At 41.3% G+C, this 106378-nt stretch overlaps 2 protein-coding genes and 1 non-coding gene across 4 annotated transcripts; 1 reads left to right on the top strand and 2 right to left on the bottom strand.

The window, feature by feature from the left end:
- Positions 1–25692: 25692 nt before the first annotated feature.
- On the top strand, positions 25693–39631 carry MARVELD3 (MARVEL domain containing 3). 2 transcript variants are annotated; one of them, XM_069548950.1, is made up of 3 exons: positions 25693–26363; positions 29099–29226; positions 38852–39631. In XM_069548950.1, exons 1-3 carry the CDS (start codon positions 25978–25980, stop codon positions 39487–39489), a joined length of 1152 nt encoding a protein of 383 aa, XP_069405051.1. In that variant the 5' UTR covers positions 25693–25977; the 3' UTR covers positions 39490–39631. The 2 variants fall into 2 exon arrangements, with proteins under 2 accessions (XP_069405051.1, XP_069405052.1); XM_069548951.1 differs by lacking the exon at positions 38852–39631 and adding an exon at positions 34319–35836 and having other exon boundaries at positions 25743–26363.
- A 2885-nt stretch (positions 39632–42516) lies between these two features.
- PHLPP2 (PH domain and leucine rich repeat protein phosphatase 2) lies at positions 42517–105915 on the bottom strand. The gene is made up of 19 exons (XM_069548949.1): positions 105712–105915; positions 98284–98561; positions 88337–88470; positions 80428–80618; positions 74564–74689; positions 73106–73260; positions 71209–71355; positions 70596–70826; positions 68844–69046; positions 66981–67041; positions 62419–62514; positions 60969–61124; positions 58773–58973; positions 55358–55520; positions 55045–55175; positions 53850–53960; positions 51100–51294; positions 49530–49761; positions 42517–47206 (listed from the first exon to the last, which is right to left on the bottom strand). The coding sequence occupies exons 1-19, from the start codon at positions 105808–105810 to the stop codon at positions 46052–46054; spliced, it is 4065 nt and encodes a 1354-aa protein (XP_069405050.1). The 5' UTR covers positions 105811–105915; the 3' UTR covers positions 42517–46051.
- On the bottom strand, positions 74102–74208 carry LOC138419872 (U6 spliceosomal RNA). Its single transcript, XR_011249123.1, has one exon. It is a non-coding gene; the product is annotated as a U6 spliceosomal RNA (small nuclear RNA).
- Positions 105916–106378: the final 463 nt, after the last annotated feature.

Below are 106378 nucleotides of genomic sequence, written 5' to 3'. Positions count from 1 at the left end.
TTGTACAGTATCAGCCCTTTTGCCAGGCAATCCACTCCAGTATTCTCACCTGGAGTATCCCCATGGTCAGAGGAACCTGGAAGTCTACAGTCCATAGGGTCGAAAAGAGTTGGACATGACTGAGCAACTAAGCACACACACACAAGTGGTAGTTAGTTCAGTTCAGTTCAGTTCAGTCATGTCTGACTCTTTGTGACCCCATGGACTTCAGCACGCCAGGCTTCCCTGTCCACCACCAGTGAAGTTGCTCAGTCGTGTCTGACACTTTGCGATCCCATGGACTAGCCTACCAGGCTCCTCCATCCATGGGATTTGCCAGTAAAATAATAAAAATCATGAACTTCTGTGACCAAAGTGACCCCCTTACTCTCTGGTTAATTAGGCCATTGCCTTTTCTGGCCAATGATTATCAAGTGAAAAAACCTACTTTGGTTGACTTTTGTCCTACTGACATTTGTTGAATGCCCTTGATGTGACTAGTACTGTGGTATGTAATGGGGATAGACAGGTAAGACACAGGCTGGGAAACCAATGATTGTCACCATGGAGGTCTGTAAGGAGCTTCAGGATGAGCCCAGTGGAAAGGAGAGGATTTTATGAAACCTTGAGTCGAAGCTTGAGGGAGGGGTCAGTTTGCCAAGTGAGAGCAAAGGAAGGCTAGACCCACTGCCAGGCAAACCTCCTAGCCTCCAGACCTGAGGCTGGATGGACTCCCCCTCTCTTTACAAAACGGTTTTCGCTGCCTTGGAACAAGAGATCAGCTCTGGCTGCCTGTCTCTGACACAGAGCAAATATTGAGAAACATCAGACTCAGTGACTCCAGTGTTGCACCTTATTGCATGTGCCGCGGAAGACATCTCTTCTCCTGCCCTTGACCCCTCAAATGTGCATCAGGTAGTCGAGGCAGAACTAGTAAATAAGATGGGATAATTAGAGGCTGCCGAGGGACACAGGGAGTGAGGAAAGAACTAAAAAAGAGTGACTGAAGACTGATCCTGCAAAGTTTCCCATCCACAGGGACCCTGGGCTTGTGGAGTTAGTGATGAATATTGCCTGACATCAAAGGAATAATCCATAACTACAAAGCATGTGAATGTTAGCTGTTCTGGGGTCTCCCAGGAACCACTGTCTCCTTTCTTTAAAATAAATTAAAAAAAATAAAGTTACAGTTTTAGGTACACATACATATATACAGTAGTGTTTTCTCAAATTTTATATATGATCAATCTATCAAAGTAACCAATAAAATTGCTTATAGAAGTTTCTGATTTTTACTGTTCTATTGATTTTTAACTGCCACTAAGTTCTCACTTAGATGTCAGTGTGCCCTAACATGAAAATTATTAACTGTAATGGTTATGTGTGTCTTGTAAATATTTGATCAACGTGTTCCTAGCCTGTGCTTTTGCTAAAGTGTGGACTCTAGGAAAGGGTATATATCCCTGTTTCTTTTCATGTTTGTGCATTTCTGAAGGCAGGGGCCATATTTGTTTAACTTTTTAAAAATACAGTTCTAGATAGTTCCATGAGCAAGGGAGTGCTTAAACAACCCAGTTTAATCAAGAGGTGAATGTTCATTTCCAAGAGGAAGTAAGGTATGAACACATTCAAACATTTTGATGTTTTAAAACTCATAAAAAATGCGGTTTACAAGCACCAAATAAATCGGACCAAATATACATACTCATTAATAAAAATGACAATTTGGACAAGTTTGTATATTTTGGTTTTTCATCATGGAGTGACAGTCTGAAACTGGCAGCCACAATTTGTATCTGATGTAGGCAGAACTGGAAGAACATTCCAGCACAATGGTAATATTCCAACTCCAACTGTCCTTTTCCATGCATCTTCAAGTCATGTCTACCATGATTTTTCCCTCTTTTTTTAAAAAAATTACTTGCTTATTTGTTTTTAGCTGCTGGGTCTTCATTGCTGCACGGGCTTTCTCTACTTGGGGAGAAGTGGAGGCTACTCTCTAGTTGTGGTGTGCAGGCGTCTCATTGCAGTGGCTTCTTTAGGGCCCAAGGGCTTCAGTAGCAGGCTCAGTAGTTGCAGGTCCTGGGCTCTAGAGCACAGGCTCAATAGTTGTAGGCCACAGGCTTAGTGGCTTCACAGCATGTGGGATCTTCCAGATCAGGGATTGAACTCACATTTCCTGTGTTGGCAGGTGGATTCTTTACTACCGAGCCACCAGGGAAGCCCTTCCCTTCTTTAAAAAAAAATTCAAACTTGTCCTTTCCCTTCTATACAAACTATGGGAAGGTTCCGGTGTGAAGCGACATAAAGAAAATAAATACAACAGCTAATACTTATACAGAACTTCTTATATGTAATACCAATTCTAGGTGTTTTGCATATTAATCTGTATACTTCTTACAACAATCCCATGAGGTCACTTTTAATATTATGCTCATTTTCATGAAGGAAAGTTTTTCATTTCTTTGAAGGAAACAGGTCCAGAAAGATTAAATTTCTTGCTCAAGTTCCCAAATTTATCAGGTAGTGGATCTGGGATTCAAACTTAGGTAGTCTGACTCACAGATTTATATTTTTTTTAATTTTTAAAAATATGTATTTGACTGTACTGGATCTTAGTTGTGGCACACAAGATCCTTTAGTTGAAGTACGCATGATCTAGTTCCAAGACCAGGGATCAAACCCGGATCCCTTGCATTGGCAGTGCAGAATCGTAGCCACTGGACCACCAGGAAGTCCCTCACAGATCTATCTTAACCACTAATATATGACCAGAAAAAAGCCCTTCAAGAATTCGCCAGTCACCTTTATCTTTACCATGAGTGGATCTGATCTGCATGCTAAGTAAGTGGCACAATAACTCTCAAACTTCTTAAAAGTCATGGCTAAACCACACGTGGAAAAATGAAACAGCAATGAAAATTTCAAAGTATATAAAACTTACTTTAAGTTATTTGATATGTTGACATATATGTCATGTGAATTTTGGAAACATGATACCCTAGAATGGAAGCTCCCAAAAGCTTAGGGACCTGTGATGATGCTCAAGCTATTTCTCCAGCTTCTTCCAATCATCTGGCATTTACATCTGCATCCTCTATGTCCTCTCAGACATAACAGAGTTCACACGTCCCTAGCAGTCAGGCCAGATGGCAGCAGCTGCTGGACACTTCATATGATATGTTGTAGCAACTCTAAACTCTGATTTTTCCCCTCACGGGTTGTTGCTATTGCTGTTCTTTTGGTTGTTTATAGTGACTTGACTGGACTAATTCTGTAGAGTCTGTTTACCCTACAAAATGCAGCCCCAGATATCTATGGATGGTTTGTTCTTTTTTTCCATTACTTTAAAAGTCTGGCTTCCTAGGAGTTGTCCCTTGATCAGGATAACTTAACACTCAGTACTAATCCAGAAACAACTGGATAGCTGTTCCCGTACATGGCCTCCTGGATCACAAGAGGTCTGTGGGAGCTCATCAAGACCTACTATGTCTGTCTCAGTTCTTAATTTCACTATCAACTTTCTGGCCAATCTACTGCCCTGTTGCTTGCCCAGACCCTCAGGGTAGCTATGGCATTTGCCTTCCTTATCTGTTTGCCACTAAGATCTTTCCCTGGTGGCTCAGAGAGTAAAGAATCTACTTGCAATTCAGGAGACCCAGTTTTGATCCCTGGTTTGGGAAGATCCCCTGGAAGAGGGCATGGCAACCCACTCCAATATTCTTGCCTGGCATATCCTATGAGGAGCCTGAAGGGCTATAGAGTCACAAAGGGTCAGACATAACCGAGGGACTAACAGAGAAAGAGAAGATGGTTGCCGTTTTTTTAACAAACCCTTGGGCATTGGGTTCCTTTTCTGTCCTGCTCCAAATCCAATTGGTCCCCTCTGGCAATGAGGGTGCTATTTTATAGCTTAGCCCAGCTGTAGTCCATGGGGTCTTGAAGAGTCAGACATGGCTGGGTTACTGAACAACAGCAACTCTGGTGGAATTACCAGCCAGAAGAACTGGGTCCCAGGGTGGGAGCTGTCCAAGACAAGAAGTTATAAACGCTCACTGCTCATAACCTGATGCTGAGTAGTGTTTCCTGAATAAACACTTCTCAATTTGTTGTACACCTCTGCTCAACTTCCAGAATCCCTAAGTGGTTGTTTTTGATCATTTTATTCAGTTTTGTTATTGCTTTGAGGGGAGAGGATTTGTCATGTTCCTTGCTCTGCCATTCCAAAGTCCCACACCCCTCACTCTCAAATACAATCAACCACTCAGTTCTAGCAAATTTATTTGTCATAGATCTCTGGAATCCATTTCCTTCTCTTTATCTCCACTACCTCCTCCTAGTCCCAGCTACCATCACCTCTTAAGTGAACTATTTGTAATCATCTCTTTGGAAATCTCTCATTCTAACTGTTCTCCATGTTGTAACCACTCATATTGTCCAAAGGTATTTTCTGATCACGTCACACTTATCTCCTTTACCCTAGCTTAAAATCTTTGACTGGCTTCCCACTGCTCTCAAGATAAAAAGTCCCTAGCACTCTCTCAGAAGTCCTGAGTTCTCTAACTGCCCATGGTATGGCTTCTTTTTCCTAGACCCACGGATTGTCCCATCATTCTGGGATTATCCCCATCTTATTTCTATCTTAGGGCTTTTGCACATGCATTTTCATCCACCTTGAACTCCCCAGTCCTTCTTAATCTAGCTAAGGCTCACTCTTACCCCAGAGACCATACTGCAAATATCACTTCCTTGGGGAAATCTTTCCTAACATGCCCTATGTCTGCTCCCACCAGAGTTTACTTCTTGGCACTAACTGCAAGTGTGATATTATATTTATGGTGTGATTGTTTCTTTGTTTTCCATTGCCTCCTTCACTGAATTGTAAACTCATGAAAGTAGGAACCATATTTACCTCTACATCTCTAACACTGAGCTCATAGGATGTGCTCAATCAGAATGAATGCATGTATCTCCCAAAATACATCAGTTCAGTTCAGTCGCTCAGTCGTGTCCGACTGTTTGCGACCCCATGAATCACAGCATGCCAGGCCTCCCTGTCCATCACCACCTCCCAGAGTTCACCCAAACTCGTGTCCATCGAGTCGGTGATGCCATCCAGCCATCTCATCCTCTGCTGACCCCTTCTCCTCCTGCCCCTAGTCCCTCCCAGCATCAGGGTCTCTTCCAATGAGTTAACTCTTCGCTTGAGGTGGCCAAAGTATTGGAGTTTCAGCTTTAGCATCAGTCCCTCCAATGAACACCCAGGACTGATCTCCTTTAGAATGGACTGGTTGGATCTCCTTGCAGTCCAAGGGACTCTCAAGAGTCTTCTCCAACACCACAATTCAAAAGCATCAATTCTTTGGCACTAAGCTTTCTTCACAGTCCAACTCTCACATCCATACATAACCACTGGAAAAACCATAGCCTTGACTAGATGGACCTTTGTTGGCAAAGTAATGTCTCTGCTTTTGAATATGCTGTCTAGGTTGGTCATAACTTTTCTTCCAAGGAGTAAGCGTCTTTTAATTTCATGGCTGCAATCACCATCTGCAGTCATTTTGGAGCCCCCAAAAATAAAGCCTGACACTGTTTCCCCATCTATTTCCCATAAGTGATGGGATCAGATGCCATGATCTTACATTTCTGAATGTTGAGCTTCAAGCCAACTTTTTCACTCTCCTCTTTCACTTTCATCAAGAGGCTTTTGAGTTCCTCTTCACTTTCTGCCATAAGGGTGGTGTCATCTGCATATCTGAGGTTATTGATATTTCTCCCGGCAATCTTGATTCCAGCTTGTGCTTCTTCCAGCCCAGAAATACATCACTTCATGGCAATTCAATCTAAATATCAAAGGAGATATAAAAGCAAAGTTCTAAACTTGATGTTGAGAAAAAAGATGTAATATATACATTATACAGGAAACTTGTAGAGAAAAAGGACCTGATGAACAAGAAACCCAACTATTTTTATCACACAAAAATCACTCCTCATATTTTAATATAACTTTTTAAAACTTTTGGCCACACTGCATACCATGAGGGATCTTAGTTCCTTGACCAGGTATCAAACCCCTGCCCCTGGCAATGGAAGCACAAAGTCTTAACCACTGGACTGCCAGGGAAGTGCCCTGGTATATTTTTAATAGACTATGTTTTTTTAGAGATGTTCTAGATTCACAGCAAAATAGACCATAAGGTATGGAGATTTTTCATATATCCTCTGCCCCTACATATGCATAGCTTCCTTCATTATCAACATCACTCACCAGAGTGACATAGTTTTTTCTTTTACCAAGAATAAACCTACATGGACACATCATCATCATCCAAAGTCCTTAGTTTACACTGTGGTTCACTTTTGTTGTTGTACATGCTATGGGTTTGGACAAACGTATAATGACATGTATCCACCATTATAGTATTATAAAAAGAAGTTCCACTGACCAGAAAATTGTGCTCCACCTATTCATCCCTCTCCACCTAACCCCTGGCAACCACTGATCTTTTGACTGCCTCCATAGGTTTGCCTTTTCCAGAATGCCATATAGTTTGAATCATACAGAAAGCAGCCTTTTCAGGTTAGCTTCTTTCACTTAAAAATAGGCATTTATGTTTCCTGTCTGTCTTTTCATGGCTTGATGGCTCATTTCTTTTTAGTGCTGACTACAGTGCCATTGTCTGGATATATTCCCCAATTTATTTATCCATTCACCTAGTGAAGAACATCTTGGTTGCTTCCAGGTTTCAGAATTACTAATAAAATTGCTATGTGAAAGTGAAAGTCACTCAGTCACATCCAACTCTTGAGGACCCCATGGATTATACAGTCCATGAAATTCTCCAGGCCAGAATACTGGAGTGGGTAGTCGTTCTCTTCTCCAGGGAATCTTCCCAACCCAGGGACCGAACCCAGGTCTCCTGCATTGCAGGCGAATTCTTTACCAGCTGAGCCACCAGGGAAGCCCCAAAATTGCTATAAACAACTGTAATTAACATCTCTGTGCAGGTTTTGCTTTGTTGTTGTTGTTTGGACACTAAGTCACGTCTGACTCTTTACAACCCCATGGACTGTAGCCCGCCAGGCTCCTCTGTCCATGGGATTCTTGTCCTAGGCAAGAATACTGGAGTAGGTTGCCGTTTTCTTCTCCAGGGGATCTTTCCAAGCCGAGGTCGAACCCATCTCTTATGGCTCCTGTATTGGGAGGCAGATTCTTCACCACCGAGTTACCAGGGATGCCCTCAGACTTTGGTGGGACCTAAGTTTTCAGCCCCTTTGAGCAAATACTGAAGAAGATGAGTGATGATGAGTGATCATATGAAAAAGTAAGTTTAGTTTTGTAAGAAACTGCCAAGAAGATCTTTCTAATGGCTTACCATTTGCATTCTCTCCAGCAATGTATGAGGTTTCTGTTAGTCCTCATCCTCATCAGTAGTTGGTGTTCAGTGTTCTGGATTTTGGTCATTATAGTAGGGATGGCTTGAGTCTACTTCACTTTGAATTTCCATTTTCCTGATGACATATGATATGGGTATCTTTTCTTGTGTTTATTTGCCATCTGTATATCTTCTTTCATGAGATAACCTGTTAAGGTCTTTGGCCCATTTTTTAATCTGGTTGTTCATTTCCTTATTGTTGAGTTTTAAGAATTCTTCATATGTTTTGGATAACAATACTTTATCATATGCATTTTTTGCAAATACTTTATCTCAGCCTATGGTTTGTCTTCTCACTCTCTTCATATTTCGCAGAGCAATGATTTTTAATTCTAACGAAGTCCAACTATCAATTATTTCCTTCATGGATCATGTCTCTGATGATAAAAAGTTATCACTACACCCAAAGATATCTAGGTTTTCTCCTGGTATCTACTAGGAGTATAAAACTATAAAGTTTTGAATTTTGCATTTAGGTCTGTGACCTGTTTTGAGTTAATTTTTGTTAAGAGTGTAAGTTCATTTTTGTCTCTGTGTGTAGGTCTAGTTGTTTCAGCACCATTTGCTGAAAAGACGATCTTTGTCCCATGGTATTGCCTTTGCTTCTTTGTCAAAGATCGGTTGCCTATATTTACGTGGGTTATTTTTGAGCTCTCTATTCTGTCCCATTGATCTATTTGTCTATTCTGTCACCAGTGTCACACTGTCTGACTGCTGTTGATTTATACTAAGTCATGAAGTCAGGCAGTGTCATTCCTTAAGTTTGTTCTCTTTCAATATTGCACTGGCTATTCTTGGTCTTTCCCCTCCAGGTAAATTTCAGGTTGTCAATATCTACAAAATGACTTACTGGGATTGCACTGAATCTACTAGATCAATTTGGGGAGGAAGTGACAATTTGACAGTAATGACTCTTCCTTCCCATGAATATGGAATATCCCTCCATTTATTTAGTTCTCCTTTGATATTTTTCATCAGAATTTTATATTTTCTTCATATAAATCTTGTACATACTTTGTTAGATTTGTGTCTTTTCATTTTTTTTTGCAGTACTAATATAAATTGTATTATGCTTAAATTTCCAATTCCATTTATTCACTACTTGCATATAGGAAACAGTTGATTTTTATAAATTAAACTTGTATCCTGTAAACTTTACCATAACTACTGCCTTGATTAATTCCAGGAGTTCTTTTGTTTCATATTTTCTACATAAATAATCATGTCACCTGTGAACAAAGGTAGTTTAATTTCTTCCTTCCCAATATGTATACCCTTTCTTTCTTTTCTTTGTCTTACTGCATTAGCTAGAATTTTCAGTATGATATTAAAAAGCAGTAGTGAGGGGGGAAATACTCACCTTGGTTCTAACCTATAGGATTACAGAAATGTAGTGGTGAGAGGGGACTTCGGAGTGGGAATGCTTCTAGTATCTCACCATAAGTATGATGTGAGCTATAATTTTCTTATAGATATGCTCTAAATTCAGGAAATTCTCCTCTATTCCTAGTTTACTGAGAGTTTTTATCATAAATGGGTGTTTGAGTTTCTCAAATGCTTTTTCTGCATCTAAGATATGATCATGCGGTTTTTCTTCTTTAGCTTACTGATGTGAGGAAGTGAAACTGTTAGTCGCTCAGTCATGTCTGACTCTTTGCAATCCCATGGACTGTAACCCACCAAGCTCCTCTGTCCATGGAATTCTCCAGGCATGAATACTGGAGTGGACTGCCATTCCCTTCTCCAGTAGACCTTCCTGACCCAGGGAACAAACCTGTGTCTCCTACATTACAGGCAGATTCTTTAACATCTGAGCCACCAGGGACTTGTCTGATAAATTACACTGATGTGATGGATTATATTATTTGATTTTCCAAGTGTTGAACCAGCCTTGCATACCTGAGAAAATTCCCTCTTGGTCATGGCACATAATTCTTTTGATTTGCTAATATTTTGTTGAGGATTCTTACATGTGTGCCCATGCAAGAGATTTGTCTGTAGTTTTCCTGTAATCTTTTTATCAGAGTTTGGTATTAGAGTAATGTTGGCCTCATAGAATGTGTGAGGAAGCACTCCCTCTGCTTCCATCCTCTGAAAACTAGAGAGACTTAATACAATTTTCTTCAATAAATGTTTGGTAGAATTCACCATTGAATCCATCTGGGCCTGGTACTTCTGTTATATCAATTTATCTTTTCAAAGAACCAGGTTTAACAATACTAATAATTTAATAATAATCCACTAATATCTAAAATAATAATGATATTATTAATGAACAATGATAATGATATCAATAATAATGATTGATTTTAAAGATGAAGATGTTTCTTTGTCTATTCAACAAATGTTTGTTGAGCACTTAACTCCATGCCAGGCACCGTTATAACGTAAAAACAACAACTTCTATGAAGATTCCATGCGGAAGTGAAGTGAGTGAAAGTAGCTCAGTTGTGTCCAACTCTTTGCAACTGTATAGTCCATGGAATTCTCCAGCCTAGGATACTGGAGTGGGTAGCCTTTCCCTTCTCCATAGGATCTTCCCATCTTCCCAACCCAGGGATCAAACCCAGGTCTCCTGCATTGTGGGTGAATTCTTTACCAGCTGAGCCACAAGGGAAGCCCAAGAACACTGGAGTGGGTAGCCTATTCCTTCTCCAAGGGATCTTCCCAACACAGGACTTGAACCGGGGTCTCCTGCATTGCAGGCGGATTCTTTACCAACTGAGCTATGAGGGAAGCCCTTTCCATGCAGAGGAGAGGTGATATTATCAGGCAGAGGTCATTCACCCTCTGTGCAAAAGCTTACTTTGGGAAGATTCTGGCGGGGGAAGTGATGTGGCAGAAGAGACTGCCACCTGCTGGAGGGAACATGTGCCCCAAAGAAGGAAAGGATGCTGTGTGCAGAGGTCTGAAGGTAGTAATCAGTGTGCTTCCTCTGTGTATACATTTCACCTGAAGCTGGCTCTTGGAGTCAAGTCGGAGTTCCAGCCTCCCTGGCCCAAGGCTGCCCTTTGCACTCAGCCACCATCCCTGGGACATTCTGAATCACGTGCTCCCGATACTACTGGCCAAGATGGAGCTGATGACAGGACGTCAGCGCACAGAGAGCCTCAAACACAGGCCAGCTGATGCAGGTGCCATTTCCTGGCAAGGAAGTGGTTTCTTTCTGAGTCACTTTTGGAGGCAACATACTGAATGTTTAATGAGATGAAAAGGTTGGAAGAACCTGTTTTTGATTAGTGTACACATTACTGACATCCTACGGTTTAGTGAATGGCTAGGTTTTGCTAGTGCCTGGTGGACTTCCTCACTGAATGCTAAAAAGGAAACCATGTCCAGTGATGCTCAGAGGGCATGACAAAGAGCATGAAGGGAGAAGCCTGCAATAGAGAAAAACAATTACACGGGACTTTGGCCTGCCACGGCCACGTTACAAGAATGTCTCTTTGAGAAAAGAAAATGGCAAGACACAACTGGACACAAAAGATCCATATTCTTGAACCCCAGGAATTCCTCTTCAGAGAATTTATCCCAAAGAAGTAATTTATTTCTGCCTCAGCTCTAATACTAAAGCACTGAAAACATCCTAAATACCGACAATTGGAGGACAACTAAGTGAACTGTGATGATACAAACTGAAAGTACAGTTGTCCCTCAGTACCCAAGGGGTACCAGGACCCCCACGGACACCAAAATCCAAAGATGCTCAAGTCTCTTACATAAAATGGTATAGTATTTGCATATAACCTAGATGCATCCTCCTGTAAACTGTAAATCATCTCTAATTACTGATAATACCTAACACAATGTAAATGCTATGTAAATAGCTGTAAATACCATGCAAATGCAGGGTAAATAGTGTCAGCATGTGGCAAATTCAGGTTTTGTGTTTTGGAACTTCCAGGAATTTTTTTCCCAATATTTTTGATTTGTGGTTGGTTAAATCTGAGGATGCAGAACCCTGCTGATACCAAGGGCCAACTGTACCATAGATTGAGTGGATTCAACAACCAAAATACATAGAAGGGTCTGTTCTGGGCCTCTCTCACTGGTCATCTTCTCCCTGTCTCTTCACATTGTTGTCCCTCTATACACATCTATCTCTGTGTCCAAATTTCCCCTTTTTAAATAAGGACAACAGTCATCTTAGATCAGGTCACACCCTAATGATCACATTTTAAATTGATTATTTTTGTAAAGTCCCTATCTCCAAATAAGGTCACAGTCTGAGGTACTAGGGGTTAAGACATATAGGCCGTACTGCGCATAGCTTACAGGACATTAGCTCCCAACCAGGAATTGAACTCATGCCCTTGGCAGTGAAAGTACGAAGTGTCAACCACTGGACCACCAGAGAATTCCCCTTTTTTTCTTTTTGAGGGGAGATACAACTTAACTCATAATAGCGTTTCATGGTACAATGCTAAGGGAAATAATAACAATAGCAAACTCTCATTCAGTTCTTTCCCTATATCAGTGTTATAAATGCTTTAGATATGCTAATTCATTCAGTCCTCAAGACATCTCTATGAGATATCATTATCCTCATTTTGTGCATAAGAAAATTGAGGTATAAAAATGTTAAGTTATTTTCTCAAGGTCACATGAGTAATAAATGCTGGAATCAGGATTTGAACCCAGGCCATCCAGGTCCAAAGATCATATACTTGTCACCATACTGCAAAATCTCATGTATGTTAGGATGCCAACAATACTTAAACATGTAAAAAATATTTTTGCAGGCAAAGCCTTAATAAAATACACAAAAAGTAAAAGCAATTTATAGTCAAGAGCCAGGTTATTTTTATGTAACATTACTTTTACAATTAACAAAGGCACATGCCTCTCTGATTTCCTAAAATCAGAGACTGCTGTGAAAAAAGTCTTCACAATCTGGGAAAATTATTACATATACTCCAAAAGATAAGTGATGAAAACCATTAGGATAGCCAGTCTCCAAGATGGCCCCAGTGATGCTTGCCTGCTGGTAGCCAAGCTTTGGTGTGGTCCTTCTACATTCAATAAGCGCTGACTTGTGTGACCAACAGAATACTGTATGACTTCCAAGGGAAAGGTCAAAAAAGGCACTGCAGCTTCCACCTTTGTCTCTTGGATCTCTAGCTCTGGGAAAAGTCAGCTGCCATGTCATGGTGACACCCAAGCAGTCTGGTGGACAGCCTCACTTAGGGATGAATTGATGCCTCCTGGCCACAGCAGCATCAACTTGCCACCCTGTGAGTAATCAACCTTTGGAACAGAAGGATTAAAACCTGGCTAACTATAGACTCAGCTACAACCTCATGGGGGACCCATGAGCCATCCAGCCCAGTCATTACTGAATTTCTGACCCATAGTGTGGTAAACAGAATAATGTCCCTCCCCAAAAATGTCTACATCCTACTCCCTGGATCCTGTGAATATGTCAGCAATACATGGCAAAAGTGACTTTGCAGATTCAATTAAGGATCTTAAAATAAGGAAACTAGTCTCAATTATCTGGGTGGGCCCACATTTGGGGCTCAAACTCTAACCTGCCTGGAATTACAGCCTTTGCAACCTTAGGAAATGGTGGATAGTATGGGAGAGATAAATCTTAATTATGCAAGTGGACAGCTTACATCAAGAGGAGTTCCCCCATTTCAAAAGGACCAGGCTTGCCCTTGACAACTCTTCTTTCCTCTAGAGACATGGGTATTTGTGGATGAGGTATAGAAAAATGATTTAACACTTGGAAGTAAAGAAAAAATAATTGTATGTCTTCAACATCACATGGAACATTGTTTAACAGGCCTGCCCAAAGCTATTGATTCTCAGGACTTCCCTGATGGTCCAAGTGCACTGATAACTTTTATTCTGTGTCACTGAAAACAAACAAAAACCAAAAGAACACACTTAAGGGACTGCCTTGGTGGCCCACTGGCTAAGACTCCATGCTCCCAATGTAGGAGCCCCAGGTTCAATCCCTGGTCAGGCAACTAGATCCTACGTGTTGCAATTAAAGATCCTGCAAGCCAATGAAGACTGAAGATTGCATGTGCTGCAGCTAAGACCCAGCACCAACAAATAAATGCATACTTTTAAAACTAAAAAAAAAAAAATTTTTTTTTTAAGATGAGTATTTTTGACAAGGAATTTCTCTGGTGAGGGGGGGAAGTGGAGAGGTGCTTCTAGAACAGGCCCTGAAGTTCTATACAAGAGACATCGTTTCTGTTTCTCATGCCTTTATTGATCCCCTTTCTCTCAGTCCATAGGTATGATTAAGTCTCTCCTTTCTAGAAGATAGCTTCCCTTCCTTCTGGCTGTGGTGCTGTCTCCTACTCTTCTCACCTGAGAATGCAATCTGGTTCCTCCTTAGCAACCCTCTCATGATCTAGCCAAACTCATGGTCGTTGTTTAGTCACTAAGTCATGTACGATTCGTTGTGACCCCATGGACTGCAGCCTGCAAGGCTCCTCTGTCCAAGTGATTCTCCAGGCAAGAATACTAGAGTGGGTTACCATTTTCTTCCTCATAGGTTCTTCCTGACCCAGGAATCAAACTTGCGTCTCCTGCATAGACATACTCTTTACCACTGAGCCACCAGGGAAGCCCAGCCAAACTCACTAACACTGTCCAAATACAACGGCCACTTTCCAATCTTGAATTCACTTAGCTTTTTGTAATAAAAAAATATTTATAGCTACCAATATCTGACATTCATTGAGCACCTGACACTCTTTTGGGTATTCATCTTTCATTGAGTGACCATGCTCTTGGTCACTTGGCACTTACTGATTGGTTGCTCTTTCTCATTTATTATATACTTTATTCCAACACTGTTAGTTGCTCAGTCATGTCCCACTCTTTGTGACCCCATAGACTGCAGCCCACCAGTCTCCTCTGTCCATGGAATTCTCCAGGCAAGAATACTGGAGGGGTTAGTCGTTCCCTTCTCCAGGGGATCTTCCTGACCCAGGGATCAAACCCAGGTCTCCCACATTGCAGACAGATTCTTTACCATCTGAGCCACCAGGGAAGCCCAAGAAAACTGGAGTGGGTAGCCTATCCCTTCTCCAGGGGATCTTCCTGACCCAGGAATCGAACTGGGTTCTCCTGCACTGCAGGCAATTCTTTACCAGCTGAGCTACCAGGGAATCCCCTTATTGCCTAAATCAACTTCCTTTCCATCCACAATGCCCTGGCTTGAACCAGCTCTCCTTCCCAAACTTCCTAAAAGGTTATTTCTATAGCAAATTTAACTAGATACTTCCTCATAAAAAGCCATCTGTGGGTTCTGCACAACTTGTGGTCACAAACCTAGCGTGAATGCCAATACACAAATATTTATTTATAAATTATATCCACGTACCACTGTAAATTATATCCATGTAGCCTACCCTGGTGTTTCAGTAGTAGAAAACCTGCCTGCCAATGCAGGAGACACAGGTTCAATACCTGGGTCAGGAAGATCCCCTGGTGAAGGAAGTGGCAACCCACTCCAGTATTATCGCCTGGACAGAGGAGCCTGGCAGGCTATAGTCCACAGGGTCACAAAAGAGTTGGACATGACTTAGCAACTAAAACAACAACCACCACTGTAAAAATATATTGCTTATATTTATATATAATGAATTAAGTATAGAAGAAAAATTCCCAAAGAAATAGCATTTACAAATTAAGTAGAAGTTCTAATTTCTTTCCCTTCAGTGCAGGAGGGGTTTTGTGCACTTGCTTAGTAACCACAGACCCATAGCGGTTAAATTCAAGAACTTATGGCTGACTTTCAAGGCTTCTCTCAGTCTGGCTCCTGCCTGTCTCTTCTGTCTCTTTATCCTTTGCTTCCTCTCTCACTCCTAATGGTTTGTTCCAAATGGAAGGATTTAAAATTCAAGCTCCCCAGATCTGCCTGCTTTCCATTTCGTGCCCTCTTTGGAAGGCTGTCCCCTGCCTTGGCTCCCTCAAGCCCCTCGATCTTATTTATTCTTCAGGCACTCCTTCTGGAAAGCTGTTTTTGTGTTATTTCTGCCTCATACTCCCTCAACACACCTCATACACATCTCTTCTTTCGTAGTCAAACACAATGTGGAGGCTTCCCTAATAGTCCAGTGGTTAGGATTCCGTGCTCCCAGGGCATGGATTCCATCTCTGGTCAGTGAACAAGGATCCTGCATGCGGACTGGCACAGTCCAAAATAAACAAATAAATAAATCCACAATGTTTACCTCGCTTCCTCTCTCATTAAGCTGTGAGCTCTGTAACTGTCTTGCTCACTTAGGAGTCCACAGTGACTTATAAATAATAACAATGACAGTAATAACAGCCAATATTTTTATAGTGTTAATATATGCCAGCTACTGGAGTCAAGTTGCTGTACACATATTTGCTTTATTTAATCCTATGAAACGGTATCATTATCCCTGTTGCACATATGAGGACACTCAGACAGACTAAGACACTCAGAGAGACTAAGTAACCTCCAGAGGTCACTTATATAATAGACAAAGTTCAGGAAGTACAGGACTAAACTGAACTGCATCCTTTCCATCCACCTGTGATGAGAGTACAGTCATCCAGGCCCAGGAGAGAAAGAAGGAAAAGTGAAGTTGCTCAGCTGTGTCTGACTCTTTGTGACCCCATGGACAGAGTAGCCTGCACCAGGCTCCTCTGTCCATGGGATTTTCTAGGCAAGAGTACTGGAGTGGGTTGCCATTTCTTCCCGATCCAGGAATCGAACCCAGGTCTCCCACATTATAGATAGACGCTTTACCGTCTTAGCCACCAGGGCCCAGGAGAGGGTGTATAGTAAATGTGGGCAGCCCTAGCCTGGGCCTCTGCTGCCCCCTGCTGGCCAGATCTGCCCTCACTGCAGGCTTAACCAGTTCCGAAGTCCCCTCTGTCACCTGAGCTTGAGCCTGGGTTCTAACAAGTGCAGGATCTTTTCCAAGAGGGAGAGGGAGCCATAAGATCACGCCGAGAACATACACAGATGTCTCCTGATCCACACACATAAAGGCCATCTCCCTGATGAGGAGCCGAATGAAACCTCTCTGAGTTAGAACTGAGCAAGCAAACTCTCTGCCACCAAACACCACAGAATTTACCGAAAACCAACACAAATGTTTATTTTTTAAGAAAAAAATTAAGTAACTATTTGGATTATTCTTATGCTAAACTTTTTTAGGATGGAGAATTGAATGCTAATTTGTATTAACAGATTGGTTTGCCAGTAGGTTGCCCCGTGGAACAACTGAAAATTACTGACACCCAGACTCCATCTCAAGCCTTAGAACCACTGATGTTTTACTATTTCTCCATATTCTACATTTTCCCAAACCCCCAGATCTCTAAGACCCCTCAGCATTCCACTTTTCCAGTTCAAGCAAAGGCAATGCCTTTCCATTTGTGCTTCACTAGAAAACTAAGCTATTTTTTAGAACTCTGTGTATTGCAGGTAACTGATAGTGATGAAAAGAAAACTCTTGTCTGTAGACGAACAAATTCTATCCTGTCTGGTGGAGGTTCAATTGATTTTCCTCTCCCTCTCTGTAAGAAATCAGTTTTTTCCTCCTTTGTACATTGATTTCCTTCTTCCTGATCTATAATGAATCTGTTCTTCAGATTTTCTCCTGAAACTGCTGTAACATTGGCTGATCCCCTCAGTGATTATTGAGTTAAATAAAATCTTTAGCATGTGGTCATTTTAATAAGACTTGTGATTTTACCTCTTTTGGAATATCATCTCTAATACCCCCAATGGCAAGTATTTTCCTTCTCCCTACACTTCAGCCATCTGCTACTGTGGTCTTTGCTTTAGGTGAAAACTCAGAGGGTTTCCTCAGAAAAGGGCCCCTGCCTTTAAACCTTCTACCATATGCATAATGTCTAATCAAGCATTCCTGAAATAATAATGGAGTGAGCAAAGTATGTTACATTTTTAAGGCAAAAGTGAGGTCAGGGCATTGGTTCCAAGTCTTCTACAAAAACTAAAATAAAAGGACATAAATTTTAAATTCAATAATGAGCATCATATTTTTAACTCTCAAATACCTTACTTATTTACTTATTGCTTCCTTACCTGTGTTGTTGATGGATTTAAGAAAAATTATATACATTAGGATCGTTCTACTTTTAATGCACTTTATGCCACCTTACACCTTATTCAAGATGCCATGGAAAATATAAGGTCCCTGTCATCTTCCTGAGTAGACAAATTCATCTAAAAACTAATATTATTTACTCAACAATTTCTGGGATTTCCCTTGTGGTCCAGTGGCTAAAGCTCTGAGTTCCCAATGCAGGAGGCCCAGGTTTGATCCTTGGTCAGGAAATTAGATCCCACATGCCGAAACTAAAGATTTCGTGTGCCACCCGGTGCAGCCAAATAAATAAGTAAATAAATATTTAACAGTTACTTATTGAGCACCAACTGTGTGCCATGCATAATGGCAAAGGCATTGTTCCAGGCAGCTGACAGACTAGAGAGAGGAATAGACAGCATAAACAAATGTATAATTTCAAATTTTGAGACCAACCAATGAAATTCCTGTTTTCCATTCTTCCCTCACTCTCATGGTCTTATGCCCCAATCTTCAGGTGGGTACATAGCTACACTTCCCAGCTTCCTTTGCAGTTACCTACAGTCATGTGATTATCTTTTGGCCAACAAGATGTGAACAGAAAGTGATGTCTCCAACTTCTGGGTCTCACTCTTAAAGAAATGAGAAGAGCCCTTACTAATCCCTAATTTTCTTTCCTTCCTGTGGGCTGAAATGTCTCTGGTTGACATTTTGGAGCTTTAGAAGAGGGCAGCATCTGGAAGGGTGACAGAACAACATAGAAGGAGCCTAGACTTGCAAGAACTTCACAGAGCAGAGCCACCAAATAGGCTCAGAGTTTTCCAAGAGAAAAATAACTTTCTATCATGTTTAAGATACTGTTACATTGGGTCACTGGCCCATCCAGCCCATCTTATGATCTAACTCTGACAAGCCTCGAAGGAACAGAGGATATTCTGTGGACCTTAACAGAACATTCCTTTGGGGATGTGGGGCTCAGGAGTGAGCATTCTCCAAATGAGGGAACATCAAGAGAAGTGAGCTCAAAAAAAAAAAAAAAAAGAGAGAGAGAGAAAGAGAAGTGAAAAAAAAAAGAGAGAAAGAGAAGTGAGTGCTTCAGGAAAAAGGCAAATCAGTCAAAGAGGCACAAGATGAAACCACAAAGACTGATGAGCACATCAGCACATTTCTCCTGATGTCAAAAGCACACTGGAAATAGTGTGAAAGGATTCCCACTAGCCAAATTTGGGCAATGTTAAGTTTCAAAAAATTAATACATTATGACACATTGTCAAGGAAAAAATAACAATAGTCTGACACCATTTTGACTCTGACTACTGACATTTTTCAAGTCCCACCAGTTCCCTGCCCCTTCTGCCCCACATCTGAGAAAGCTGATAAGAAAGCTTAGGTAAGTCCTTGACCCTGGCAGAAGTTCACATCAGGCAGGTTCTTGATGTGAACACAGAAGAATCTTCACCCCAGATCTATTCCCTAATCACAATAAAACCCCAAGGCCAGTCACCCCTTCCTGCTTTCTCAAGTCATTCTCAAATCTACTTAGGAATCTGTTCTGCTCTCAACAGAAAGCCTCATTATGTAAGCAACAAATATAACCAGCTGGTGCATTTTTGGCATCATAAGTCTTGACATGAGAACTAAATTTGGGGTGGGGTATAGAAACTACTTCTGCAGGTTGATCACAGTAGGTGGAAGGGAAAGTTCTGCATTACTGGAAAATGCCAATAAATTAATAAATATAGAAGGATTGATAGAATTAAAAAACAAAAGTTTGCAACCACCATTGTAATAATTCATTCAGGCAAGAAAGGTTAAGAAGGAACATAAAGCCTTAAAGCTATTAAATACAAATGGAAGGGTGCTTCCTTTAAAATGAAGAATCTGATGGATACTACCTTATCTGAGTGATCAAATTTAACATCACCAATCGTGGGACAAACCGACATCTTGTGTCTCCTGATAGAACATAGCAAGAACAATATAGCATCACTTATTTTAATATTCCTGCCAAAATGTTAAACTAGAAGTTAATCATAAGGAAATGACCAATAAACTCAAGTTGAGTATAAGCAAGTATTTAGTGGGGACACTCATGTGTCTGCAACTTATATGTTTCATAAAAAAGAGTTTATAGCTATATATAAAATTGTAGAACAAATGTGGCAAAATAGCTTATTAAGGTAAAGATATGAAATAAAACAAAAACAAATGAAACAAAGGATAAGCTGGTATGGGGGTCTGTTTATTCCAAAAGAAGCTTCCAGAGGGAAGGTTTGAAAGAGAAAGGACCATGACATTTCACAAACCATCCTGTGTCTGCTTGTTCACAAAACTCTTCTATAGCCATAGCAGTCCCAGGCTCAGAACAGAGTTTGTTCACATAAATATTTGTAGACGGTCCTAGGATTTGGCCCATCTTCTCCACTCTGGGAAGCAAGGCTGGTGGAGTTCATAGGAGCCCATCTGTGGGATGGGGGATGATGTCTATGCAGATAGGCCTGGTGGCCCCACCCTCCTGGATTTTCTACCTCACTCCTCACTTCTTAATCTTCCTGCTTTTTAAGTCTAAATGTTAGTTTTCCTGCAGCTCTGCCCAAGCCCTTCTCTATTCTAATTCCCTCTCTCCTTAGAGGAGTCCTTTTATTCCCCCGCACCACCCAACTCCAGACTCTTTCATTTATTCCATTGCACCTGGGCACGTGGATGAAGCATACTATCTCAAATTTAACACTAAGACAGAAGGAAAAGAGTCAAGGCACAATCTTTAAAAGAATGAATGCCATAGCTGTTGAGAATATGACAAAAACTAGTTAGAACCTACCAGGCCCAAGAAGGCAGAAGATTCTCTTTCCTATAGACCTTGAATCTCTTTATATGCTTACTGTACTACATTCAGTTCAGTTCAGTTCAGTCGCTCAGTCGTGTCCGACTCTTTGCGACCCCATGAATCGCAGCACGCCAGACCTCCCTGTCCATCACCAACACCCGGAGTTCACTCAGACTCATGTCCATCGAGTCCGTGATGCCATCCAGCCATCTCATCCTCGGTCGTCCTGTTCTCCTCCTGCCCCCAAACCCTCCCAGCATCAGAGTCTTTTCCAATGAGTCAACTCTTCGCATGAGGTGGCCAAAGTACTGGAGTTTCAGCTTTAGCATCATTCCTTCCAAAGAAATCCCAGGGCTGATCTCCTTCACAATGGACTGGCTGGATCTCCTTGCAGTCCAAGGGACTCTCAAGAGTCTTCTCCAACACCACAGTTCAAAAGCATCAATTCTTCGGCACTCAGCCTTCTTCACAGTCCAACTCTCACATCCATACATGACTACTGGAAAAACCATAGCCTTGACTAGACAGACCTTAGTCGGCAAAGTAATGTCTCTGCTTTTGAATATGCTATCTAGGTTGATCATAGCTTTCCTTCCAAGGAGTAAGTGTCTTTTAATTTCATGGCTGCAGTCATCATCTGCAGTGATTTTGGAGTCCCAAAAAATAAAATCTGACACTGTCTCCACTGTTTCCCCATCTATTTCCCATGAAGTGATGGAACCAGATGCCATGATTTTTGTTTTCTGAATGTTGAGCTTTAAGCCAACTTTTTCACTCTCCTCTTTCACTTTCATCAAGGGGCTTTTGAGTTCCTCTTCACTTTCTGCCATAAGGGTGGTGTCATCTGCATATCTGAGGTTATTGATATTTCTCCCAGCAATCTTGATTCCAGCTTGTGTTTCTTCCAGCCCAGCGTTTCTCATGATGTACTCTGCATAGAAGTTAAATAAGCAGGGTGACAATATACAGCCTTGACGGACTCCTTTTCCTATTTGGAACCAGTCTGTTGTTCCATGTCCAGTTCTAAATGTTGCTTACCCTAAATGACACACACACATGCACCACGACAGTTCATAAAAGGCAAAAAAGTGGGCAGTGGCCCAATTCCTGTAAATCCCCACCTCTTCCCCCCAAATAGTTTGAACAATCCTCCTGCTCCTAAGCCTATGAAATTACCCTATTAGCCTATGAATTGCCCATAAAAACTAACCACCCCATATTTGGGGGCTGTTCTCTCCTTCTCAGTTAAAGGGCATTCTGCCTATGGCATGTGTATTTCTCTCAATTACCTGCTTTCATTTTACTATGGCTTGCTCTTGAATTGAGTTCTTTCCTGTGCGAAGCCAAGGACCACTATTTGGTGGCCCATCCCAGGAACTCACCTGGGACCTGATCATCCTCTCAGTTCAGTTCAGTTCAGTCGCGTCCAACTCTTTGCGACCCCATGAATCACAGCACACCAGGCCTCCCTGTCCATCACCAACTCCTGGAGTTCACTCAGACTCATGTCCATCGAGTCCGTGATGCCATCCAGCCATCTCATCCTCGGTCGTCCCGTTCTCCTCCTGCCCCCAAGCCCTCCCAGCATCAGAGTCTTTTCCAATGAGTCAACTCTTTGCATGAGGTGGCCAAAGTACTGGAGCTTCAGCTTTAGCATCATTCCTTCCAAAGAAATCCCAGGGTTGATCTCCTTCAGAATGGACTGGTTGGATCTCCTTGCAGTCCAAGGGACTCTCAAGAGTCTTCTCCAACACCACAGTTCAAAAGCATCAATTCTTCGGCACTCAGCCTTCTTCACAGTCCAACTCTCACATCCATACATGACTACTGGAAAAACCATAGCCTTGACTAGATGGACCTTAGTTGGCAAAGTAATGTCTCTGCTTTTGAATATACTATCTATGTTGGTCATAACTTTTCTTCCAAGGAGCAAGCATCTTTTAATTTCGTGGCTACAGTCACCATCTGCAGTGATTTTGGAGCCCCCCAAAATAAAGTCTGCCACTGTTTCTACTGATTCCCCATCTATTTCCCATGAAGTGATGGGACCAGATGCCATGATTTTTGTTTTCTGAATGTTGAGCTTTAAGCCAACTTTTTCACTCTCCTCTTTCACTTTCAAGAGGCTTTTTAGCTCCTCTTCACTTTCTGCCATAAGGGTGGTGTCATCTGCATATCTGAGGTGATTGATATTTCTCCCAGCAATCTTGATTCCAGCTTGTGTTTCTTCCAGTCCACTGTTTCTCATGATGTACTCTGCATAGAAGGGTGACAATATGCAGCCTTGACATACTCCTTTTCCTATTTGGAACCAGTCTGTTGTTCCATGTCCAGTTCTAACTGTTGTTTCCTGACCTGCATACAGATTTCTTAAGAGGCAGGTTAGGTGGTCTGGTATTCCCATCTCTTTCAGAATTTTCCACAGTTTATTGTGATCCACACAGTCAAAGGCTTTGGCATAGTCAATAAAGCAGAAAGAGATGTTTTTCTGGAATTCTCTTGTTTTTTCGATGATCCAGAGGATGTTGGCAATTTGATCTCTGGTTCCTCTGCCTTTTCTAAAACCAGCTTGAACATCAGGGAGTTCACGGTTCACGTATTGCTGAAGTCTGGCTTGGAGAATTTTGAGCATTACTTTACTAGCATGTGAGATGAGTGCAATTGTGCAGTAGTTTGAGCATTCTTTGGCATTGCCTTTCTTTGGAATTGGAGTGAAAACTGACCTTTTCCAGTCCTGTAGCCACTGCTGAGTTTTCCAAACTTGCTGGCATACTGAGTGCAGCACTTTCACAGCATCATCTTTCAGGATTTGAAACAGCTCAACTGGAATTCCATAACCTCCACTAGCTTTGTTCGTAGTGATGCTTTCTAAGGCCCACTTGACTTCACATTCCAAGATGTCTGGCTCTAGATGAGTGATCACATCATCATGATTATCTGGGTCGTGAAGATCTTTTTTGTACAGTTCTTCTGTGTATTCTTGCCACCTCTTCTTAATATCTTCTGCTTCTGTTAGGTCCAGACCATTTCTGTCCTTTATCAAGCCCATCTTTGCATGAAATGTTCCCTTGGTATCTCTAATTTTCTTGAAGAGATCTCTAGTCTTTCCCATTCTGTTCTTTTCCTCTATTGATCGCTGAAGAAGGCTTTCTTATCTCTTCTTGCTATTCTTTGGAACTCTGCATTCAGATGCTTATATCTTTCCTTTTCTCCTTTGCTTTTTGCCTCTCTTCTTTTCACAGCTATTTGTAAGGCCTCCCCAGACAGCCATTTTGCTTTTTTGCATTTCTTTTCCATGGGGATGGTCTTGATCCCTGTCTCCTATACAATGTCACGAACCTCATTCCATAGTTCATCGGGCATTCTTTCTATCAGATGTAGGCCCTTAAATCTATTTCTCACTTCCACTGTATAATCATAAGGGATTTGATTTAGGTCATACCTGAATAGTCTAGTGGTTTTCCCTACTTTCTTCAATTTAAGTCTGAATTTGGCAATAAGGAGTTAATGATCTGAGCCACAGTCAGCTCCTGGTCTTGTTTTTATTGACTGTATAGAGCTTCTCCATCTTTGGCTGCAAAGAATATAATCAATCTGATTTTGGTGTTGACCATCTGGTGATGTCCATGTGTAGAGTCTTCTCTGGTGTCGTATTTTCCTGCAACATCTTTACAAAGGAAGAGGAAGAAGGTAGTCTTCTCTTCTTCCCTACTTTTCCTTTGATTATAAAAATGTAGCCCACTTATTTCCTGAAGCAGCACCCTCTTGCCTGCTCACCTGTATCCTTCATAAGCATTCTATATTAATAAATCTACTTCTTACCTATCACTTTGCCTCTCGCTCGCTGAATTCCCTCTGACTTGAGACATAAAGAATCTGAGCTTCATTAAGTCCTGAGTGGAGTCCTGTGGTTTCAACATGTCTAAAATAGAACCCTCCAATTTTCTTCAAACCTGTTTCTCTCCAGTCTTCCCATCTCAGTAAATGATTCCTCCATCCACTCATCTTTTTAATTTCTTCCTCCAAACTGCAACCTACATCTGTCTACTTGTCACCACCAACTCAGCCACCATTACTCCTTACCTGGAATGCTTCCGTAGCTTCCTAACTTATCTCTTGACACTGTTCTTGGGCCCACGGAGTCCATCTTCCTCACAGAAGCCCAAGCGATCTATTTTTTTTTTTAAACAGGTGAAGTGAAAGTGAAGTCGCTCAGTCATGTCCGACTCTTTGCAACCCCGTGGACTGTAGCCCGCTAGGCTCCTCTGTCCATGGGATTCTCCAGGCAAGAATCCTGGAGTGGGTTGCCATTTCCTTCTCCAGGGGATCTTCCTAACCCAGGGATTGAACCCAGCTCTCCTACATTGCAGGCAGACGCTTTATCCTCTGAGCCACCAGAGAACAGGTAAGTCAGAGCAAATCAGAAGTCACTCTCCCGGCTCAAAACATGTCAAAGTTTCCCGGCTGCTCTTTGAAAATGACTCTTCATGAAGTCCTATACCAGCTCCTGCTCCATTTCTCAGCCTCATCTCATCCCCACCTCACTAGGCTCACAGTGACCTTCTTTTCCAGCCCTCTGCATAACGCAGGTTCTTTCTCTTTCTGGAACGTTCTCTCAGCTGTTCCCAAGGCTGCCTCCTTCTCTTCCAGAACTCAAGTGTCCCCTTCCCAGATCTATATAAACAAACCTGCTCCGTCAAAGTTTGTCTTGTCTTTTGATTGCCTGTTCTCCTCCTTACACAGTAGAGTGGAAGTGCGGTAGGAGGATAGATCACCGCTGGATCTCTCAAGCCCACTAAGCTAGATGCTCACACATGTTTGTTGAAATAATTCATTAACAGACAGCAATTTATGTTTCAAAGTATCCTGATTTGACAAAAAAAGCTGTCAATTCTGTGTGGGTCATCATTTAAAAAAAAAAAAAAAGCTTTGTAGTTCTGCTGCTGCTGCTGCTAAGTCATTTCAGTCGTGGCCGACTCTGCGACCCCGTAGACAGCAGCCCACCAGGCTCCGCCGTCCCTGGGATTCTCCAGGCAAGAATATTGAAGTGGGTTGCCATTTCCTTCTCCAATGCGTGAAAGTGAAAAGTGAAAGTGAAGTCGCTCAGCAGTGTCCGACTCTTCGTGACCCCATGGACTGCAGCCTACCAGGCTCCTCTGTCCATGGGATTTTCCAGGCAAGAGTACTAGACTCTTATAAATGCATGAATTGGCCTCAAGTCCCCTAAAATACAGTTGTAAGGACAGCAGGAGAGGGAGGAAGAGAACAACCGCTTGCTGGCTGGCTGAGTGGCTGAGGGAGAAAGCAGATGGGAACACTCTGGAAAAGCAAACCCAAGGTGCTAAGTTGAGGGCACAGTCCCCCGGCCGCCATCTTGAGGGGTCACGGTCCAGATACCTCAGGGCTGACGAGGCACGGCGGGCGGGGAGTAGTCGCGTCCTCAGTGTGTGAAGCTGCACAACGCTCTAGGCTCGCACCCAATCCGGGCTCAAGCGCCCAGAGCCCTGGCCGCGCTCACCTGCTCCCCCTGCCGGCGCGGGTCCTCAGGTGAATGCTCTCCCGGGGGATTAGTGCGCGTGCGCGCAGGTGAGCGTCCCGCCCCCAAGCTTGGCCACCTGCCGTCGAAACTTGTGGATTGTGGCCCTCGGGTCGCTCCGGGGCGGGGACGCGCAACCGGGCCATGGAACAGACGTCGGGGACTCGCGAGTCCCGGGCCCGGCCGAGAGAGCGGGACCCAGACCGGCATCCCCGCCCGGAACGAGACCGCCACCCCGAGAGACAGCGGGACAGAGCCGGGGACCGGCACAGGGAAAGAAACGGAGGCGGGCGGAGGGACGGGGACCGGGACAGGGAGAGGAACCGGGAACCTCGCCAGGACAGGCCCAGGGCCGGGGACCATCGCGGCGGCGAACAAAGAGTTTGGGAAAACTCCCGCCAGAGTCGGACGCGGGACGGACCCCGACGGCCGACCTGGGACGCGGCCCCGCCCCCCTGGCCCGCGACGTGGGAAACCCCGGAGCCGCCGCCCCTGCGGAAGGAGGGCCTCGGACGCCGAGGACCAGAAAGGTGAGGTGGGGCGGCGGGGCCCTGGATCTCCGCCCTGAGGAAGCCTGGGTCTGAGGCCCGCCTGCCGTCCCAACTACTTGTCCTAGGAAGCGGGTTTAGAGAAAGTGCCATTCTTCCCTTTTGAGCTTTTAGAGGTGACCTAAGGAGGGAAGGAAGACGAGGCCCACCACCACACCCTCTTCCCTCCCCCGCACACACACTGCTTGACCCGAACCCGGTTAACAACAGAGACCCACTACCCCTCTCCACTACCCCCGCCCCACTCCCCGTGGAAAGTGGAAGGGCCGGGGTTCAAGAAAGGACTGCAGGACCAGAAGGGTAAGGAGTAGGAAGGAGATTGTGTCAGGCTCCTCCCTGACACCACCCCATCCCCCACCAGACACACCTATGTGGTCACAGGACTGCCCCCTTGAGGCTTCAGACCCTTGTCCTGTTTTCCAAAACCAGCCCTCCCCGTTCCCTGGAGGTCCAGGCCTAATAAAGTCAGCCCAGTGAAAAGTTAATACCTTAATGTGTAACCCTTTCCAGGGCTATATGCATTTCAAAACCAGACAGCTGGGAGAAGCTAGACTTTTAGCCAAAGAACTGTATGAACCTAAAGCTGCATGAAAGGGCAGAGATCTCCCCCATCTTTGTCAATGAGGTCCTTCTGGGCAGCTTCATTCAAATCCCATGATTGTCTCAGACCTCACCCCCCTGAATGAACAAATTTTGCCATCCCTATCTTTAGAACAGAGTTCCCACAAGGCCTGTGGAGTGACAGCATCATGATGTTTTAGAAGACTTGGTGAGCTGGGAGAGAGGGTTAGGATGGAAGGAAGGAAGGAGAGGCAGTATTCCCAGGCCCCACTCTTTCTCTAGGGAAGTGGTCCTTTTCCCATTGCACGTTCTGTCTAGCTCCACAAATATTACTGAATGCCCAGATTAGATGCCAGGAGACAGGCAGGTACTAGAGTGATGATGACCTGCTGGTTTTTGCCCTCATCCCTGTGAGGACTCCAGGCTCCTGTCTGCTATGGGACTTGGAGGCTTTACCCAGTCTCTCTCCCAGTTGTGTCCACAAAGCGGGAAAGCTACTATCCTGAGTTTATGTTAAATTATCTAGAACTAACTAGCCAAGGTGTAACAAAGGATGTGCCCAGTTACAGTCACAGGCACTGGTCGTTGTTTCCCTACCTAAAGCCAAACTGCGCTGCAACTACCTGACCTAGGAGACGGAGAAGGCAATGGCAGCCCACTCCAGTACTCTTGCCTGGAAAATCCCATGGACAGAGGAGCCTGGTGGGCTGCAGTCCATGGGGTCACGAAGAGTCAGACATGACTGAGCGACTTCACTTTCATTTTTCACTTTCATGCATTGGAGAAGGAAATGGCAACCCACTCCAGTGTTCTTGCCTGAAGAATCCCAGGGACAGGGGAGCCTGGTGGGCTGCCGTCTATGGGGTCGCACAGAATCGGACACGACTGAAGTGACTTAGCAGCAGCAGACCTAGGAGAAGCCACAACTTCTTTTTTAAATTTCCTTTTAAAATGGTGTCCTGGGCTCCCTGACCACCACAATTACCACTACCCCTGCTAGCCTCAAAGCTAGTGAAGGGAATACTTTAGCTTCTTTTGTTCACAGTTAGTTGGTGGTTTAAAATCAAAAGCCATTTATATGACTCTCCTCCACATAACAAGCATGTATTTAATGGATGGGAGGCAGGGCCAGGGACTACAGAGGTCCATTCAGGATGTCCATAGGACACTGACAAGTAAACAGGCCAATTTGCTGCTCCAGGGGAAACCGATTCAGAGAGAACTGAGCTGGGGCCCTGACTGGGCTCTGGAATGTTTGCCGGAGGAGACAGACTCAAAGCTGAGTTCTGGAGAAGGAGCTCCAGGCTGTTTCTCACGGTGACATGATGACCTAAAAGCATGGGAATGCAGATCATCTTTTGGGGCAGGGAGAGGGGCAGTTCACTATGGCTGGGTCTGTAAAAGTGAGATTGTGAGTGGAGAGTGATGAACAAGGGCCCTCCTGCACTGTGCTTAAAGTTTGGACTTTATGGATTTCGAACCCAAAAGTTACATGATGAGATCTGTGTTCTGTAAGAATCCCTGGAGCCCAGGTAGTAGAATGCAGCCCCTACCATTCACCACAGAATCTTGGACAAAAGCCCAGGATGTGCTGGATAAAGTGATGGGGAAGGTTGGGAGTAGGGGATGAGGAGAAGGAGCAGAATAGAATATGCCAGGGCTGTCAGAAGAAGAGGGAGAGCTATGATGTCCAAAGTTTTCTGTACCACCAGAGCCTAGAGAATTATTGCTGATTCACCTCTTTCCAAAGTAACAAGGGAAGGAAGAGAATGCCAGCCTGGACATCAGTCTTGTGAATGCAAACTAGTTTTGAAGAGAGCCCGTCCTCAATGAACTGAAAAGCTCCCCCAAGTGGTTCCCAGCTACCTGTTCAATAGCCACCCTCCCCGCTTCCCCAGCAGGCCAACAAGCCAGCATGAGAGGTAGGGCTCAGAATTACTGGGATAAGTGATGTACTTAGCAGAATTGGGCCAAGTGTTTGAACACCCTTTGGAGCCACTAAGCCAGAAAATTCTCTGGAGTATGAAAACTGTGGCAGATTTTCTGTGCTGTGCATTCTTTAACCTCTGGGCCCAGCATGAGGTGTCCAGAGTTCTAATACTGAACAGCTATTGAATTTGAAGCCTGCTAATGGCCATGTATGTGTTTGGTTATAGTGAACCCACTTCAGGGAGATACCCACTCTCGAACCCCCAGCCTGGACTACAGGAAGTGGTATATTACCAGTCAGAGGCTGAAGGGCTCCTGGAATGCCACAAGTGCAGATACCTGTGCACCGGGAGAGGTGAGCCATTTTGAAGGCAGACCATTTACTTACCTTTGGTGGTGGTCCAAGGTGGTGGGGCAAAATTTCAAGCAGACCTCCCTTTTGGTTTCCTAGCATTTTTGTTTTCATACCCGCATGAGGATCACATTTTCTAAAAAAACAAAAAACAGGTGACCGGGTTTCCCATGTTTCTTCTCGGACATGCCTAGGGGTGATGAGACAGTCATGCCTGCAATGTTCACGCTGCAGATGGACCTCCAGGCAGAGCCAGCTCTGAGCTGCCAACTGTCAGAGTGGGGCTCATCAGGCAAGGTGGTCAGAACTAGAGAGGGAAGATGACCTGGAGATGGCAGACAGGTTGAGCTCATGCCACAGGACAGGAGATCTGATGCCCAAACATGCCATCATGGCTTTTAAATGTTGTTGACTGAAACCCACAGTAAGAAATACACACATCATGAACCAACTTCTATCCTGTTTTGTGTTATTAATAAACAAAAAACCACACTTAAGGGACTTCCCTGGTGGTCCACTGGCTAAGACTTCCACTCCCAGTACAAGGGACCTGGGTTTGAACCCTGGTCAGGGAACTAGATCTCATATGCTGCAACTAAGGGTTTGCATGCTGCAACAAAGAGTGAAGATCCTGCGTGCCTCAACTAAGACCTGACACAGCCAAATAAATAAAGGTAAAATAAAATTAAATATTAAAAAAAAAAAACTTCTTAGAATCCACAGTTTGAAGAACTATGATTTTAAATAATATCATGTGTCAGCTCCAAATGTAGTTTTCCAGAGTTCCCATCATAGCACCAGGTTTGGCCTTGCCAACAATGAAGAAAATCAGGTTTGTCAGGGTGAGTCCTTATGGCTCACATGATTTGGTGAGAAATTTACCTCAGCTGCCTATGACTAAGAGGGGAAAACTTCTCAGCCTAAGGGGGAGAAATCATGAAACTTACACGTGAAAGTGACCCTTAGAATGATTACAGTGAGATACGTTGTTATAGGATTACGTAGAACTCTTATTGAAGAGTTCTGGGTAATCCAGGTACAAGAATCCTCATTCTAGTTTACATATGTTGGCACACCCCATTGCTTTTAATTCTCTCAACAACTCCTGAGGCTCAGAGAAGTACAGTAAGTTATACAAAGTCACACAGCTGTGAAGTGGAAGAGCTGGAATTGAAACTTAGAGCCTAACGTTAAGGCCTGATATGGTTTATGTGATTGACCTTCTTTTCATGATGATATAAATAGTAGGAACAAGCCAGAGGCTGTTTAACAGGTTTCTCTCTAGAGGTATTCTTCTTTGGTGATTGATTTACCAAGAGAGAGGAGAGGGCCGAGCTTGAGGACCCTGATTTAACTTTGATTGCTTCTGGTTATTTGGCTTTGGGCCTAGAGGTTGGGTTTCTGAGTCAAGATAGTGAAAGGATGGCTCAGCAGTCAGAAGCTAACAAATGAAAGCTTATAAAGATCTCTGGACACACAGAGACCCGTATGTATACACAACGTTGTATTGTTTTGAGAGCAGCAGTCATTGAACACCAGGAACTTGTCTCAGCAGGAAAGGCACACCTGGATAAAGGTCACCTGAAGAATTTCAGCCTTGTCTTAGATCTTCTGTGACTTCTTTTCCTTATCGGTGAAATCACATCCTCCTCCAGCAAACGGGCAAAGAGGGGAGGCAGCTGTGGCTCTGACTTCTTAGGGAGACCCTGCAGTTTGGGTTGAGTCACTCTTAGGAAGTTCAGTGGAACACTGACAAAAATAGATAAGCCCTGAATTCACGGTTTGGGGCAAGACTCCTCAGCTACCAAAATCTTTAAAGGCTGAGGATAAAGATCAGATAATAAGCAAGTACAAATATTACATGTGCATATCAGATCACTAGGATCCTGTGTGTGTATAGGTTTATTATTTGGAGGGATGGTGAGGAGTTACAGGTTCCCTGGGAAGGAGATACATTGCCTGCTCTCCTCCTGGCTCCCTCCAATTTGCATTTGGGGCAGCTTCTCCTTTCCCTTTTTGTCCTTTTCCTCTTCCTTTAGACCTCTGTTGCTCAAATCATAATGGAAAATATCGTAAGAGGAAAATTAGGCCAGTATAACAAGGAAATTGTGTGTGGTTTTTTTTAAAGGTAATGTTTGCATTCAGCTTGCAGCCTTACTTGCAAACCATCCTTTAAAATTTAATTTCTGTCTCCAAATGTTATAATCTCTATAGTCAGTGGTGGTGTCTGTCATTCAGAGCCTAGAGGTTTAGTTCTGAGATGGCTTCTTACTGCCCATGGAATTGACTTGTGACCATGCTGAAAAGGTTCAGGGGGACAATTGTGGAGATTTTGCTCCTCAACTTGCATTCTCAGTACCCCAGTACCCTTACATTCTCAAAATCCTTACCCAGTGCTTATGGGACTGAGCCTATGTCAATATTTCAAACCAGGGCTGACTCTAAGAGTGTTAACTCATTAACAGATCTGAAATATTCAGCCAGAATCAGAGGAATGAATGACCTGAATGCATAACTGCTTCTTAAGAGAGAAGTGCTGACTCAGTGAGCTAGATCCTTTAAGGGGCAAGTAAGGCCTAGAGAGGCTCTGGGCTTTTATTTTTAAAAGCGTATTACCAGACATCTCCCCCATCCCTGGTGATTGTTTTCTGGTTCTATTTAAAACTACAACAGGAATAAGGAGTTTGTGGAGGCTCTGTCCTCTCCAAACTCTATTAGGAAATACATAGCATATATCTGCTCCCATATAGCAAAACACTGCGAAAAGCCTAAATATCCTTTTCATTGAAATTATTTAAATTCATCGTGGCATCCTATAATCCTTTAATGATATAAGTATATTTATATTTGCTATGGCAAAAAAACTGTTCATACTATATTAAGTGAAAAAATGGGTTATATAATAGTAGAGAGAAGAGAACCCTATTCTTACTTAAAAACAAATAAACAGCAAAAATTATGCACATGTGGCAGAAAAGTCCAAAAGAAAAAAAAATGGTAACAGTGGCTTCTCCAGTTTTATTGATTGGACTTTAGATCATTTTTATATGTTTGTTTCATCTAGATATTCTTCTTTCTTTTTTTTTTTACCATCCTTGTGTGTTACTTTTATAATTAAAACAGTAATGCTGTTTGCATTTTGGAAGGGGGATAGCAGAGTGTAAACATAATACTTGAGAGTGCTTGGTTTCAATTAGCAAATGTGCAAATGTAACACACCTTCATGCTTAGACTACCTGGTGTTTGCTGTTTAGCTGACTCTTAGGGACCCCATGGACTATAGACCAGCAGGCTCCTCTGTCCATGGGATTTTCCAGGCAAGAATATTGGAGTGCGTTGCCACATCCTTCTCCAGGAGATCTTCCCAACTTCCAGGGATTGAACTCATGTCTCCTGCATTGGCAGGCAGATTCTTTACCACTGAGCCACCAGGGGAACCCTAGACCAACTGGACCCAGGCCCAAAATCTGGTTCTGTAAAAGCCAGGGAGATGCAACAGCCTGATCCTTCTGTCAACTGACCCATAGAACCATGCCAGCACATACAATTCCCAGCTTTGTATTATGAAGAGAAAAAGAAGCCATACACAAAAGAGCACATAACTGTATGATTCTATTTGCATGAAATTCGAGAAAGACAAACCTAGTTTCGAATAGCAGAGAGCAGATCAGTGGTGGCCTGAGGAGGAGGGCAAGGGGTTGACCCCAAAGGGTTTTAGGGAACTTTCTGGGAGGATGAAAACAGTCTATATCTTGATCATGATTACATGGCATACACATTTGTGAGACTCTATCAAGCTGTGTGCTTAATGTGGGTCATTTTGTTGTGTATAAGGTATATCACAATAAACTGACTTTAAGGAAAGCACTCAGCTTTGGTAGAAAAGCTGGAGCTCTTTGATTGTCCAGCCAAGGATCCTGAAAAAATCCAGCTCTGGGAAAGTATCACAGATTTGCTCTTGAAAGTGAAAGTGCTAGTGGCTCAGTCATGCCCGACTCTTTGCAATGCCATGGACTGTAGCCTGCCAGGCTTCTCTGTCCATGGGATTCTCCAGGCAAGAATACTGGAGTGGGTTGCCATGCCCTCCTCCAGGGGATCTTCCCAACTCAGGGATCAAACCCAGGTCTCCTGAATTGCAGGCAGATTCTTTACCATCTGAGCCACTACTTCTTGAGTTAAAGTCTAAGAACAGTAAGTTATGTTTTACTGTTTAATTTTATTTAATTCAGTAATTAACAATCTTTCCTATCTCTGGTACTTGTGAACCACGATTAATATTTTGATGGATAACCTCCATGCTTTTTTCTGACTTTATTGTAATTTTTAAGCACTATGTTATAATCTTTTTCAAACTTGGAGAAGTTTCCTCTTCCAAACTGAAAGAAAGTCGCTCAGTTGTGTCTGACTCTTTGCAACCGCATGGACTATACAGTCCATGGAATTCTCCAGGCCAGAATCCTGGAGTGGGTAGCCTTTGCCTTCTTCAGGGGATCTTCCCAACCTAGGGATCAAACCCAGGTCTCCTGCATTGCAGGTGGATTCTTTACGAGCTGAGCCATAAGGGAAGCCCAAGAATACTGGAATGGGTAGCCTATCCCTTCTCCAGCAGATCTTCCTGACCCAGGAATCAAACTGGGGTCTCCTGCATTGCAGGTGGATTCTTCACCAGCTGAGCCACAAGGGAAGCAAATTGAAGATGGCCACAAAACATCTAAAGAGGACGTAACTATTTTTTCAGCCTTTGTTGCAGGGCAGGGCTATGGCAGAGAATCTTCTTGCCTTCCATAAACAACACCTTTCTTCCTGCTCCCTGGCCTGACTTCTCCCCTCATTGTCCTGCAGCCACCTGGACCAGCTGCTTTGCTGTTTTTAGAGTTACCCTTTTCAGTCCTAAGTATCTCTGACATAATTTCTGGATTCCACGGTTCCCTGCTACCATCTAGTGCTAATCCTGCAGCTTTGGCTGCCCAGGCTTTCCAAGGGGCAGAAGAGCTGGCTGTGGCATGAGCTGTCACTGGGAAGATAAGCCTTGAGGTAGAAGTCTTCAAGTGTAAAACAGCATCTCTCAAAATGGTAACACGCCCTTCTTTTGCAGCCTGCTGCCAAATGCTGGAAGTTCTCCTGAACTTGCTGATCCTGGCCTGCAGCTCTGTGTCTTACAATTCCACGGGGGGCTACACAGGCATCACCAGCCTGGGGGGAGTTTACTACTACCAGTATGGAGGGGCTTACAGTGGTTTCAGTGGTGCTGATGGGGAGAAAGCACAGCAGTTGGACATTCAGTTCTACCAGCTAAAGCTGCCCACGGTCACTGTGGCGATGGCCTGCAGCGGAGCCTTCATGGCCTTCTGCTGCCTCCTCCTCACCCTGGGCGTTCTGCGGGTGCCGTGGCACTGCCCCCCGTTGCTGGTGATTGAAGGTGTGCTGCACATGCTTATTGCCGGGGCATACATCCCGGCCTTGTACTTCTATTTCCACAACCTCTCGGCTGCCTACGCCTCTCCCTTGTGCAAAGAGAGGGAGGCACTGTACCAGAGCAAAGGATACAGTGGCTTCAGCTGCAGTTTCCATGGGGGAGACATTGGTGCTGGAATCTTTGCTGCCCTGGGCATTGGGGTCTTTGCAGTGGGAGCCGTGCTGGCCATCAGGGGTTACCAAAAGGTCAGGAAGCTGAAGAAGCCTGCAGAAATGTTGGAGTTTTAGGCTTTTTAAAACATTCCGTCAGACTTGAGTGATGGAAGTTACTCTGAACTACCATCTTTCATGGAATGCTTTGTTGTAGAACTTGCCAGCCCTCAGGAGGTAAACAGTCCAGCTTTGGTTTGCTGGGCCAAATTCCAGGGTACTTGGAACAGCACCGCCTGATGTAATAAACCCTGGTTCTGGAGCTCTCTGTTGGTGAGGGACTGACCAAAATGACTTTTAAAAACAAAGATGAAAATAAAACAATAAGAACACACCAAAACCAGAGCCCAGGAGCCACAAGGAAAAGGCATGTACTGTGGCAAAATGCACTCTTGATTGAATAAAGGGAGATAACCAAGGGTACTTGAAGAACCTTATCCTCAGTGAGCATGAAAAGCCACATAAACATGAAAAAACATTTCAGCCTTAAGTCATCTAAACACAGCTGTCTCAAGCAGATTAGCCTCAAATTTTTTCCTTACTGAATTCTAGGTTCTTCACTTCCTTAATGCTCTGGGTGAGGGCAAGTGGGGATGCTGGGGAGACCACTTCTGTGAGATTTAAGTTGGAGGAGACGTGGGCTACGGAAAGAGGAATCAGATTATTTCACAGGGTTGCAAAAGAGGTTTTCTAACAAACCCTCTTACAATGGCCTTGAAAGCTCAATACGTTTTTTGTACCTCTTGTAAATGTACCATTGTACAACAGATTCAACTTGACAACCAGAATTCAGGATCCATCCAGAATCAAAGAATGTAAAATCTTTCCCAGCAGAAGAATGCTACTTTTGGCCAGACAACCTCATGAGTTCTTACTGCATGTTAAATTAGGACTTATGGCCCATTATAATATATTCTTGGTACAAGTGAATATGTTCTTTGCTTTATGTGACACCAATAAAAATCCAAAGAAAAAATTTTGATTTGGAGGTGATGGTTCTCTTTACATTTATAATATTATTTCCTTACGTGGCACATATAAAAGGTGAGTTCCATTTGGGTTTACAAAAGGAAATACGTAAATTTGCTTGTATATGATCAGAAAGCTTCTTGAAGAATATATAAGAAAGTATTAACAGTATTTGCTTTTGGAGAAGAGTTTTAATTCGATTAGCCACAGAAGCAGCCTCACCCAAAAAAGATGCTATTTTACAACAAAAATCTATTTGTTTCAGTTTTTATTTCCCTCTACAGCTTATTCCTAACTGCTAGCTCTAGTGGTGGTTGTGGTTTAATTACTAAATCCTGTCCAATTCATGGCTACTCCATGGACTGTAGCCCACCAGGCTCCTAGTAGGCCACTCTTTTCTTTTCTCCTGATGTCTGTGAATCTTTCTGCACTAACTGCATGCTTGGAAATACTTGAACCTGTTCATTGTTTTCAGCAAAGCCAGGTAGGCCAGTGCTCTGAGTAATACCCAGTGGCCATATTTCTTCATCATTGGACCTGGCAACAGACCGCTATTCCTCTTGCTTGTTGTAGTCAATGGAGTGGCTGACAAGATCTAGATATATTCCATGCCAGGCTGGCAGATATGTGCTCTGTGTATTTGACTCTGCTGTTTTGGCAGAATCTGTCCTAGAAGGAGAGGTTCAGGCTGCGCACGTCTTGTATTAGCACAGAATTCCTGCTTCCCTTCAGAGGGTGAGAGATTAATTGCATGCAGAAGGAAAACCAAGGCAGAGAAAGGTATGGTTAGGGGAGATAGCTACTCCCCATGAATTAGAATGATCTCTGGGTCAATTCGCTGTAGGGAGAGAGTAGCCAGTAGTTTATGGTGCCTGGGGTAGGAGTATGCAGTTCTGGTCTGATGTTATTTTCAAATTTAAATTAGAGGAATGTAGCTTCTCAACTCTCAGAGTCCTTAATTATTGCTACTTCTGTCCTGTGGGCCTCCTTGGAATTTGTGTGGGCCCAGCAGGAGATGGAATCAGCAAGCCCAGTAGCTGTTGCCTAAGTACTTTAGACACACTGGTCTTTAGCTGCTCAGTTTATAAACACTGTGGTACCCCTTTGTGTATTAGAGGGTTTTTCTGATTTCTGGAATTCATGCTTTTCATAAACTTGTCCCATTTCCTAAAATCTCTTACTAATCCTCTTTCATTTTATAAATGTTACTAGGTAGCATCACCATCCACTTGCATAACATTTTATGATTTTCCAGATATTTTCACATACTTGCTTTCATCTGGGCTTCACCCCAGCCCTGTGGGTAAGACAAACGAAAGAAGGCATTACCTTCATTTATTTGTCAGATGAAGTATCTGAGGCTTAGAGCCAATGACTTGGGCATAGTCACAAGGCAGCAAAGAGCGGGGAAGTGAGCCTGCACTCCCACTCTAAGTTCTTATGCTTTCCTCTTTGTTTTCATCCCTGACACCTGAGGGAACCACAGGAGACCTTCTCCCAGGAATATGCCTCACAAGAGGCTGAGGTCCCCTTCAGGGAGAAATGAAGGGTGAAGGGTGACTCTGGACAAGATGACGTTTATCTCCATTCACCTGCTGGTGTCTCCTGCCTCGTGGCATTTGTGGGTTCCTTAAACTTGTAAGAACCCCCCAGGTGAACAGGCTAGGTATCCAGCAATAGGATCCTGGTTGAGTAGACTGGTCCACCCACAGGTGGGGTTGGAGGGCACGTCACAGGGCACGGGGACCCTTTTGGCTGATCTGAAAACATCTGTAGGAATGAGTCAATGAAAAAAGCACGATGCAGAGCAGTGTGTGTGGTGTGCTCCCAATGACACTAGCAGGGGAAGGGAGGGGTGAAATTCAGACTCAAATATTTTTATTTGCATAAAGGAACACTGGAAAGTTGTATTAGAAAACACTGAAAGTGGTTGCTGGTAGAGAACAGGGTGGACAGTGACATGGGTGAATTTTTTTCAGTTTACAACCTTTTATGTAACTTCTATTATTTTAAAACCTTACAATTTGAAATAATTATACATTCATGGAACACCGCTAATACAGCACAGTACTGCACTGTGTGGCATGAACTCAGTTTACCCCAGTGGTGACTATAATACAGTATCACAACCAGGACACTGCCAATCTTCAGAGCTTTTGTTTGTTTGGGATTGACCAGTTTTATATGCACTCAAATCTGTGTGAATGTAGGTCTCTGAGGTTTCATCACACGTGCACATTCGTGTGAGCACCACAGTCAGTTGCAGAACTACCCCATCATCAGGCATCTCTCTGGCTCCCCCACTCACAGTCCCACCCCTCCTCCCCTTCCCCACCGCCACTCATCCCCATCCTCCGACAACCATCAATCTGTTCTCATTTTGAGACTGTTATGTAAATGGAATCATACAGTATGTAACCTTTGGAGTCTGGCTTTTTCTTTTTTCCACTCATTATGAATCCCTTGAGATCCATCCGAGCTGTTCCAAGTATCAACTGCTCATTCCTTTTCACCGCTGAGTAGAGTTTCCCCTTGGGAGGGCTGTACCAGCTTGTGTAACCATTCACCCATTGGAGGGCATTTGGGTTTGCTCTGACATCCATGTACGTTTTTTTGTAGACCTAGGTTTTCATTTCTTTAGGATGAATGCTCAGGGGTACAGGTTGCAAAGTCACGTGGTTAAGTGTATGTAGTTTGCCAAAACTTTTTCCACAATGGCATTTTGATTTTTCAAACACTAGTGCTAAAACAAAATAAAAAACAGGGACTTCCCTGGAGGTCCAGTGGTTAAGATTCTGTGCTTCCATTGTAGGAGGCATGGATTTGATCTCTAGTTAGGAAAGTTCCACATGCCACATGGTGTAGCCAAAAAGAAAGCCCCCCAAGATGAACCAAAAAAAAACCCAAAACCAAGGATGTTAATGTTGAATCTGTGTCCTCACAATCAGCTCACCGATGTTATTTCTCTTGTCTGACCTAGGGAGCTTTCCTGGGTGAGTGATCAGTGTTAAATCCCCCATCTTTCTCCTCCTAGGTGTGATACAGATAGTGGAGGTGATACTGAATGGGATGGTTCTCATGTGTATCGTGGCCTCCTACTTTGTCCTGGCCGGATTCAGTGCCAGCTTTGCCAGCGGCGGCGGCTTTGGGAACAACTATTACTCACCATTTGAGGGCACCGAGCTGGAGCAGGTTCGGCAGCTGGACCAGCAGTACACAATCCTCCGGGCACCCCTGATATATGGCGGCGTGGCTGTTTCTCTGGGGCTCGGTGTCCTCACCTTGGGTGTTTTACTCCAAGGAGCCAAAAGTCTACATAAACTGCCAGGGAAGTGGCTCCTCCTGGAGGCCATCTTCAGCCTCCTGGCGGCAGTGGGCTACTGCGTGGGCATCGGCATTTACCTCCACACAGCCTTGCAGATCAATGCCACAGACACTTGCAGAACAAGAGAGAGGGTCTATGCCCGCAAGGGTCTCACCTGGATGAACTGCCAGCTGGCAGGCACCGATGGAGCAGCTGCCACCTTTGCTTGTCTTCTGGTGGTGATGTATGGTGCCAGCGTGGTGCTGGCCCTGCGGAGCTACCGAGAACAGAAGCAGTACAAGGACAGCCAGGAACAGCAGAGAAATCACAATGATGCACCAGAATACGTGTGGTCTGGAGTACTCTGAGATCCACTGGAACCTAAAGTCAACCCACCTTGTTTCTCTCAAAAAGATGGGTCCATTAAAATTGCACTTTACATGTATGTGGTTTTCACATACTTGATTTCATAAATGCTCCCTCTGGAACCAATACAAAGGTAGATGATCATCCCATTTTTCTATCTGTGTCTTTATTGGCTGAGAGTGTGCAAAAAATACCTCCACCTTTACTACAAAGAGCAACATTAGGAAGTCTGCATATATGCTTATGGTTTGGCTCTCTTGCCAAATGGTAAGGTAATAATAATAGCTTAAATATTAGCCAGAGGAATTCTGAAAGATGAAAATAACACGTCAGGCAGTAGCAGGCAGTAGAAATATCTTGCCTGTCTGAACTAAAGTCATTAAGAAAAACATGCCATTTTCCCCTATATATGATCCCAGGGGAGTGATTTTAAAGCCTTTGTGTGGTTAGATTTCAAACAAGTAATTCCATTCTCTCTCCCTAGAAGAAAACTCTCCTGCCCACTAGATAAGATAGTGTGCCATGACCCCAAGAAGCCTTCCTCTATTAGAGATGGGGGGCTGGATCCCTGATACCTGAAGGCAAGTGCTTTTAGCATGCATGGTCCTCCTCAGGATTCCTGTGCTAGGACTCAGAGAAGATGGTTTTTGCCACCCTTGCAGGTTAGTTTCTTTCTAAAGTTATTTGATTGGAATTTACTTTCCTGGAAGATTTTATCATTTCCTGAAATATGAGGCCTCCAAACAATGAGAAATAACTCATAAACTTCTTATAACATGTTATTCAGCTGAATGCAAAGATAAAGCAGATGATTTTCCTGGAATATACAGGAATATTGGAGGCATCTTTATTTCTGCATCCCTTCCAGTGCCCTACAGATTAGGCTTTCAAAGGTTAATTATAAATTCTTCATGATCCTGAATTGTTTCTGTAATACAACAGTTCATTAACATAGAATCTCAAAAATAAAGTTCTTTTGATAATTTTAATCTAAAGTTTTATATCTCTTCTTATACTTTACAACTAGTCTCGGATATTCAGTTCATGTGGGATGCAACTAAACATGTTCTTATTAGTTTTTTTTCTAGTTGCCATATTTTTTCATAACTTATTGTCATGAGATTAAATAAACTCAAAATGAATTTTAAGTACATTTCTAAAAACAGAAGATTTGACAAATCTCAGACTGTCTATACAGTTAGTAAGAAATCAGCCAACATAAGCCTGTTTCAACATATGCCAAAATAACTATGAAAACAACTGTCAACATCATCTCCTCCGACACGGGCTGGACATTTTTACTCCTGCATGTTTGCTTGCTCTTCTCCCTGGAATATACCGTCTTTTCTCTCACCTGTTAAATCCGTCCTACTCTTAATTCTTATAAAACCTACCCCAGGCAAAGGATCAAAACTAAACCTTGTACAGAAATGGGGAAAAAAAAAATCTAGATTATACTTTTACAAAAAGTAAAGCTTGGAGGAAAACAATCAACTAGAAGTCCACATTGTGACCTTAAAATACAAACACCTATGCCACAGAACGAAGCTTCGGCTCCACCACCTTAGCCCAAGGCAGTGGCTGGAGTCCTGGCAGTTTTGACTGAGTGGTAAGACAGGTTTAACAGCAGCAAAAATCAAACAACCCATTGCCTACCCCAAGCACCCCCCAACCCCACCAAAACTTCCGAACACACACTATTCTCACGTAGGATTTATTCCCTGAAGTATGTCCTGAGATGTTTGCCACGTCTGGGTCAGGGGCTCGGGAAAATGAGGATTTCCGCCTCTGTGACCCCCATATGGTGCCCAGGCCCAGCTATACAGCACTGTTCCAACTCAGTTCCTCTCATCATTACACTACAGTAACACTCCCATCACATTCAAAACGCCTTAGCCAAACTTGCCTTACTACCACTTATCAGGTCAGTCGGTCAAGGTTTCTTACATTTCACAGATGAAATGAAGGCTCAGGAAGGCTTAAGTGGCTCACCCAATGGTTGACATTTCATTGTCACGACTGCTCAGTGCCAGGTCCAGTGCTGAGCTAAGGAAGTATTTGTTGGCATCATCTCATTTTAACTCAGCTGATGACTCTTATTTCCATTCAACATCAAGAAAAAAACTGTGCCTGGGGAGATGAACTTGCCTAAAGTTAAATCTTTTATAAGTAGCAGAGGCAAAACTCAGACCCCGTGGATCACACACTGAAACATGTTCCAGTGTTCTTGTGATGTACCAGGTAAACTGTCACATGAAGTACTTAGGCCACCCTGGAATAGGTGGGTTTGTGTGTCATGGAACTGAGGTATGAAAGCAGGTGGCGGCATTGGGCCCAGCACATTAGAAGTGTCATAAATTCTGCTAAATGAGGAGGAAACCTGCAAAATTATTTCAACTGGGCCTTTATTTGGAGTGAGAGGTAGCTAATCTTGCTTGGACATCCAGAAATTATGGGAGACAACCAATAGGGAGAGGGAAGGGGAACAATTTAGAGGCTTACCTAGATCAGAGGTATTGTGAGCCAAAACTCACTGCCTTAAAGTCTAACACCAAAGCCATAAGGACAGACATGATGGCCAGATTATCTACTTAGTTCCACTGTATCGTCGGTAGCTCTGTGGTTTAAGAGGAGCTGTAGATTATTCACAAGTTGAGTTCCCTTTCATCAGCTAATAACCTGCATGGAAATAAGGACCATGCTTCTTGTCTTTGGGATTTCTTTAAACATATAAACCAAGTCAGAATATAATATTTCTTAATGTAAAAAACTTTATTGCTATTTCAGCTTAAAAGGTGATCAAAAATACTTATTCTTGCCTTAACTCATAGCTTCATATTTGTCATGGAATGTGATTTCACTTATCTTCCCCTAAAGCAAGAAAAAGCAGAAAAATCCTAAAGGTGCTTTTGGTTAAGAAACTAATTCTACATACAAGTTAGAGAAAATTACAGTTTCATGCTAAAATAAAGTACTTATAAAATAACAGGTATTCCATTTTAAAACAAAGCCATGAAAAAGATATTCCATTTTATTTTATTTATTATTATTGTTATTGTTATTTTTATTTTTTTACAAACAATAGATTTGCTGCAACATGCTCTGGCTCATATTATTGAATTAAAAAATTTAACACATTTCAAAAATATCAAAAATACACTATAATGAGTCTTAGGACTACAATACGACAATGATTGCACAAAACCATAAGATATGAACTCACTGTCTGGATGACCTCCACTGGCAACAGTGAGAGAAAACTCTATAGCGTCTGGGAGAAGTGCATGAAATTTAGAATACAAGGAGCTTATGTGTGAATGATCACCAAATGAGGGAAACAGAGCAGGATTTACTGTAGCTGCTTTTCTCAGTCTAGAAAGTGCTTACCCAACTATGGGGCAAAAGTCACTAACTGGAGAGAAAGATTAACTTGCCTCCATGAACCGGGGAGTCTGAGAGGCCCCGCCCAGAGGGAAGTAAAAAAGTGACACAAGACAGTTCTAGAGTGATGCTGCAGACATCACTGAATGGCTTGGAGACTATTTAATAATTGGTATGTTTATCGACAACAGCCAAGTGCTCCCTGTGGAGGTCTCTTCATTAGTGATTATTGAGTAGACAGAGGAGGGGAGCCTGTGGCTTCCAAGTACCTGCTTTTGCTGAGAGCTGACATGGAAAGAAGGGCATCATCTGATATTCAGCAGATCAGCCAAACCTAACTGGCTCCATCTCCTAGAAAATAGCACTCGCTACAAACAATTAAAATAGCACCCAATGATTACCAAGCTGCTCGTGTTGGTTCTTCTATACATCAGGAAAATGAATTCATCAACTTATTGCACATACACTCTACAGTAGTATAAGAAAGCCCTCACTTGAATGAGGAGTAATAATTCAATGACTCTATGGTATCACGGTAGCTTTATGACATACTAGCATTCAGATTTTCAAATACATTTCCAATCCATCTGGATAAGAATAAAAATACCATGGCTGCCAAGACATGTATAGTTTCCTTTCTTCCATGGGACTCCTGGACTGCTCCCATAAGCAGGAGTGATGTTCTTTCAGAAACTCTCTTTAAACAGCTCCATTAAATGGGAGGTATACACAGGGACCTGAGAATCGTGCAGAGGCCGGGACCTCTGGGCTAGAGATCAACAGGCCTCTGCCCACCTGGGGAACGCGTCCTCTGGGTAAAGTCCTGGGAAGCAGATTACATTCACCTGGAGACAGATTACTGGCTTTCACCACCTGACAACCTAATCAGCTCACACAGTAAGTGTAAATGACTTCATAGGTCAAGAGGGTTCTGTGTATTTTTGGTGATGGGCTATGGCCTTTTCATCCTCTGTTTTAACAAATAGCAATTATAGAGGGAAGTGAATCAAAGGAACTTACAAAAAAAGCAATCAGTTTTGGTACAGCCTATATTAAAAGATTTTCATACAACCTAATGTTTCCTGAACATAAACCTGGGACATAAACATAAAAGAACACTGGGAATTTGAAGGTTCTTCTGATTACCAAATAAATACATTTACTTTCAGTTAAGTAGTTGCATAACTGGGCTTTGTAGTGGTTCCAATTAGCATAGGGTGGGAAACAAAGAGACAAGAAACAGTTCACAGACAAAGGACAATTTTAAAAAGCCTATACTATTAAAGTGGTATCGTCCCAAAATAATTTTCATCACTATCATCTTGGGTTTTCCCTTCATTTTTCCTTCATTTCTCCCCATTTTCCCATAAAAAAATAAGGCGGCAACACACTATTGTTCCCATCTTTCTTACAGCACCTGAACTTTGTATGAACCATATTATGTTCCCCACTTCAAATCAAGACCTGAGTTCTACAATTTTTCAGTAGCTAACAAGTAATTTGACACAGAAAAAAGTGTTCCTGACAATCTGGGGACTCAAATTCATATCTTAGAGAGGCTGAACACCAGACACTCATTGGTATGGAATCTTCCAAGAGTGTGTACCCCACTGACACATACACATGGGTACAGGCCTCTGAGAAGATGAGGATACCTATCTGTGGAGAGGTCATCTGGTTTTCTACTACTGCTTCAGCAAAACTTAAAACCCCCAACATATGTATGTATAGAGCAACCCTATCTTTAACATTTCATTTGTCATGAAACAGATTTAAAATGATTCTACTCTATTTTCTTTTTAATTGTCAAAGTATTCTAAAAATTCAAAGCACATTCCCCACTGGGTAAAATTAAGCATGTCAAAACTTGTAGGAACAGAAATATGGAAGGAACTGCATTTTGCTAGGCTTACATGGAATGTGCAAAAAAAAAAAAAAAATCAGTAAACCAGGTTTTCTGTAAGCTTAGGATTTTCTCAATCAAGTTTTTCAGAAATTGAGCCCAGTACTGTCAAGCCATGTGAGGTGGATAAGCATTTTCAGAAGACTCTGTTAACCATTAAAAGTTGAAACTTAACTCACTCCTAATGTTTTAGAAAACCATCTCTAGGCTCGAGCATGAGAGAAGGAACTTGTCTAACTGGAAGCTCCATCCATCCATCTGTTCTCATTCAGCCTCAGTCTATTCAGAGTCATCTGCTGTAACTCAAGGTTACTTGGATGTGAGAAGCAGCATCAGCCTTGGGCCCTGCGTACTAGAAGGCTGACTGCCAGCTCCACCTCATGTTATGCAAAGAAGCCAATCTCCAAATGCCTCTCTTGTGATCTTCTGGGAGATTCCTAGCAGGTGTCGCATTTGTCAGTTATTCTCTTTTTGTGATTTGGGGGAAGTAGTCTTGTTCTTCACCCCTTCCCCATCTTCATCCCCCAAAGAAGATCCTACTCCCCTGTTTCTCAGGAACTTTCACAGTCTGACATCCAACAGTCCATTTCCCAGGGCCCTTTCTCGTACCCTCACAGCTGGCCCCAACTCCCGATGATCATCCTGCCTACGGACAAAGGATCCAGGCTGCCTCTAAGAAGATTGGCTCGAGTGCAGATTTGAAAATAAAAAGTTCACAGTCAGTGGAAAGTGCTCTCATTACATCACAAACATAAATTATCTGTTTGATTGGTTCTACATTTCCAATAAACATCATTTCAATAGGCTGTATTCTCGTAGAGAAGAAGGAAAAGCCATGTGACTAGTCACATCACATCCCATCAGGTTGAGATAGAAGGTGATTTCTCTGTCACAGAGATCCATCAGCAGCAATCAGTAAAAGGAACCAATCTTCAGTTATTCCTCCACAGAAATAGTCCCTTTCCTGCCCAGGCAGGCAAATTCTCAAAATTATCCTAGGAGAGAAAGGGTTAATGGCAGGTGGTAGGACTGATACAGAGTGATGCCTGCCTGCTCCCCAGGAACCCTGGGGATCCCTATGCAGGTTAAATGTGAAACTTAACACTGATGGTGTTGACTAGCTTATCCAGAGCAAGACCCTGACAGCTCTCACCATTTCCACCTCTGAGATCCAGCCCCCTCTCATCTGTGGTTTAGAGATACAGAGGCAGAACGCCCCGGCAGGGTCCCCTACCCTACACCACGCAGCCTCGCGCGATGCCATGGCCTCTGGGGGAGGACTACAGAGCCGTGTCAAACTCCTCCGGGAGCTCGGTCCGATCCTCTTCACTGGGCTCAGGCTCGTGCCTGCTTTCCTGGTGGTGTTTCATTTGTTCCTTCACTTCTTCTTCTAGGTCATGAGGTATGACAAACTGGTCCTCTGGCTCCAGCTGAGTGGGGGCAGCAAAATAGCCGGTTTTCTTCTTGGGTGCTTCAGTGGCCACCTCAATGAGGTTCAGGCTGTCTTCCAGGGGTACGATAGAGCCATTGGAGAGCTTCTTTCCATAGAGACAGGAAGTGGAGGGAGACTTCTGTAACTCCGTCCGGTCTTTGCTCACTGGCAGGAGGATGCCACTGTTCACACTGTTCTGTCTTCGGATCCCAAATAACGATCCTCTAGCACGGTCCTCGGGGCACGGGGCAGGAGAATTCTCTGGAAGGGTAGGCGAGTTCTCAAGATCCCTCCCCCGACAGCAGTGGATATCTACTTCTACTTCCACCTTGCTGCCGTTTGTCATGACCCCTTCTACCGGCTGATCATCATCACTGTCCAGGCCATTGTCAGACTGGTTACTCGAGAAAGTCGCACAAGAGGGCTGGCGTTGGAACACCCCCGAAGTAGGTGCTGGGTGGAGGCTGCATCGCCTCTCTGGCCTCGGAAGCAAGCCAGCATCCAGGCCAACAGTGTTATGTTCATCAGAAGCAGTAGACCCCACCTCGCTGCTCACCTCTGAAGTGGACATCTCGCTACTGAACTCAGAGGCAATACCACTACTGGAGGAAGGAGTGGTCGGCTTGGGTGGGTCCTTGATGATGGCAGTTGAAGCAAAACCCATAGGACCTGGGAGCGTGAGCCCATTCATTTCACAAGTACAGCCTTCCTCACCAATGTTCAAATAAACCACCATCGCCCCCACATTGTCCTGACAACCATAGCTCTGGGCTAATGTGCACAGCTTCTTGGCAGCTGCTAATGGGTCTTGCACATGGCGTACTGCGTTGACTGCTTCTGTATATGACAAGTGTTCCCACAATGCTTTGTTTCCCAGAATTAGCAGCTCATCCTGAATGGTGAGTGGAGTGGAAGATATGTGGGGCTTGGGAAGGATCCAAGGGTAGAGGTATGTACAGCCCAGAAGCCGGGTACAGCAGGTCACCCCATTCACTTTGTTGTCCTAGAGATAAGCAGAATGCAAACTTTGAGAAACAAGCAACAGTGACACACAATTTTATATCTTTCCAGATCACAACACTTAGGGCTCTACAATAGAATAGAGTTAACATGTTATATGGTTTTCTCCTAGAGTCTGTGTAATTTTAAGTGGATTTACAAAAAATAAATGTATAGAATTCCAAAAGGACAGAATATCAAATGGGTATTATACCACTAATAGTTGAGAGGACTGAGTTAAAACCAATAAAAACTAAGTGGTTAAAAGGCACCTCCATCTCAAAAGATATTCGCTCTAACATTAAGTATAGGCCTCAGCATGTTCTTAAATAGAGACACACATCTGTTAGGAAAATAATAAGCAAAACTATCATTAATTCTCCATCACTCGTATTCTGGCAGGGGCCAAAACTCAGATAGGTCACTAAAAATGACTTCTCATTTAAAAGCAGAGTTGGGGGATTTTTCTGGTGGTTCAGTGGTTAAGACTCCACACTACCAGTCCAGGGGACCCAGATTCGATCCCTGGTCAGGTAACTGGATCCCATATGCTGCAACTAAGACCCAGCACAGCCAAATAAATAACAAAGGCAGAGTTGGGACTGAAGATATTAACTGGGTAAGAGAATCTTTATAGCTAAAGCACTGAATAATCCCTGAAGTCATTTGGCCTAGAAAAGGAAAGTTTGAATCCATGGTATAATTTACCTACTCTCTAAGGGTCATATTAAGAATGATATAATTATAGACTCAGAGGAAAAGGAATAACGCTGGTTGCAAGCTGGGCATGTTCATCTGCCAGATACTTCATACTGATTTCTTAATAGAAAACCAAACAAAACCACCTAAGCCCTCAATATATTAATTTCATAGCTGCAGTCATTCTTTGGGTGAAAATCCTGGCACTCTTATTTATCAGAACTTGTCACAAACTCAAAATTTATCATTTTATTTTCCTCATCTGTGAAATAAAAATAAAAGCACTTCTTTCATGGGGGTTATTGTGAAGGTTAAACAAAACAATGAAAGTACAATGCTTAAGCAGGTAACAAACAGTACATGTCTATAATTATAAAAATGTTTCCTACTTGTCTAGGATTCCCTAAGAAAAATCTTAACAGCATTAATTAAATTATGTAATAGACTAATCAAATAAAAAGTTATCTTTTATCTTTCATTTGTTCTGACTAAAAGACCCTCCTAAGATCATAGTTCCAGAATCTTCACAGATAGCATGAACCACATTAGAAGGATAATTTTTTGGTTTTGTGCTTCCTTAGATGGAATCTTTTAGACAGTCTTTATTGTAAAATTCTGACAGGACAGCCCAGAAGTGGACCCACACAAATAAGAGTCCACTGATCTTTGACAAGGAGCTAAGGCAATTTGCTGCTGGGACAACTGGACATTTACATGTCCAAAAAAAAAAAAAATCTGGACATGGAGCAAGCTACACTTACTAAAAAAAAATTAATTCAAAATAAATTACAGATCTAAATGTAAAAGACAAAACTTCTAGAAGACAACACAGAAGAAAATCTAGGTGTCTTTGGGTTGGGCAATGAGTTTTTAAATACAACACCAAAAGCATGACCCATGAGGAAGAAAACTGGTAAGTGGGACTTCATTAAACTAAAAACTTCTGCTCTGCAAAAGATACTACTAAAAGAATGAAAGACATGCCACAGACTGAGAAAATATTTGCAAAACATTTCTGATAAGGACTTGTATCCAAAATACACAAAGAACTCAACAGTCAAGAAATAAACAATTAAATACGGGCACAAGATCTGAACAAAATTCTGCTTTGCTTTGCAGTAAACAATGTTCACATGTAATTGCTAAAGTCTCTTTGAAAGCAAAAGTCCTATGCTAACTTCTGAAAAAGGAGAAGAGTTATGAAATACTAGAAATATTGATGCTTCTTTATTAAAAAAAAAAAAACAACAGAATATATTCAGCCATAAACAGGAAAACTACTGTGAAACTTTGCACTTCAGAACAGGGATCACCCAAACTATAAAACTTTTTCTTCTTGTTTTGGAATAAGAAATCAGATGAAAATTAACTAAGGAGGACATTTACATTTATTTTACATGTTAGGTATAAGTCTAAAGACCACAATTTAGGATTTTTCATTTTTAATTACTTTGCTCTTTCTTTCTGCTAGTCATTAGCTGCTCATTAGATTTTCTTCTGTTACTATTATCTGGATTGAGTACAATTTACAAGGCTTGATAGGAAGAAAATGGACTTTCTTTGTTCTATGTAGAATAGCATTCATTGGATTCGAGGAGCAGAAGTGAGTGGTGGCGAGTAAGATTCACCTCTGTTATGATGGCTTTTTGGTCCTTCACCCTCTGAGCCTCCTCTGGATCCTGTTCCAGGCTGAAGACTTTAGAGAGTGGCACTGGCCTCCCACCTCGACACAGGACTGCTTGGCATGTGCCAACATTAGCCACAGTCAAGCTAAAGCTATTCATTGGATCGGCAGTGTCAGGACGGATGTAACAAAGGAGAGCCGAAGAGCCTAGTTTCTGGCCAGCCATTCCTAATTTCCTGTTTAGAAAGAAAAGAAAATGATAACACAGCTAGTTTTACAAGAAAGCAGCAGTCCTTCATATCCAAGACTTCCTCGTTTTTCTGTTGACCATGAACCCACCTCACCCTCATCCATCTTGATATAAGTGATGATGGTGAAGAGAGCTTTGCCTTCTACTCTTAGCTAAAAAATTTTACCAAAAGGGTGGGGGCAAAGACGACAATAAAGAGGTAACTTTCTCTGCTGCTTCTGATTGATCATAATCAGCAATAACCTAACTCAGTGGCTTCCAACTGAAGCAAATCAGAATTACCTGAAGTGCTTGTTAAGTTTCTGATTCAGTGGGGAAAGGGCTGGCCCAGTAATCTACCTTCCAGCAAGTTTCTGGTGATGCTGAGGCTTCTGGTCCTAGAACAACACTCTGAACCACTTACTTGGGTTGTAAGTTCCCCAAAAGAAGGCCCATAGTTTTCCTTCTATTTCTCCCATGCACATGGTGTCTATCCCCAACCCCCAGCACTTGGTACACAATGCTAAGCACAGAACAGATGCTATCAGAAAGATCTGGTTTCAGATTCCAGCTCTCCCATTTATGGGCTATAGATCTTCAGCAAGTTAATGCTCCAAGAAATTTTTCCGATTAAAATACTCACCTCCTCGGCTTATTTAGAAAATTAAAGATACAGTATGAAAAATGCTTGGAACTGTGCCCAGCTCTTGGGAAGTGCCTCATAAATTGAGTTTCCTTTCCCAAATGCTTTATTTTGCCAAGTCCCTAGGCTCAATTCTATTACTGAAAAATAGACTTCTTTCCCAACATCTTTGTGTTATAATGACAGGTGAAACCAGCTTGGGCTCCAGGCTGTCGCATCTGAACAATGAGTATGCAAAGGGTCACTCTCTCAGTTGCACGTATGCTTTAAGCAGCCCACCTGCTGGGCAAGATGCTCTATTAGCCGCAAAGAGTTTTCAACAGTTTGGTTTATAGGGTGTTTGCCTTTAAGGGGCTTAAGCATCAGCGAGGAGATTAGTTGGTAAATCCTCAATAATAAGTATTTTAAAAACAAGAATCTGATGAGTGCTTAACCTCTGTAGGTCACTGACCCTTAGGAGAATCTTCTAGAGGCTTAACCACCTTCCTTCCCTCAAATGCACATAACACATACATAACACATGCTGTCTGGGCTTTCCAGATTCTCAGCAGCCTTGAGAAAACAAACTGCTCCCACAGGCTCTTTAAAGAGCCACAGTCCCCATGTTCCATGCTGATGGACAGAACGGTCATGAGACAAAAATCAAGATCTCACCTTGCTCCTGTACTTATAATTGAGACCCAGACCAACCCACCTGCTTACCTGTGAGATACCAAGAAGGTATTAGCCATGAAAACTGTGTCATTTGTTGACTGCTGCACCTCTTCCAGAAGCACATCAGCCATGGTGCACTGGAGAAGGCGAGGGAGCTCCTCGTTCCGGTCACCGTCAAACATGCCATACACAGCTCCCACCCCCTCTGCAAAGTTATCCACAGCTAGAGCAGACACACATAACCTATCACAGAAACAGAAGAAAGACAGAGAAAGTCAGTGGCAAAGCATTCTTCTCCAGGGAGCTTCTTTAAAAAAGGAAGGGAATTCCCTAGCAGTCCTGTGGTTAGGACTCACTTCTAACACAAGGAACACAGGTTTAATCCCTGATCAGAAAACTAAGATCTTGTACGCCATGTGGTGCAGCCCTGATTGAGTGGAGAAGAATAGTGGTAAATCTCCATCTATACATGAAAAAAGGGTTACACAGAAGATAAGTAGGCAACATCTTAAAGAGTTGATGTCATAAGAAATGGAGGAATTCAGCCACATTCAGGAGCAGTACATATTACCTTTGCAATGTTACAGAAGGCTAGAAAGATGTTTTTTCTCAGTAGTATTAAAGGCCTATTATCGACACCCTTCAAAGACTTCCCCAAAGTGTACAACACACCTGTAGCTCAACAAGTTGGGTTTATCATATAACAATGAGAGAAAGTACACCATGGGACTCAAGAGTATATTAGTGGGTATTGGAAAAAACCTAGTACAGGATTTGGAAAAAAACCTAGTATAGTATTTGGGTTTGGCTGGATCACTTTGGGGAAACTCTAACAAAGTGGGGGGTGATACTAGATTGGGTGCTGTCAGAAAGCAGGGCTATTCTGGGACTTCCCTGTTGGTCCAGTGGTTAAGAATCTGCCTTCTAAGGCAGGGAGTACAGGTTTGATCCTCAGTCGGGGACCTGCTTCACGGTGCAGCCAAAAATTTTAAAATATACATATTAATAAGAGAAATTTCAAATCCTGAAAGATGATGCTGTGAAAGTGCTGCACTCAATATGCCAGCAAGTTTGGAAAACTCAGCAGTGGCCACAGGACTGGAAAAGGTCAGTTTTCATTCCAATCCCAAAGAAAGCCAATGCCAAAGAATGCTCAAACTACCACACAATTGCACTCATCTCACACGCCAGTAAAGTAATGCACAAAATTCTCCAAGCCAGGCTTCAGCAATACGTGAACCGTGAACTTCCAGATGTTCAAGCTGGTTTTAGAAAAGGCAGAGGAACCAGAGATCAAATTGCCAACATTTGCTGGATCATCGAAAAAGCAAGAGAGTTCCAGAAAAACATCTATCTCTGCTGTATTGACTATGCCAAAGCCTTTGACTGTGTGGATCACAATAAACTGTGGAAAATTCTTGAAGAGATGGGAATAACAGAGCACCTGACCTGCCTCTTGAGAAACCTATATGCAGGTCAGGAAGCAACAGTTAGAACTGCACATGGAACAACAGACTGGTTCCAAATAGGAAAAGGAGTACGTCAAGGCTGTATATTGTTACCCTGCTTATTTAACTTCTATGCAGAGTACATCATGAGAAACACTGGGTTGGAAGAAGCACAAGCTGGAATCAAGATTGCCAGGAGAGATATCAATCACCTCAGATATGCAGATGACACCACCCTTATGGCAGAAAGTGAAGAGGAACTCAAAAGCCTCTTGATGAAAGTGAAAGAGGAGTGAAAAAGTTGGCTTAAAGCTAACATTCAGAAAACAAAGATCATGGCATCTGGTACCATCACTTCATGGGAAATAGATGGGGAAATAGTGGAAACAGTGTCAGACTTTATTTTTGGGGGCTCCCAAATCACTGCAGATGGTGACTGCAGCCATGAAATTAAAAGACGCTTACTCCTTGGAAGAAAAGTTATGACCAACCTAGACAGTATATTCAAAAGCAGAGACATTTCTTTGCCAACAAAGGTTCATATAGTCAAGGCTATCGTTTCTCCAGTAGTCATGTATGGATGTGACAGTCGGACTGTGAGGAAAGCTGAGTGCCAAAGAATTGATGCTTTTGAACTGTAGTGTTGGAGAAGACTCTTGAGAGCCCCTTAGAATGCAAGGAGATCCAACCAGTCCATTCTAAAGGAGATCAGTCTTGGGTGTTCTTTGGAAGGACTGATGCTAAAGCTGAAACTCCAGTACTTTGGCCACCTCATGCGAAGAGCTGACTCACTGGAAAAGACTCTGATGCTGGGAGGGATTGGGGGCAGGAGGAGAAGGGGATGACAGAGGATGAGATGGCTGGATAGTATCACTGACTCGAGGGACGTGAGTTTGAGTGAACTCCGGGAGTTGGTGATGGACAGCGAGGTCTGGCGTGCTGCAATTTATGGGGTCACAAAGAGTCAGACACAACTGAGCAACTGAACTGAACTGAATAAGAGAAAAAAATGTTTAATAAAGTTAAAAAAAAAAAGAAAGCAGGGCTATTCTATGGTTGATAATCTCAACAAACCTTAACTACAGGGAAAGAAGGTTAGCATGGGAACAAAGCTGTGATTGATAAAGAAAGGAGCAGTCACCCATCTTAGTTACGAGGTGGGATGTGAGTGTTCTGTGCACATCTTGTTGTGTCTTACCGGATCACAGTCTCAGAGGAATCTTATCTGATGTTGACATTCTGTGATTTGTTTATGTCAAACCAGGAGAACAACATGGCCTAGCTTTCAGCATTATATCTGTTCCCAGATGTCAGGAGAATTTTCTCAGACTTCATGGCCATGATACTCACTTATTTCTCTGCCCTGCCATCTCAGCCAGTCCGTGGCTCCAAAAGGTTGATGTAACTGTAGAATCAGTAGTTGGCAAAGGTTTCTGATCAATTTTCAGGGTGGTGATATGGCTGTGGGAAGTAGAGGAAAGGAGGTTTAAACCTTACATGCATCTCTACTTTACAAAAGCTATCCCAACAATAATTTGTTTTTACAAAATAATCTGTTGACATACCAAGACTCATTTCCAGAGAGACCCACAGACCAAGAAGGAAGAGAAAGAAAGAAAAGGGGTAGGAGGAAGACATACGGGCCAATTTTGTAATAACTGATGCCATTCATTTCACTGAAAAACTAAGCACAACAAAGATTTCTAGTTTCAACCAACTGTCTACTTAGTTGAAGTATTTTGATACAGTGAAGTCTTGGTACAGTGATTCTGCACTGTCTTAGATGTAACACAATATAATCTGTGCCACCTAAATTACCTATGCCTGCTATACAATCAGACCACTCAAGATAGCTGTTCTCTTGCTCTCTGTACCTCCCCTGCTTGACCAATTCCTGTCTCACTCACAGCCTACTCACCTGACTGACCTTCCCTCTTAATCAGAGAGCCTAATCATAAACTCATATATAACGCCCCACCCCACATCTGACCTCCCACCACTTTACCTAGCCCTAGCTAGTGACTGTTCTGATCTTTAGATGTGAACTATCTATCTCTACTATGACAGTTTATCAAAGGCAGGGGTGAGGGGGCGTGCTCCTCTGCTATTTCCCAGGTAACCGTGACTTCCCCCTCTGCAGTAGATACTACCATGTCCTGCACACCATCTGCTGCACATGGTGGAGTGTTGCTCTAGTACCTTGGTTCAAACAAGTAAGAACCCCCTACCCTTTAAACCATGATGTCTCTGTTGCCTCCTCTGGGCTCTTTCTTTGGTCGTGGGCAAGCATAGGGTTTGCAAGCCTGTGGGATGCAGCCCCCTGTAAAGGTACCGGGGTACGGCTGAGCAGCAACCATGATGCTGAGCTTGACTGCTGGACAGAACACCCAACACAAACTGGATCAAAGAAGAGAACCGAGGGGCTTTATGACCTAAGTCATCCTACAGCTTTAATAAACTGAGGTCTACACAGTCATTATGAAGAACCACACAAGGTTGGTGGGAGTAAGAGCACACGTGGATTCAACATCAGAAGTCTTCCTACCTAAATGTGTCCAGTGTCTTGTGTTCCAGAACCAGATTTGTATTTCCAGTCAGGTCCAGGTCTTGTAAAGTAGCAGGCAGAGCCTCTGGAATCAGGATTTCGGTCAAGTCATTGCAACTTAGGTCTACAAACTGAAAGGAAAAGGGAGAGATTAAGTTAATTCTTAACTCCCTAACGTTCAAACTCCTACTATATCCTCAAAGGGAATTTCATTTCTTTCCAAGAGTCAATTAAATATACTGTGATCCCAAACTGCCGCTTTCTTAGGAGTCACACTTCAGCCATCACCCCAGGATACAGCACCCAGAAGTACCTGGATCTGAGGCAACTGCAGTATTTCCGGAAAAATACTAATGTGGTTGGAGTGGGCCACCAGAGTGTGCAGCCTTTTGCAGTTCGCAATGGTCGTGGGGATGGTTTTAAGCTTGTTACCACTTAGGTTGAGTTCTTCCAACTGCTCCAATTTATTTAGTTTGCTGAAAAAGAAACACCAAAATACCATACTGCACCTAAACAAGCAGCTGCCAAGCAAGTTCTACGGCAGCCAGAGTACAGAGGGGACCAGCCTGTGGCCTGGTAACTGGCCATAATGAACAGCCACCACGGTGAACGAATGTTCCCGCCGAGCCTCAGCCTCAAATGCAGCCTCATCTGCCTCCCTCTCAGTGCACCTTGAGAGCTGGAGTGTCCCATGGTTCTACTGCAGCTGCTGGATCTTCGGGGCAGGAACGTCTTCCTAGGGTTAACTAGACTAATTACGGTACTGCTTTGCCACTAACTAGTAGCAAAATACTGGGTAAGTTAGTCACTGGACATCAATATCCTCAGCTATAAAATAAAAAGTTGTACTAAATTATCACTAACATTCCTTTCAGTTTTAATTTCCAGTTATTCATAACATAATCCAGCTTCCATAAACTTTACCAAGTGCCGAGCATAAATACAACCCTGTGCCATGGGCTGTGATGCAGGCCATTCACACTGTCCCACTGGAGTAAGCCAAGCTTTCTATGCAGTAAGCAGAATCGCTTCAGAGGGCCTAACATCTTTATCTAGATTTTTTAAAACTGTAAAGATAATAAACTGCTCTAACAGAAAGTTTGTTATTGCTGTTTACTTGCTAAGTCGTGTCTGACTCTTTGTGACCGCATGGACTGCAGTCTCCCAGGTTCCTCTGTCCATGGGATTTCAGAGGCAAGATTCACTAGAGTGGGTATTCCTTCTCCAGGGGATCTTCCTGATCCAGGGATCGAACTCACGTCTCCTGCATTGCAGATGGATTCTTTACCACTGGTCTACTAGGGAAGCCCACAACAGAAAGTTCAGAAAATAAAAAAAATATACCCAGAGTACCACCACCAATCTGAAAAAGTTATTTTCATTTTGCTGAATTTCCTGTCAAATTTTTCATATGTAGATTTTGCATTAACTCTGCCCTTTTCATATATCACAGATAATTTCCATTGCTAGAATACTAAAAAATTTGTAATAATTGAGTTTCGTGAATTAAAATTGCTTTCTTATTACAATAGTAATACTCACTGGAAAATATTGAAAAATAAAGCTGAACGTAAAAAAAAACTTTTAACCCCATGACCAGATGTAATCTCCGATGACAATTTGGTGGTGAGTATTCTTGTCCTTTGTAATGCATGAAACCCTATTTTTTTTAAAATTAAAACATGATGCTTATTACATGTACTGTTTTATAACTTTTTAAAAAACTTAATCATATATATTTAAGGTGTTCCCATGTCCAAACCTCATGCTTTTCTCTTACACAGAGGCACAGCATCTATATCTCAATCAGTCTTACTGAGCACCCAGAACTGTGCTGGATTCTGAACACAATCCAAAGGAAACAGAAGCCTTGGACTGTGCCCATGCAATTATAACGTTGTTCAGGAGATGACAGCAGACTTACGATTGAGGTTAGAACACATATTTTCCTTAAAATCTGCTCCTGAATTCCATTTAGTTTTATTATCTGTATTCAGATTACTCTAGTCCAACATTCAGAAAACTAAGATCATGATGGCATCTGGTCCCATCACCTCATGGGACATAGATGGGGAAACAGTGGAAACAGTGTCAGACTTTATTTTTGGGGGCTCCAAAATCACTGCAGATGGTGACTGCAGCCATGAAATTAAAAGACGCTTACTCCTTGGAAGGAAAGTTATGATCCACCTAGATAGCATATTCAAAAGCAGAGACATTTCTTTGCCAACAAAGGTCCATCTAGTCAAGGCTATGGTTTTTCTAGTAGTCATGTATGGATGTGACAGTTGGACTGTGAGGAAAGTTGATGCTTTTGAACTGTGGTGTTGGAGAAGACTCTTGAGAGTCCCTTGGACTACAAGGAAATCCAACCAGTCCATTCTAAAGGAGATCAGTCCCGGGTGTTCTTTGGAAGGAATGATGCTAACGCTGAAACTCCAGTACTTTGGCCACCTCATGTGAAGAGCTGACTCATTGGAAAAGACTCTGATCCTGGGAGGGATTGGGGGCAGGAGGAGAAGGGGACGACAGAGGATGAGATGGCTGGATGGCATCATGGACTCGATGGACGTGAGTTTGAGCGAATTCCGGGAGTTGGTGATGGACAGGGAGGCCTGGCGTGCTGCAATTCATGGGGTCGCAAAGAGTCGGACACGACTGAGTGACTGAACTGAACTGAACTAGTCCAACAATGTCATCAAATTAGGAGGACTTCATAAGTTTCAAGAGTATTACATCTGGTATTTCCCAAGAGCTTCATAAACTCATATAACTTACCAGTGGTGTGTCATTTTCACTTTATCTGAACATATTTGAGGCCAAATGAACTAATCTGCTAGGATTTCAAGAGATCTATCACATCTTGAAATTGAGATTCTGCATTCACTTTAAAAGCTATTGCTCAAGTTCTTTCAAGGAAGCAATCAACTTTATTGCACTTATCTTCTATAAGCGCCAAATATTTTATAAACAATCACAAAAATTACAATCTCTGTTTTCCGTGTTTAACACATTTCTAAGAAAATTTGTAAAACAAAACTAGAAAAGAAAATTTTCATTCAAATGGTATCAAATATAATTTTATGATATATATATAATTTCACTCAAATTATATCAAATGTCATTTTCCTATGTGTGTAGGTTTTGAAAATATGATTTTTAATAACTACCTTCATGGATTTTTCTGGTGTCAAATTTTCTAAAAAATTTTTTAATCAAAGGTATTTTGGAAGATACTTATTTCTCCACTAATGCTGTTTAAAACTTTGACAACACCAAATGTCTCTCTTATGTCTTATAAATACAGCCTGGCTAAATACTATTCATCTCTGCAATGCAGCTACCTACACATATCTTTAACATCCTGCATTTATTACACTGCACTGCAACTGCCAATATTATAATACTTTTCTATTTCCCTAATTTAAATTCAAGTTCCTTAAGGACAGAGACTGCAACTTAATTATCACTGTCTCCCTAGTATGTACACAGGTCTTGACATACAGCAGACATTCAACCTATATACTAAGAATTAAACACATTTTAACCACAACCTCTGTGGTTAACGATACTTACAAAAGGGTACAAACAGACTTTCTCATTCAAGTAAGGGATCGGTAAGTTGGTCAACATAAAGCAAGAGCACCCAGTAAAACAGCTGTGACATAGTCTGACAAATGTGGAACCACGTTACATGTCTGAAACGATCAGAGTATGGATCTGTTTACCTTGCAGGAAATGTCTGTAGCTGGTTGTTTGCAAGATGCAGGATGCGCAGGTGCGGATGCCCCACCAGGACGGGCACACACTGATCTGTCAGGAGGTTGTTGGTCAGGTAGAGCAGCTGTAGCGCACTCAGACTCTCCTCCCCAGCACAGGCAGATGGCAGAGACTCCAGACTATTTGCGGATGCATTCAAGTATCTGAGACTGACAGACACATGCAAACCATCATTTCCTTTATGGCTATTTGCTGCCTTCTGATGTGGAAACCATCATGCCATCTTAGTATGCAACAATGCCTTTCCATGGTCCCAAACTGATGACAAAATAATTTCCTCCAGGGTGTTTTCTCTGCTTCACTTTATCCAATGAAAGTTTCTTTTACTCAACTCATGCCAGTTAAGTTCCTGGGCTTCTGCACTGGCTTGATTCTAACCCAGCTTCATATTTTTCTGTCTGTATGTCTGCTGAAAGGATGCTGCTGAGTATCACATTCACAAGTATGTGAACTGTGAAGTCACCCTTTGGAAAAATTTTTGTCTGATTTTAATAGAATCATTTACTTAGCCACTCCTTCTATAATCCCCTAATTATGGGCATATCGGCTATTTCCAATTGTTTGTTATTATAAACATTGTAATGAATATCTTTGAGCCCATACCCAATTATTTCTTTAGGCTACATTCCCAGGAGCAGAAGCTGTGGGGTCAAAGGCTACACATATCTTTAAGATTTTTATACATATATTGCCAAAATCAGCTCCAGAAAGGCTATAACAAACTATACTCCCACAAGAAGGATACAAAGAATGCGTTGGCTCATACTTTTGTCAACACTGAATATCATAATTCACTTTAACCTTCACCTATCTAATAAGTAAAACATGGTATGATTTTAAAAATCTGCCTAGCACAGAGTTTGGTACATATAGAACACGTTCAATAAAAGGCAGTTAATATATTATTAAACTCGGTTCTTAAGTCATCCTCAAACTGTGTGATCTGTATCTCCAGTTAGCTTTTAAGTTATTGAGGGTACTGTGTGTCTGTATCTTTGTATGTCCCAAATTCTCTGTGCAGATACTAGTAACTATTATTGACAGTTTGCTACAACCTCTAGGTAACTTCCTTACTGCAGATTCTAAGCCTGTAAACTAATTTTATTCAGACTTCATCAGAATGAAAGGCACTGTAATGCAGTACTAACAAATACTTGCTAATTAACAAATATTACTGCACTAAGACTCCACATAAATTTTTCAAAGAGAAAATTTCCTTCATGCATTTTTTAGAATTTCCAAAGATCTTTAGGAAAATCCAACCAAATATATCATACATTAAGAGATGTATAAGCTGCCAAAAGCCTGGCATGCTGCAGTCCACGGGGTCACAAAGAGTTGGACACAACTGAGCGACTTAACAACAACAAACTGCCAAACAAAGAATAAGCCAGACGCTTGTGGGCTAAATGCTTTTTGTATGCATCCTGCAGCCTTATGTTAATTACTGCTGCTTCTCTCTGCTTTCTCCATGTCTAAATTGAAGACAATATTGCTTTCTCCATATTGCAGAAGACTATAATTAAAAACCAGTTTTCATTGAATGGTGACATACGTGTTAAATAAACCTGATTATGGGTATTAAAATAGGAAGATTTACTATCTATTTGTTAATTAAGAATGAGAAAGCAAGTAATACTTTTGGAACAATGTTGCATTTAAATTCACAGTTTTCAAAGCAGGGAGTAAAAAAGGCCTGCAGATAAAGAGTGTAACTTAATGATAGCTTGGCAAGCTAGAAGCAAAAACTAAATTAACTTCAGTGGTATGTCCTTTTCTCCTAAGGCAAAAGCTGAAAAGTGCCCAAAGAAGCTGTATCAGAACACTGCAGCCTCTCTTTGAAGATCATAAATGTATTCCTTTTCTGAGATGAAAGCCTGAACCTTCCCAAGCTCTTGAAACCTGTTTACAACATAATAACTTCCCAAGTATTTGATGGTTATTTCACCTTTTGAGTTGAAGCTTCCTGCCTCCTAAGACAGTGTCATATTTTATTCCATACAAACTGGAAATAAGTCCACCCGTAGCCAGACTATAAAGTAAACACTCTGTAAAGATAGTTTCAAAGGTCACTCCGATGATAAGTCCAGGTAGTTTGCTTATCCCATTGTCCTGCTCTTCTCAATAAAATCTACAGCACTTACTTTAAGGCCTTAGAGAAGAGAGTATCTGGCAGCCTGGTGAGCAGATTATGCTGGACATCCAACACCTCCAGAGGGATGTGCTCCACCAGCGTGGGAAGGCTCTGCACATGATTGTGTCCCAGCATTAGTTTCCTAAGACTCAAGCTACTAAGGATTCTAAGGAAACAGAGCACAAAGAAACACCAACACCAACAAAAAAAAAACAGGCTTAAATCTCTCTTCCTGAGTCTGCCCTTGGCTATTTAACTACAATCAGTAAATGTACAGAAACGTGTTCTTCTAGACAGTATCATCACCAACAGGTGCCTGAGCAGAAAGCAGCCATGACCATATGTTTACCCACCACCCACCAGGAAGTCACTCAGGTCATTCTGGGGAAAGATGAACTAATGAAAGCACACAGCCCCAAACATAAAAAGCCCCAAACAAAAAAAGCAATTTGTGCCATAAATCAATTTAGATTTCAAGTCTAGACGGGACCAAAAATTCAGTGAATTTATTAACATGAATATAATCAATGATAATAATTAAAAAATTTATTATAACAAAAACTACGACTTATTCAGTTCTTAAAATGTGCCAGACCATTTAACAATTAGGTTAGAAGGGTTAAGTGACTTTGGTTTGCCAAAGATCTCACATCACACATAGTAAATGGTACAGTCAGGATTAAAGGCTGACTCTAATGCCATGTTCATATCTACTATGTACAAAGCCTCCTGTATACTTTTAAAGATTCTTCTAGGTAGTGACCTCACATTACACATCTTGGTACCACCCCTCATCCCCCAATGTTTGTATTTTTCCCCTCCACAGATAGAAACCCCACCATCTTATAAAGGTCAATTCAAACAGGTATTCTCCACACAGCATCCCCTAATTATTCAAAGTTCTGAATTTCTAAGGCATGTTATTTATACAGCACAGTGGCCAAAAGTGAGGCTTTAGAGTAAGAATGATTACATTTATATGCCAGCTCTTATCACTTCCTAGTTAAGTGTAACATTGAACAAACTATCTAACCACTCTAAGCTTTAGTTTCCCTATTTGTAAGATGAAGTAACAGCACCTATAAAATAAGGTTAACACAGGATTAAATAAGATAATGAAAGTAAAGCTCTTAGAACATTGACCAGCTCATACCAAATCACTCAGTACAGATGTTCTATTATCACTAACAAGTCACTGACCTCTGCCAGCAACTCTTGTACATTGTATCCCAGTCATCTCTGCACAGGTCACCCTTACTGTCTGCTTACTAAGTTCCTTGCTGGCCAAGACTAGGCCTGATGTGTTACTGTACTCCTTACAGCACTCATGCCGCCCTGCACTCAACAGATACTCAATGTTTACCGAAGAGATGAATCAAAGCATCCTTGACAGGCAACCCAAATATAAGAAAATTATTTAATTAAATGCATACATAATATATATATTAACACATGAATACCTCATGGGAACCTCTGTCAGGAGATTATAGCTCACATCTAATATTTCTATCTTCTTTGCTTCACAGGCCCAGTCAGGGACACACTCTAGCAGGTTTCTGCAGAAAATAAACAATTAAAGTGTATCATTTTGAATGAGGAGGAACTCACACCGTTGTAACACATCCACCCCTGTGCTCTCAGAGGGCAGAAGCACAGTGCCCAGGGCACCCCTGGTGTGCTGCCTGGAATACAGTAGATGCTCCATGAATGTTGCTGACAGAAAGGTGGAGAGAGAGAAAGAAGCACACACATGTGTGATACTGGATCAACTGTGTTGGGGCTCATGAAAATATGAAGACCTTTAGCACTAAAAGCACACACGTGGCAGGATGGGACAGGAGAGAGAGGGGAGGAAGTCTTAAAGGAAGATGAGGCACCATACACGTATCTTCAAAGCTGAGGAGGCTATCCCCAGGTGATAATGACTGGGGGAGAAGAGAAGTGAATTCTGGGGGAAAAGAACCAAAGGAATAAAAGTGAAGAAGCAAGAACAAAAGGTAACACGTCAGGGGAAAGTGCCAGATCATTCAGAATGTGAATTCAAATCTTCAGTAGAGCATTGGGCAGATCCTCAGTCACAGGAATTTTATTTTCAGATGTTACTTAGTTTCCCTAAGACTAAAAGTCTCTACTGATGGATGGATCAGTATGATGAGGCAGAGTGAAGTAAATGCTGCAAGAGAAATGCAGAACACCAATACAGTATACTAACACATATATATGGAATTTAGGAAGATGGCAATGACGACCCTGTATGCAAGACAGGGAAAGAGACACAGATGTGTATAACAGACCTTTGGACTCAGAGGGAGAGGGAGAGGGTGGGATGATTTGGGAGAATGACATTCTAACATGTATACTATCATGTAAGAATTGAATCGCCAGTCTATGTCTGACGCAGGATGCAGCATGCTTGGGGCTGGTGCATGGGGAGGACCCAGAGAGATGTTTTGGGGAGGGAGGTGGGAGGGGGGTTCATGTTTGGGAACGCATGTAAGAATTAAAGATATTAAAATTAAAAAAAAATAAAAATAAAAAAAAGAACTTGGAACAGGGTCACAAAATACAACTTTATTACATTTCTGTTGTGCAAAAAAAAAAAAGGTTAGCAATACTAGACTTTTTGAGTTAATGAATTTTCTCTTTTGTAATAGATCACTGTACTTTGTTATAAATCACTGTGTCCTTGCTATGTAAAAATGTAACTTTATCACTATCTTAAGGCTAAATAGATCTTAAGGGGAACATTGGTGAAAGGATTTTCATTTGTTGGGCTGATGTTTGCAGCTAATTCTCCATATTCCCTGCCCTTATAATGAATGTGACTAACGTATAGGAGAAATAAGTATTAACGTTTAAGATTAATCATGTTAACCCTGGGTTAAATAAATTCCTTTCTTCATTGTAACTCACTACACCCTCACCCTATAGGAATGTAACTTTATTTGGAGGGTGGTGCCTGGTTTAAGAAAAAACACCCTTGGAAAAAATAAGTTTTTTGGTTATCAGAAAGAAAGGATCATAAAGTGTCAGCAGGTCTCAAGGCCAGAAGATGATGTAATATCCCTAAGACCTTTTTTTTATATATTTATGTGAAGCACCTGATTTTGATGAAGGTCAGGACTGCTGACCCCAGCGTGACTCTGTATTCATCCCTATGTGTAACAAAAGGTATATAAGCAAACCCCAAAATAAAGAAATTGTATCAGTTTCCAGAAAAAAAAAAAAAAGAGAAATGCAGAAGCTGCTCTGACTACTCAGTGAAGGAAGCCCTTCAAGGCAAGCCCCCTAAGAAATATGACATCTGCGGTAGAATGTTGCACAATGCCCTGAGGTGTGGCAGGCATGTCAAGCAAGAGGCTGACAACACGCACTAAAGCAGAGGCAAGAAAAGAATAAGAAGTAGTGTGGTGATGCTGGAGTGGCAAATATGGAGCAGAGTGAGGAGAAACAAGGCTGGAAAGACCTAACCATGTCTCGGAGGCTGCGACCTTATCCTGCAGGTGCAGGGGGGACCACTGAAGCGTTTGTGAGCTTCGAGGAGACAATGTCAGTTCTGCACTTTAAAGAGCTCACTCTGAATAGAAGAGAGGTCTGGCTAAGGTGGTTGTATTATTAAAAGGAAGCGTAATCAGGAAACTGTGAGACAATTTTATCCTGAAAGGAGATGATAAGGGAAGGGAAGAGAAAGGAGCTAGAAACACTTAGGAGGCAAAAATTAAAATGGCTTAGAAATGGAGTAAACATGTGAGTAGAGCAGGGAGAAGACTCAAAAGTGACATCAGAGAGGAGATCCTATCCAGAGGAAGGACTGAGAAGCTCCAAATGAGGTTGAGAATCATGAATTTCAGCGGTGTCCATCTTGAGCTGATCGTCTCATGGTAACACCAAAAGCTGAAACAGAAAACTAGACAAACCAGTTAAACTGCTGGTGGAGGGGTGGATAATAAATCTCATTTTGCACATATCTGAGGTATTTGGAGACATGCAGGAGGAAACATCTATTATGAAATTGGACACACAGGTCTGAGGCTAAAAGAAGAGAGTATGGACTGGTACTCTGGGTGATGCGGACACTGAAGGGTAGTGAGATCCTGGGGGTAAATGAGATTGTGTCAAATGAGAAGTGCAGTAGCCAAGGACAGACCCTGATACAAGTTACCTTTAAAGGGCTGGCTAAGAAGAGACAGGAGAAATGGTCAGAGGGGCATAGAAAAAATCAGACTGTATCAGCCAGCCAAGGAAACAGCATGTCTGAATAAAAGATAGCAAGGTGAACAATGTCAATATAGAAAAGTTCCACAAGAGGAGGTCTAAGACCAGCTGTCGTGGGGTGAACAACTGGGAACAGGAAAATGTGCCAAAAAATAGATAATTCTTGAGAAATGTGGACAAAAAAGGGATGAGCAAGATGAAGGAACAGAATAGTAGCTAGAAGGGGTGCAAGATAATGGGAATGTCTATTTGTTAAGACAGGAGATATAAATGTGCATAGAGACCAAGAAAGACACTGAACACATGTGAAAGGAGAGAAGGAGGGGTGACTAACAGAGCAAGGTTCAGGGCAGTGGGAGTGGATGCGGTCATAGGCACAGATGGCTGGGCTGGCTTGGAATAAAGGAAAGCTGAGAATGCATATGGATCTATGTGAATTTTAGCAAGGGGGTAGGAAGCTAAGGGAGATCACCCATGATGACCTCTATTTTCTCAGTCAAGTGGGAAGCTGAGCTCCAGAGCAGAGGACATAAGAAGGGGAGGGGTCGAAAGAAGCCAAGCAATTTGGAACAGATCCAGGACCCTGGAAAGAACTGACAAGAGAAGAAACTCCAGATGAGGCTGGCTGGAAACCGAATTTAGGGTGGGTCCACATGATTTTCTTCAGTAATGATCAAATTCAGTGCGGAAGGTAAATCTTCATCTTGAACCATGCAGAGGTTTTGCTGACAGGAAGACGACAGAATGAAATGGATGGAAGGGAATCTAGAACAACAGCTTAATAATAATGATGATAAAGTCACAACAACAAAAGGAATCCTGGCTATCATGGCTAATATTTCTTGAGAGACTATTTTATGCAAGGTACTAGGCTACATAGGTTGCATTTATTGTCTCATTTAAACTCTGTGGCAACTCTGACCATATAGGACTCCATCCACTGGCCATTCCACATGCTGCTACCACTCTATACCCACAGCACTTATGATGCTGCCCTCTCATTGCTTGTCCAATTGTCAAGACAAGCTAGACTGTAAAACTAGACTGTAAAACTCAGCCACTGACTCCTGAATGCCTAACACAGTGTTAAAAATGAATGAAGGAAAGAAAGCAAACCTCATTTATGTTTATTCTTGACCACTGACAGAAGAAATAAAATCTTGAATATAATTAACATCATTCTGCAAATCAGATTGACATGGCTCACAAGAGTAAGAAAATAACATTTTAAGTCACTCAAAACCAAGAATTATCTGATTCCAATTGGAAAAATCAATGCCCATGGAAGGGAAATAGTTCTTTGTTTGCAACTCATTCTAAATCCACAAACTGTAACTGAGTAATTCAGAGGCACCTTTCCCTTAATTAGATCAGTTCAGTTCAGTCGCTCAGTCATGTCTGACTCTTTGCGACCCCATGGACTGCAGCACGCCAGGCTTCACTGTCTATCACCAACTACCAGAGCTTGCTCAAACTCATATTCATAGAGTCGGTGATGTCATCCAACCATCTCATCCTCTGTCATCTCGTTCTCTTCCTGCCTTCAATCTTTTCCAGCTTCAGGGTCTTTTCCAACGAGTCAGTTCTTTGCATCAGGTGGCCAAAGTACTGGAGCTTCAGCTTCAGTACTTTAACTAGATAGTATGGCCATTAAATGTACTCCTTTAGCCAGCCTTTTGCCCTTCTCTAGGTTATCCAAATATTTCAACATATTGGGATTTCCTATATCTCAAAACTGCCAGAGTGCCCACAGACATCTCTTAAGTATAGGAATCAAACCACCACCACTCTAATGAGACACACTCACCGGGAGAGTTCTAGAGATGTGAGCAGACTGGGTACTGGATAGACATTCACTGTTGTCAATCCTAATCAGAGAACAGATTGGTGTTAGTGACATTCTCCAAAGAAGAATGTAACTCAGAGGAAACACGGGGGGAAATCGATAAAAATTTGTGTCATCTACTGAGATGAACTAAAGATAAAAACCAGTAAGTAGGGACTTCCCTGGCAGTCCAAAGACTTTGCCTTCCAATGCAGGGGACACAGGTTTGATCTGTGATTGGAAAGCGAAGATTGCACATGCCTTTTGGCCAAAAAATCAAAACATAAAACAGAAGCAATACTGTAATAAATTCAATAAAAGACATCCCTGATGACCAGGGAGGGCCTTTCCCTCTGATAATTGGCTATTTGGCTACATCCTTCTGTGAAGCTGAAAGCTTAGTTCTTTACTCTTGAGGTGTCAAAAACCTCAAGTGTTCGTGTGAATTCTTCTAGGTTGTAGAATTTAAGGATTCTGTGAACAGAACAATTTTTTTGCTCTGTTCTGTGATAGAAAGGTATTACCTAAATTTGCATTTCTTTGACACTTAGTGAAATTGAATATCTTTTCTTCTTTAAACACAGAAAAGCAGTTACAATTGACCCTTGAACAATGTGGGGGTTACAGGCACTGACCCTCTGAGCAGTTGAAAATTCATACAAAACTTTATATAGTTTTATATATATATATATATCCCCCCCACACACATACATATGTACATATATATATACATATATGTAAATACTACAATACTACACAATCATGAAAACAGAGGGCTGATTGTAAAGTTACACTCAGATTTTTGTCTAAAGGGTTTGTTTGATGTGCCCCTAAACCCTGCATTATTCAAGGACCAACCATATCTACTACTGAAAAAACTCCATGTTTAAGTACACCTGTACAGGGAACTTCTTGGTGGTCCAGTGATTAGAATTCAGCGTTTTCACTGTCATGGCCCCAGTTCGATCCCAGATCAGGGAACTAAGATTCCCCCAAGCCCCATGGCATGGCCAAACAAAACAAACAAAAAGCAGACCTGTGCATTTCAAACCTATGTTTCCCAAGAGTCAACTGTATAACTTCCTCAGTAAAGAATTCTCTATAAACAGAATGGCCTCAACAAATATGAGGCCTTTTACATTGAAAAATAGCCCTGGGGCAAATAAATCACTATTGAAGTGAAGGGCTTCTCATTCTGGAATTAAGGCAGCACAAGGTTTTAGACTAGAGACTGGTAATCTTCTGTAAAGGGTTAAGCATTTAGTAACATTTTGGCCTTTGCAGGCCATGTGGTCTCTCTCAAAACTACTCAATCATTTTGCCACTGTAGCAGGAGAGTGGTTAATATGCAAACGAACATGGGTGTGTTCCCATCAAACTTTATTCAATTAAATTTGAATTTCATATAACTTACCCATGTCAAAATTATTTTTCCTCTGATTTTTTTAAAAACCCAACCTTTAAAAAATATAAAAACCCATCCCTCAAGGGCCACACAAAATGAGATGTAGGCCATATTTACAGGGCTGCAGCTGGCCAACCCATGTTGCAAGACTATTACTGAAATTCTCTTTTGAACATGCTTGCCCACCCTAACATCCTAGCATTCTGCAAAATGCCTCTGATTATTATAACATTCATTTAGTGAAGCTCAAATAATCCTGCAATGCCTTTTTATGCATATCTCAACCACTGAAGTGCTGACTGCAAACTTAAAGCTAGGTCTCTATGAACCTCAAACTCCACTTGGCAGAGTGGCTGAGGAACACCTCAGATGCCACTGTTCTTGTATAGCTCAGACAAGAGCTACAAGAGGAAACACAGGAGGCTGGGTAGAGAACTCACTGTTCGAATTCGCGTAGAGAGTTCGAAGCGAGAAGCCACTGAGCGTCAGCTCCCTCAGCTGGTTCCGCTCACAATGCAGCTGCTCCAAGTTGCAAAAGGAGCTAAGATCTAAGTCAGTCAGCTGATTGTCCCGCAAATCCATGTGGGTGATGTATTTATTTCCCTCCAGATTCTCAATAATCATGGTTTTTAGACGGTTCATCCTTAATATTCAGAAATAAGAAAATCATTAGAAATAAATTCTACTAAATGTGCTTACCAAAAGAAAAAAACAGGAGAGTATGTTTCTCTTGTCTCTTTCCTAAACAACTTAAGAATTTTACTCCTTGCCTCACTGTGCAAGGTACTAGGTAAATAACCACAGATAGTTGTACCTTGGGTTCTTTGTCTACAAACTAAGTTAGAGACTGTGCAGATTGGCAAATACATGTACAAATTAAAGAGAAAGAAAAGGGGACCATGTCCACAAACAGCCTAAAACCTGCATCCAAATACCTAGTAAGGTTAGGCAGGGATGAAGGAATAAAACAAAGAAATGAGAAGATGAGCATAACCTTTGGGGCTGGGACTAGCAGGACGGTCATAGTGTAAGTATCACATGAGAGCAAGAACAAACAGCTACGCTGCCTCTCACTGCTCTGCCTACTGTCCAGTGCCAAGATTCCCATTACATTAATTAAGGGAGAGGAAAACAGTCTGTTATCTATATGGAATAGTTCAAGGGCAAGTAAAAGAAAACGACTTCTTTGGCTTCTTCTATACAGGTATATGATTTAATGCATGCAGGCTTATTCTCATTTTCCCATTCTTCAATAAATTTTTGTTACTACGTCTTTATGAGGGACATCAATGGCTCAGTGTAAATAACAGAACATTCAGTATGTGTGCTTTACTACTTTCATTTAGGAAAAGATTACAAATATATAAGTAATTTTAAAAAGGAATAAAACTCTCATTAAAAAATATTACTAGTAAAACTGGTAACATTTCAATTCTAATATCACAGATATCAAGAAGAAACCCAAGGATTCAACAGAAAAATGGTCAAGTTTATTATGGAAAAATACAAACCACCAATAAGCATACAAAAAGACACTCATCCTAATTCGTAATAAATGCTGATTAAAATGATGAAATACTATTTTTTACCTACTACACTAACAAGGAAGAAGACTGCTAAAATCCAACATTGGTAAGGATGAAAGGAAATGGGAATTCTCATAAAACGTTGCTAGGAGGGTAAGTCAGAACAACCTTCATCTCTACCACAGGTACACCTACCTCATCCATAAATCTCTCTACCATTAAGTGAAAAATGAAGCTTTACTATAGCTTTAAAAACATACATTGTTCTAAAATCCTAATGGTTTCAAGAGTCTTTATTTTTAAAAAGAAAATGTAAAGGAACATCAGAGGTCAGGCAAAAAGAAAGCACAGTGAACAATGACCAAACAGACTTCCCTGGTGATGCAGTGGATAAGCATCCACCTGCCAATGCAGAGGGCACAAGTTCGATTCCTGTTCTGGGACACGTGACACAGAGCAACCAAGCCCGGGCACCACAACTACTAAGCTGGTGCTCTAGGGCCCACGAGCCACAACTACTGAGCCCGCATGCTGCAACTATTGAAGCCCATGTGCCTAAAGCTTGCACTATGCAACAAGAGGAGCCTCTGCTTGCCGCAACTAGAGAAAGCCCACGGGCAGCAGTGAAGACTCAGTGCAATCAAAAATGAAAAAGAATGACCTCACCTCAAATCCACATGTTTGATATGGCTCATCCGGTTCAGCACCCCCAGGTTTAGCACTTCCACTCGGTTTCCGGCCATAAACACTTTATCTAACATAGTGAGTTTCTCATAAACCTCGGGAATTTGACTAAAGTTGTTGAAGGAAATTCCCAGGGAGGACAGCTGTTGTAGATTTCCCAGTTCTTCAGGTAAAGTAGTCAGGAAGTTGCCATCAAGACAGAGAGTCTGAAGACTGCAAGAAGAAACCAACACAAAACTCCCTGATGAAACGTTTTAATTGGAATGGATAAAACTAGAATTATGGATTTTTACTTGTCACTAATTTATTATGAGTCCAATATGATTAGATGCCCTCAGTCTATCTATAGAGATTTACTAAGATGACTCAAATACAGATGGTCCCTTTAACATCAAGGGTAGTCAGAGCCTCTGTGGTTAAACTGAGGGAATAGTCTCTTTTGTAGGCAAGTAACTGCTGCTGATTAGAATTCTCATAATTACATGATCTATTTCACTGCAAGAGCTGATGGAACTAGCTTCATTCCAAATACCAGGCAAGTTCCTTACACTGCAAACAAAGGAAAAGACAAACCCAGTAAAAATCAGGTACTTACTTCAGCAGACTGCCAATCTGACTCGGCAGGTCCTGGAATCCATTACAGGAAAGGTTGAGCTCAGTCAGGGTAGGAATTTCACATAACAATACAGGAAATGACCCAAGCTTATTATGGGACAAGTTCAGGCCCTTCAGCTGAGAAAATCTAAAAAGCAAAGGCACATTATACTACTGAATGAAAAAGTGATGTTGTAAATGTCCATCAAAGAATTTGTTCTGCGTATATTTACTGAACATTCAGTATGTGTCAAACAGTATGTGTGGCACAGACACCAGGATGACTAACGCCCAGTCTGAGCTATCAAGGAAACCAGGTCTGGTGAGATGGGAGTTGTTCTCTCTTCTCCTCAGAAAGGCAAACTCTTGAAAAACTCACAGTGGTACAATTATTTTCTATCAAGTTGAATCAATACCATTATTGATATGCTTCAAATAATTTCCTTTATTAAATGTCTACATGGAATACACAAAAGCCTTACAATTAATCAATTCATGGACACAGGACTAACTAACAAAGCTGTGGATCAAATCTCATTACAAGTAATTTCTCTTTTTGTAAATGACTGAGCCAGTTAGTTTAAAAATACATAGGTGATATGCAGTTTTACTGTAATGTGATGATACACAACAGAAAATAGTAATTTTTAACACTTCAAATTTTTATAGAAGTATCTACATAATGTCTCACTGAGAGATAGTATCATCATAAATTGGATCCTAAAGAGTCACTCCTGTAATTCTACTTAAGAGTATTATACTTCATTATTATACTAGTGCAAGATGGTAAGGCTAAGGTGATGATCTCCACAATGATGAACCATATCATCTACTTCTAGATGTGAATCCATGGTACCCCTCTCTAACATTTCTCTTTGAAAATTTCAACTTTTGTCTTCCAAATATCCTGACTTTGAGTACTGATTGTTCCTTTGATTTGGCACCTTGACTTCTAATTTCCTAAGCCAGCCCTCAAACAAGATTAACCCTATTTTCATAGAAATTCAGAAGGAAATACTAGAAGTCCACTTCCTTAAAATTATAGCTTGTTTTAATTTTTAAACATCAATATTATTAAAATAATTATCTCATTACTACATAGAGGCTTATGTTTGAAAACTTTGCAAAACATTTCAGATGAGGTAAAAATCATTCACTTTTTGAAAATTATGAAATACTAGTTACGAAGTATGTAAAATACATTTCAATGTGCATTTAGCTTTTTGATTACCATGTAGTTTGAACACTGTAACTTTCAATTTCTCCCCTTCCCACAAGAAGCCCAATTACTTACACCATGTATTTATTCACTTCTACCCATTTTTTAAAGAAAGGAAGGAGGTGAAGTTGGTGGATGGTGGGAATGGGGAATATATTCTAACAAAGGAGATGGAAAAATATATGGGTCATTGTCACTTAGGACTGAAATGGTTCCTTTACTAGGAGAGAGAGGTTTCATCACTGACAAAAGGCTTGTGAGTTGGCAGCAGCAGGTGCAAAGGAAAGATAAAAGCCCTAACCTGGGAGTGGAATTCTTGAAATTTGGCCTATTTCCTTTAAGTTATTTAAGTCTGAAATTTTTGATTTAAAAACTTCCCAAATATGGAATCTCTCTACTTACCCTAGCTGCAGATCATGCTCCACTGTCAATGACTTATAGAAAAAGATTATCCAGATCAAGGGCAGCTCGATGCTGCCTCCATGTCAGAAACTTCACATCTATCATATCTTATACAGAGGGGAAAGGGGGAGTGGGAAAACTGAACAAAAATTCTTACTTCTTCAAAAGGGAGGGGAAATTTTCAAATATGTACACAATGGGTAAACATGCTTATCTACAGATATTGATTTACAATTAGATTTTAGTAAGTTGGTCTGGAAACCTGTGCCCCACATACTTGTAGAAAGTGTCAAGGCCCCCTGGTCTTTCTAACTGCATGAAGTTGTGTCGCAAGTTGAGGTAGGTGATATCTTGACTGTAGAAGAGATGCTCAGGAACCTCCTCAAGGCTGTGACACGAGAGGTCGACGGTACTGATGCGCTGGGACACCACCTGGATGAGGTCACAGAGAAGAGCCATCTGAGCCAGTGCTGAATGTCTCCCACCCAGCGGAGGATGGAACAGCACTGACACAACAAGGAACCAATTAAAAAGATGGGGAAGACAAGAAAGGTCACAAGATCTGAGTATTCATTTATAAGAAGCAGTGAATTTTTACTTTTTCCCCAAAACCATATGATGCTTGAAAAACAGAAAGGTATAAGCTATAAAGTGTCTACAAGTTTAAAAAAAAAATCATAAAGATGGAAAGTTAGTAACAGCTCATGCAGGAAGTAAAGTTAAGATGATTCCAAGTAACTGTTCAAAACTTTAGGAGGGAATGTGATATTAAAGGATCTTTTAATATGGCCTTTTGCAGCTACATAAGCTCAGTTCCTAAATTGCACAGCTTCTTCATCTGTCATGAGGAAAATTAAAAAACCAAGTATGCAGCACTGCTGCTTAGCATGCAAAAGATGCTCAAAAAATATTAATTTCTCTTTACAAGGGCAGAAGAATAGAGAAGCTGTTTAAAATTGAAACTAGTTTTATTCATAGCAGATTTTATTACTATCACAAATACAGAAATAACACTGAAAAAGATTTATATTGCCACAATAGTATACTAATAAAACATGGGCTGTGAAAACGGATCTAAAAAAAAACTCAAAATATCACTACAAAAGTCATTCATGTTTTGGTGGCATGTCATTATACTAAAACAATCTTTAATGCAACTACCTAGCCCCATGAAGAAAAATGCGTTTAAATCCTGAAAAGATGGCTAAGAAGCAAGAGAATTTGGAAAATGAAATATAATTTTTATTTTTTTTCTTATTACCTTATTTTACTTAAAAATATGGAACGCTTTACTAATCTGCGTGTCATCCTTGCGCAGGGGCCATGCTAATCTTCTCTGTATCGTTCCAATTTTAGTATATGTGCTGCCGAAGCGAGCACTGAAATATAATTTTAGAGCACTTCATCTTTAGGGGACAGCTCCATCTATACAGACCACCATGGTGGGGGGAGAGTCATTTGAACCTCATTGTGTCTCTACTCATTCAAGCCCCTACTTTCCTCACAGAGCTGGTACCTGAAAACACTTTTGAAAGTGGTCTGCACTGTGCCGATATAAATAATCAGTTAAGGACCTGGGAGAATTCCATTTCATTCACTATGCATTCAGAAAAGCCTGGAGTGATGTGCATAAGAATTATAATTCGATCTCCTGGGAATAAGTTCAGTTTCAAAATATCTTTCTGTTGGTTTCTCTGCTCTCATCTCCCCATGAGGACGTCTGACAGCTTTTCACCTTGGAAGCTTGCCGCTGCCACCTCTGGTACTCAGCCAAAGTCTCAAAGCTGACAAGATAGGTCTGCGCTTGGGCTCCAGCTGAGCTGAATGCGAGGGAGTACTGACGTCGCTTCACTTCTTCTACCTGAAGAAGCGGGGAGAAAACCAGAACCAATTAAACAGAACAATTCCAATCCAAAAAACCACAGGACAATAACAAAGACAAACAAGTCAATTTTTTTAACTAGGCAAAAGATCTGAAAAGATATTTCTCCGAAGAAGACAGAGGAATGACTGATAAGCACATGATACAATGTTCTACATCACTGACTGTGTGCTCAGTCGTGTCTGACTCTTTGTGACCCTGTGGACTATAGCTTGCCAGGCTCCTCTGTCCTTGGAATTTTCTAGGCAAGAATACTGGAGTGGGTTGCCATTTCCTACACTAGGGGATCTTCCCAACCCAGGGATCGAACCTGACTCTCTTGTGTCTCCTGCACTGGGAGGCAGATTCTTTACCACTGCACCACCTGGGAAGCCCTCTATGTCATTATTTATTAGACAAATGCTAATCAAAACCACAAGGTACCACCTCACATCCGCTAGGATGGTTAAAATAAAAAACACAGATAACAAGTGTTGGGTAACAAGCATTAGCAGGATGCAGGGAAACTGAATCTGGGAATGTAATATGGTACAGTCACTTTGAAAAATAGTTGGGGAGTTCCTCAAAAGGTGAAAACATATAGTAACCATGTAACCCCGGAGAAGGCAATGGCATCCCTCTCCAGTACTCCTGCCTGGAAAATCCCATGGATGGAGGAGCCTGGAAGGCTGCAGTCCACGGGGTCACTGAGGGTTGGACACAACTGAGCGACTTCACTTTCACTTTTCACTTTCCTGCACTGGAGAAGGACATGGCAACCCACTCCAGTATTCTTGCCTAGAGAATCCCAGGGACGGGGAGCCTGGTGGGCTGCCGTCTATGGGGTCACACAGAGTCAGACACAACTGAAGTGACTTAGCAGCAGTAGCAGCAACCATGTAACCCAGCAATTCCATTCCTAGGTATATACCCAAGAAAAAATGCATCCATACAAAAATTTTCTGTGAATTACAGCAGAGTTATTCATAATAGGAAAAAGTAGAAACAGCCTCAATGTTCATCAACAGGTAACTGTATAAACAAAATGTAGTACACCATACAATACTATTCAGCCATAAATGAGAATAAAACACTGATACACACTACCACATGAACCTTGAAAACATTACACTAAGTGAAAGAAGCCAGTTAACAAAGAACCATACATTGAATGATTCCATTCATGTGAAATGTCCAGAATGAGCAAATTTATAGACAGAAAGTAGATTAATGGATGCCTGGGGCTAGAGAAGGAATGGGGAGATGAAGGCTAAGTAGTGCATGGTTTCTTTTCGAAGGGTCATGGAAGTATTCTAAAATCAATTATGGTGACGGTTGCCCAACTCTGTGAATTTACTAAAAGCCAGAGTTGCATACTTTAAATGGGTTAACTGTACAGTATATGAATTTCATCTCAATAAAGCTATTTAGAAAACACCAAAGGGGGAATTCTCTGGTGGTGAAGTGGTTAGGATTCTGTGCTTCCACTGCAGGGGAGTTTCAGAACAGGAGAGTCTGTAGGCCCACAAGGAAGAGGCAAAGTTTTCACTTCAAAGGTAAGACTGCTCCATACCTTTTCACCACCACTGTGGCACACCGGAGATAGCTGTCTGCCTGCCTGCAAGGGGTACGCTGGCCTCCTCTGGACTCACCCCCTCTCTTATGTTCAAGGTGACGGGCTAGAAGCCATTTCTGACCCCGTCCAGCACAAACATTGGGCAGAATGAAAAACAGGGAACATGCAAACCCAAAGGTTATTACTAAACTAGCAGAGTCATAACCTGACTTCACGCTCTCCAGACCTACTAGATTTTAAAGGGGATGATCTTCCTCAATAGGCCCTTTTGAAGGTTCTTTGGATACCAGCCCCCTAATTCAACCATTAGTGGCTTCTCACCTACAGATTCCTTGACCAGGGTAATGCATACTATTCCAATAGGTGACCATTCCCTCCTCAGACGTGAAGGAACCTGGTGGTCCCCTGACAGCTTGTCCTCCAATGAAGTCTGCTGGCCCCTCCAGGTGGCCCCACCAGACATGAGAATCCACCCACCCACCCAACCAATGGCTTGTGTTTCCTCTCAACCCAACTGGGTCACATACTAACAAACCCAAGGAATACACAAGGATCCCAATACATGAGTTAGGCTCTGTGCTCTATCAATCACTAAAGCAGCCTATCTCATCCTCAAGACTTCCTGGTCAGAAGGCAGGACACCAGTGCACTATGTCCCCCTTACTGCAGGGAACCTGAACCAGGATTCCATGGGTTCTTTTGAAACCTCTTTCACTGGGCTTGAGGAAAGAGTCAGAACTTCCTCCAGTCCCATTTGGGGTGATGGTAAGGATTCATAGCACAACAACAGCTTTCTTCAACAACCCAGCCTATATACCATTGATGAAGATGAAGTCTTTTTTATAGCTATGGAACCACTTATATCTTTGTCTGACATCTCACTTCTATATGTCATAGCTACTGAATCTTGGTGAGTCAGCTGGAAACTTCCAAGTTATAAATCATTAGACTTCTGGTGCCAAGTAAAGACTGAACCAAATGGCAGAAACACAAAATACTTTTAAACAAATAAGAATCATATTAAGAAGATCCAATAAAATTAAATAATATTCATAACATTCAATTGTGATGCTTACAACTAGGCCATTTTTATTAGTAATAAATCACCACAATTCAGTGAGTTTGTGTCAAAATAAGGGACTTTGTTGAAATGAAGAACAGGCATTACTGATTGCTTTAGAATAACCTTTTCTTCTAAATATTTTTTATGGGATGTTTGACACAGAAAAATAGTCATATAATGCCAAATTCTGAGAAAGGCTTATAAATCTCCCACTAGAAGTTAATTTGTCAACTTCTGAGTAATTTTGTTAAGTTTTGCAATACGTATGTTGAGACTACATGGTAATACACATAAAATGTTCCTCTCATCAGTTTGCAGTGAGCCTCCTAATCCCTATTAACGCTTTTGCACATTGTCTTTCTCAGGAGGCAAGTTTTACTGAGGTATAATTTATATAAAATTTGTGATTTTTAAATTCATAAACTCTAAGTGAACAATTTGATGAGATACATAGTCTGACAACCCCATCACCCACAAAACGTCCCTTATGGCTGTTTTGCAGCCAATCCCCTTCTTCCATATCCTGGCACAACCACTGGTCTCTTTTCTATGACTACAGTTTTTTTAAAATTTCATGTAAATGGAATCATACAATAAATAGACTTTTACCTCTGGCTTTTTCCACTTAATGTTTTGAGACTCGCTCTTTTTCCTGTGTGTATCAGCAGCTCACGTCTTTTCACTGCTCAGTGGCACAGTGAATACAGCACATCTGTTTTATCAATTCACCACTCAGTGAACATTTGGGTTGCTTCCAGTTTGGGTCAATTATAACCAAAGTTGCTATGAACATTCACTTATACTTTTTGGAAATATTTGTGTTCATTTCTCAGTATCTAAGAGAAATGCTCAGTCATCTGAAAAGCAGATTTTTAACTATAAGAAACAAAAAAAACCCCTGTTTTCCAAAGGGACTGTGTTCCCAGTTGCTTCCCAACTTTGCCAAAATAGGTTATTTGTCTATTTCCAAGTTGTAAATGTTCTTTATGTAGTTCTGACACAAGTCCTATGTTGCATACAAACTTTCATGTGCTTTGTATGATGTTAATATAACCGTACCAATTTTCTTTTGGTTGCTATTTGATTAGTGTGATTTTTCTATCATTTCACATTCAACCTTCTAAGTTTTAGGTGTGTCTCCTATAAACAGTAATTAGTAGAAAATATTTGAGTTTATTTCTATGTCACTATAATAACTTACCATGCTAATTATTTTGCTCCTTTTTCTCAACCCTTTTCCTGCCTTCTTTTAGCATTACACAGCTTATATTCTCTTTTCCCACTCTACTTTTAGTAGTCATCCTTAAAATTTTTAAGTTTGGTGGTGGCTCAGAGGGTAAAGCATCTGCCTGCAATGCAGGTGACCCAGATTTGATCCTTGGGTTGGGAAGATCACCTGGAGAAGGGAATTGCAACCCACTCTGGTACTCTTGCCTGGAAAATCCCATGGACAGAGAAGCCTGGTAGGCTACAGTCCATGGGGGTCGCAAAGAGTCGACAGGACTGAGCGAGTTCACTTTCACTTTCTTTTTTTCCTTTTATCCAAAGATTGCATCACAAGTTCCTCATTGAACACATCATCACACCCTGAATGCTGTTCAGGAGTTTGAGCTTTGGTTGTTGAAATTTATATTTAAGATATTAAAAAATTTAAATCTTTTTATAATCAGTATCAAATTTACTACCATATTTTATCAGTATTTGCATTCATCATCTATTCTTATATCTTATATAATTTATCAGTGTTCCCATTCATCATCTATTCTTATATCTTATACCTTCCTTTGAATTTACTTTCCTTCGTTCCTTTGTTGTTTTCTTCTTTTTTTCCCTGTTTGTTTTATTTGGAGGGGTGTTGTTTTTTAGACATACATCTTTAGTAGTTCTTTTGGTGAGGATATATGCCAGCTCATTTGTTTTATGTTGGGTTTCTTTTCCCCCTTCAGCTGTGCAGCATAGCTTGCAGGACCTTAGTTCCCTGACCAGGGACTGAACCCAGTGAAAGCACCGAGTCCTAGCCACTGGACCACAAGGTAAGTCCCTCATTAGTTTTTAAATGTCTGAAAATGTTCTATTTTGCCTTGATTCTTATAAAGTAATTCAACTGGATAAAAAATACAAAATACAATTTATTTTCTCAGTAATTTTGCAAATACTCTTCTGTACATATTGTTGATGAAAAGAAAGCTGTTGTCAGCCTGTCAATTCTTTGCAGGTTATCTTTTCTCTCCTATAACTTCCAATAAACAGTAGCATTATCTGTTTCCAGTCATCTATCACTCTGATGACTTTGAACTGCTTTTCCTACCATGGGGAATTCTCTTGTACAGATGCAAAAAATGCAGGTCTCTCTGGCTGCTTGATAGGAGCTTATGAGCACTCCAGACTCTGAATTTCAGTCTAACGGGGGAAAAGGAGAAATAGGAAAGAATCTGTTTCGGTGGAGGATGCTAAGTTTCCAAAGGCAGGCCTCTCTGGCTGCTTGATAGGAGCTTATGAGCACTCAGACTCTGAATTTCAGTCTAATGGGAGAAAAGGAGAAATAGGAAAGAATCAGTTTTGGTGCTGGATGCTAAGCTTCCAAAGGCAGCCTAGTTTCCAAAAGTGGCCACTACTTCTAGTTTCCAAAGGCAGCTGCTAGTGGCAGCTACTCTTGGTGGTACTACTGACAGTATTTAGTGCCTAGCAGTGGAAGCAGGGGTTTCTTCAACAGACGGGGTCTGCAGCAGAATCTGGGGCATGGATAGTCTCCACGAACATGAATTTGAGCAAACTACAAGAGATGGTGGAGGACAGAGGAACCTGGCATGATGCAGTCCATGGGGTCACAAACGGTTGGACATGACTTAGCAACTGATCAACAACATAGTATTTGGACCTCCGAGGGGGTTTGTGATGTAAAAAACTTGTTTTATGTGTAAATTAGCCTGAGTCAGTTTCATTTAAACTTAAGAATGCAAAAACTTTGTGATGTAATCTTTAATAATGTTCAGAATGGCTTCTTTGAAAAGATGTGGAAAAAACTCTGAAAAGCATATGTGATTTTTTTTTTTAATTAAGATGATCAAAGAAAGAGTAATTTCTGTTTGTGGGTCTTACCTTTCCCCCAACCAGAGGCAATATGTGCATTTTCCCGGTCTGACAATCCTTCACTGAGGACACGATGAGGCAGGTGCCACAGAGAACAACCAGGCGTTCAGCCCACTTATGCAGCTGGGTCTTTCCCTTGCGTACATTATAGATGCCAGACAGAAGGATTCGATCCAGATGATCCATCTGGCATGGCTTTTCTGGAAAGAAAAGAGTACATCAGAAGCCACCATTAAGGTAGTACAAAAATAATGAAAGGGAAAAAGAAAGCATTACATGTCAACATTCAGCAACCCTAATACAGATTTAAGTAACTAAGCAATATAAGTATTACAAAATAAGCTCTCAGTCTTAAAATGTTGTCCAGAAGTTATATAATGGGAACACTATGAATTTCGGATGCTACCGTCAATCCTTCTTCCAGTCATAGCTCCCATGTACACAAAGAAAGGCAGTATGACGGAGTAGTTAAGATCATGGACTTGGGAGTCAGATATTCAAACTGAAGTTCTGCTACTTACTTTGATTCCTTGAACTACATAATCTCACTGACCTTGACATCCCCCATGTATACAGTTCACATCTTAATATTACCTACCTTTGGAAGATCCTTATAAAAAAGTAAGACAATGAATGTAAAGTAGTAAGCCTGGTTTTAGATACAAAAGAAGTATGGAATAAGAGACAGCCACTATTGCTGTGCTTAGCCTACTGCAGAAGGAAGAAATTAATGACTAGTTCTGTATACAATCCTCCATCTTCCTGCTCTTTGTGAGGAAAAGCTTTTGACTGATATTTCAATCAACTATCCCAATTATGGTAGCAGAAGCTGATACAGACATGCAAGAGCATCTCTATCTTTTTCCACCCTTTATAAAACTTTATATGACAGATAACAGTGAACAAAACAGAGCATTATGACAGAAGAAATGTTCTTGGTTAAAGTACTACTGGAAATAGACAGTAACTCTATACAGAAACGAACAGAAGCAACAGTATGAGGCTGAGCGAACAGCAACAGACTGGGAAGTGAAAAAACTGGGTTATACTCAATACTGTTACATAATTAATTAAACCCTGGGCATCATGGTACCCTTTTGACTGTGTGTTTCCTGTATAAAAAATGAGGAAATGGTCTGGCTTACTTCAAAGCTTTAAACTTTGTATGTTAACACCACCATTTCTCCTTCTAGTCTAGGCTAATCCTTTCATCTATATTCTAAATTTCATGTTCCTTGGGGAGTTTGGTTCTTCTTCCTCCTCACTCTTCAACTCCACCTTCCCTATTGTTTCTATCAAAGCTACAAAAGCACTCAAATTTTCTCCAGTTCACTCTCAGTCTCAACTGTAGAATTCCTTTAGATCAGGGATTCTCCAATTTCTGTGTGCCCAAGAATTATCAGAGAATTAGTTTACAATGCAAAACGCCACGACCTACCCACAGAGAGTTTAATTCAGAGGATCTGGGATGGAACAAAGGAAAATATGTTTTTAACAAGTATCTCAAGTAATTTAAATGCAGATGGCCCACAAATCATATTTTAAGAAACTCTATAAGTTTATCTTTTTAAGGCTCTTTTCTTCTCATTTGTGCTTCTATAGTAGCTATCTGTAGCTACTCTCAGAAAGGAATATTCAATTTTGGGGGGAATAAGTTATTTATACACAAAATAATATGCTGTCTTATTATTATTTTTGGAGGGTTTTCTAAGTCTCTGATCTGAAAGTGGTAAAAAACAGAATAAGGAAGTTCTAATAAATGTTTGGAATGACTAATAGTTCTAGTTAAAAACAGACTTACAATCTCAAAAGTCAAGATTCTAAGTGGAAAATTATGGTATACTTTGAAATGTTCTATAAAGAAAATAGAAAATAGGGGCTTCCCAGGTGGCGCTAGTGGTAAAGAACCCACCTGCCAATGCAGGAGATGTAAGAGACACAGGTTTGATCCCTAGGTCAGGAAGATCCCCTGGAGAAGGGCCTGGCAACCCACTCCAGTATGTCTGCCTGGAGAATCCCATGGACAGAGAAGCCTGGTGGGCTATAGTCTGAGCAGCTAACACTTTCATTTTCATAAAGAACATGGATTGTTTTATAATTTAAGAAAAAAAGTTTCTAAAAAATCAAGGAGAGTTCTCTAACAATGCCCATAGTATAATCTCTAAACATTATGTTTCATTAAAATGAACCAGGAGTCCTTAGAAAAATCACCTATTCCTGGTGTGAATCATGATGAAAAGATCAGCTTAGGACATCTTTTTGTGTAAGAACTTAATGGAAAAATCTAGAATGTTACCAAAGACTGTGCTGGGCTAGGCTCAGTCACTCAGTTGTGTCTGACTCTTTGGATCCCATGGCCTATATCCCCTCAGGCTCCTCTGTCCATGGGATTTTCCCGGCAGGAATACTGGAATGGGTTGCCATTTCCTCCTCCGGGGGATCTTCCTGATCCAGGTATTGAGCCTGCATCTCCTGTGGCTCCTGCACTGACAGGCAGATTCTTTACCACTGAGCCAACCGTGTAGCCCTACTCGGGTCATGTTGGAAGGACACAGAAGGCAACCTGAAAGAGCTCCCAGGAACTGAGATGAGACAAATTAAGCATCAGAAAGAAAAATGGCTGCAATGAATTGAAACAAACATACATAAGCCCATGAGATCATGATGATACTCAAAACAGACAATGAAAAGTGAAGTTACACAGACCTTGTGAATATAAACTGAAAGGTAAAGCAATATAGCGTCTAGAAAATAATAAAGGGAAGGACTGCTAAACTGGACTCCATCAAAATGAAATACTTCTTTTAATCAAAAGATACCATTAAGGTTCTGGTTCTGAGTTAGAGAAAGCACACTCGGTCTGCCCTGTCTCTCCCACTGAATTCACCTATAAAACCTGGACACAACATCTGGAATGCTGGAGAACCCTAAACAGGCTGAACACAAAGAAAGTCAAGCCCAGACAGTTCACAATCAAATTGCTGAAAATTAAAGACAAAGGAAAAATCTTTAAAGCCAGAGGAAAATGAAGCACTGTTTATATGGGAACAACTGCTTGAGCAACTGCATGAAGGCTGTGCAGGAGCGCTCTGTGCTATCTTTCCAACCACTCTGAAAATCTAAAGCTAGTTCAAAATAAAAAGTTAAACCGACAAATAAATAAACACTGGCTGGTATTATTGGGGGTTAAAATGAAACATTTACTTACACTGCAAGAGTAAAACAGGAAACTTCAAAACAAATTTCAAACTTGGTGAAGCAATCCCACCATGTGGTTTCGTGACCCTGAACAAATTTTATTAATATATTTTTAGGCCTTAATTTCCCAAGTTAAAGACCAAGGAGCTGGATTAGATGATCCCTAGTCCTGCCCAGGTCTCACATTTTATGGATCCTTTTTATTCCTGTAAACTGTTTCTCTATCAACTAAATACTAAGAGTACCTTAGAGGTTAAGAAGATGAGATTTAGAATCAGTTAAGACCTCTCTGGAGTAATAATATCTACCTGAATGCTTGTAAGGATGAAATGAAAAATAGTACACAGAGTGCTCAGTACCTTAGTATGTGCTCAGCACATAGTGAGGGTATATAATAAAAGATAGTCATTATTAATATAATGAAAGTCCTGCCTTAAGCCTCCTTCTTTTCCTATATTTTAAGTATTACTTTCAATCTTCAACAGCTTCCACAGATTTAACACTCCCATGTACCTGACTCCCAGATCTGTATTTCCAAAGCTCCTGGTTCCAGATATCTGACTACCTGCCAGACATCTCCAACTGGATGTCTACCACTGCTTACAGTTACACTTGCCTGAAACCAGATTCTTCTCACAAGTCAAGTCCTGTCATTCTCCCAAAGCCGCCCAGGCTCAAAACCTCAGTCAGTTTTGCCTCTTAGGATCTCTTCCTCAACATCTTTTTTTAAATCAACCACCAACACTTACTATTCCTTCAAAAAGTCTCTATATGAATGATTCCTTCCATTCTCTAGTTCAGATCCCTAATTCAAGCCTGAATTGTTATCCATTCTGGTGCCAGAATCATCCTTCTCAGCCCCACTTGGATCCCATCACTTCCTCCACCATCTGCCAAATGAAGGGCAAATTTCTGATATTGCACTGAAGGCCCAGAACAATCTGGACTCAAATTATCTGATTCACAGAACATGCATTGAAATTCCTAATACCCTTTCTCTGTCCTCCTTTTCCTTTGTGATTACTGAAATTGTGCCCATTTTTAAGGAACCAACTCAAAAACTACTTCTTCAGAAAGATTTCTCTGTTTCTAGAGACCTTCCTGATTTTCTAGAAGAACAGTAAAGGGGAACTTCCCCATCGTCTATTACAATCTATCATGTAGGTATATTAATAAAAAATAGTGTTGGTATTAGCATTAGACAAAGAGATCAATGTAATAGGATAGAGTCCAAAAATAAACGTCTGCCTGTATAGGAACTTAATAAAGGTGATGCATCAGATCAGTAGGAAAAGGATGAGCTATTTCATAAGTATTGTTGGGACAACTGGCTATCAGTAGAGAAAAAAAATAATACAGTTAGATTCCTACCTCATATCATATTTTAAAACTATAAAAATACTTCAAGAAAATATAGAGGATGTTTATCACCTAGGACAGGAAAGGAATGTAAATGTATTAAAGGAAAATATTCATAAATATGATTAAGTAAGTCTTCTGCACCATAAAAAACAATAAATAAAACTACAAAACAAGTTACAAGCTGGAAGAAAAATGTCACAAATACAGCATCCAGAGGATTTATATTCAGAATATATACACAAGTCTTTCAGATAATAAGAAAAAGATAAACAGAAATATATAAAGGCTAATTCAAAGAAGAAATTAAGATCTAATATAACTATGAAACAATATTCCACCATTCTAGTAATCAAGGAAATTAAAACAATGAGACCATCATTTAATCCATCAGATTTGTAAAAACTTTAAATGCTAATAATATTTAAAGTCCCAATAATTTCACGTTTAAAGATATACTCTGAAGAACAGGTGTACAAAGATGCAATTTTATCATAATGCTGTGTAAAACAGCACATCACTAGGGAAACTGTTATATAAACTATAATACATACGTGACATTCAACAGTATGCAACATAAAGAAAGGCATATAAAAGAGTTTTAAAAAGACCTCCAAAATGCTACTGGGAGAAAAAAAGCATGAAGATCAATACCAAATGATAGGATTTACGTTAAAAAATATATATATATATTTCTACAAATACACATTAGGTAGGAATAAAAGTTAGAAAATTCTCAACAGGTATATACCAAATTGATTAGTATATCATAATTATCACACTAATGTCATTGCTTAATAGATAGCCACTATTGGTATATACTTGTACTGACTCAAAAACACTACTTGTAGGAATCACTTCTTCCCTCAACCCTAGAGGTCAGCCATTCTCTTGACTTTTAGATCATTTCCTTATTTTCTTTGTATTTTTGCTACTTATGTATTAGTTATAGTGGTTTTAACTACTGTAACAAAAAGAATATACATAATTCAACAGAAATCTAATTCTCTGCTAGGGCAGGCAATATGGGTTGCCAGGAGTCAACTCTGTTGAGAAACTCCAGCTGAAAGTGGCTTTGCTATTTCAACACATGACTTCAATGTTGCTCGGATGACTGCCTCCCTAGCCTACAGGAGAGGAAAAGAACAAGAAGTCTGCATGGGAAGATTTAGGAACCAGGTGTAAAAGTGGCACACAACAATTTCATTCCATACCACTGATGAAAATTTTGTCACAGGAGCACATCTAACTGCATAAAAGACTGAGAATGAGGTATAGCCAAGCAGTTAAGCCCAGTCTTGTTACGGAAGAAGAGCAGATCTGATGGACAAACAGTGGTCCTGTCACACGTCTCTAAACAATATGGCTGAGTTTTGCTTGTCTTCAAATTTTAAATGAATGGAAACATAATATGTGATTCTTTTGTATCCAGTTTCTTTTGTATGTGTTTATGCCTCTTGGATGGAAGTGTCTCAGACAACCTGTGAGAGAATATGGGATATAAAGAAACGCTCAGGCTGGGTGCTATGCTACCTGAACTATTCAGTCCCAGCAAATCACACCTCCCAGACTCCACTTCCTCATACATAACGAGTTGATTAACTGACTCTCTTAATCTCTGTGATCAATCATAATACCCACTCATCTTTAGTCACACATGTTATTTCAAGGCTTTTATATCATGAATCTGCACTGAGTCACTCTACTCATTTTCCCCCAGCACCCACACCAGCAAGACTGGTAACTGGCATCTGCACAATGGCCCTTGAAGTACTGAGCAACTTTTATATTCGGCAAACATAGCAAAACTAACTGGCCTGAACTTGGGTCCCTCTGACCCTCGCCTTATTAAGACTATATTCTAACCTAAGGTAACTCACCAAAGGCTCTATACATGAAATATTGAAAGCTGATTGATAAGCTGTTAATATTTGCTTCAAAAAATACTTCAAATTCTTTAATACTCCTTTCTTCAAAAGGTGAGGCCTAATTCCCCACTCAACAGTGTGCTGTTTTTGGTGACACAATTCTAATGAACAGAAAGTAGTAAAAACAATGGTGACTTGTGAAACTAGGTCATAAAAAACTGAAGTCGGTGTGTTTACATATACATGTATGCACACGCTCATGTGAGTGTGTGTGTCTTATCGCTGGGGGCAGTTAGCTGCCACAACATGAAGATATTTACGCAGCTCAAGAGGGGGTCCACATAGCGAGGAACTGAGATCTCCTGCCAAAAGCTGGTGAGAAACTGGGGCCTTTACCAACAGCCACATGAGTGAGCCACGTTAGAAGTGAATCTTCCAGCCCCACTCAAGCCTCTACAGCTTCAGCCAATATTAAGAGTACTATCTCAGGGCTTCCCTGGCGGTTTAGAGTTTAAGAATCCGCCTGCCAATAGAGGTGACACAGGTTCAAGCCCTGGTCCAGGGCAATTCCACATGCTGTGGGGCAACTAAGCCCATGCATCACAGCTACTGAGCCTGCGCTCTAGAGCCTGTGAGCCACAACTACTGAAGCCTGCGTACCTAGAGCCTGTGCGCCACAACAAGAGAACCACTGCAATGGAAACCCACACACCATAACTAGAAACTAGCCCCTGCTCTCTGCAACTAGAGAAAGCCTGCACACAGCAACGAAAGACCCAATGCAACCAAAAATAAAAAAATAAATAAAATTTTTTTAAAAAAGAATAAAGTACTTAGGATAAATTTAACCAAGGAGGTGCAAGACTCATACACTGAAAGGAAAAACAACCCTAAAAAAAAAATAAAGCTTACTAAATTCAACAATATACACATCTGATGAGTCCATCAAATGTTAAGTCATATATAATAACCACCTACTACTTAACATCCTCGAACTATCCAGAAGTTCATGACCCTTATAAGGAATTTGAAAATCTGAAACTAAAGCTCTGATTTAATCGAGATGCTGGCAAAGGTACATAATAATTCAGAAGTCAGCAAAACACTAGAACAAAAAGAGCAAAAATAAAAAGAGAAGACTTTTGCTGTTGTTTTCTGACTGCCTAAGCAAAGGCAGCTTTGAAGAAAATATTTTTAAAAGGCTGAAGTTACAGGTACAAATAATCAATTAAAAATAGTTAATGCTATATTTAAAATGGATAAAGAACAAAGACCTTCTATAAAGCACAGCAAACTCTGCTCAATGTTATGTAGCCGCCTGGATGGGAGGAGAGATTGGGGGAAGAATGGATACACGTATATGATTGACTGAGTGCCTTTACTGCTCATCTGAAACTATCACAACATTGTTAACTGGCTATACCTTAATATAAAACAAAATGTTGTCTTTTAAAATAGTTAATATATTCACAAAGCCACTGAAAAATTCTTACCACCATAAAATCGGAGCATACAGCCGAGGTCAGGATTTGCTGCCTCCTCTTGTATTCGCGCAGGGTCGTCAAACCCCAGCCTGGATAAGTAATCATAAACAATCTGAAGAGGCCGTTCGGTAGGTTCCAATCTCCTGCTTACACAATTCAGAAGGAAAATATTCGTAAGTTATAAACACACTTTATTTGATTTTTAAAGTCTTTTAATATGCTCTAGATTTTTACTTCTATATCAATTTTCTTTAATATCTTATGATACAACTAGTGGTGCTCAAAGTTTCTGGTCTCAGGATCCCTCTATAGTCTTTGAAGCCCCCAAAGAGCTTTTGTTTACATGGGGTTTATCTATTGATAGTTACATGGCGTATACCTAGTGACATTTATCTACTTATTTACTGAGAAACTAAAATTAAGAATTTCTAAATATTTATTCATTTTTAAGTAACAATAAACCCATTACATGTTAACAAATATTTTCTGAAAACTGTATTTTCAAAATAGGACAAATGTAGTGATAAGACTTATACTGTTCAGCACTTTGTAAATGTCTTTAATAACTGGATAACAAAACAGATAAGCTCTAAGATACGTAGTCTCTAGAAATCTCCATTGTATGCTTATGAGACTGAGAATTAAAAAGAAAATTAATACCCCATTATTATTATGAAATAGTTTTGACCTCATGAACTTCTTTAAAGAATCTCAGAGACCCCCAGAAGGTCCTCTGAGAATCTCTGGTTCAAACTAAAAGGCATCAACACTATGAGATATAAAAGATTATACTCGGCCATAACTGATTTCACATAAGCTGGAACACAATTAAAAATGGAGACTTTGGGTTGCTGACCTCTGGCTTCAAAGATGGATTTTTCCAAAAAAGTTAGGAATGAACTGCCCAGTAATTACCCAGAAATCATTCTGTTACATGGTTATGACTGAAAGCAAGGAAAAGCCAGAATATCAGTAATCATTTGTGGCTTCTGGGGATACTGCATATTTTAAAATCACATGAACTTAAAGCTTTCTTTACAATTATTTTAGGAGAAAGCAAACAGTTATAACAAATACAGCAGCTGAGAGCATGAACTCCAAAAGTCAGACTGCCTGGGTCTGAGTCTAACTTCTGCCACTTATCAGCTCATGTGTGTCCTTAGACAAATTATTTAACCTCCCTGACTTATTCCTCACTAGCATAATGGGAATGACAACAGTGCCTAACTCACAGGGTTGTTACTAGAAGTATTTATTTATTTGCTTATAAGAAGATATCGTACAGTACATAAAGGGCTTAGCAAATTATTTCACATGTAGTAGCATTCGATAATATACTGACAATTATTATTCAAAAAATTCTTAGGAATGGAATAAAATTTTAATGAGAATAAAAGTAGAATGTCTCCCCCAACTGAAACAACAATCAAAAAACAAGTATAGGAAAGCCTATGTGTTTAAAATATCTTGAAGAACATCACTCTTTAAAAGGATTCTGTTTAGAAAACTTAAGACTTGTATTAATCGCAAGAAACATGATACACCTTCCATCAAGGCATAAAGACATGAAGGATCTGTGTTTTGTGGTTCAAGAACTAGAAAATACTAGTTGGCAATAAGATTTACTTTTTAAAAACATGAAATGAGAATACTATAAAGTGAAATATAAACAACTGTAAAAAAATTATAATGTAGAAATGGAAATCATATTGATGCATACAAAAAAAAAAGACAAAAATAAAAGCCACGATATGGCCCCTCCTGACCCTCCTGACTCAGTTCTGACTTCCAGCTTCTGTAAACTCAGTACTACATGGGGAATGACCAAAGAACTAAAAGCCTACAAAGATCAGCAAATACTGAATTTAACAGAAATGGAAAATATATTTTTCAAAATAAAAACATCAGTTACAATGAATCTCTAATCAAATAAAAGAAAAGTCCACAAAGGGTTGTGACAATATTGGGTACCTTCCTCATACAAGGGTAGAATCCTTCAAAGAAGGATACATTTTAAGAGAGACTTGTAATAAACTATCCTGGAGGGGTCAATTAGTCATGTAACAGGAAGACTGGCTGAAGGATTAAGCTGAAGACAGGGTGACCAGGGGCATAAACAGCTCCATCTTTCCATGTCAAGAATGGTTATTAGATTTAGTCTAGATTGATCCAAAGAAAGGCACTAAGACCAGTAAGAAGTTGCACAGGTAGCCTTGGATTAAAAATGAGGCAGAACCTTAATAGTTAGAGATGCCCAATAATGAAACAGATTGTCCACCAAAATAGCTCAGAGGGAGCCACCTGTCACAGACAATTTAGAAGAGTCTGCTCTAGGAATCAAGTCAGGCCAGATGATCTTTAGGGTCTTTTACAACTCAGGGGTCCATGATGTATCTAAGACACCTTCCTAATACAGTACAAATTCTACCTAATCACTGCTATTATTTTTGGATATAGAGTTCAATGTATTTAACTATAATTCCACATATATGGTGTGTGTGTGTGTATATATATATGACCATATATACTATAATGATCACCTATTAAGACCAAGAAACTTTAACTCAAGCTCTATCTTATCAGCTCAATTTTCTTATTTCTCTCTAGAAAACCAAGACAATTGTAAACATCCTAACATATTTTGCATCATCAGATTTCCTGATCTAAAAAGGCTCTGTAGATTTTGGAAACCCTCTTTAACTAGTTCCACCAAAAGAAAGTATTTTCCCTGGGAGAGAGGGAAAAAAACTAAGAGAAACTCCACATCTGCTCTCATCAATTTAGCATAAATGAGCAAACAAGAAATATTTCAAGAACTGCAAAAACAAGTAAAACAAGGGACTAATTCCATTTACTCATTAAACTCATCTGCTTAAGGGAGTAGAGAGTATGGGGGAGGGAAAATTCTATCATATGCTTATGGATCAATTCTGTGTTCCAAAGTTCCAAAAGTTTAACAGGCTGCTAATTTATGTGTTAAATCTCTCATAAATCAAAGGAAATACACTCTATTGAAAAACAGGTGTAAGACAGAATATGTTAGCAAAGAAAAGGTTCCATTCATCATTTGAAATACTTCCGTTAAGGCTTTAAGAAGAGACAATAAGACTATTGTTAACAGTGTGCTTCTCGGGCTTCCAGAAGCTACAATAGTCCTTGTAAATCTGAATATATGTGCATCTAGTTATTTTTCTCCAAACCAGCCAACCAATACAGTAATGCTATCAACACTGTTTGTAGCGCTTGCATGCTAAGTCACTTCAATCATGTCCAACTCTTTGCAACCCTATGGACTATAGTCCGTGTAGCTCTTAGCCAACAGCTATTCTGAACAGTGCCCACAGTTAAATTACAGGTAAGAGAAGGATAAGTTTCATTTCAGGGATCACTCCACATCAAGGAACATGAAACCGAGCAAACTCCAGGATATAGTGGAAGACAGGAACCTGGTGTGCTATACAATCCACGGGGCCCCAAAGAGTAGGTCTTTAGTAACTAAACAACAACAATCACTCCACAAGAACTCTAGTTAATAGTAGGAGTACCTTCTTGCAACCCAACACACTGTATCCAAGACCCTAACACAGCACAGAGCAGCATTTTATACATCAAAGTCAGGTTAAAACTCAATCTCTAGCCAATAAGGTAAAATCTGCAAACTTTTAAGACCAACAATACATATAATGATACAGAAAACAAGGATACTTTGATAAATGTTTACTTCGTATCTGACACTATGCTCGGAGAAGTCAATGGTACTCCACTCCAGTACTCTTGCCTGGAAAATCCCATGGATGGAGGAGCCTGGAAGGCTGCAGTCCACGGGGTCGCTGAGGGTCGGACATGACTGAGCAACTTCACTTTCACTTTTCACTTTCATGCATTGGAGAAGGCAACCCACTCCACTGTTCTTGCCTAGAGAATCCCGGGGATGGGGGAGCCTGGTGGGCTGCTGTCTACGGGGTCGCACAGAGTCGGACACGACTGAAGCGACTTAGCAGCAACAGCAGCAGCAGACACTATGCTAGAAGTGTCTCACATTTTACAAAACTAGGAAATAAGTACAAGAGAGAGTCGCATAATTAGTACATTTGGCATCAGGGTTTGAACCTATGTCAATTTCCTTACAAAGCCTAGCCTTTAGGCAAACAATATTATTATTATTATTTTTTTAACAATATTATTTTTAAATGTAGTTAAAATAATTTATGCAGAAGAGAGCTCAAAGTACTTCCTATGTTAACTTGTACCAGGAATGTAAAAAGTTATGTTTTAAAATTATTGTACATCGCTAGTCTGATACATCCTCATTTCAAAGATATACTATTTTATGCATCACTGTTGTGTAAGAATCCTGCTAGTCTTTGTAGTCCCTGGTTTCTGTGAGAGGGATTTTAGATTCTTGAAATTTCCTGAGTAATGGAAGTGTCTTAGTTATTCACAAGCGCCTTGGATCACCTCTCAGTTTATGCTAAGAGATGAGCTGACACAGGATGGGAGCTGGTCACAGAAAGACCAACCTCCTGAAGAGAGGCTTGGGGCTTGACATGAGCCCAATCTTGGGGGAAGAGAGGGCTGGAGATTTAAATTTGAGTTCAAGCACAAGATCAAGGATTAAATCAATCAATCCTACCCTATTACTCAACAAAAACTCTGTACTGAAGCTTCCTGATGGATGAACACATGTGCTGGGAGGGTAATACGGATGCTCCCTATGTGTGTATTCATTTGGTTCAGCCAATAGAGAATCAATCCCTGGTCTGGGAAGATCCCCTGGAGAAGGGAATGGCTACCCACTCCAGTATTCTTGCCTGGAGAATTCCATAGACAGAGGAATCTGGTGGGCCACAGTCCTTGGAGTTACAAAAAATCAGACATGACTGAGCGACTAACACCTATACTTAAATAGTAATCTTAAATACTGCTTCCTTGAGTTCGGTGAGACATTCTAGTGAATTACTGAACCTGAAGGGGTGCAATAACGTTGTGATAGTTGCAGATGTAATGTCCTTTAACTTGTGAAGGAAGTCTGTGCAAAGTCTGGGTGGTTATTGTCAGAACTGTATCGCAGTAAACCAGACGGCATTGCAATAACCATTAAGAAAAAAAACACTGCCAATTAGACTATGACCTACCAACAAATGTAAAATACACACTGATTTCAGAAGTGAAAAACTAAAATGTAAAAGCAAAATTTTCATAAAAGACAAATTACTTAACGTATAACACATTCTTTTACAGTTTAAAATAGTACAGAAATATGAAACAAAACAATCTTTTTCCTACCTCAGAGTTAATCAGCTCAGTATGTATTCTGAAACAGGACTTTCCACTCCCCTTTTTAATGTTAAAATATGGTAAACGAAACTTCAGACACTTGTAAGAGGTCACCTAGCAAGTCAGTGATAGTAAAGGAATTACAACTCAGGATTCCAAATCGCAAGGGCATAACTTTCTGCTAGACATATCTTATCAATTATGAACTTATCTTAAAAAATAGTGTATCAGCCACCGAAATCTTAGTCATTTTGATGACTAAAAATAAAAGTAAATATATGACCATGAGCCAAAGGGCATTTCGTTTTGTTAAGGTAATGTTGTTACAACTTTTCAAAGAGAAGGCAATGATTACACTAAGCTTCACTAGTGAGTCATTTATCACTTAAACAGTCCAATAAAACAGACAGACCAAATATTATGTAAAGAACACTGGACTGGGAGACAGGACACCTGTGTTCCAGCTATAGCTCTAGCACCACGCAGCTGCAGGAATGTGCTGTGGACCTCACCTCTCCAGTCCTCGGTTTCACATCTATAAACCGAAGGAAAATGGTTTCTGTGACTCCCATGGGGAAGTTGCTAGCCTTTTAGGCAGGACAATTTTTGCTGTACAAGACTTTCCCACACATTGAGGATATTAAGGTTCTCTGGCCCTTGTTCCCTAAATGCTGGTAATTCTCTCCTGTAGTTGTGATGACAAAAGCGAGGCCCCCACACATATTCCCAGATGGAAAGGGCAGGAGGTGGCAGGGCTGTTAGGTCAGGTTCATTTTCCTAGTAGGTATCTCTCTCAGGTTCCTTCGAGTGCTAAAATTCTATAAATTCATAACCCCTCAGTTAAATTCAAGTGACAAGTCCATAACTAAAAAAGAGTAAGGAAAGAAGAAAATCATGGATGATTTAGTAAAAATAATGGGGTAATTTTAGTGCCAATAATCCCATTTCTAGGACCCAGCCCACAGAAATCAACAATTTAAGATAAATGGGGAGAGAAAAAAAAAAAACTCATGGGCAAAGTTTAGTTATCACACTATTTCTGAGTGTTGAATGACTTGAAGCAACCCGAAGAGGTTAACACTAACTAGGACCAGGAATCATTTTAAGTACTTTACTTCCTTGAGACTCAAAATGTAGCACATTACGTAGGAGCTTAACACAGACCCCAGAGCCACTGAATCAGAATCTGTCTTTGAACAAACTCCCCAGGTGGATATTAGAGTTTAAGAAGCCTTACAAGTATAAACTCATTTAATCTTCATAACATGTATAATTTACTTAACCCTTGGATAACTCTATAATATAAATATTATCATCCTCCATTGTATAGATTAGTAAACTGAAGACAAAGCATTAGGTCATTTGCACAGTTAACAGTCTGAGCCAGGATTTGAACCCACAAGCTCTCAATCCAGAACCCAAGCTCTAAGCCATTACTGCATATTAGTTCTCAAGTTTTAAATAAGTTACAACATATGCATAAAATAGAGTACTCTGTAGCTATTAAAACTGGTATCTAAGGGATTTTTAATGACACAAGGAAATTAGTTGAGGTAAGCAGTAAATAAAATTGAACAAATAAATGGTATGAGTCCAATTACGTAATTTTTAAAAATTAGACATACCTACTAATTTTGAAAAAGAGCTGGAAAAAAATGTCAGGGTGTTGGGGGAAGGGGGAAGGCAATATATGGAAGCTAGTGTCAGAATCTAGAGTTCAAATTCCAGGTCTCACCAGCTGAGTGATTCTAGATGAAACGATTAACTCTTTTAAGACTCATTTCCCTCATCTATAAAATGGGGAGAATATTTACCTCATAAAATTGTCATGAGGATTAAATGAGATAATCTACTAAAAGTCTAAGTATTGGAAATTATTATTTCTTTGTACATTTTTTCACTTTTTCCAAAATCTCTACAGTGATCATAAACTACACTCCAATAATTAAAGAAGAGATATTGCCTGACCTTGAACATACTACCGGATCTCTCAAAAAGCCTCAGTTTTCCTCACTGAGAAGGAATAATCCTACCTCTCTTACAGTTACTGTGAAGAGTTAAGGAGAAAAAAATGCATAAAGCAGTAAGCCTGCTAACTAGCAAAAGAAAGCACTTAATGTTAGCTAAAATCTATCATCACCATTATTGTTTCTTTGGCTAACTGAGACTTATCTCCTACTCCAGCAAAGTAAATATATTCATATCTCAAATACTGTATGATACCACTTACACATGGAATCTAAAAAAACACAACGAAACTAGTGAATGTGTAACAAAAAAGAAGCAGACTCAACAGACACAGAGAACAAACTAGTGGTTACCTGCGAGGGGGTCGGGGGAGATTTGGCAGGGGTGGAAGAGTAGGAGGTACAGTTTATTTCGTATAAGACATGCTACAAGGATGTACTGTATAGTACAGGGAATACAGCCAATATTTTGTAATAACTGTAAATGGAGTGCAACCTTTAAAAATTGTATAAAACATTAAAAAAATTTTTTTAATTTTAGAAAAAGGAAAAAATATATTCATATCTTCAAACCACAGTTCAATAGTGTTTTCATTATTTTGTAATCAATTTATTGTTTTGTTTCCAAAAAGCTATTTCATTACAAAATTATCAAAGCTACACTCTCCATTTTAAGGACAGTTTAGGTTCACAAAAGTAAATTGTATTGCATTTGGACTCTTAACTAACAATACAATTAGTAGTAGCAAGCCAATTCTAGTGGGCTTTTTTCCACTTTTCTAATATCTCTGTATACATACACATTGGTATACAGATGAGTAAGTCTAAGGTTTAAATACTTGAACTCCATCAGTCACTACCAGCTATAATGTAGGTCAAGGCTTTCCACCTGATAAAATTAGATCGGAATCAGTGTTAAGATTTAGAAAAGCCTAAGGATCACCCAGTCTGATCCTTTCATTTTACAAATGGATTTAGGAAATGTAGTTAACTGGTGAACAAGGAAAACATTCAAGTGCTAATCTACTTTTTCAGGAATTAGTCCAATTCTAAAAGGAACACACAATAAACCTCAGTTTAGACTTTTAAAATGGTATCAATTTTTAGCTCAGCTAAATGTGTTACTATTATTACCACATTTTTAGGTGGAAGCGGGAGCCTCCTTTCTCACTTTCAACAGTATTGAATCCACAGTTTTGAAATTCTGTTTGAAGACATTTACTTATTACTGAAAAAGGGGAAGTGAGAAAGGCACTTAAGGAGCTCTTATCTGAGGTATAACTCAAAGAGCTGCTAATAGAGTTTTATTTTTTTTAAAGCTGAATCAGAGTTCACATGCACAGTGTAAGACTACTTTGAGACTACTTTGTTTCTTCGTATTTATATAAGATTTTAAGGAAAACACAAATGGCTTTTAAGCTTATGAAAATACGCTCAACCTCACTGTATCACATAAATGAAAATTAAAATAACAAAATTCCTATCAGATTTCCAAACATATAAGTTTTCAGGCTTGAAAATAGATTTGTCCTTGGAATGCTGAATTTACAATTCTCTAAAAACTGTTGACAATCATTTCTATTCACAATCTAGTATGTGCTCATGCGTGAGGAAGTCAAAACATGTAAAATTTAACACTAACGTGTTCTGGAGAAAGTAAGGGCGAAATAGGTATACTTTTACATTATTCATCAAAGTATAACTTCTATGAAGAGGAATTTGACAATATCTATCAAAATAAAAAATGCACATATTCTTTGAGACAGCAACTCCATTCCTAAGATGACTTCCACGTGGGAGAAATATCACAGGTACAAGGATATTCACTGCAGCAGTGCTTGTAGTAAAAAAAACTGCTAACAACCTACAGACCCACTAATGGGAGACTGGCTAAATTTATGGTAGACTTGTAGAATGGAATACTATGTAGCCATTAAATAAATGAAAATTACAAAATATTAATATGGAAAGGTATCTAAGATAGTGAGTGGACAAGGCACTGCATATAGCACCATCAGTTTTAAAAATTCATATACAAATAGTGACACCTACTCATGCATGAGCATAGGTACTTGTCATTCTCTATTTCCTTTTATACCTTTTTATTTCATTCTATTTACCTGTATCATTAAAAAAAATAAAACTTCAGGGACTTCCCTGGTGGTTCAGTGTAGCGATCTGTCTTGCAACATAGGCAACACAGGTTCTGTCCCTTCTGGGAAGATCCCACATCCTGCGGAGCAGCTAAGCCCATGCACCACAACTACTGAGCCCACGTGCCTTAAAGCCCATGATTCACGACAAGAAAAGCCACTGCAATGAGAAGCCCACGCACTGCAACTAGAGCGGCCCTGGCTCGCTGTAACTAGCGCAAGCCTGTGCACAGCGATGAGGACCCAGCACAGTCAAAAGTAATAAAAATAAATAAACAATTTTTTAAAAAGAAAATAAAACTTAAAAAATTATTAATTGTTAATTTAGATATTCAACCCGTGATGTAACCCAAATGAAGTAACTATCAAATTTTCCTCCTCTAATACTTTTTAAATTCAAGGATTCTAATGTCAGCATTCTAAGGACAAGTCTATTTTCAAGCCTTGTGACTATAACCATCATCAGCTCCAGCACAAATAAAATCCTAAAGCCCACTTCCAAGCAGAAACACATATGACTTATACTGTAGTAGAATTAATGGTAAAACTCTGACCTCACCTGACCAGGTCTCCATGAAGCTGCAAATAAAGACTTTCCCTTCCCTCTCCAGCACAAATTTCTGATGCTGGTGTCTCTACTGTGCAAAGGACAAGATGTAAGTCAGAGGAGGAGGAGGCAGCAGAGGAAGTGGTGGTTGTAGTGGCAGTGGTCGTGTCCGCTCCATACAGGTAAACACAGCCTCTCTTCACATCTTCTCTCAGCCAGTCTCTCTCCCGAGAACCAAACCTACTTCTCCTATTCAAACAATTTCTGCTCCCATTGCGCTTCATATTTCTCTAAAAAACAAGTCAAGAAAAAGAGATCGTTAGCCCAACTGTCCGACTGAGTTAGACATATTTGGTCCTTACCCCACCTTTCCACTCCTTATTCACCAATACTTGGCTGGGCACCACTTCCTCTCATGGAGCCTTCTGCACCTGCCACGCCCATCCCAACAACTAGAAAGTTTCATTCTCTTTCCTGGCAGCTGTTCATGTCTCTGCCCATCATCTTCTGACACCTTTTTTATGTTTTCAGAAAAATGTCAAGAACAACAGTAGTATGCACACTACCTAACTTTCACAAACTTTTATATTTTGCCAGATTTAGTTCAGATCATTATTCTAAAGAACATATATATGATACAACCTTACATATATAGCTAAAGCCACCCACTACCTGAAACCTCATTTCTCTTCTCCCTCCCCAGAAACAAACACTCCACTATACTGTTTATCATCCCATGCATTTTTTTACATTTGCCCTATATGTATACATCTATAAACTCTAATACTGTTTTACATAATTTAAAACTGTATCTAAAACCTGACATACATATGTTTCACCCTGTCATTTTTTTTCCCCTTGACTCAACACTGGTTTAGAAATATATCTATGATATTACACCCAGCTCATTCTTTTGAATACCATTCCACTGCATGACACACCAAAATTTATCCCTTCTCCTGCTAAAGGCATTTAGATTGTTTCTAATTTTTCATTGTGGGAAACAGTGAAAAACAATGCCGCAATGAACATTTTTTTATATCTCCATCTGAAAACTTCAGATGGAGATATACATCTGAGGCAGAGGGTCCTCATCCTCTGCCTTATATTCCAAACAAGCAAGTACAGAATCAACACAACGCTGCACAAATATTCTTTCCATTCTCATGTTTAAAAAAAAAAATTCCTGCTGCATTTGAAAACTTAGGTATGCATATACATTGTAAAATCACATCACCTCAAAGCAAAAACAACTGCTGCAGCAACATACTGCTGCTGCTGCTAAGTCACTTCAGTCGTGTCCGACTCTGTGCGACCCCATAGACGGCAGCCCACCAGGCTCCCCCGTCCCTGGGATTCTCCAGGCAAGAACACTGGAGTGGGTTGCCATTTCGTCTCTAAAGATCAATATTGACCTGCTCTATTTTTATAATGGGCCATTTCTATTCCCTTTAATAAAAAAAACCAATTTCCACATAGTTACTCTGATGCACCTCTCCTGGTCCACTCCCCACTGCTTTTCACTCTGTTTCAGTCATATCCAACTCCCCCAAAATACCAACTATTTCACAATTCCATGACTTACCTGAAAATCCTCCTCCATCTTGTCCACCTCAGTAGTTATCCCTCAAAATTACTCAAATGTCACCCTCTCTATGGAGTTTTCCATGTCTCCCATTCCCATTTTCTCCTATCTTGAAAGAATTAATTACTCTCGCCTCAGCAGAACTTTTCCACCTTAAACATACTTCCACTACTACGTAAATCACCCTATGTTTTTAATTATTTGGTATTTTGTCCTCTGTTTACACTGAGAAACTATTATAGTGCCTTAGAGCCTAGGTGGCACAGAGATGCATGCACAACTCAGGTGATATCACAGAAATTTATCCCTGGTCCCTACTGAAGCCTGACTAGCTCTGGCAAGAAGCTGAATAAACTTGGGGGGAAAAAAATCTCCATTTTTTAATAGGAAACCTTATAATCTTTCCTTTCTATCAGCCACAAAGCAAATACTTTTGCTAATATTCCTCACTGGAAAACAGAAATATCTATAATAAAGCTGATATTATTCTTGTACTTACTGAGATTAAATATTTGAAGATAACTGTAGCACCTAACGGAGACAGCAATGGCAACCCACTCCAGTACTCTTGCCTGGAAAATCCCACAGACGGAGGAGCCTGGTAAGCTGCAGTCCATGGGGTTGCTAGGAGTCGGACACGACTGAGCGACTTCACTTTCATGCATTGAAGTAGGAAATGACAACCCACTCCAGCGTTCTTGCCTGGAGAATCCCAGGGACGGGGGAGCCTGGTGGGCTGCCGACTATGGGGTCATACAGAGTCAGACACGACTGAAGGTGCAGCAGCAGCACCTAAAATTCAATCTCTGAAGATGATAAAGAAAGGGGAAGAAAAAGAACGTATTCCCCATGTGGAGAGAAAGAAAAATAAGAAATGAGAGTGGCTTCACTGTTTAAATTTAGGATAATAGTTAAATTGATCATTTTATAGATCTCAGGGGTTGCAGTATGGCTAAACCAAAACCATGAGGATTATTACTGATACTAACTTTAGATAAATAGAGTAAAGCCCTGCTACAAGTGGGAACTAGGTCTCTTTATTCTCATCAAGAGCATTTTCTCAAAGCTGAACATATTAGAATTAACAAAGGGCTTTTAAGCACTTATAAACAAGGGACCATCATATCTGCACGACTAAATAATCTTAACCAGTGCATAATTAACCAACTGATTTTAAGTATTTATTTTTATTCTTTGGGAAAGATCAACTGATCCTCTGAAAACAGTGTCCATATGGTACAGCTACATTTATGCAAAGAAACCCCGCATTTTCAGTGGAGAGAAAGTTCACTCACTGCTATCGAGAGGGCCATGGACACTGCTCCACAAATCCATCAGAAAGAATCCTTAAAAAAACTTAAGGTCAAACAATATCCCACTAACCTTCTCAATCTTAGAAAAGTCAAGGCAGACCCCAGGAGGTATTACATTAATTCACCCATGATTCTTCTTCGGTGAGAATGTTTAACAGTAATTTTTTAATGTGAATATCTATTTCCCTTAAAAGACTATACATAAATTCTTTAAGAAAGCTACACTCTTGAAACACATGTGTTGTTGGTCAAAGAATGTATCTCCTTTTATATGACATATTCTACCCTATGAAAATAAACGGCTGAGTTAGAACTTCAGTAGATATTCTCTTAAACCTGATCAATGGGCATTCAAAGGTCTAGATACCAAGGCATAGCCTTCTGGGAAAAATCTAGATGAACTGGTTAGCTATAATTATTGTTTAGCCGCTAAGTCATGTCCAATTCTTTTGCAACCCCATGGACTGTAGCCCACCAGGCTCCTCCGTCCAGGGGATTTCCCAGGCAAGAATACTGGAATAGATTACCATCTTCTCCTCCAGGGAATCTTCCCAACCCAGGGACTGAACCTGAGTCTCTTGGACTCCAGGCGGATTCTTTACCACTGAGCCATCAGGGAAGCCCTTAGCTATCATTAGTCACTGCTGAATTACCGACGGTAAAGCGTCTGCCGACAGTGCAGGAGATCCGGGTTTGATCCCTGGGTCAGGAAGATCTCCTGGAGAAGGAAATGGCACCCCACTCCAGTACTCTTGCCTGGAAAATCCCATGGACCAAGGAGCCTGGTAGGCTACAGTCCATGGGGTTGCAGAGAGTCGGACACGAATGAGTGACTTCACTTCACTTCATTTCCTTCTCCATGACCTAAACCATCAAGGAAGTATTGGGAAGGTCAGTTCTCTCCTTTAAGATGCCTGTAGCTTTTTGAATCACTATTCCACTGGAATTGCTAGACTGAAAATACTTTATTTCCTCACTTACTCTTCTTATATAAGAACTACTGACAAGCTTCTCTAAAAGGGAACACAACCATAATCATCCTCCCATCAAACAAGTGTATTAAGAGCACATTTAAGATTTAAAGATATTTCTAGATAGTAGAAATCTTCAGAGGAAGCGATGAACTAAGTACTTACTTCAGTTTTACACTTTCCACCCTCTAAAAAATGAAGACAACATTGAGGGCTAGCTCTGATTAGTTCAAAGGTGATAAAACTATTAAACGCTCACACACAATTAACTCTAGATATGCATGGTAGAGTTGGAGGCTTCCCTGGTGGCTCAGAGGTTAAAGCATCTGCCTGGAATGCGGGAGACTTGGGTTCGATCCCTGGGTCGGGAAGATCCCCTGGAGAAGGAAATGGCAACCCACTCTAGTACTCTTGCCTGGAGAATCCCATGGAGGGAGGAGCCTGGTAGGCTACAGTCCATGGGGTTGCAAAGAGTCGGACACGACTGAGTGACTTCACACCATGCATGGTAGAACAGGGTCTACTGAAGTAACTCTCCATACTCAGTGAGTTCTAGACTGTGAAATATCCTAAAGCAGGATATGTGTTCCCGCATTCAAAAGTTCAGAATGATATGGGCTCATCTCAGAATACACATGCTAAGGAATATCTTGAAATGGATGGAAGAGATAAAGAGAGGAAGAATATTTCAGTTCATTAAAATCTTTTTGTTAGTGATTGATTTTAAAAACCACATGTGCACATCAATTTGATAAAAACTTGAAACTACTATTGAAAAAACAGGTCTCATAGCAGTCACTGACTTGATGAACTATAATTTCATTTATTATACAGACTCAGTTAAAAAAAAAAAGTGAAAGAGTTGGACATGACTGAGCAACTAAACTGAGTAAAAAAAAAAAAAAGCTAAACTATAGTAAACATCTGGAAATTTTTGCTTCAAGTATACTCCTGATAATCTTAAAGAATATTAAAAATATACTTACATTCCAACTACAGTTATGAAGGACTATATTCTAAATAGCAATTTGCTAAATAAGATTCTGAATCCAAATTCTGAATCAAATTTTCCAATACTCCATATAGTGGTGTGTGCGTGCTTAGTCACTTCAGCTGTGTCCTACTCTTTGTGACCCCATGGATCATAGTGTGCCAGGCTCCTCTGTCCATAGGATTTTCCTGGCAAGAATACCAGAATGGGTTGCTATGCCCTCCTCCAGGGCATCTTCCTGGCCCAGGGACTGAACTGACATCTCCTACATCCTGTATCGCAGGGAGAATCTTTACCGCTGAGCCACCTGGGAAGCCCTAGATCTCACCTGACTAAGTTACACCAGCTTAGCTATAATTGATGCTCATTATTTGATATTAAGTATTAGAGAAGGGGGCAGCAGAGGAGATCATTAGATGGCATCACTGACACAATGGACATGAATTTGAGCAAACTCCAGAAGACAGTGAAGGACAGAGGAGCCTAGTGCGCTATAGTCCATGGGGTCGCAAAGAGTTGGACACGACTTAGTGACTGAACAGCAACAGAAGAGTTACAAAAAAGAATGATAAGTCTTTTTCAAAGGGTTTTTGGAGAAGAGTATTAGGAGACAACAGATTCTGAAAGTCTTCTACTTATGTATTCCTTTCCCCTTTCACCTGGCACAAAGTTCAACCACTCAGCTACTGAAGTCAACTTCTGTTTGTAAAAAAACACACAGCACCTATTCTTCAGTCAATCCCGTTTATTGGCAAGAATGCAAAGGTCTTAAGACACTGTTAGCCTCCCATACCACCAGATCAGCACTAGACTAAGTATTAATTTCTGGAATCTTTCTAATGGCCTCCAGATTGGAACCCCAGTAGTAGGTTGGATCTTTTCCTGGAACTGTAGGATGCTGGGAATCTTCAATAAAGATCCTTATTTCTCAATTCCTTCCCTCCCACATCTCATTCCCCATGGAAAAATAGTTGCTGTAAAAACAGCAAAGGCTGTTTACCTTCAAGGCCAGAGGGCATTACCTATCTCTCAGACTTGCCCTTTCCTGATAAGCCAGGCCAGCAGAATTTTTTAAAGTTCATTCACAATTTATATTTTTGTGACCTTACAGTAAATATCCGAAAGCCTTTGAGTAATTAAATTTAAAACATGATTAAATAGTTTACAATAAATATGTAAAAGGTCTATGTGGAAGTGGAAGTTAACTACGAAAAGTTATTTCAAGTTCCTGTATTAAGACTGGGAGGTAGTAGCAGAAAATTTTTTTTATTTTACAGAGTTCTAATTTATGTGGTTTCGTGGATTCACCAGATGTTTCAAATCTACTATTTTTTTCAGTGTTGCCATCTTTGTGATGTCCTACGAATAACCTTAGTAGCAAGTACATGGTGCGCACTCTCAATCCCAAAGACCATTACTTAATAAATTTTTCAACATGATGTATTTTCATTGTTTTGCAAAGTATTTTCGAAACACGCCAAATCTAAATTTTCTTTGCTCTCTTCCTTTTCTCTGGCAAGTTTTAAATACTGCTAATTCCTCTTCCAGAACTTTAGAAGGAATTCCATTCCTTCTCCAGGACACCTAGTTTACGTATTTGACCTACGGAAAAATTTCTCTCCAACTAGATATTTCGAAGGCTAAAACTCCCTCCAGTGAATCTTCCACTCTCTCTCCTTCTAACCACCTTCACTGGCCCCACCCCACCCTACATTCCTTGTGCATTTTAACTTCTCCTCATCACCTTGAAGGCTCCATTCCCCCCACACCCCTTGCCGGCATCTGCCTTCATTTCCTCCTACTCCCCCTAATTCCAATTCCTGCCAAAAAGCCCCGTTAGCTGCCTGTTGCATAACTGCTCCCCCATCACCGTCTCCCTGGATTGTCAGCCCCGCTCCCGCCAGGAGGAATGCCCCCTTTTTGTCCAACCCCTCCTCCCTCCTGCAACACGCCCAGCGCTTCCCCGAGATTAAGCTCCTCCGGGGATTCTCTCCGCAGGCGGGACAGGTCGTGCTCCCAGGCCGGCGCTCGGGTGCGGGGAGCGGGTCTTAACTTCAGTGGGAAGCTCCGAGGGCAGAGGTTGCCGCGCCAGCCGGCGCAGCCCCGAACACCTCAGCGCCCGGCCAATCACCGCCGCCATCCTCCCGCTGCGGTGATGTCTTCAGGTGTCCGGGGAGAGAGCCCTGCGTACTTCCAGCTCCGCTCTCGGGCCAGGAGACGCCAGCCCGGGGCCGCGAGCGCGGCCGGAGGAAGCAGAGGCGGGCCCCCAGGTCCTGAAGGAGCCGAGTGGGCGGCGGCGGCCGGGTGGACGCCAGACCCAAGGCGTGGGCCTGTGAGGCGGGTGGCGCGCGGCCAGGGATGGGCAGCGGTGGGGACGGAGGCGGCCGCGGCCTCGGCGGGGGCCCGGCCCAGAGGCCTCAGCGGGTGCAGCGGCCCCTCCAGCCCGGCTTGGGGGCGACCGAGCCGCGAGGCTGACCGACCGACGCGAGGCGGGGGTCGCCTGCTACCTCACCCACCGCGCGGGGCAGGGGCGGCCTCTCCCTGCTCTCTCTCCCTCTCCAGCCCGCCCGAGCACCTCACCTTCAGGACCCGAATCCCGCCCGGCCGACGGCTCGCGGGCGCTTCAGGCGGCTCAGGGGGCTCGAGCGGGCCCGCGGGTCCCGGCTCCACCTCCCCCATCGGCGGCTAGCGGCGGCTGCACAGGGACGCCCGGCCGGCGCGACGCCGCGCGGAGCCTCGGCGGCGCGCGCGAACACCCAGCAGCCCCGCCCCCCGCAGCCCTCTGGCCCCGCCCCTAGCCCCGCCCGTCCCTGGCCTGCGTAGCTGCGGGCCCGGTGCGTCCCGAGCGCTAAGGGACGCAGGCCGCCGCCAGTCGGCCGGGGACTTCACGGGCGGAGCCCGGCGCCGCCGCAGGGCTGGGCCTTTACTGTCACCGCCGCCATCGCGTCGGTCAGTCAGCCTTCGGTTTGGAGGACTGAGGCGCAGGGAGAGTTATTTTCTGCTCTCCGCGACTCCTAAGTAGGGGCTGGACAGGGACAAGGGAGGTTTGCACCTGTCAACAGAGCCGGGAGGATGCTGTCTTCTGCAGAAGGTGGCTTTTGTAACTTACCTCTCCCAGACGTTTCCTCTCTACTCCAAAACTGGCCCGTCACCCTCACGGGTGCAAAGCCATTGAACGAATTGAGAATACCCACCTTAGCAAGGCCCTTTCTCTTCTTTGTTGTAGATGGTCACAGCCTTCTTCAGA

Source organism: Ovis canadensis, chromosome 14 (genome assembly GCF_042477335.2).
Source record: "Ovis canadensis isolate MfBH-ARS-UI-01 breed Bighorn chromosome 14, ARS-UI_OviCan_v2, whole genome shotgun sequence".
Classification (NCBI taxonomy): Eukaryota; Metazoa; Chordata; class Mammalia; order Artiodactyla; family Bovidae; genus Ovis; species Ovis canadensis.
This window is presented reverse-complemented; position numbering and strand designations above follow the sequence as displayed.

Bases quoted from the DNA above. Each gene is read 5' to 3' on its own strand.
- PHLPP2 (XM_069548949.1), bottom strand. From the start codon at position 105,810: ATGGGGGAGGTGGAGCCGGGACCCGCGGGCCCGCTCGAGCCCCCTGAG. The intron at 67,042-68,843 runs GTGAGTTCTCTA...TTCTCTGATTAG, and splicing joins TCTCTACGCGAATTCGAACA to GATTGACAACAGTGAATGTC. The intron at 58,974-60,968 runs GTAAGTGCTGTA...TGTGTCTGTCAG, and splicing joins CTCTTCTCTAAGGCCTTAAA to TCTCAGATACTTGAATGCAT.
- MARVELD3 (XM_069548950.1), top strand. From the start codon at position 25,978: ATGGAACAGACGTCGGGGACTCGCGAGTCCCGGGCCCGGCCGAGAGAG. The intron at 26,364-29,098 runs GTGAGGTGGGGC...GTTTGGTTATAG, and splicing joins GGACGCCGAGGACCAGAAAG to TGAACCCACTTCAGGGAGAT. The intron at 29,227-38,851 runs GTGAGCCATTTT...TTCTCCTCCTAG, and splicing joins ATACCTGTGCACCGGGAGAG to GTGTGATACAGATAGTGGAG.